Source organism: Astatotilapia calliptera, chromosome 10 (assembly GCF_900246225.1).
Source record: "Astatotilapia calliptera chromosome 10, fAstCal1.2, whole genome shotgun sequence".
Classification (NCBI taxonomy): Eukaryota; Metazoa; Chordata; class Actinopteri; order Cichliformes; family Cichlidae; genus Astatotilapia; species Astatotilapia calliptera.
The window spans coordinates 21,726,595-21,870,773 of NC_039311.1; the positions used below are offsets into that span (position 1 = coordinate 21,726,595).

Genomic DNA, 144,179 nt, shown 5'->3' on the forward strand with positions numbered 1-144,179 from the left:
TTAATGTGAAAGGTCATATTATTTTCAGCTTGACATTTTACATCCCAACAAGCATCATTGATTCAGTAGTTCAAAAGTCACTGAATGTCATGTCTAATGAAGACTGTCATATATTGATATAACGTGGTGGTATCTTTAGCATCACGGCTTTTTCAACACTGCTTTCGAAAAGAAGTCACTACTTTAACTATTACTGAAATCCGATTCCCTTGATTTACGCTTTCAGAAGATGGTTAATATGATTAATATTATATGACCAATATAATATTAATTAGCAAAGGTCCAGAGAACTGTAGTTGCCCTTTCACTTGAACTCCCTTTTTAAATTTTCTGTGTTGCATTCCTCTGTTTTGTCACATGGCATCCCTTTTAAGTAATCGAGATGCTCAAAGAAAGCTTTAACAGTTTAACTAAGCAGATAATAATCTTTTTTAAAAATGCTTTGCATATTCTAAATAATGGTTCATGGATAATCAATATTTTATAACTGAATGTCCGTGGTGTTTGAAACAAGAAACAAAGATGAGTGTAAAGAAGTGGTTCCTTTTATAATGAGTTTAACATTTTTCAAAACTTTTTGGTAATTTACATTTCTGTCGTTAAAATTGTGGCCCTTTAATTACTTCATCTAAGTCAGTATCGCCTTATTAGAAAAAAAAAAAAAAGCATAAAAAACAAAAACAGCATGTAGTTGTCTGTAAGGAATTTTCACAGTAGACTTAGACATGGGATTGCCAGAAACCAAAATGGTCACAATTCATGTGAAAAATATGCAATCCCTGACTCGTTGGCAAGTCACTGATGGAGGTTGCTGGCTTTCACTTAGTGAAACTGGTTACAAAGAGTTATGCGGTGCTGCACTGAAAACCTCTTTGCTTGTTGTTTGGTCTCTAGCAGATTGCTGTGACTGACCATAGTTTTTTGGGAATGTAAGAAGGGATGAGAAGGTAAAGACTCATGGCTACTGACCTGACTCTGGTCTTGCAGGATTGGGGCTTTAGCACTTGATTAGGCAGTGACTGCCAGCAAACATTCACAACAGGTTGAGAAATACTCATTTTTCCTTGATCAGTTGTTAACAAGTTGTTGCCAACTATTCTGCATGCTTGGGTGTCTGTAGGTCCTTGTCATATGTCATTGGGGTGGCTGTAGCTCAGGTGATAGAGCAGGTCACCTACTAACCGGAAGGTTGGTAGTTTAATCACAGTCTGCTCCAATCTGCATGCCAAATATTCTTGGGCTAGATGCTAACTCCATGTTGCTCTCCGATGCATCCACCGGAGTATGAATTTTATGGTATTTTTAATTTGGTTGTTGTTTTGATCTGTGTTGTTCAGCACTTTGGTCTGCCTGGTGTGTTCTTAAAGTGCTATACAAATAAACGATGATGATGATGATGATGATGATGATGATGATGATGATGATGATGAATGAGTACTAAGTAAGCACTTGGAAACAGCATAGATAAAAAAGTGCACGGGTGCAAGTTGTGTAGGGCACTTTGACTTTTCAGATAGAGAAAAGTGGTATTGTGGCTAATGGAAACAGTGTTTTTTGGAAAGCAATAATGAACTTTATATTTTAAATTTTACATAAACAACATACATTTTCACCTGAAGAAATATATATCTTAGGTTAAATAACAAATAAAAATATATATATTATTATGTGATTATTAAAAATTTTACAGAAAACACTTACTACTTTATTTTCTAGTTTTTGGTACCCATCAGTAGACAATCTAACTCCTTTTTAAAAAAGAAAAAAATTCCATTAAAAAACCCCCCATAGATCTGTGCCAAAATATTAATATTTTGGATATCTTACAGGGATCAAAGCACTGAGGTGAAGTCCTAAAAAGTGAACCATGTGCAGGCTGCATTATTAATACAGGACTCCCTGTACTCCCTTCTCTGCACTGACTGAAGCGCTTGTACCTCAGTTGATGAAAGGGCTAGCTATGATGGCACGGTGCTGTGGTACATTGCAGACGGTTGTGTAATAATCAGAGGGATTCACTTGCTGTCCTTTGCAGCTGCCACCCTGCCCAGAGAGAGAGGTGCCAACACAGAGGCCCAGCAGCCAACTGCTGCTCTGTTTCAAGTGCACTTTCCTGGAATGAAGAGACACTGGACTAAACCACACTGTGCTACTATGTAAAAAAAAAAAAGAAAAGAAAAAAATGACACATTAAATAAAAAAAATAAGCTTCTGTTGGGGTTATGTAAGGCTTACATGAAGCATGTTAATACAAAATGCCCTTAGTTGTTTTTTAACTTAAAGCATCAGCCACCTCCTTTGTTAGAATTATAACAATTTGCCTGGATGCTTATCCATGCAACTGACTTGAAGTATCTCGTTCAGCCATTTGATGTAGAGGATAGACCATTATTAAATATGTTAATATGTGTCCACAATGGATGAGATAAATATGTTGTGAACCTTTTTTTTCTGAGCAATTTACAGATTCACAGTTGAAATAAAAATTACAGTGTTTAACCTCCTAAGACCTGAACTCTTCCACAGCATGCATTTTTAATTTCTCTTTGATATTTGGGCTGATTGGGACCCGATGAATGTAAAAACGAAGAATTACCAGATTTTTTTTTTTAACCTGATTTTTGTTTCTAAGAAAAATGAGAGCCGCATATGAGGACATTCGTTTAAAATTTCGATAGAGCAGTGGCAGTATTATGTCCTCGTAAGTGGATATCAGGTCCTTGTAGTGCAAAATTTTGTATTTTGGTCTAAATAACCCAAAATGTGATGTCCACAAATGTGGATGCCAGTTCCTAGGAGGTTAATGTTTTTTGTTTGTTTGTTTTTTACAACTGAGTGGGAAAAAAAACAAACTGGTGTCTAAGTTTCAGGACTGTTGTAATATATATGTATATATGTAATATATTGCCCTTATATTGCCATTGTTGAAGATGACAGAACTTGCTTTAGTGGTCATACAAATATCAATATCAATATAATAATATAATATATAAGTGACATAATTTTACAGATACAGATTGTTTTTAATACTTTTGAGTAATTTACGTTTTAATAACCTGGCAATGATAAGACTTGGCTACAGGTTTTGTTAGCCAAGAAAATTATTTTTTCAATGATCATTTTAACTTCTGTGATTTCCCAGACTTGAGTTTTGTTGAGCTGACAGGTGCTTTCCTTCTTTTTAAAAATATGTCAGATTATTGATTTTGGCCACTATCCAAGTTGTTCTGGTTGCTCTCATGGGTTTCTTTTTGTTTTATCACTTTAATGATAATTGAATCAATATCTCTTTAGAGCCCGTGTTGAGAGTTACAGCAAATAGCTGACAAATACAATTTGGAATCAACTCCAGATCTTACATCTGCTTCACCTGGCCACAACACTGCTTTTTTTTGTCAAATCTTGACTTACCTTTGAGCCTCTGAAAATTAATAAATAAAGCTCTTGTAATTCCCAAACAGTTCATGTAAAACTTAAAGCTCTACTTCAGTCACATCCACTAAAATCCACTTACATGGTATGCAGAGTCAAAATTACAACAATGGTGTGATTGTCCAATATTGTTGGCCTTGCAACCCTGCAAAATACTGCTTATTTTGCCATTGAGTGCTGCTTGATGTTGCTGGGCCCAGTGATGTGAACCTTGCCCTGCCCCACATGAAAAATGTTCTCCCGAGCATGGTTCAGCTGGACTTGGGCAAATTAAACATGCAACCCAAGCATGGAACTGCAAACAATGAGTGCCTCTGTAGAAATTGTTTTTTTTTAATGCATAAACAATACACGACCTGATAGTGTGTCACTGTTTCTACTGTTTTGGCACAAAATGCATAAAAACATGAACCTTGTGTTCTGCAAGAGCACTTTTAAAACTGCATGTGTGCGCATTAAAGAGAGCACGAGAAAGAGACAAGGTAAGATTGTTTACTAAAAGGCAAGCTTCCAAGAAACAATGGCAGCATCTTTATGCGAGGTGTAAAGGAAAGTGCAAAATTTCCCTAAGCACAAAAAGCTGTTAGAGAACAGCTGAGAAAACGATACTGCCAAATACTTGCAAGAGGTGAATGGTGATGGCAGTAACTGAAAGTGCTGGTACAGTCAGAGAATTACAAAAGCAAGGGCTCCATTCTTGGTGGAAAAAACCCATGTGAGATGACTGAAATGTAACAATAATTTTTAAAAACTGGATAAGAATGATCCAGATGCTCAGTGATTACTTCAATAATTCTGTTGTTATTACAGGATAATTAACCCCAATATATAAACTGTGTGAGGAAGGCAGAGTATTCAAGCAGGGGCAGGGGAACACACTGACCACTGTACACCCCACAATAATAACAACAACAACAGCATTAATGATAATAATAATAATAATGATAATAATAATAAATGAACCTGTACACACTGATAAATGCGACCATTTTATTGTAAAATTCCACAGCTATGTGCAATTTTCTTATGAAAAGGACTTTTATCTTCACATATATAATTTATTATGCAGATCCTAACAGAATTGATCAGTGCCCATTTTATACAATAACCAAATTTACATAGATGAGAGACAACTATTATACTGTATGTATGGAGAATCGTGTGAAATGTGTTTAGCCTTAGAATACCTTTTACTGGGCTCTGTGATTCCAGCGCTTATTTTCTTTTCTGCAGTTTGACAAAATACACACATTAGAAAATATCAACATGTGCTGTTCACATATATGTCTCATTTGTGGGTCCCAAAAGAAATAAAATCACATCAAAAAGAAGTACAGTGTTAAGTGTCCATGTCAATGCAAGCAAAGGATTAAGGATTCACCTGCAGATGAGCGAGTCCCAATTCTTTGAAACGTCCCTTTTAAACCTCAAACATGTTCAGCATGCACGCTACTGAGAATAAACACACTTGAGTACCTCCCACACAATTTTCTATCTCTACATTTTCTGTAGAGCACACACAAACAACAGAAATCAATCAACAAGCATCTATTATGGAAAGAAAAATATTTCATAATATATATATTTTTAACCTCAGCACACGCTCTCATCGGCATTAATAAGGTACGTCACACAGTCAAGTAATTTCCATTTTACCTTGATCGTTTTTATTAGTTTCATGTTCATTCGAGCATAGCTGATGATTTTGGTTCTGCATCATGTCAAATTTGAACTAAAAAAAAAAAAGAAATCCAGGGCACCTGCTAATCCATCCCGCAGGGCAGCATTTTTTTTTTTTTTTAAAGAAAACCCTCATCTTTTATCATGTCTTTTCTTTTACAAAGTAGTATATGATGATATTAAAGTTAGATATTCTCTATTCAGTGTGTGTCAGTTTGGCACTTTATAAGATGTAGTCACTCCATTACACTTCTTTAAACAAACACTGATGAGGACCAGTTTACATTGCTACTGACACACTTGGAAACCCTAAAGATGTGAGAAATAGCATATGTATACACTGAAGACAGATTCAGACTACTGGGTGGTAGCTTTGTAACACAACAGGACAACCATTTAATACAAAAGGGAAAGAACTGTAAGAAATATGACATTATCTGGTAAATACATATATTTGTATAACCAGAGATGCTTTATTTATTTCAGATGTCAAGACCAAAGCAAACCAATGAGATGGCTGGAAAAGTGAACGCAATTAATAGTCATTTAGACAAGCAAATGTTCTTCTTCTGGTGGCTTGGGAACTGTTTTTGTATATTTATATATATATTTTTCATTAAATAAAGTCTACTACTCAGAAGATGCACAACAGGTAATGCTGCAAGCCACTAATTTAACAAATATAACAGATTGACAGGCTTTTGTGAGAGTAGTGTACACTGATCACAACAAAACACAAGATAAATAAGCTCAAGCTCCATTGACACACTAAACAAAAATGTATCTTTGATATAAATGACAGCACTCTGCGTTTCTTTTCAGGGGCTATATGAGCATAAAATGCATTTTCTTTCAAGAAATAAATAAATGCCAGCAATGGATAAATAAATAAATACCCCAATTCCCCCAAATATTCTACATGGTTGGTAAAACCATAATATAATAGGTGTGATATACTTTACGTTGATATAATAGCAATGCTGAAATGACAAAATATATACCCTTTACAAAATATCCCAAGGGCTTGACCAGTTTTTTATTCATAATTTATGTACACAATCAGTGAGCTCTCCATTAGTTGCATACTGGTGCCTGCTGTAAGGGATCTGTAAAGTGGATTGTACTGTATCATACATAGCATTTACAGTTCAGAAATGTTTCATTTATTTTCTGCTCTCTATACATTCAGACATTTGATTAATGGAAGAAAAAAAATAAATACTGAAACAATACCAGACTTCTTCTCAGCCTTTTGAATATCTCTTCCCACTACGAATGAGATACATTCTCAATGTGATTCTTCTCAAAGACACAGGAAATGAAATGCTTGATAAAAAAAAAAAAGGTTACATCTGTTCTTACGCTTGAATAAAAGCCTCGTTTTCTTCTTGTAATCTTAGCAGAATAACAAAGAGAATGAACCTTTAACTGCAAAGATTGCACAATGCCCTACAGCTGTCTGTAGATTAGTTGAAGTATCCTCAAAAGTAAAACTCAGGCTCTGAATATCCTGCTGCAGTTACCACTCTGACAAACTTCCATAACTAAAAACACAATAGCATGGTGTCATGTTGCAAATATGCACTTTTACAGCAACCGGAGAAAGGGATGAAGTGTAAGCTAGTGGCTGCAAGGTAATTGACTAAACCAGTTTTCTGCCCTGGGATGATCCTCCCACCTGTAATCGTGAGGGATTCCTCAACTTAACATTTTCACTGTGTCACTTTCTGAATTTTCATAAAAAAAGAAGAGTATCCTGAATGATTATTAGTGCTTGTTTTCTTATTTTCCATAGCCAACAGTAGAAGACCATAAAATAAGTTGCTTTTTGGCCCGAAAGGTGCATGCAATAAATGTAAACCACTATGCAATAGTAAAATATATACAGTGTCTGTACAGTAGAAGTCCATAAACAGCATCACCACACTTTGACCACACTAAACAAATAAATTTGAAAAAAAAAAAAGTAATATTCTCATGTCAGTGTCTAACAGCTCTGTTAAAGTGCTTTGGATTTTGTTTTTTAGTAAGTGAACAAAGAAGTATGAACATAATTAAAAGTACAGTCAATGCAAAAGATGTTATGTATTATTACTCACCATAAACTGGTCACACTCTTTTTGTTTTGATTTAGTAATAATCATTTATAAAAACACATCGATATCACTTTGATTTCTGCAAAGCACTCTGATCTTCTTTTTAATTGTCCTCTGAAACCTATTGACTTTTTCTGATGAATACTTGATCTGACATGATCCAAACTGCTGTTATTGAATTACTAATTGGTTCTTGCGAAATGATCTTTTATCTAATAAAACAACTGGTAAACCCCCCATTGAGACGTATCTTTCAAATTTCTAATTCAAAAATAAAGTGGTGAAAATGAAACAAAACTTTGTTTGATCTCTTACACAATCCATAGTTCCTCAACACATCTATAAACCTTTTCACACCAGTTAAATGTAATGCTACAACATTTGCAATGTCTGTCAGAGTTCTTTGATAAAATAAACGAGATTTAATTGGATTAAAACAAAAGAAATAGAAGAAATGCTATAATCAAATCTCTGGGTATTTCAGTGGGTCCCCTCCTCCATAAAGTCACTCGTTGGCGCAGAGCATATGTAGAATGTAATGGACTGTATGATAAGGCTGGATACACACCTGCGCCTAGAGATAGAGATAGGAGACCCAGTAGACCAGGTTGAAGAGAGCAAATGCAGTGGGGAAAAAGATGCGTGCATAAGAGTCTATCTTGGCGATGCGAATGTGCAACCTGCCGTGCCGCCAGGCTCCGGAGCGACAGTCCTCGAAACAACAGAAGAAGCTAGTGCAGTCCTTTCCATCCAGACATTCATAGCCGTACTCCTCGTCTCGCTCCTGCATGTGCGTGGCGTTATTCATCTGAATGGCAGTGGCCGAGCGCGGACGGATGTCCACCGTGGGTGTCTGCATTTAACAGGACAAAATGACGCAATTAGCCACCAGAACCTGAGAAAGCTCTAATGAAGACTTCACTGACATAACAAGGGACCTCATTTGAGCTACCATTTTTTGTCTTCTTCTTCATTTTCAGTCATTAGTCAGCAGAATGTAATTTGCACCTTTAACTTGCCAATGGACCCTTTTAGCGTCAAGAAATACAAATAGACCTATAACTACCACCTGTAGTTGTAATTAGTGAGGCTTAAAATGACAAAGGGTCTATCCCCATGGAACCCATGATGCAAATTACACCTTTGGGCTAGGGTGTAATAGGCAGCTGAAGCAATCAGTTAAATTTTAGTACAGTGGTCCATACTGCTTTACTTGCCAGCTATACAAAGCTAGTGCTGGGCAATGGGCCCTCCATTTCTTATTGTGATGCTCTGCATTCAAAACATTACATTAAATAATCCTACAAAATGTCAACGAAAGCAGATGATTATTCATATTTTGTTCTGTGACATTTTAAAGATCTTTTTAACACTCAGTGATTTTGGAACAGAATGGATGTTTTTCTGAAAATTCATTTAAGAGATATGTTGTAACTGGCTTATGATGCATCATGTAGCTAAGAGAAAGCATGTGCTGGCAATTATGCAGCACAAAGCTCAGTATTTTTCCAACCTACTCTTTCTGTAACTAGATGGGTTAAAATAAACCCTCTTTTCAATCTGTGCTCACCACTGCAGGGCACACGGCTTTCATTTGTTAAGGTTTCTAAAATAGGACAGTGACATCAGTCACTTGTTGGTCCTGTCATTCTAAAGAGAGACAACTAGTATTCAAATAGACCATTTTCATTAGCCTTTATCTTCAAATGCCATGTCACCTTTGCACAAATTGGAAGTCTTGCTGCTTGGCAGATTAAATGCTTTTCTTCCCTTTGACAAAAGTTTCCTTGACCTTGCTGATAAACTAGGGTGTCAGCCTCATGCTTTAAAAGGAGTCTGTTAGTTAAGTGTACTCCAAGAATTTCGTATGCTCTCCCACTGTAAAAACTAAAGATTTAGATTATTTCTCAGATATTGTCTCCATTATGGAGAGACTATACATAGCTAACAGGGACGATAATCTATAATTTTGCACTCCATATTTGGAGTGCCAGTGTAGTCTATAAGTGACTGCACTTACACTCCAATTATAGTTTACAACACAAATTCATATTCTGTTTTGTGAGAATATAAACACTTTTAATGAGTTAACAACCATCTCAAAACGGCGAATGCTTTTTGTTTTCATCTGCCTCATTATTGCTTTTGTTCCTTTTCAATATAGTATATAGAAAAGGCATGTTTACTGCAAAAGAAAAAAGAATAATATAAATGCAGTTTTAGTTTAATACACCTCATTATCTGCTGTAAGCATGCAACCATAAACAAGCTTAAAATACAGCTCAAAATAATGTTCATTCCCTGAAACTGAAATTGCCCAGCACTAGTGCAAAAATCTGCTGACCCTTTGAAAAGGATACATAACCACAACAAAATGACGCACAGGTTAGTTTCAGCATTTTGTCCTCTTAACGGACCATATGTGAAGTTAATGACGGGATTAGCAGAGCAGGTTATGGCTCCATTCTCAAAGGGGGATTGGTTGCACTGAAGAAAGCGCAGTGGAAGCTCAAGCAGAAGGAGCATTAACAGCATCCCGCCGCATGGCCTGGTCAAGCTGGGCAATGCTGAGTCGGTGTTAGCAAAAGATATAAAGAAATAAAAACAAAGAACCAACACAGTGGCATTTGCAGCTTTAACCGACTGAAAGGAGACAACCGCTCTGAGAAGACAAAAGATTCAGAAACACTCAGGATTAATACTGCTTATCTAGCTTAAGCTGATAATTTGTAGTAGTGTTTCCACATTGCAAGTGGTGATTTTTAACAACACATTTAGATTCCTGGAAATCTAACTAATCTTACTTTAAATTATTTAGTCTAGAAAAGTATCAGCAGTTTGTGGTTTAAGCTAAATTTAAATCTTTGCTTGCTTTCGCCTACCCTGGACGCTTGTTAGGTGTTTGTCTCACTGTGTGTTAATCCTTTAAATGGTTTCCAATTTAATTTAGACCTAGCACACTGCATGGGTTGTCTATTTCAGTCTGTTAAGGCTCTGCTGACTCTATAGGAAGCGTCAGGTTGAGAAGCCCAACAAACACACAGGTATAGATTAACTGGCAGAAGAAGGGAAAGAAGAGGAAGCTATTGTAGCAGCTGCTAGTTCGCTGTGGTAACAACAACAACAAAGAGTGAAACAGGACAGAGGGAGCCAGAATTAAGTCCACACTGAGCCTGGAATATTACATTCTTCCTGACATGGGATGTGTGGGATGCTTATTTGAATTTTAAACACTGCAAGTATGTCTGGCTGGCTGCCTCCGCACTGTGCACTGCAGAGCGCCCTTTTTAATGCTATCTGTGATACCTATTTAGTAAATGAGGAGGAGTACAGTAAGAATGCAGGTAGATAAAGAGGGAATATAGAGAGGTGTATCAGCTTTAGAACAGACAGAAAAAAGCAGTGAGGTACTGGGGGCTCAGAGAGCCAAAATGCAGCAGACACATGCAGTCAGACACAGGCAATATACCTTTGAGGAAAAGAGCCGGAGGAGCTTTTGTCCCAACAGGAGAAAAAGAATATGTGGAATTGAAAGAGAGTAACACAACAGGACAAAACAAAACAGAACAAAAACACAGAATACATGTAAACAGAGAATTAAGAAAATAACCATAAAAAATAAAGAGAAACACAAAGAAAATGTGTGATAATTACACATACTGCACTATTTAACTCAAAATGGAAAGAGAGGATATATATTGCAAGGAGACATAGATATTATGAACGGACACAGGGGGAGATGTATGGTAGGATACATGTATTTTACATGCTTCTTAGGCCAGCACTGCCTTAGGAAAACATTACATCCACTTTAATTCAAGCTTTACAAACTCCTTGCGACTGTGACTTCATCGTATCTTCAAGTTTTTAATTACACAGTACTTCACTAGCTTTGTAGTCGGTGTCACTATACGTAGTTTATTTAATTGTAATTCCTGAGAATATTTCAAATTCTTCAAAGGGTCATATCACATGTAGCTGAAACAGCAAATAGTAATGAAATACTAAAATGGAAGAAAAAAAGAAAGCCTCTCTTTGCTTGACTTGGTCTTCCCCTCTGAAATAGCAAACTAGCACTACACCTTCCACTTCATTATTCCTTTATTCACCCGCAAGACATTCTGACTATATGCAAAACCTTAGTTACAGAGCCTACAGCTAGATCACCTCAATTTTCACCACTTTTCATTTGAATGATTCTCATCAACACATGGTGGTGTACTTGATTTAAGCTCTAATATCTTTCACTGAAAAGCCTTGTTAAAACAATTATTATCCTTCCCCCCCAAAAAATGGCTGGAACTTTGTCTTGCCATAAAGTAAATACCACCAGAGGTATATTTAAACATTTTTTTAATTAAAAATTGTTCCTCTTACACAAATCAACTTTAAATGATTAGAGAAAAATTGCTAGTTTTGCTATATACCATAAACATCCTCCAAAATATTAGGTCAGAGATCATGGTCCTTAAACTGAGCTCGCATGATCTCTTGGGAGCTTAAGACTTGTAAAGTATGAGGCAACTCAACTGTCATGTGACCTGGATCTAAATTACAACTGTAGCAGATGTGTAGAGGATTATGAAAGATTTGACCTGCTTGCATTACTCATTGAGTAATTTGGGGTGGCGGCCATTGGGAAAATACTGTCTTAGGAATTCTAAGCACTGTAGAGCTTTTTTGCACCTTATTCCAGTACTGTAACAGAGTGGGGGAGGGGAAAAAACATGTGAAGTGATAATCTGACCATTTATCTAACTAATAATTTAAAATACACATCACAGAAATAGTAAACACTTAATTTTAAAACGTTATTTGTGGTCTCATTGTTAATTCGAAGATCCATAGTTGAGAAACTCCTAATGATTAAAAATGAAAAAAAAAAGTTCAGTTTAGTTTTGGAAAGACACCCACCGGATTCTTCTTCTTCTTGTCCTTTTTGGCACTCGGCTTTCTGTTGCTGACAAAGTAGTGCAGTGTGCCGTACTCTATAAGTGCGGCGAAGACGAAAATGAAGCAGACAGACACAAAGAGGTCCATGGCTGTCACATAGGAAACTTTTGGAAGAGATTTCCTGGCAATAGTACTCAATGTGGTCATGGTCAGCACTGTGGTAATGCCTGGTAATAAAATAACAGGAAAAAGGAAAACAATCAGACCAGTTTTAAATAATGACAGATTACAAGTTCGATTATTCTTGCTATGTATAATTTGCACATCCCAAGTTCCTATTATATGTTTAAAAATGCTCTCTTCATATGCATGATGTCTATGCACTGTATATTGTATCAGTATAAAAGGCTAAAAAAAAGTGTCTTTTGATTTGTTAGCTCTTAACACTGGAATAGCCATGTGGGAATAGCGAGCAGCTGTTTTACTGTTGCCTTGATCCACATAGCTACTTACTGGTTGACATTTCAACTGCAATTGACCACAACAGTGACATACTGCATTGCTATATCCACCATCTGCTAACCCTTTTACTCACTCTGTTGGGCTCTAATGATGATGTAGATGGAGGCAGAGTGATGGCACATGACGAGGAAATGTGTTTGTAAGTACACATACACAGCAGATTACCAACAACACCATCACAATCCCCAAACACCAACAAAAAAGCAACTAACAAGCCCGCCTTCTTCCTCCCTTTTAAATAGACCATACGTGTTAGGGGACTCGCTTCGTATATAAAGAAGATGATTTATGTCTAAATTTAATGTGGCCTGAAGGATATCAGTCTGCGCCAAGATTAACACTGTAGTACTGTGAGTGAATTGATATATTTCTGGATGGCATTGAAGGATTATGAATTATGTCATCTGAATTAATCTGCTTCCTAGCCACCAGGCTCCACGCACCTTCTGCATCATGTTTTAAAAAGGAAATTAAGACATTTCACTCTTGGTATAATTTTAGCAGGGAATTAACTGTGTTATTACTACAACTGCAAATCACGTCTGGACTCCAGAGGCTGAAAAACAAGAAAACAACCTATTTTTAGAAAGATTAATGACAGACAAAGCAGTGATGGTAGGAAGGTGGAAAGGGGATTTTTGGCCAGAAGGGATTATTTTACATAAAGTTACTCCTTCTAATACTAATAATCACACCACATGGACTTCAGGTCAGGTTTTGGAGCCTCGAGGGTCTAAAAAAAGCTGACAAAAGAATATTTTTTCTTACTCCATCACAAGAAAACCTTTGAGAATGTCCATTAGGGCAAGTTCAAAACCTGAAAAATTCTCTTGAAATTCTCCTTTTTCCCCCTCCCCTTGGTACATGCAGGGTGCCTCTTTGCATTCTGTGAGAAAGCCACCTGCATTATTATTGTGCTGACGAGGCATCTCTGCATCTTCCTTTCTGCATTGCATAATTAATGCCTCATTAAGGCATGCGTGCAAACATATGTGCTAGGACAGGCTCTTCTAATCAAGATGCACTAGATTCCTAAGCAGATGTGTTGCCCCTGACTGGAAACAGCGTATGTGAAAAGAGAAGACAAAATGAAAAGAACAACAAGAAATGGGAAGCTTGAGCAGACTGTTTTACAATATGAGTGTGCTGCCTAATCACCACAGAAGTCAGATGTGTTTTACCAGGGGGAGTAATTAAAGCAAAGATTGTGTCAGGGTTAAGTGGACTGATTGAAAAAAAAAAGAATTAAAGCAATTCTGATAAAGCCTTGTGATTTTTACACAAAGGAGACATATCTATAAAAGAACAAAAAAAGCAAAAACATTTAATTCATATTCATTTTTCTTTGCTGATGAACTTGCATACTTTTGCTTTAAACAGTCAGAGGCAGCAATGACATCATGTTTTTTTCCTTACCTAATGATGTCCTGGCAGGCACTGCATCCTTGTTGATCCAAAATGAGACCCAGGAGAGGACAACAATAAGTGTGCATGGGATGTACGTTTGGATTGTAAAGTAACCCATTCTCCTGCTCAGATCAAAGTACACAGTCAGCACCACATAGTCTCCTGGACAGACATACAATACAAGAAGAGGGTAAAAAGAGTGAGAGCATGGAAATGTATAACAAGGCATCAGGAAGATAACACACGAAGCATACAGTTTACTGTGTGCGTTATTTATGTTATCATGTAGTGTAAAATATGCAGAACTGAGAAGAGTGATTAGTATCAAGAACTGATTCACAGTCCATACAGAAGTACTGTAGGACCAGTGCGAGTTAAGCAATTTCACACTGTCTGCTTATGAAGAAGGCAGCTCAAAGAATGCTGTCAAGACAGAAACACCAAGCATAGATTAGACAAACTGTTAGGTCTTCAATACTTAATGTTGTGTAACCACAGTCTTGACTGCATGTCTGCCCAAGGCAACCTGAGATCTAAAATGGAACAGAGCGATTCAGAGAGCTGAAGCTGGACTTGCTTGGATGCACAAACACAAACGCTTGTCTCCTGCCAGTATTTAGCCGGAACATGAACACCACCGTCCAGCTGATGATGAGCCATCCCTGGGCTGGCTAGCTGACTCAAGCAGATGTTGGGTGTTAAAAGGTTGAGGTTAGCTGAGCCCAGAAAGACCTGACCCCGACAATATGGATGATCTAGCCTGCCTGTTTAAAATGCATGCTAAGCATGCGTGCCAAACATGCGAGGACTCGCAAATGCACAAATGTTCACACACACACTTTTCAAATGTGAATCTAACATCCTGTAATGAGGTTGAATTGATCATGATCATCTAAATAGAAAGACAGTCATGTTGGAACACGCACAAACACACACGTTGCCTCAGCTTTACAACACAGCTTTACTTGCCAATAGCTACTGTCCATTTTTTTTTTGCTGTCTACCAATGCACCTGTCTGTTTCTGGGAGTCTAATGACAGTTCGCTGCTGGCCTCCAGCTCAGTCAGATGTCTGCTAATTGATTAACATCACACAATTAACTGTGTCAAGAACCTCCCCTGGCCTCTCGCTATGGCTTGTAACCTGTGGGGCAGGAATATACTCTCTGATATATCTCCGTGCGCGTGTGTGTGTGTTTAAGCACCCATGGCACACCATAGCCTATGCAGCTGGGGAATGAACAGCTGGCTAATAATTTCTCTCATGAGAAAGGGCACACAACACATACTGCAGTGGAAAACAGCCAACATCTGTGTATTTTTCCATTAATGAGAGACAGAGAGAGAAAGCGAGGAGGCTGTCAGTGTTTATTATGTCTGCGGCCATGCGCAGGCTGTATATCGCCACAGACCTCATAGCAACTGCACAAGGGCCAAATCTTCGTGATGTATTCCAGCACACACCCCTTTCATTCACCTGGCCATCGATGGCGTCATCAAATAAGCACTGTGTAATAACCCCAGCAGCACAACTATAACTGTTCATATCGCCATGTGTGTTTTCTATCGATGCAGGCAGGTGCACGAGATATTACAGTGCACTGACTGGATTTGTAAGATTACAGGAGAGACACAAAGGCTGCTCTCAGGGGTCAGGCGGCTCAGTGTTTTGTTTTTATTAATATTACATTAGCAGGGGCCCAAAACCGAGACCCTTGACAGCTGAGAAGCCTCCAGTTTATACGCTTATTTCAGCTTTGTCAGCAGCACAAAGCCTCCTTCAGATTTTCCCAGACTCATAACAATAATGGAGTTTCCACCACAGGGGTGAGGTCGGTTGGTGTAAGACCCTTCTGCTCCATGCTTCTCTTCATCTGTTTGCTGGTTTCATTACAGGCCGCAGCACTTGCCAAAAAGACACTCTGAGGAGGTGTTATCGACCGATGCCCTTTATTCTGGCAGCGCGATGTGTTAGTATCAGAACGTCTGCCATTACAGCCCTGTAGTATTGCAGCAGTTTGTTAATCATGTCTCTAGTCCACTCAAAACAAAATGGCTTCCAGCTCCCTGGCTAGTTTAAGTTCATCACGCCACAACGTACTTTAACTGTAAGTAAATTTAGTCCCTCAGATTTAAAGTCACAACACTCAGGTATATTGTTGTGCAGCGCTTTGTAAGCCTTGTCCCGAACATTGCAAACACAGAGGTGATGCTTGTATTAAATATATGCAAAATCAGTGTTACAGAAATATTTTCAACCCATTGTGACAGAGAATCAAAGTGGGAATAATAGTGTGAGAATTTTAAACTTGATCCCCCATAAAGTGTCATTCAGTGGTGTGAAGAATTATCTGTGGTATGAATCCACACGCTCATTGGCTAACGGCTAATCACACATCAGCAGCCAATGAGTGTGCGGTGTCACATGTTGCATTCCTAAATGTTCACCTCAATGCTTAAATACCAGAAATCCGTGGGTGACATTACAACAGCTAAGACCATCTTTTACACTGTCTATGTTGTTTACGTTTGTAATTACAAATGAGCATCTAATCCAACAGTAATTGAATTAGTATCACAGCATGGAGATTTTTGAAAATCTTGTAGGAGCATTTAAAAAAATCAACAAAGGAGAACCAGACTAATGCTTTAAGTTCAATTATTTCTGATATTTGTACCTTTTTACATTTGTTGCTGTTGGAAGAACAAAAGTTTGGTTTTGCCAGCATTCCTGCATATCTCAGTTTTTGTATACTTGTCCACTTGTGTACTCTCTGATATAGCTCAGTGTTTGTGTGTGTGTGTGTGTGTACATGAGGTTATATTCTACTGCGCTGGAGCTGGAATGTCAATCATCTAAACATCTATGTCCACTCTCCCTCTAACTGAGGTGCTCAAACTAATTTTAACTCAAACACATGAGGTTTTTTCTATCTTCACAGTGTCTCTAGAAAGCGTTCCCTTTCTAACGCTGCTAATGCTACCGATAATAATACAGGTGTGATACTATTTATTAGATCTCACAACTTTCCATGTGCATCTAATAATATCCACATGTTCAGTGATACACTAAGTCTTTGATTCATCTTCATCATTGCGTTCAACGTCATGTTCTAACTTCTCCAGTAACACACAAATCTCACTTTCTCCTTTCTTTGCCACTCTTTCACTGACATTCGTGCCAACCCTTCCAGTCTTATTGCATAATTGCACCACTATCAATTCAGCCCAACCTTTTCTGTTTATAATTTAGGAATGATGAATGGTGATGACAGCTGCGTGGGGAAAAAAAAAAAATCAACCACGCAGCAAAAAGCTCAAAACTATTGTTTACATTAAGATATGTTTTCACCTATTTTTATTAGGATCACACGTTTTCTTGGCAAAAGTGATTTACTTCGAGCTGATGCAATCTACAAAAAGCAATAAAAACTCGGCAGGCACGATCATTCATCAGAAAAGAGTGTTGCTTTATTGTTAAAAGCCGCAGAGACAACACACTAGATACAATTAGACGCACACAAGAAACAAAAAGAGGATCAGTCTTCCAGTATGAACCTTCTACTGTGGTGTAACAGTAGATACATTTTATTATAAACACACATTTGCTCTATCGTTATGTGTTTGATACACGAGTATACACAATCAGTGTGACCATACAATATTATAAAATAGCCCCAGTAGGTCAAAAGAATGAAACATTTTAATTCTGGATTGCTGACCTTAGGGGAAAAAGAATGTCATATGAGAATATCATTCTGCTGGCAGCCAGGCTTTAAATTGGTGTAGATATGGATGGGCAGGGAGGACCTGAGGCACATGCTGGCCATCCAGTGAAAGCAGACAAACCAGACACACTGCAGAGCTGCTGACAGGCTGTCTTACTGAGCTCTTCTCCTGTCAAGGGTCATGTATATCGGAGGTGACAGCAGATGCTATTGTCCGTTTGTGAGAAAGAAAGGAGTTTTGTTAATGACCAGCGTAAAGCCACGGCTGGTTGCCAGGGTCAACAAGACGAACAGGCAATGTTAACGCAGCACTTTCGCTGACATGACTACAGGTTATGTAGAAGTGATTAACTAGTTGCAATCCCTTTGCATTTTGCCTCCATAGCCTACAGAAGCTATTCTTCCCCGACAGTGGGCGGCAAGATGATGTCACAGGAAAAGAAAAGAAAAAAAGAAGAAAAAAAAAAGGATTAAAAAAAGCACCGCATTGTCATGGTGAGTAACTGCGGCAACACAGCAGCATGATTAAACACCAGGCAGGAGTCTACACAGTTTGATTGCCTTGTTGTTAACATTGTGTTTACTGTGACAGGGACAGATGATTATCCCTCTCCCAGACACACTAATAGCTCTCAAATTATTGAGAGCAAGACTGTTTGTAGGATTTATGACAGGTAGTCAGAAGCTGGCGAACCTATTTTTCATATAATTATTTGGCCAGTTTAGCAAAAAAAAGAAAAAGAAAAGGGAAAGGTAACACAAATTAATAAAACTTAAAACACTAAGCAAGGATTTTCAAGGTATTTACCCAAGGGCCCTATTTAAAATGAGGCCTTAAGCTGAAAATGTAGAGGCTACATTATCACAGTTTTAATTTTACATTTTCATTTATGCTTCAGTGGCTCGTACGAAACACATTTATAATTAATCAAATCGCCACAGCAGGTCAAGGGACAGCTGCCTATCATGCCAATTTGGTATTCCAGTGTGGGCTGCACATTTTTGTGTAGAAAGTATTTCATCTGAGGCTATGAAGAACATCTTGTTCATGTTTCATCCTTTTTCAAACCCCGTAAAATATTGTATTTCTCTAAAGAATCTTTAAGGCATCTAAAACGTGTGAGTTTATTTCTGTCATATCACATAATTAAAAACAAGGACAAGACATTCCTCACTTATTTCTTGGTCTCCCCTCATTTTATCAGTTTCCCAGCTTACCTTGTCTAAAAATGGCTTCATTATTTCTTATTCACACACTGAGTAGAGATGCGATTCACACTCATTACATAAGCTTGAAGTTCAAACTCTCACTCGTTTTATTCCAGTGTTTAATGCATCGCTTCCCCCCCCACCACCACCACCCCGAGTCTCATTTTCTGTTTTAATCACTTTTGGCTGGGTGACAGGACTTATTCGCACTCAACAGTCACGACACTAGTGGAAAGACTTATTTGTGCTTCTTCAAAAAAAAACAGTTTGACTACAATTCAAAATAAACAAGTCGTCTGGTAAAAGGTGACAAGAACAGAGATAGCACGGCTAATAATCACAGAGGACTTTTTCAGAAGCCGTAAGTAAGGGGAGCTAATCAGTTTAGCTTCATATTTGTATTTTAAAAAGGAAAGTAAAGTCTAAAAACACACACGAATGAACTGTTGACTTGATACTTCTAGACATGTAGTCAGAAAGAAAAAAAAGCGGAGAATATTTGCAACTGTTCTCAGTAATATAGTAAAGCGCATATTTATGATTTAGCTTTTATGTTTTGCTTTGGTACACACACACACACATACACATATACACACACAGCAAAAATAACAAGTTGTTCAATTTAAATAATTAACAGCAGCTAAACTATTTTTATGTCTGAGTGTCTGAAAGCTTTCCGGCTAAATCTAAAATTCAAGGACATGGTGGCAGAGCATATATTTGCATAAGTAAGAAACAATCAAGTGTAAAAACATCAGAGCATTAAGATTTTGTCATCAAATATTCAACTGAAGAGAAATCTATAGGTACCTCCCGATCCCTTTTAGAAATGCCAGCAATAGATTTAAGACTTGCTTTAAAATATCAGAACATAAAATGACACTGACAAATTTGGATTGTAATTGTAATTTCCTTATTTCTTAACAGACTCACTGATCAGAGCAGATTCTAACCCCTTGCTTTTGTCCAAGTAGGGATTCAGTTATTTACTTGAGTTTTGGACTGAAAACACTGAGAGCAGTTAATCAGCATTTACTAGATATTATGTTATCGCAGTGTCAGGTTTAAAGGATCATCGACTGCCTGAAAATTAAAAATTAAATAAAATGTATATATATATATATATATATATATATATATATATATAGCAGGAATTTTCAGATATAATGGCACAATATACTGGTCCACAGTATATGGATGTTTAAATGTATATTGGATGGATAAGCTCAGAGAAATACTCTGTGAGACAAGACAATCAGTGCTCATTGTACTGCCAATAGCTTTGGGCTATTACAGATAAGAGCTTTAGATAACTGGTTTTAAGCTTTCAGTATTATTAATTATATCTGGCTTATGAACTTTATTGCCCAAAACTATAACACTAATTTATGCTTATGTATACTCAGTCTAAGTGGTGCTGTCTTAAATACCTTAACAATCTAAAAATCTTGCATGAAAAAACTTTCTTAAAAACAGCATTTTTATTGGAATATATCTATTTGGCAAATGTGCTCCGGGTGCTTAGATTTGCACATTATTCCAGTTATCTTGCATGTACATTGCGCCTCTTGGATAGTTTCACTGAAGCTAAAATATTCATGTAAAGGAAGGTTAATCCTCTTTGTAAACAGAGTCCAAGCTGGGGTGACTTGAGATTTAATTTCACTGCAACCTATGTTAACCTTACCAGTAATAGGTCTGCTTGTGTGTATTAGCCTTATTAGCATAACATGCTCCTTCCAAGGATGTGTATTGTAATATCTTATGCCACATATGACATATTGATACTAAAGAGTTTTGATACAGTAACAGAAAAAAAAAACTGTTAAGTGGGTGCTTAGAGTTTGGGTGAGGTGCCATGCGGTGTCACTATGATTATTATTCATGGGAGTCTGCTTACTCTGTTTTATGGCAACTGTAAGTTTTATCCTCTTATGGTGTATATTAACTGGCCAGACACTGAGTATTTCACAAAAAATCTAGCCTTGTGGCTAATTACTTTGAAACACTAAGTTGCAGATTATTACCCAAGGCTAATAAGCTGACTGGGAAGAATAACTAGGGCTCTGGCACGAAACTTTATAACAGTTTATTGAGCAATGAGGGGCTTGCCCTAGGAACAATTGCTCCACAGAGCAGAACTGCTTTGAGCTGCTTTTAGCCTCCAGACCATCTGCATCCATCTAAACCGGGTCACAAGAAGAGATCCCAGAAGTTCATTTGCATTTTTACATTTAGGATTTAGTAATAGCTGCAAAATAGCTAAAAATCCCTCCTTCTCCACAATTCTTTGTGATGACCCAGGACATGAAATTTAAAGCAAGTTTCTGGCCATCCATACCACTACATTACACATAACGATCGATTAAAAATATCACTTTGTATTGCCCTGGCCTTAAAACTGTAGAAGGTAGAAATATATAGCGCTTTTTCCCATAAAAGCACTCTCTGAGAGACAAACTGGAAGGGTGCCTGCATGCACATCCATTTGTGTGTGCACACGCACTTGTACACATGCATGTGCATTCTACCCCCCAGTCTCTCCATCCACCACATAAGAAAAATGAGCACAATAACGGTGCATGAATGTTGAGATTAATGCTCCAAAGGTGAAAGTATTGTGTTTAATGCTTAATCCATTATCTATGCTACATCTTCTCTTACAATGGACTTTTTTTTTTGCTCTTCATAATAATTTATACTAATAGTTTTCTTTTGGTATTGGCTCAATCTTTTAAATAGAAAAAATAATAATGAATAACACTAGTGTTGTAGCATCGTTTGGCATCACTAGACGCAGTTAAAAATGTGAGAGGGCAGTGACACTCAAGTATTAATGTTAAGATGTTAAGACTTTGTCAGGCTGCATAGACGAAGCAATGTGCTGCCTTTGATAACATTATTCTGTCTGCCAGCTACTATCACTCACTGTCTTCAGTTCTTCTCCCTGTGTTCTGTATGGTCTGTCCACCACAAAATAACAAATATCTAACACAGATTGGACTGACAATATAAAATCTCAGACAGATTTAAAAACAGAAAAATCTATTTTTCTAAATCTGCGTTCCTTTCATGTCCCCACAGGCAGCCTTTTACATGCAGGTGATCAATGAGGAGGGAAACAAGAGTCTTATTTTCTCAACGCAATCTCTTCTCCTATGGCCTATCCCCATTCCCTGTTTTTTCATCTTTTTTTCCAGGTGTTAATTACTGGCTTATTAGACTGTTGACTGAGAAAGGCAGAAAGAAAGAGAGCGATAAACAGAGGGGGAGGGGAGGATGCATACAAAGTAGGACACAGGAATACGCCAGGTCCAAAATAAAAATCATCTCTTTGTAGGAGTGCACAAGGGAGAAGGGCTGGAGGCGGAGGGACTCTATAGAGCCAACACTCGTAAATATGAATACTGTTAGTGTATGGGGCAGGTGTATGGAATGTGTATATGGAGCATGGGGGAGGGGATGGGGGGAGTCTGAACTCGTATTTGACTTCACAAAAGGAGAATTCTGGCTGAGTCAGAGCATTTTCACTCCCACTCCTGCCCATCACACCCATCAACCAGAAGCAAGAGGGAGAACTCACAGTGAGAGGGGGTGGGGTAGGAGAGGATTAGGGAGAGTCGTTAGTACTGCAACAGAGTCACAGCATGGATAATAAATTGTTTCAGTGCTTCTTAACCCTTTAGAAACTATAAACCTCTAAGCCTTCAGTCACACACGCTCTAGACTGGCCAGTGACCACATGTTATCAGGTTCTGGTTTGTGTTGTATTTTTGCAAGTTCAAAGCTGCTCAATGAGGAGTTGGCAAATGTTTGCAGACAAGTAGGTATCTTGCATGCGAACTGTGGGTGACTGCTGCTATCTGGTAGTGACCAAAGCAATCACAATGAGATTATCGGAGCAGCACTCTACACTTCTTTCCAATCAATTTCACCTACAAACCAGCAACTACTTGCCAACCTGTCGAGGAACACACATCTTTCCTAGCAAACTGTTGTCACTTCACTGACTTATGTGACTGTTGCTTTGGCAACCCATTTCACACCAACTGCCACCATCCTCCAGCAGCCACTTGCTGACTGAGGCCTTAGATAGAACCATCGCCATATATATATATATATATATATATATATATATATATATATATATATATATATATATATATATATATATATGATGCTGATTTGCTTTTCATCACCAACTTATCCACTAGAAAATAAAATAAAGTGAAATAATTTCATACAGCATTCTGGATCATATTGTGTTATTTGATCAGGGATTCAAAGTCCCAATTTAGTTAGTTTTATTGCCTTTTGTCTCATTCCATGTTTTCTTTAATTAACCCTGGCAGGCAGTGACAGGCATTCTTGTCTCAACTGTACAAGCTTCTATGAAACTTGGTCATTTTTCATCTTTACATTGCCTTGAATTTCTGCAGTTGAACCTATATGTGACATAAGAATAACCTTGCCTAATCTGGAATAGCAAGACATCAATGCAACATCTTCACATCTTTGTCATGTTTCTTTAAAATATATTTAAAAAATAATTTTATCTATATTTAAAAATAAAACCCTGTTGAATGTGATTTACCCCTGACACAGAACTAAAATATTAATAACTTCTAAAAAAAAAAACCTTTTGGGGGTTCTGTATGTAAGATGACTCAAATGTAATATGGAGAGAAGGGTGGAGAAAAAAGTCCAGATGACGTGGGAAAACAACAAATTTAGCATAAAATATTTTACAGTTCGGATCTGTTTCGGTGAACCTGTATTTTCGAGTTGTCAAGTTGTGGGTGCCTGAGGAATCGATGTTGAATGCCTTTTACAGAGCTACAGGGCTAAAGATGCAAGACTGATTTTCTTTGTCATGCTATTAGCGGAAACCCTTATCACTTTAAAGCAACTGTCTGTATATGAATGTATATATGTGTTCTTGTGCATGTGTGTTTTCATGCATTTTCATTGCTGACTGCTTCCTCTTTCTAAGTCACTTCCTCTCGACCACAATGCCTCCAGATTTGCCCCATCAAAGAATCATCTTCAAACTGAGGAGCTCTGTAAGCTGGAGAAGGCCACTGATGTGTCCCTGGGCTTTCTCCACTCAACCTAAATCACACAGGCGGACGCACACAGACAACAGCACTGCACTGCACGGCATGGCTTTTGGAAGGTCACTCTAAGAATAGCTTCCAATACATAAAAAAAAGGCTCATATCCAGTTGGGAGCACATGCTGAAATGTGCATGCAAGCAAATGGACACAAAAAAACATGCAATAATTCATGGACAAAGGCACGGACCAAAGCACTCATACTGTCAAACACACACAGATATGTTCCACTGGCTGATGCACAAAGGATATATTTGTGCTCAGCTAAAAGGACAGGAAATTAACCACCTCATGTCCGGCCCAGAACGTCTCACATTCACTACTAAGGAAAGTAAAGTTAGCTGCAAAAAGGAAAGACGGCTAATGGCATTGATTTCCTTTATGCTTGGAAGGAAAAACACCTTGCCGATCTAAGAGACTTTATATGCTCATTTCTCTGACTATGGTTATAAATATTATTGTGGTGATATTTCACAGTTAAAGTAAATGCAACACACAGGTGATGTGATTTAGCAGAACTGGAATAAAAATCATTTCTTGATTAAAAGAAAAAAATCTTTACTCATAACGCAACATTTATCTCTGTTCTCTCGCTCTCTTCTCACACACTTGCTTCCCTAATGTATCAACACTGCCACACCCCTCTTGTTTAGCCACTCCCTGCACGCGCACTGCATATAACAATTAATCACGATACGACAATATATCTTTATCTTGTTATGTTTTAAATAAGACACAAGCTTCCAAACTACAGTAAAGCCTCGCATCCCTGTGCACCTGATCTTTGCAAATGTGCGAATCATTGATTCTTTGCAATAATGTTTTACTGCAGACAGATAAATGCTACAACCACCACTCCGTTCCACCCTTCACTGCTCTCTATTTTGTTGTCTTCTCCTTCCCCCATTCAACAACCTTCAGCATCCTTACTTGCTGTTTTTATCTGCGCTTCTGATTATCACTGAACTCCAGCATGGCAGATGGGTGAATGGAGCTTCTGGAACCATGCTTAACCAGGTCACTGAGGGGTTAACTGTAAGGTTAGCTTTGCCCGTAGTGCCTCGGCTGTCTGACATTCAAATCCTCTGCATCTATCTTTTCCCTATCCTGCCCACTGGTCTACTTTTAAGCCTTCATGCTTGTCACAATAAAATATTTTTTCCTTGTATCCCTTCGAGTGTGTGCATGAATGTAAATGCATGTGTCTTTGTGTTTGAACATGCAGGTATAGGCTTGCAGGCGATACAGAGAGCCCTGATGTGACGTGACAAGTTGAGAGACCAAGCCTTTGGACACTGGCTGAGGGACAGAAGAGAAACCAAATAAAAACAGACATAGCCTTTATAAAATGATGCAATGCAACTGCAGATGTCATGTGCCCCCAGCCCCTGCACTTACAATATCACTCAATCATTCTTTAATAATGCACTTTTTTATGATCTATTCATATATTTTTTAAATAATACTCAGGAAAAAAGCAAATACATTAGTGTGGGAGAACAGTGCTGTGACAAGTTGAGCCTGGGAGAGATTGGATTGTCCCACAAAATGAGAGGCAATCTCTTCCTCTGGCTATTTGCTACAGTCATCATTGTCTGGAATGGGCCAATTCACCTGAATGCCTGTCTGCTTAGCTTACCATTATGTGTCCCTCTGTTTCCTTACCTGACCTGTTTCGACTCAGTTCAACTGATTCAACACAGAGCTTGAAATGAAATTAAAATAAGGTTTTAAAAGAATAACTGTAACTAACTATAACCCACCGGGGAGGGCAAAGACACATAATCTTTTTAGCTGGCGGCGATCCAACTGAAGGGCAGTCATCCTGTTCACTACACTTTAGTCTGCAGTCCACTGCTGCAATTAGAAAATGCAGCAATCGCCAGAGAAACAACGTCATGACATAAAAACGACATAAAAAAGGCAAAATATATCATTTGTAGGATATCTTTCAACCATAAGAAGGATTACACTAGTATAGTTATATTTATATATAATACATAAATGTCACATTCTACATGTATAATTATATATATGTGACATTTTAATGCATTTTTGGATAAAATAAAAAAGAGAAAATTAAAAACGAAATGCTATATAATGAAATTCAAAAGTCAGAATAAAATCACGCATTACTGTGCAAAGGCTTTTAGGCACTTGACATGTACAATCAGGAAGGTGTGCAAGTTTCATGTTGCTGCGTGACAGTGATCCCAAACATACAACCAGAGTCATAAAGGCTCTACCGACCCTACCTTGAAAAGCTGCGCCTCGGTGAACTGAACCTGAATGAACTCGTGCTGTTTTAAAGTCAATGGGTGGCTACATCATATTTATTCAAGACATTACTTTAGAGAGACTTCACTTTTAGTGTCTAGCGAAAAAGTAATGCACTGCATTGAACATCAAACGACTTCTCTATTGAATTTACTGCAGTGGAATTAAAAAGCAGACTCTCTACTTTCTAAAATCTACTTTCAAAGATGTGGATTTAGAACTGCAACGATCAAGGGAATGATGCAGAAACAACTAGATCACCAGCTTTGGAGATTTCTAGAATCATTGTTATTATTATTATTATTTTCAAACCTAAGCAGAAAGCTTAATAGGGCTGAATATGATGCAGCATATAAAGTATTAGTCCCGCGCTATGCATTGCGTGACAGTTGAGATGAGTGGGTAATTATAATGCCCTAACTGACTGCTTTTTGAGACAGATGTTGTGTTCACGAATCTTGAAGCAGGTCAGATACCCAAACTGACTGCAAAATGAGACAAGAGGTCTCTCAGCCACAGTCAAGGTTCTCTGCTATGACAAGAGAGCAGATGGCGGTTTGTGGAAATAACAACCCAGATCAAAAGGAGAGAGAGGCAGAGGACTCTGAAAATTCTCCACTACAGCTCATCCTCTTACATAGATTGCCTTTTCATGTTGTCACTTTAAACATTCATTCATTAAAAACGAAAAAAAATAAATAAATCCAAAGAATTTTCTTTCTTTTTTTTAAATTATCTTACACAAATACAGTTTAAGCATTTGGCATTGTGATGCACATCCTCTACTTACACCAGAATACTCTTTATGCTGCTTTGTGTGTCAGAGAGTGTGCATGCACATAACACTTGGTGACATTCTGCTAAACTGTGGCAAATTATACAATGGCTGGGTGAATTCAGTAACTCCTGTGGGTACTTTGTATATGAGTGCATGCAAGTATGTATATGTCACAGAACAAGCTGAAAATAAAGATTTACAACAGCAGTGTGCATGCCGTTAGATAATTAAATGATTCTTATTTTATGAAAGTAATTTTATTTTGTTCAAAAGGAATGTGGCAAAAGGAAAGACAAAAAAAACATTTAAAAGATCTGATGCTTCACGGTGTTTTGTCACAGTTTCTATTTGTCACATTTAGAAAATAATGGATTACCTAACAGCAGTAACAGCTTTTTACTCCCCCAGCAAGCACTTCAAAAACAATACACAATATATAACCTCCAAATTAACTGTTTGTCAGAGGAGAGCATTCCACCTCCACCATCTGGCATTATAAACTGTTCTAATGTTAGCTCTATAACTTTTAAAATGAACACTATAAACTACACCTACCCTACAAAAAGAAAGAAAAAATAAATAAAAACAGAACAACAAAAGGTAGAGAACAATAAACCACATTTTAAGGGCATTTAAAACCAGCCATACTAGGTGTTTCACTTTACAACTTTTCTTTTTTTACTGCTGGACTCTAAAAACTGTAAAGCTGTACGCCTACTGAGTATACCAAACTAGATGTCCTATCTGCAAGCGATGATAAAGACAAGCAGACTTCAATTAAATGAATATAACAGGAGTTAAAGCTAAAAACTACTTGTACATCCATGTTTTTAAATAACTCTTTCAGAAACATATATTTAAAAGTTGACAGTTGGGGCAAATAGACGCTGCAATTGCTGCCCTTCCTTCCAAGCAATTTAACATTAGAGATTACAAGAGAATGTTTTAATTGCATTTACAAAACAGACATTTACTGTAACTTTCAGTCCCTCTGGATAAAGCAGCTAATCTAATGAGAAGGAACTTTTCTCTGGTCTAAAGTTAATCTCTGTGGCAGGCATTAATGCATTCACAAGGATCGCATTTCCCTGCCAACCATTAAATACATCAGTCTCTCACTGGCATCTTATGAATATAAATATAGCCATAGATATTTCCAATCTTATATCTAAAATATGCAAGCAGGATGAAAATGTTGAATGGTGAAAAATGCTGAGAACTGACAGAAAACTTGAGTGAGCGATATTCCCTGAGATGAATGAGATGCCATCTTTGAATACTGTTATCCAGTTCGTGTAAAACTGAAAAGTGCCATCCCACTCTGCAGCAAAAAAATTCTATTGAACGTCTGTCTATCGATCTTGAAGGGGAAGCGAGCCATAGGTAGCCCTTATGGAGTTTACTTGAAGCAGTGGGCTCTAAAAATGAATAAAATCCACGATGGATCATCCCTCTGTCTCTCTAAATGTTCACGCTGTACCCGACAGCAACAGCTACCAACACATGTGCTGTAACTAGTTAAAGATCAGTCAAGGACAAAGAGTGGTGGTTCTGTGGGAATGATTAACTTTCTATGGTAATACGATGTATAGATGTGTCCGCCAAATAAAAACACTGATGCATTCAAAGGTTTTTATGTATGAAATTCTACTGCACGTCACATGAGAGATTACCTATGCTGGGTAAAGACTGATCATGATTTATGATGGGTGCTTGACTTGCAGTCCTCACATGCTAGAGAAACCCTGACTGTCCTAACTGAATAAAAGAGAGTTTTAATTAGAATTTTTCAGCAGCTTATTTTCTTACCAGACACAGTCCTGACAATCTCAGAGGTGTTCCTCAGGCCCACAAAGGAGAACTGGTAGAGCCTCCAGGAGCGAATGTCCCCAACCTCCACTGAGCTCCTTTTCCACTTGTACACAATCTCCTCCCTGGGGTAGCCATCTGAAAAAGGGAGGACATGGAGATTACTTCAAACTCATTAAAGGCAGGAGAGAAGCTCAAGACTCGACTGCATAGCTATGCTGTCTTTTATTTTAGAGTAATCCGTGTCCACCAAGTCGGCAAGCTTGCAAATAAAATGTTTCATGAAAGAAACATTATATAACAGACTCCAGCACAACATGTTGACAAAATATCCAGTCCATCTGTGGGGCGAAAACGTCTTTGTCACTAACATCACTTAAAAGCAAAGATTACAACACAGCTCTGTAGCTGGCGATAAGTTGGATTTCTATAATTTTATTACTTCCAGCACATCCTCTTTTATACAAATCATAACAACAATCTTAATAGAGTACAGCTGAGTCACTTAGACAAACAGATGCATTTTCATAATTAAATCATGTATGTGAGTATCGAATTTGTGTTCTTACCATCTCACAGTAAGAGTCTGTCCCTCAGTATGGGTGTTAAAGTTGGGTGTTCTTTCAGCTCTATTTAAATTTCAGTCTAGTACAGTCTTCAGTCTAGTGATGAGCTGTGTGTAGCAGATGAGGGAGTAGTCTGAATAATGCACATGAACTGCTTTCAGAGCAAACTTGCGATGATTTTATCACTAAAGTGCTCTCAGACATCCAGTAATGTCTGACCTTAGAGGAGCAGGGGGATGAAAGGTGCTGCCCATTTCCCACATTACAGCCACAGAGGCTGGCAGACTTCATCTTTACTGGTAATGCATTCAGGAAACATTATTGATTCAGACTTCTTTTGATAAGCTGGAACAATAATGCTCCTATGAATTCACTTTGGGCCTAGTTGTGCTGTCATAAAAGCCGCTGTAATCCAAATACTAAAATGCAATATACAGCAAACTGAAACAATATACTCTGCTCTGTGTGTCTGAAAAGTCCTGAAGCAAAAAAGGTTTGGCCTGATCTCGGCTGACTACAGTCAAAATCGCCGCAAAAGAGGTTGCGCTGGAAAATCGACCATGCTTTGTTGCTTTGTGGCACATAAAATGTTCATAAAATGTGAATGCAAAGTGCGGCACACTAATCCATCTGCTGCTTCTGAGATTGAGCTCATACTGTACATCAAAGTTCTGAAAAACATCCATAGCTTTCATCAAATTTAAATGAAGGCTTGTGTTCCGTTTTTAGGTCTGCTTTCTTGTGAAGTGGAGCTATTTAGGAATCATTTTCTCTGGAGAGTATCCCCTGGTGTGTCTCTCCATATATCCACTGTGACTTCAGCAGATAACTTACCCCTGTCCAGTCCTAACATGGAATGACTAACTCGTTTGGACTTGTGTTACTTTTTAAAATGTCTTTTAGAACAATACTGACAGGTTTCAGGAAAATAAATGAATAGTGCCTTTGGCTTGAATAAATAAATGCCTGAATGGTTTTTTGAATCTTGTTGTTCATTTATTCCACATTCTAACACATTCATAAGGTTTCACTTGCTTTCAATTGAAAGGCTGTTGTTGCTTTTTACCAATCTTAGACCTAACCAGTTACATTAAAGCATACTTTACATATTCTACATCCATAATTCCTTTCCTATTTACATAAATACACACATGACTCATGTGCCTTCTTTTAGGTAACTGGAGTGCTCCCAATGAAAATCTTAAATGGTTCCAGCGTTAATTCCTTGATTTGGTCTGTTGGATAATCACTGCTTAAATTTAGTCTTTGCTCACATGTGACGTGTTTAGGGCCTTGCTGCGTTTGTGTGTGTTTGTTTGAGAAGACGAAGACAGGGAGGGGTAAATCAGTAGGGTTTCAGCATATGGTCAGACTTACAGCTTGAAAACTCCAGGGGGCACGAGTGTTCATCCATAGGGAAGTTGTTCAGTTTAAGCTGGCACTCGGCATCGATGGTCAACCTGCAGAGAGATGAAATTTAGCTCCATGAACACAAAAATGCAATATGTTGTACAATACTCTATATAAAACCAAATTTTTCAGTCTAATCACCAGGTCACCAGGGATGGGTTTTGTTTTATGTCATATTGTTCATTTCAGACGAAGTCTGGTACATTTTGGCATTATTGGTTTTATTTTGTTATGTGAAAATTCTACAAAAAGGGTAGCTCACACCAACCGCTAATCCTTATCATAAACGACACAAGAAATTATTAATTACAATTTCAAAATTTTTTATTTTTTTACAGCTACAGTTCTTTTTCACACCTGAGGAAGTTTGAAGGAGAAGTCATTAAACTTCCTCTTAATGAGAGAATAACCTTAAATGACTTTACCCATCCACGCACTCTCTATTGTCTTGTATCATTGTGCACCGAATCACAGCGGCCATCCTAATTAACAACCAGTGGTTAAGTTCTGAGTCCCCTAAATTAATGAAGTGGAGAGGCAGTGTTCTGCATAGGGAAACATCCATCACAGCTCGATTGAGTCCGGAAGACTTCACTTACTCTCTTATTATCACTACTGATGTATCGTGGTGTCAGTGCAAATATTTATTTTTGATCTATCAACCTATTTTACATATAGCATGCGTTAGTTTCATGGTTTTACAGTCAGAAACATTGTGAGTTATATGGTTTGAGACAAATTAAAGCAATTAAACTATTGAACGCTGATGTAAAATTAAAAGGCTTTTTTTAAGCTGCATGCCAAAGCAGGTGTTCCTCCATCTCAAAAGGCAATTTTCTGAATCATTCAACACAATGGATTTTTCTGTACATTAATTAATGTTAACCATAACAAGCAGGAAGCTAAAATTTCCCAAGGCGTGTTCAGGATAATCAGTGTAAAGATTACTTATGTAGAATGTCCTTACATGCAGGTTAAGGCCTCTGTGCATATTAGGAAGCTTAAAGGCAACATATGAAAATGAGAAATGAAAATAACAAAATACTAAGAGAACAAAATCCAAAATGCCAAAGACTCAGAATAATGAAACACTAAGTACAAATGATAAATAAAGTATGAAATAATAGAAATAATTCAGTGTGATAAAATTAAGCTGGTGTCAAAGATTCCAAAATTCACTTTAATAAATCTGTCAGTTGTAGATGAATGAGAAACATGCAAATCAGAAGCTCCAGCATCACTGACGTTTTACCTCAGCGTGTAAAGTATTCTGCCGTCATTCCATATCCTGAGCATGCGATTGGGTGTGGTGATCCAGTGGGCATCGGCCTTCTTTGAGTTGCGAAAGAAAGTATCTGGGATCCATATTTTTCCAACCATGTTGCTGTTGAGACGTAGAACCTTCATTGTGCTGTTGAATTTTAATCTTCTGTCGTACCAGGTCTGAGCAAAAAAGATGTCGATGGTGTATTCCTAACGACACAAAACGCAGTTTCACTCAAACTGTCGTGTTCAGTTTTACTTCAGAAAAACTGAACATGCTTCACATTACACAACAGATAAAGGTCTGATAAAAGATTTCATCTAGCGCTGTCAACAACATGCAGCTTCAAACTGTGAGATGCTATAACACCAAATTAAAAATGTGGGCTCAAAGAGAACTTTTTTCTGTCTCGAGGGAACTTTTCTATGCCAGAGGAAACTTAACGCTGAAATGCATTTGCATACAATTTTCTTAAAGGAGATGGTGTCTTTTCAGGCCGGGAAGTGCTTTTGTCGCAGCTAAAGAGCACTGTTGAAAAAAGACCAGCTTGACGCCCTCAACCTGAAAATTAAATGTTCAACGGGGCAATTAATAACCCCCATTGTTCGACTGAAGTATTACCCGACCTTATAACCTGCTGCCTCGGCAGCACTTTGTCCTGGGCATTGACAAAACCTTCTGTCTCCTATTCAGTGCGGTGACACTATGCCAGCTGTGTTGGAACATACGCACTATATGGAGGAAAGCATAGGCAATACACCTCTGGGAGAAGAAGAAGAGCAATAGGTGAAACGTGACAGGTGTAGCGTTAGGTGAAACATTAAATAGAGAGAAAGAGAGAGCTATCATTCTGTGTTATTTATTTTGTTATTTGGATAGGCTCAGCGCTGAGGTTCAAAGTGAAGTACAGCAGGAGAGAAAAAAATCTGGGGATTTGTGTGTAAGAGGCCATAGAGGCATTAACTTTCTGACAAAGCTTATCCCAACAATAAAGTCTAAATCCTTGCCAAAGAGTTCCAAATGAGATTTGAAAAACATTTTCACAAGGCAGAATTCCCATCCTTTCAGCAGCCCTTTTTATCACAAGGGACAGACAGACAGTACAAATACAATGATAAGAGAAAGGCTGAATGACTTAGGATCTTCGAGGATCTTCATCTGCGCCCCACTGAGCATGATAAACATAAATAGTCTGGGATCTTTCAAGGCCTGGGAACTTTTTATTCTTCTTAGTATTCAAACAGCTCTAAAAGCAGCTCAGAAATGTTCAGGTGCAGCGGCTACAAAGCAGCAATGTATCATTCATTCTTTTTATTTTTCAGACCTTGACCTCTTTCCATCTGTTATACTGTCCCTTATAACTTGTTACTTAGCCATCTTAGATTCCTACTGCATAAATAAGAAATCAAAACTGTATTCATGCCAAGATTCACACCCCCGTACAATCAGAGTACTCTGTGCTCCTCAGAAAAACTACCAACCTAACAACATTTGTCATGTTATAGTGTGAAATGACTGGCCCAAGCACATGTATTACATATGAATGCGAGGCAATCAGTCAACCTTTCATGTCAAAATGCCCTCTTCATAGAAGCACAGCCAGGCATGGTCGCAGACTTCCTAATGTGAGTATAAGCACACATTTTCTAACTGATACCATCATTGCATCTCTTCTTCCATCACTTTAGCCAGAGCGGAGTGGGTGTTTTAGCTACTTACCAAAATGGAATGGCATCACAGTGTAGAACAGATTGCTCATGTCATGAAATGATAACAAGGAGGATCAATCTCCTCCTTCTAGACCACGCTTCCCTACTTTGTTGTTACTTCTGCATTAAGGGGTCACCAATATGAATCAGTGAACATTCAGCATTTCAAACATTTTTTTTTCCACTCTAACTTCCTTCTAAGAATCCAGCAAAGGGATTTTTGGAAGTTGAGAAGCTCTCCCACACATGTTGGCTGACAGAAATGTGAAATTGTGTAAGAGTAATGCGTCTCATGTTGGACGGACTTGTCTTGGCAAGTAACAAAGTACTTAAAAAAAAACACAATTCTATTCGTTTTATTCTGTATTATCATTAAATTCACATAAGATCATAAGAAAAATATCATTATAACACAAACACACACACACACACACAGTAAACAGTATCAAACTTTAAGGAAAAGCAATATAGCAACCCAGTATTATGACAAAATGTGTAATAGACACACACTGGTCCACCGTGCATTTCACGGTTTGCCTCTCCAAAATGTGAAATGGACACACGTGCACAAGTCGCATTACTGCATGCAGAAACTGCATTACCATCATGGGGAAATAATACATTTAAAGCCACAAAATCTGTAGTGAGTAAAAACATATGAAGTACATTCCAGGGTCCTTTAATCACCAGAATCGATTAAGCTAGGATAATGTCTGTTTAAACACTTTCCTGTGATTATTTTCATGTTGGCTTGAAATAAATTATCTTCTTCAGCTGCAACTTCTGCATGCATGTACATTTCACGTTTTGGAGAGGCAAAGTGTGAAATGGACACGGTGGGCCGACATGTCTATTACACGCTTTATTGTGATATCGGATTAAATAAAGGGCCACTGAAGATTAGTGTGAAGTCAATATCTCACCGAATGTGAAATATAGCCACAATCTTCCCCGCTGTTATAGGATTTATGACACTGAATAATGAACAGATTTTTTTTTTTTGAGAAAACATTATGATGTCCCAGTGTTTTAGAACTTTTGTATATAGCATAACAAACAAACAAACAAAAATACTGAACTGCATTAGAAACATTCATGAACTACTGCTATTGGTTAACAGAAATACATTTAGCAAAGCTACGGTATCATGGTTTTAGCAGCAATTCGTGATTCACAATCATAACAGATATGATAGAAATTTTTTTTAAAAAAGCCCTTGCCTTTAAACTAGACCCAAAGAAAATAACAAATTAAGTATATTTACTTGAACAAAACACAAAAAGCTTTGACAGTTGACTCAGATGCAATTCTTGGCATGTACAAATCCAGAATATGTCAGGATTTGCCAGTGCACACAGTCATATTCAAATATACTGCCGTGAGATCTGGCATGCATGCTGAGCAACACAAAATTGTTACCTGTTATAATGTTTTGTCTTATTTAGACATATGAGGTGTTCAACTGCAATATGTTAACTCTTTTGTATTTGCTTGATTAAATTTAAAATAAAAATCTTTTATAACTCAATATTTCTTTATTTATTAATTTCTTACTATTAGAGATAAATAAAATGTACTTAATTTAATCATAATGCTAGACTACAATGACACTAAAGACTTACGCATACTAAAGCACTCTCTACCAGCTTCACAATAATTAACAATAAAAATGTATTCACTTACCATATTGATGGCATTCACTGGTCCAATGCTGTTGACAAACATGTCTGTGTGGATCACTGTTGGCTTGACTGCAATGAAGAACAGGAAAAAACATTTTAGAGGGTAAAAATTATCTTTCATATGGTAGCACAAAATTTTCCAGAAGGGTTAGATTGTTTTATATGTCACCATCAAAGGGAAAAAGAAGGCGACGATTCCCTTTGCTGTGAAAGTGTGAATAGAAAGTGTTTGGAAAATATCAGTGTTCAGTTAGATGGCAGTGAGAGGAGAAACATGAACATGTTGTTTAATTCACACCTGGAAAACAGGTCATCTACACAGTCAGCACCAAGTTTGTTGAAAATTGAATATTTTGATGTGGATCTTTGTCAGGCTTTGAATTTGCAACATCTTCTTCAAACCAATGGGAAAAAACAAACACCATGAGTACTCAATAATACATTATTTAAGGTAGATGATTCTATCCATCACAGAAGCTATGCAACATGCATCCAACCTTACATCAAAGTCTATGGGAAGAACTCAAAGAACCTATAAAACCTGAAGGTTTTGCAGGTTCCTTAGCTGACAACAAGGAGTTGAACCTAGATTATTTCAGTGTTATAAATGTTCAGACCTCCTTTCTTTAGACTAAAAATACATGGGCAACTTCCACATCAAACTGGTTTCTGAGAACCACACAATCATTCTCTATGTATTCACTGTTGATATCATTTTTCACAAAACAAATATTTTACATAATTTTACAATGAATGTTCAAAGTCTGATTTTTAATTAAGCATAATGCATTTCAAAGAAAACCTTTGCATGCACATGTTTTGCATGTATCTATCTTCTTTTGCACCTGCAGTTATACCACTTGTCCACCTTTTTATGTTTTACCATTGTGGCCTAATTGCCTTTCCTGGGTTAGCAAGTTAGGCAGCCAGGGACCAGACAAGAACGCTGGTGTCAAATGGACATTCATTCTCTGCTAGAGCCTCTGAGGTAGCCTGAATCAACTTGTACATGTTGCTATCTAATCTTCATGGATGACTGGCTGCTATGTCTTAGAGGACAGTCAGGTTAAAACTCAACCACCCTCAAGGTTTGATGTAGGAGCTTTAGTGAGTGTGAGAGAGAGACTGAGGAAGTGAGTGCAGGTTTGCATCCATTTCCCATGTCCCTCAAAGGCAAACATAAATGTGTGTTGCACTCCCACCCTACTGACATTGTTTGCACGCGAATGAACACAAACACATGCATGCAAAACAATGAGACACATATGCAATGGTCTCAAATATTGTTACCTGTAAATAAGTGGGGCGGGATATATCAATGAAATCATAAGGGACATATATAATCATAAATTTAAAAAAAAACATCAAATTTTGGGACTAACAAAAAATATATTAGGACTGGGCAATATATCGAGTTTTTAAATATATCGATATATTTTTATACGAGATATGAGATGTGACAATATTGTTCATATCGATATAGTCTATATCAGGTTATAATTATACTTGTGGAGCCGCGAGTTTGCCTCTCCTTCGTCCACTTTTGTAACTCCCCCTCCCCCATCGCTTCACCTGCAGGCAACAACAAGATCAGCTAATGAGCTAACAGCGCTCACGTGTTGACGCCATTCAGCCCCATGCACGAGGCTGCACGGCCTAAAATCCTTTCATTTTCCCAAAACTCGACAGTGCTCCTTATGTAGGAGTTCTGGTTGTGCTTACTGACTGCGAACCGCTTTTATGTGGTACAAGGCGCTCAGCAATCTGTCAAAAAATGTTTTAGTACGACTTTGGTAAGCTACGAAGCCGCACCGCTTGATGGATTGTTGGAGCATTACAGCTGCCGTAGTCAGGAGCCTCGTGGAGTACTACGTACTGTATTTCAACGTAATATTACCGTATTGTGTGTGTTTAAGGACCACAAATGGCACCTGTTCAGAGACGTGGTTACAAAGAGGATTTCAAACTCCAGGCTGTCAGTCACGCATTAGAAGTTGGGAACAGAGCAGCTGCAAAATCTGTCTTTGTTACTATGCTCAGCATCTTTTAATTTAGATTTTGATGTGAAAAGATCTGGGACACAGTGTGACTAAGAACTCTCTTTTTGTTTTTACTTTATGGCTTTAAAAAAACATCGTTTGTGTGTTTTGTTTTGTTTTTCTCTTCTTTTTGTTTACTTATGTGAAGAAAAAGAACTTTAAGCAGATGGCGGTCATCCAGACTACTGTATATATGAGTCTAAGAACAAAGGATGCCATCAAATACTGTACATCTCATTTTATTTTTTGCATAACTTCAATAAACATCGAGATATATATCATATATCGCCATCCAGCTAAAGAATATTGAGATATGAATTTTGGGTGATATCGCCCAGTCCTAAAATATATCATTGATATGAAAAGAAATGTTTTATTGTCTTCCTAAAATTCAAAACTTCCTCCTAGTAACAATATAAAACAAGCCAATCCATCCACTACTCAGTTAGCTAACAAACTATTAATGGACATCACGAGCCATTTTAAAGCTTAAGCCTAACATCATCTAACTAAGTGTACAACAACTCTAAGTCCTTGCTTCTGTTCTCCATATTAGTGGATCTTTAAAAAACCCTGATCACCTCTAAGAGTCTTACAACATTTTTTCTGTCTCACAGTCCAATTGCTTCAATTCTTTATATACAATACACTCTAGTTCCATTAAAATTAAATCAGCATCACGATGGACTTCCGGTGGAAGCTATGGCACAATCAGCAATTAATCTAAATCCACAACTTTGAGAGCTCTGAGAAGTGGAGTAGAAACTTCACTTTGCCTTGGTATGACTGGTTGGTTGTTGGCTCAGATGACAGTACAGCCAGTTAATTATATCCCCTGTGTAGATGTGTAACTTGGTGGCAGCTGGAAGACTAGCGCTGAGAGAGCAAGATCACAGAACATTTGAAGATGATGGCTAAGACTGTGGCAGTCAGCCGCCCAGCTAAGCAGCGGCTCTCTTGGTTGCAGCTTCACCTCAAAGCACATCTAAGCTGCTCTTCAATTTATAGCACAGACCCACTTTCAAAGTATCAAGAATAATGACCATCCCTCATAAAACCTGTCACTTTATAGGTGGTATTAAATATACTGTAAAATACGTATAATAATGTACATCGTATACAGGAAAACATGAATACAGACTAATGTAAAGGATTTGTTGCTGATGCTACATCAACATTACTCTGCTACATTCATGCGCAGAATAAATTTATCATTTAGGTCAATTCATTAGTCATGCTTAATAAAGTTATGATTGAAATTAGGTCAAAATCTTTCTGGTGCTGTATTCCATCTGTCACAATGGACTATGGCCTTTTGTTGCAACAAAATTGCTTAACGATGGTATAAGCTTTCACAAAGCAGAGAAGTAAGTAGTAAAGGATTTTTATAAACTATCCTTGTCATTTTTTGCCTGAATACAGCACTGGACAGTGCCAAATGTGTATGAATATTATAGTGGGTGAGCAAGCAAATTTTTATAGTACCATGTAGACTGGTGCAGCTTTATTATTTGACACTATGTCACTTAAACACTATTTCTGACTTTAACTGAGTTTCCCAGGAAACCACTGACACATTAATCAAGTATTCAAAGGTACTGAGTATCTCCCTTATCTGGTCTTGCAGATGGACGTGATAGGCTTCTGCAGACAAGGAGTCCTGCTCAGCTGTCTGTCAGACTCCAGAGAGTAAGATAGCTGTCTACAGGCTTGCAGGATGGTGACAGTTTCCCTGACCGTACTGCATGCATGTGCATTTTTTAAGAGAAGTAAGGGTCTCGGAAAAAAAAGACAGCTGGTATAAAGCTTCAACAGTGTTTTTTCACAATTTCTAAAGACTACTGAAATTTTAAGACTATGGCAAGGAAGTTTTACTTTCATTATCTATTTATTATGTTTGAAATGGCTGTGCTTTTTATGAGTGAACCAGAAAATGAATGCTTTGTTTTACTGAAAATTGACTTAATAATTATAACTACATCTAAATCTATTTTTTTTATTATGAATTATGTATTCAATGATTCATAAGGCTAATTCTGTTGTTAAACAGAGGTTATAAGTGTGTTTGTCTGGTTTGTGTTTAGTACACTGCCAGCTACTTCATTTAAAGGTCTTTGTTTCTGGATTGTTAATGAAACTTTGTGCAGCCACTCTTACAAATCTAGACCTGGTTCAGTAGGTTATACATTTCGGTCTACAGTAACATCAGTGTAACACAAGTCACTTTTATTATAACTCTTAACCCAAAACCTAAGCCTAAGTACTGTTGACTCGTTGTTGAATAGCTCTAATTACAAATTTTGCTAGATATCTTTATGATTCTGTGACTAAACATATTATCTGTGAAAAATCAGCGCCCACCTCCGATGTCAGGTCTGAGTTTGTTGTCATATCCATCTAGTAGGCTGTTTAGGATGTGTGTGACATCACTCTCATACACTTTGGGAGTCAGCACCCACGTCTTGTTAGACACCTCATCATCGTCATCACTCTGGACGGAGCTGCAAGGGAGAGAGTAAAAAAATGCATATAATCAGCAAATTCTTTTGAAGGGATACAAAGTAGATTCTTTCCCAGTGGTTTCCCATGTGGGTTTTTTTTTAAAGCAGAAATCTTTAGGTGAGAAAGACAGAAAGAGAAAGGTATTTTAATGATTAAAGGATTGATTTAATATTTTTTTTCGTTCCTGGTATTTTTTGTGTAACAAAGTACTTGCATAGTTAAATAAAAGAACAAATACAAGGCGTGTCCTCCGTGTAGGCAAATGCCTCATTTCTTAAACTTTCATGACATTCAGTTTCATTTGTTCTCACTGTAAAATCTGTTAGCTCACTTACTATTTGGAAAAACATATTTCTATAGACATATATTTTCAATACCCTTATGAGATATTTTGAATATATTTGATATTTTAAGGCAGTTTAAGGCAGCATTTAGATCAGATAACTCGGAGTACAAACAGACTGCTTGCTTTCTGATATCTGATGTGAAAAGAATTGAATTTGTATGAACGCATTCATAAATGCAGATCTGCTTTTGCCATAATTTTGCTGTTCTCAGTCTTGTTGGAAAAAAATATTAATTGTGACCTCAAGATGAAGCGAGGGTCATACAGATATGTGCAGCTAAGATAATATATAAAAGTATATGACAGCTACAATCCCGTGTGGCACTGGCTTTAATCATTTATTTAGTCTTCCTGGAAGCCTTGTTCACACTCTGTCCCTATCAAGACATGATGTTCATGTTTAAAATATTGCAGTTTGATAGTTAGCAACCTTGTTAGTATTAGTAATACCAACGATAATACCATCTGCAAAATATTTTCTTTTTAAATGTAAGTACGTGTAAGATTTGTGTGTGCTTTTGCTGTATTTTTTTCCAGTAACAGCTAAAACTCTCCTTTAATTTTCAGGTCAGTGATTCTATAGAAACAATGAATAAATTCAAACAAGGGAATCTGTCAGAAAAGCTGGTTTTAAGGAGCCCAAATATATGTGAGGACAGGACATTTTTCCAGAGTTTACTTTCTCACCTCAGACTTATCACATATACCACCACACTTGAGCTGTAAATGCTTTCCCTTCTATCCAACACCAAAGTATGATCCTGGTAAATTATATTACTAAAACAAAAGCAGTCTTAATGTAATATAAAAGGGACAATTAATCAGCTTACAACATCCTATACTTCAAAAGACCTTCCATTAACACGCATTTTTAAAATAAAAGATAAGATTTTTACTGCCAGTGGGCAAGATGAAGATATGTAAGTAACATACAGAGAAGAACAGAGAAGAACAGAGAAGAGGCATGTTGGTGAAAGAGATCACAGGGCAGATTTATAGGCATACAAGCACAAGCTAAATTTGCACTACATCTTTTCATTCAATTTGTGTGAGCACAATCTGTATGTAATTAGTGTGTGATTTACCAAGACAGCAGTTCATTATGCAATCAGTGGTTGGACTGCCCTCCAGAAGGTTTTTGTTCATGAAGGAAAAGAATACATAAAGAAATGCAGTTTGGTGGTCAGGTTTTCCTGAGATTAGCAGGCCAATAAGAATGTCAATGAAGATCTGTGTAAATACTGCAGCAAAACTATACAAAAACCTTTTAGCTTCTCTACAAATACATACTTGACCTATATCATATTAGGTGTTCAAAAGGGTCCCAAAGAAACATATATAATCTGCTTTAAAGCCGAGTGCTTTGAAAATAAGCACACAAAAACATTTTGGTCTAAAATTGATTTCAGACAATTTTTTTGCCTTCAGCCTATTCTGTTTTTATGTGTGTCTTTTAATGATGTTTTACTGGTCTTATGTCTAAATAATTTATTTTTATGTCTGAATATTTATCAACACTTCCTTTTATATATACATACTGATTTAGTAAAAAAAAAAACAGGGAGTTTCAGATAAGAAAGTAGATGAGAAGATACCTAAATGGTTGGACACTTCCTCTCTTGGCTCTAATCCTCATACCATCACAGATCGGGATCACTTGGGCACCTCTAGCAACAGCTGGATTAGATCAAGGAGATGGCCAACAGACCAGAAAAGCAACCTTGAAATATTTGTGAGCTTTCAACGAGGCTTTAGATGGGGAGATGTCTGAATAAAATAGTAAAGAATGAGAAAGAATGAAAAAAACATGGTAAAACACAAGGGTAGAAGCACTGATAGCTTTCTTGTGTTCTTCAGTTGGGTGTGACTAATGTTTTGAACAGCAGTCCTCCTACATTAGATACCATTAAGAGCCATATATTACCAAAACAAAAGAATGGGATATCTACCATAGATAGATAGATAGATAGATAGATAGATAGATAGATAGAGTATGCAGTTTTTCAGATTGCTGCAATTTAATCATCTGTATTCATCTCACAGAATATCTCTGTGTATATGGAAATGTTCCAAATATGAGTAGATCAAAGGAAGAGCCATGTGTTCCTCACTACAGGCAGATCTAAGGGTTTGCCTATTAATTCTGTACCTGAAGGTCCACAGAGAGCCCCGTGTTAGTGCCTGCACATGCATGCTGCATGTGTATATCTGGGTTCATACTTATGCATGTGCACTTCAATAATTGTGCTGGTATTGACTGTGGTAACGACAGTATTGGAATTTCAATTAAATTCTCATCTCAAGTTTCATGCAAAGCAATAGTGAAGTATCCTCTGCTGCAGTTTCACATATTCACAAGAGGGTCCAAGAACAATAATATCAGTAATATCAGCAGTATAAGCAGCTTTCGACCTCATCCAGTTTATCACTCTACCACATATGTTCCAAACTGCAGCCAATAAAGCAGCATGATCTAATGAACCTTCATGATCCTTATTACTCAACATGAAATTTATCTTGCACCTTTGGCAACAACACAACAAACTCTTCTGTACATGATGTTGTTGATGCAACACTTTTCACAGACTCTACAGACTGAAAGAAAAAATATACAGTTGTATTTTGTTAGTAATGATATTTTACTGACAAATCATATGGCTCTAAACGTTTCAAATATTATATTTTGTTTTTCCTTTAATCAACCTGGAAATTTAAATAAATGAACAACTGAAGTTGTGTTACTCACATGCTGTAATATTAACATCCAATTACCAGGATTTAACTGCTCTACTTAACTGCATTCTGGGATCCTAATACAACCAATCTATTTACAGACCAATCCACTGTAAACCACATTACAAAGATTAGAGCATATTAATAGATTTTGATCAGTGGGCGAATATAATGAGCCGTTTCTGTAATAATTTCACTTACATTAAGTTAAATCCCAGTCACACAGGCCTAGAAACCAGTTGTTGGCTCCATGGCAAACACAAGTACAGCGGGAAAAATTTGTATTCTGTGACTGTGATTGTTGCTGTCTGTCTGTGAAACCAACAGCTAAGGCCTGAGTCACGCTGGCCAAGACACTAAATGTTTATTTTTCTAGTCCACTGAGGTATATCACGCTACACTGAAAACCACGACGCAATTGCATTTTTGTTACTCAAACGATAAATAGAATTAATCTTCCAAATAAAAGCTGCTCATTTTTTCAACTTGTGTTGCAGCTGAATGCAAACTACAGGTGACCACACTAATTACAAGAAGCTTTTTGGTACAGCACCCTCTTTGTGTCTTTGAGACCAATTTCACTTAGCAACCTCCAGCAACCACTTGCCAAGACACATTTTTCCCTAGCAACCAGAGGTTGTCACATGGTCTCTAGGCCTGTATGACTGAGACTTAAAGCGCCAAAATCTATTAATTTAGACTCTTTAAAAGTGAGTATATATATATATATATATATATATATATATATATATATGTAAATACATATGTGTGTCTATAACAACAGGAGGCCAAAGTGCTTCAACTTAAGCCCTCCCACCTTTATTCCAAAATTTCTTTGACTTCAATATCTACCAGAGTTTCTCAGTTGTAGAAAGGTAACCATGAGTGTTGCCTGTTTCTTTTACTGACCTGTCAAACTGTCTTCACTATAGGCAGAAAAAATAAAATAAAATAAAAATGACAACAAGTCTTTGCTATGAACTGACTTTTAGGAATTCTAAGACACAAATTCACATGATGTTAATTATGGAATACATGGCAGTTTGTCAAAACTCCTGACCCTTTCCAAGTGACAAGAAGCAGATGATGTATGGCAGTTTGGCAGACCATTTAATTCACTGTAGGTTTCCAATTCGATGGAATTCTGTCTAAAAATACCGACAAACTGATGAGAATCGGTGGCAGATAGGGATAATTGCAATGGGCATACTAACATACTAACAGCTACTTTATACAATTAGCATAAAATGTGTAGTGAAATGTTTCCCATATTATTAATACTTAACAGCAGCTCAAAAATTGAATGGACATAGATTACATCCTATGTACAGAAAATACGTCTGCCTGAGAGATTTTTGTAGTCAGAAATTGAACTCTACAAAGGCGCTAGTTGAATAAACAGACAGCATCAATATATCTTTCAACTTACAGTTTAATTTGCTTTTGTTGCCTTAGAAATCACAGTGCTGAATAAATGGCACTAGCTTTTTATGTTTGTCCCACAATGAAACACAGAAAGCCTTTAGAAATTACCACAGTGTGCGTTATAAATGTTATCTTATATATTCTTTCCATTTTTCTAAAATGTAACTGAAAGCTATAAGGTCATTTTGACTATGCTAGCAACATGTTTAAAGAAAGTTAAGACAGGACCGTGTTTACCATTTCCTTCTATTAAATCTTCTTTTGTTACCAAGTGTTTGGGAACTGAAGCATTCAAGTTCAGCATAGTCAGGGTTTCTTTAGATTAGCTGGCTAGACAACACCTAGTCCAAGAATTAGATCAACGTAACGTCTTAATCAACTTTCTTTGTTAATCCAAGCATTCTTCTTCTTCAGGCCTTAAGTGCACTCACACAAAATGGATTGAGTGAGATATAATGTTACATTTGTTCTGTACAAAATGGATCAATTAAGTCCCACCAACTTCAGTAGGAGGTCAGGAAGTTAATAAATACTGATGCTAGAAGGTTAAAAATATAAAGCAAATAAATAAATTAGACTTATGTAACGAATTTCATCTGCTACCTAACACGCTTGAGTTTGCAAAATCATCATCTGGGATGGCACATAATGTAAGTACCACCAGACTTTGCTCATTCTGACATCACTCCATCATGTCGAGGCCCTCTTCCCATGATCCCTCGCCTGAAAATCTTCTAGTGGATCCTGGTTATAGATCTGACACCTACCTACCCACGCATAGAAGAAAATACCAAAGAATCTGCAACCAAATTCCCCCTTCTTCTGCTTGAGGGTGTTCTGCAAAATTTGATCTGTGACAGTAATTGACTGCACTACCTGAGTAACTGACTGGGTTAACGTATTGTGATGCAGTCTGACATCACTACACATAGTAAATGTCAATGAGTCACAAAGTAGCACAAAATACTGAATGCATGCAAAGACCTTGATGTCTTATAAAAGAGCTTTCATACATGAATCATAAATTACTTCCTGTCAGTGGATGCATTTTAATCATTATGCCATACATAGGACCGAAACTTCTAAAATAGTTTGAGTCATACTTTAAGTGTGACCGCCGCACAGGTGTCTGCATATGGTCACATATTGATTAGCAGCATTTACTCAAGTGCATTGTATACACCACTTTACTTTTCCAGACAATTAGAAATACACAGGCCTAACAATGTAGATCTGGGCAAGGAGCCCCAAGGTTTTGACCAGCATGACGGTGATTGAACGTCGGTTGATTTATCTGCCTCCATTTTTCACCCTCCAGCAGCACAAGAGGAAACCGATGCGAGGAGCCTAACCATCCCCTTGCTCTCCAGTATTCTTATCTCACTATACAGGGATGAAGTCGTCACAGGAGCAGCCACACAGCTTTCTTTCTTCTCTTTCATTGTCTTTGTAACAAACACAATTTCGGCCCACAGTTAAAGCAGAAATGTCAGGTGTTTTTGGTTGTGTGCCTGTGTTGGGCAAGGATCAGTGCATATGTGCTGTCCATTTCCTTATTGTGCCTTCATATTTATATTCTCTGTGTGATTGTCTGCCATTTTGAAATGCTTATTTTTTTATTTCAAATACGTGGGAGGAAAGGTTCCCTCTTTATCCTCAAGTTTGCCTTTATAACAACCGATTGTTTTCATGTGGCCTCTATTCCATTTCGACCTCCTCCGGCCAGTGCGTTCATAACAAGGCTTTGACTCTTAGAATATACTTGAAGACAGCTTAACAGACTAAATGTAGCCTTAGCTTCACTCAACTTAGCCTGCCACTATGCTACATCTAACGCGGGGCAGATTGGGAGGGAGACACTGGTATCGTCGTATAAATGTGTATCACTGTTATTCGCTTTTCAAAGCCAAATATTCAATCTGTAGATCTTTGTGAGGATTTTTTTTAAATTAAAAACACCAACAACACATTGATACACAGGGTGTAGCACACATACAATGTGCATGCGTGTATCGCTGAGGCAATTTTAATATTATTAACAATATTCCACTTCAACTGGAACCGCAATTAAACGTGCCACATGTACACCGAAAGCTCCGGTTTTTCCCCCTAAATACAAAACGACATCCTCTCAGCTACCCAACGGCTCAGGATCCCCTTAATAGCACGTCAGTGTTGGAATGGAGGCACTGCTATATTTGCTGTTAAAAATCTGAAACATGCTGACCAACGGGCCGAAACACAGTCGTGGTTTTGAGAAAAAATACGCGTTAATATCTTACCTTGTAGAGTGATTCACGACAATAAACACCCAGAAAAGCAGCTTCAGCGGGAGGGAAGGCTTCGCCATCGGTATCGAGCATTTGAAGGCTGATTTTGGCGAAGCCATCATCACCATCTTCGTCTCCTCTTTCTTGCAGATGGACGTGTCCGTCTATTTACTTTGTTTCCTCTCTGCGATACATTACGCACGCTAGCAGTAGCCGTTCTGCAAATCGAGACTGGAGGCGAGCGCGCGGCGGTGTGAAATCAGCCAAAACAAAATCGACGCGAGTCGAAAAGCTTCGTTTCGTATCGCCCGTCTTCGTGCGTGTGTGTTGCCGTTTCGACAGCACTGGCAGGGGCCTACAAGACTGGTACAAAACAGCGAAGCCCCAAGAAATAAGCTGCTCCACTATCGAGAAGCCAAGAAAGGCAGCGAAGCCTCAGTCTGAATGCAGATTAACACTGGGGTCAGAGAGGAACTGATGCACGTTGCTGCAGCACGGATCAACACATGCGTGGTTTCACTAAGCGGAAGCACCAAGTTAAGGTTTTGAATATATATATATATATATATATATATATATATATATATATATATATATATGTGTGTGTGTGTGTGTGTGTGTGTGTGTGTTAGACTGTTATAATTACAATTACACTAATGTATTAATATATTGAGATGAGATATGATTGTGTGTTTCTTGGTGTCTTACACATCTGCTTGGAATGGTTTAATATGCTACAGGCATGAGCCCAGGCAAATCACTCTATCAGAACCTCGGACAGCTCTATCAGTTGCGTCTGCGTTACATACAGAACAACCAATCAGCACTAAGGACAAATCCAGTCAGTTCGTTGCTGCTTAAAGTCAGATGAATACTGGCTGCATGGCCCAGATAACAGAAAACATAACAGAGAAAAAAAAGGTAAACACAGGTAAATTAATATCTTACACTTATTTATTATTTCCAAAATGATTGCTTTGCGTTGTTGCATGTTTGTACATAAATTGATTATATGACATGCAGCAGGTTATATTTGTATTCAGTTAGCAAGCTGACATGTCTAATAAACATGTTTATTATATCTTTCTTTATCTTAATCCAGTCTGGGAAGGTTTTTTTAGGTGAGATATGTATAATGCTTTGGTATCCATTTCAGTATCTTCGTGTAAGTATGCTAATGCAATATCTTTGCTAACTACAGTTCAGTGAATTCTTGAAAAGAAGCTTAAGAAGAAAAATATCATAATTCTAAATACAAAAACTGTAGCCTTTCCCTTCCTGACTCATAAATCAATGATTCCGCTGCAGTACAGCTCTTTTCTTCTCCCTGTGCCATATCCCAACCATCTACAGAAATAGACCAGAACAGCCATTTCGAGAAAATGTTTGAATTATTTTTAAATGTTAATCCAGAAGAGCAAAGATAGAGGAACTCAAAAAATAAAACACAACAACATAGAGAATTAAACTGGTTCTTGGGAAACTGACAGAAATGGTGGCAGGAAGATGAAGCCACATGTTCTCATCACCGATGTTTTGTATTCTGGTTTTACTGAAACTTTTATTTGTATGCATCTTTAACCTGAGTTTTTTTTTCTGCAGTAGTTTACTGCATGTTTGTACAGTCAAATAAGTAAAAATATTTTTATCCTCACATTCTTTTGTCTCTATTCACCTGGAGTCTGGTACTCCAAATTCCACTCTTTATATTAATTCCAGAGGTATTCAGGCATTCAATATCACTTTTTTTCTGCCCTAGTTTACAGTCATGGTCAACTATGGTCATTTTTGTTGTTCTTTTTGCCATACACTCATTGACCCAGAATGTTAATCACCTAAAGTCTGATTCTAGTTTTTAAGTATTAGTTATTAAAATTGGATTCCAGCAATCAGCACTGATTGCAGCTGGCAAGTGTGACCTGCATGGAAGATGAGGTGTACCTGATTTGAAAACATTATTATGTGTTTATTTGTGGCAAGAGGAGTTCCATGTAGACTAATCACCTTAAATAAATTGGCAGATGCTTCATCAACCCTGCAACATTTCTCAAAGTGGAATAAATTGGCAATCACCTAGATTCTTCTATGATCAGTTGGATGAACACTTGTTTGACCATACTCAACTGTACTGAAGAAATCCCCCAAAGCCAAACAGGGATTTTTATTTTATTTATTTATTTATTTATTTTTATTTATTTTTTATTTAATTGTTTGTTTGCCAAAGGCAGATTGGAAACCTTTCCAGGGTGTACCCTGGCTCTCTCCTTATGATAGCTAGGATATCCTCCTGAAAGAAAAGGGTTTAAGGTTATTTGTTATCAGCTCATGTGCACGCGTACGCGTACGCGCACACACACACACACACACACACACACACACACACACACACACACACACACACACACACACACACACAGACAGAGAGAGAGAGAGAGAGCATCTCTAGGGACCAGTATCCCTCTTTCCTCTGCAGTCATATTAATGCAGTTCTCCAGCTGTCATAGGCTCTGGCCTAGCGGGCCTTGGCCCAAACGTCACCATCAGATAATCTGTTCAGCACAAGGAGGTATTGATCTAGTTTAGATGGAAGTAGTAATTTAGATAAATGCTGATACACCCAACTGCCACTAAAGTTAAACAGTCAATTAAGTCAAAGGCAGACGGATATTTATTTCACTACTGGAAGACATTAAACTAGATTTTTTTTAAGTGCACACAAAATAGACATATTGACTAACTTATTTCAAACATTTATTGTGGTGATGCAAGGAAGCCAGCTAAAATCCCAATATCTCTTTTTTTATACTGTCTCTCACATAGGCAGAGATGTCAGGTTAGATCCACTTGGTTCAGTAGTCACAGCAGAAATTTGAGCCAAACTGGTGCATCCTCGTGTCAGTGATGCACCTGGTCTCCACTGCAGTGACCTACCTCAAAAAATCCTATTCATCTGGGTGTGTTTGTCCTGTTATGATTTAGTAACCTCATACTGGCAAGTATGTGGACCCTGATTAACACATAAAGTAAGTGTTAAACAGCTACAGCTACACACATCTTCCACAACATGAAACATAGCTACCTAACATTGTTTAGGTCCCCCTTGTGCAATTAAAATACCTCTGACCTGTCAACACTTGGACAATGAAATGCCTGGAGAAATGCATGGTGTCTGTGTTGAAATCAGGTGTGAACAGTAAACTAGACCCTCTGCGGTTTACTCATAGACAGAGGTGGGGTACAGATGCTGTTTCTGCTATTATCCATTTGGTTTTACAACATCTTGAGGACAGTGCAGCTTATGCTCAGTTGCTTTTATTGCCTTCCACACCATTTTTAACACTCTCCAGCCCCATCATTCAGAAGCTTAAACAGTCTGATGTCAACTCTATGATTATCCGGTGGCAAATAGGACTCAGTGGGTTAAGGTCTATCTCAGCCTTAAGTTAGCACTGGAGCTCCACACACCCATGTTAGCAAGCCTGTTCTTTTTACTCCACATGCTAACAAAAATGGCTAGTCTTCCAGCCATGCACAGAATTACTCAGATGATTGTGATTGCAATACAGACATTCAAAAATGAGTAAGTTATCAGATGGTGTACTAACCACCTCATTTTAAAGGTGAGCAAGACGGAGATAATCATTTTTTGACAAAAAAAAATGCTGTTGATCATAGTCATGTGGTTATTCATAACCAACCAAATCTAGAAGCCTACTCGTAAAATTATCTTGGTGCCCACACCTTAACCTTACATGTCCTTGTTGACTGGGTATTTTCTCAACTCCTCTAGAGACAGCATATCCTTTGCAGACTGCACCTGCATGAAGTTGAACAAGAAGTTTGTTTATGCTTTAGAAAGTCAATGATTTGGTAACATTCATTGAAATCTGAGTTAACACACTTGGTTTAGACTGAAATGGAAATTATTGGTCAAAACAATGTAGGTTGCAGTACAGAACATCTGTCTATCTATCTGGGATCTGAAACTGTGAGGGTTTCTGGCATCGGCACATTGGCAGCAGATCCTTTGTTTACTGTGGGTTGCAAAATAAGGCCTCCGTGGATCAGGCTTATTCTGGCGCACCTCACAGACACTCAATCCGATTGTGATCTGTGGAGTTTGTAGGCTGGGTTAACGCCTTGGACTTTTGGTCATTTAATGAAGCCTTTCATGGGCACATTGTCCAGCTGGGCATTGCCATTGCCAATAGGGGGTGTGCTTGGTCTGCAACAAAAGTTGGTAGACCTTTTTCATAACACAGCATAACTGTCACCGCAGTTATGCTGTATTATAATATACACATTTCATTATTTCTATAATAAAACGGGTACATTAGGACAGTGACAGCACTGGCATGTGAAGGCTTAGTTTAGTTACATGTCTGCTTGAAAAATTTCAGTAATGATCTCATCTTTAATGGCATCCATTCTCTATCCAGACAGGGTGACATGTGTGAGTCTGGCTGTGATAATATGTTGTGTCATCTTTAGATAAGAGCTGGGGGAGGTATAGTCTTCTATAATGGCAACACTGAACACACAGATGCCCAGTTCCACTATCATTCCAGTTTTACAACCCACACATATGCTGTCACAGCCCCACTTGGTTAACATCAAGCTGTGAGAACAGAATGATCTACTGTAACCACTATTGCATATTAGAAACAATCTGGCAATTAAGACAAAACGATGTAACATCAAAAGCAAAAAATCCAAACACAGTAGAAGTCAATTTCACGTAACAAAATCTGAAACTTATTCTAGTTAAAATAAAGTGAGAGCCACCACCCTCACCACAAACAGCCAGAGTAAAAGGCCAGATAGGTATTCTGTTTATTAAGCCTAGAAAATGTGCAAACACATCCATCCATACTGAGCACTTTCGGACATGAACACGAGAAAGCACTCTCTGTGGTCTGACAATACTAAAAATTTAAACCACATCTGAATTGGGGCCAGACTGGAGACCACTCAAACTAACATTCACTCTTTATTTTGCTTGTGTTTTATAAGGCAACGTCCAATATTCTTTCAAATATGTCTTTACTAAAACTCAACAGGAAATTGCTCCTTCATCTATCAGCGTGCCATGCTGTTTCATTTAGTGATCCCTGCTGATATAATGAGGGCCCCCCTTAAGAGGAACATCTCCAGGCCTCTTGATTTTCTGCAGTTTGCTTTTACCTTCTTGCTGATGTTTTTTTCTTAACACATAAATTGTGTCATGCCTGTATTTTCTGGATGAAAGAAACGTGACTTTAATAAATTGACTTTCTTGGAACTTTAAAGGCACCTGTGAGTAGGTGACCTATCCAGGTTGTATCCTACCTCTCACTAAGTGACAACTGAATTAGCCTGCAGCTCACAGACTGACACTCCTCATTAAGGAAATGTTCAAGGAGCCCGATGTTGAAACTTGAGGACTATTGCACACTGCAAAAGGCATGACTGAATTAGCTATGCATTTTTCCATTATTTTATTCTTTCAGCCTTCATATATTCGTGGTAGCTCCTTTGGGCTAATGATAAAGATACTGCGAGCATTCAATACTGCGAGCATTGAATACATCTCAAACCACATACAGGTGCAGCTGCAAAATTAGTGCTAAAAAAAATGCCTTTTTGTTGTTTTTCTTCCAAAAAAGAAAATATGAAAGGCTACACCATCTGAGTTTGGCAAATGATCTTGAAATCAAAAGGGGATGAGAGGCAGTGAATAAAATATAAACAATATCTTTTATTGAAGTTTTCAGGGTTTTTTTTTTTTGCCACCTTGAAAAAAGTTCAAATACACAACTTATTTTGTTCTGTCTCAATTGTTCTGATCCAGACTAAACAAACAATAATAGTTATTTAGAAATTCAGTTTGCTATGTATCCCTAATGGGCAGATTCGATGATCTGCTGCCCATGAGCCTTACAAATGTCCCAGAAATGTGATTTATGACGTTCATGCCAGCATCTAACCTCTCCACTGTGATTCGGGGCAAATTCAGCTGGCTGAAATCATAGCCTCTTTTTATGGTATTTGGTTAGTTTGACGTTAAGCAGGTATAATCTCCACTCCCAAAGGTAGATCACATTGAGTTCCTGCTTTCAGTTCTCGTATTATTTCGGAGGCTTTTTTGTTCTCTTCTCGTCAAAGCTTTATCAAACACAAACTGTATATGAACCCAAAATCACTGATGCAGACACTACGGATGCATATAAGGGGAAAAAAACAGGGATGCCAGAATGGAAGTGTTGCAAGTTGCTTACATAGCACTGCCAAGTAAGTGAAAACAGGAGGATATTGGGATATGCGGAGAGGTTTTAGAACATTTTTGTGTTCATCCATTAGGAATTTGTCTCTTCATTCTAAACCCAGAGAGAGAAAGAGGAGAGAGAGAGAGCGGAAGTGTTAGAAAGCTGTAATACACAAATGTTCCCTCCCCCCATACACACACACACACACACACACACACACACACACACACACACACACACACACACACACACACACACACACACACACAGATGTGGAGCTGCCAGCGTATTTATCTGCTTTGAGATGTACTTACAGTGTGATGCATTTTTCTATCAAAAGTAAATCTCCCTATCATTACACAACAGTTGCCATCAAGATTAGCTGTTCCTCTGGCAGAATGTTAATGCACTGGGAATTCAAGCACTACTTTCATTGCTACAGAGAACAACTTTATAGAGGAATTCCTTTCTTCCCGTGGCTGCCGTCACATCACGATGTTCACCACTTAAAGAATTGCAGGAGTGTTCACTTCCAAATGGTCTTCTCTGCTTTACTAAAATTTATACTTCATGTGCCAACAAAAGATGTTACTGCAAATCAATGTATGTTATCTTGAGTCCTTTTTATAAAATAGCTAAAAAAAGCTACGTTTTCTATAGAAAAAAGCCCCAGTGGAGCCTACTGAGTGTCCTTGCACTTGGAAAGCGCAAGGACACTCGTTGTAACTAAATGGAAAGTCCCTAGGAATCACTTCACCATCACATCAACCATCAGCCATAAACTCTTTTGTCTCAATGACATCCAAAGCACCACACCAGGAAAAGAGCCATTTTTCCTATTTACTTCCTCTGTACTACTATACATTCTGCATCCTTCTAGACACAGAACTCATCACCTAAGCCGTTAAGAAAACAGCAGGGAAACAGGTTCTCAAGGAAATTGTTTATGTCGCATTCTGATAGTATTAGGGTTTCCCAATGATGTCCAAAGGCTATGACTCAGAGCACAGAACTACATCTTCAGTTATTTCTGGCCAACATGGTTCTTTTGAAGAGTCCCAACCTAACTGGAATTTAAAATTCTTTCACACATAGAGTATAAATGTTATTTTAGCCAAAGATATGAGTGCCTAACATATATTGCAATGATTAATCATACATTATTACCTGTAAGAAATGCTCAGTATAACACCTGGTTTGACTGGAAACGTTATTACTAGTGTAAAACAATCCCTTTTGGAGAATAAAAAAGAGCCAGAGAATAAAAGAATGAGCCCAGTTCAGAACTACAGATTTACTTTTATGAATCTTGGTCCTACCTTGTCTAGTCAGTGTGGTACGTCTTTGCATACCTCAGTGTTTTACAATGCCATCTATGCATCCTCTTCCACTTATCCTGTTATCCAAAACTCAACACAGACAGGCCCCAGCCACGTGGTGAAGACGAACTGTTGCATCTGCTCCTGTGTTTTTTAATATCTTTAATTTCAATTCATTGTGCAGGAGAAGGCCTTGTCCAAAGGTCATCACTCTTTTCTGCATCTCCATTGGGATGCTTACATAACACGTTGTTCAGCCAAAGGACATAAAACTTTGACCCATTGTGCACAGCCGGCAGGACTCAAAGTAACTCACAACAACCACTGATAATTACCTTCCTGCAACTGTCAAAAAAAATGAATTGCACTTAGCAGGTAGTCTGCTAACAACCAAACATTTCATGTAAAAATCTGCCAATAAATGGCTGAGCTATAAAACCCAGAATACCAAAATGCAATAAAATGCTGGAGGAACTTTAGTTGTGGCCCATATGTTTTTACGGGTTTGTCATTCTTATTACACATACTCTGTGACTAATTTTGTGGTAGTTACTTTTTCTTTTTAAATAATTATAATACAGCCTTGAAAATAATACATGTTTTTGTTTAATGTTCAGGTGTCTTTAAACAACGCGCAGACCCTCAAGGATTTATACAACCTGTAGTGTCATGGATACCAACTTGTATATGTCAACACCACCCTTAAGATTCTGGCGTTAAATCTAGCAAATGCAGGTCTTTGTATCTTTACTCTACCAAGCAGTGAGAAGTCTATGAAAAACGATCTCTCTGCTCAGCAGACTTAAAAGAGCCTGGCGGGAGCCCTGATCTCAACCCTGCTTAGTGTATGAACTCAGACAGAAAAGCTGTAACCATATATTTTTTTGGGTTTTTTTTCTCTTTGACTTCAGATCCTTGGCTTCCTCACACAGAAATATCACCAATTTTAACAGAAGTAAAGTGTGCTGGAGAAGTTTTATTTAGAAATGCACCAAGAACAAAACTGGTTTTTGTAATATGAAAGGCATATCTGTCAGTGGTTAGTCATGATAAAAACATGGAAATGAGAAAAGGGATAATATTAAAAATGATGGGTAAAACTGGAATAAAACAATATGAAGTGAAAACAAATTAGACTTGTTATTGATTTCTGGATGATACCTGGAATTACTGCAGCTGTCATACTTTGACTTCTGTGTCAAAGAGTTTAAACTCTAGGCCATCTGCTTTTATCTGGGAAGCTGAAGCATACTTATATAATTATAATTTAGAGAGGAAATAAAGTACGAATAATTTTTGTTTTAAAAAAATATTATTCTTAAATTACATGTTATTCTTTTACAGTGTGTAAAATTTTCCCTGCTAGATGTCAGTAGAATTGAGTTCTGTTTTCCTACCCCTCTAAATGTAAGCATAATCCTTGCTGCTATAGGACAAACATATTTATTTAGCCAAGAGAGTTCAAAAACAAATACATTTAGACTCAGCTGTAGCTACTACTGTTTGGACCAGTCCATGAGTTTTTCCTTTTCTGTGTACGGCTGTGTTTGCTGTGAGAAGCATCCACATTTAATTACTCTGGAAGAGGTTGTAAAATTTTGTGAAAGGAGTCCATATGAGTCAACGAGTCAGAGAAGTTCACTTCTGACCGATGACAGCCATACTGAGGTGAGTTGTTGATGCTGTGGTTAACTGGCAGTAAGCTCTGCTATTTTTGCCATTGTAAGCTGTTGTTCGCCTGGCATTTGCTTATTTCTTTTTTTCAGGTGGATGTAAGATTGTTGTAGGCTGATGCTTAGTGAATAAACTCTCAAGCTGTGTGAGTGTAATCAAACTGTTTATCACAGGGAAAGTGTGATTTTTACAACAGGCAAGTTTAACATTAGCTTGCTTAACGTTAGCTTATAACCAGCTAATGTTGCCTATTTAGCAACTACATCGCTACATTTAGCGAGTTTTCAGACCCCCTTAGCCACTTTTTTTTTCTAAAAAGGGACTAGCGACAAATCTGGCGACTTTTGCTAGTGTTATTGGAGACTTATGACGACTTTTTGATGTGAAAGCACATATCCCTCTTACTCTCAACAAGCAGCGGGTGCTGCCGTGGGCACTTCGCCCGTTCCAAAGCACTTACAGGCGGCAGATAGTCCTTGCAGCAGTTGCCCCCAGCTGCTGTCAGAGCAGGAGATGTTCACACCTACAGTCCAAACTGCAAATGAATCGTGCATGAGTGAAGCCGCTCCTGCCCTGAGCAGTCAGTTCTGCTTTTACTGTTACTTTTTGTGGATGACAATGTTTTAAATTACTTAAGAACACACACACACACAAGTAAGTCTGCCAGAGTGCCTGTTTCAGTTCTCTTTTGCCGGTCCCAACCCCCGATAAAGGAGGAAGGTTGGAATTGTGGCATTAAAAAAAAAACACAATAATTGCTAAAATAAATTTCATTTGTAGTTCTAAATATTTTCTAAATGCATTTAGGGTGTTTTTTACTTACTTTATGTCAGGTTACAATTACATAAGCATGACCAATTATGCAAATTGGGTGATGACATTGACTTCTAGACTTTTAGGACAGCCAATAGCGATTTGGCAACACTGTAACCAGCTAATGTTGTTGTTAAGCTGGGTTTTGTCAGGAGGGTCACATATCTAATCTGCAAACAATAAGTACGTGTGAAAATATTAAGAATAAATAAGCATTTTTATGCACATTTTTGTTTGTTCAGGAGACTTTAAGAGATTGAAGCTTGATTTGAAGAGGAAGATGATGACATTTTATTAAGATGCCGGTTGCTTTACCTGTTTCCTTTGCGTTTTAATTTTGCTGATCAGGGGGACTCTTTCTCCACTGATAAAACTTAGGTATGAACCTTCATATCTTGATTCTGATGGCGCAAGCACAAATTTAAATGTCCCTCCACAGCAAGCAAGCACATATGTTCTCTCCTCTGCCTTTGGGTACTACTTATTTGGTCTCTAGCCACATATGTAAGACCCCATTAGTTGGAAGAAAGATGTCCTTCCTGGCCACTGTATTCAAATATGGTGAGGGAACTTGGTGGCTTTCACAAACCACAAACCCGCTCTTATGTATTTTTAATAACGTAATTATAAGTTTATGGGAATGCATCTGTTTTTTTTTTTTTTGGAAGATGTTATTACATGCTATTATATGTTTACTTATGAGCACAGTATTCTTGTTTCTATTAAATAACCTGAAAAAAATACTAACTGTACCGTTAAAAAATCCAGGCAGAACACTGACTGTTCAAATCAGTGCTACTTTGCACAAATATATAGACAGTCCAGCATAATAAACTGTCACATTATTGTAATAAACACCTCTTAAACTTATATTGCTTTCTAAATTACACATAATACACTGTATTAACTGTACCTTGCGTGAAAGCATCCACAGAGCCATGCCGTGTAATGACACTGAATATTGATTTCACCATAAAATCATTAAATGTGACAAGTAATACCTTGTCTGAAATACATTTCTAATAGTTATTAACCTTAAGAAATATGCCCTAAAATTAGGCCAGTGACAATGATGTCATCACGGTTATAGTTCCTCATATTTGAGATTGGGGGACTGACTTTGTAGTCTCTGTAGAGAAAACAAACAAACAGTGTTTTATACCCACATTTGTTTCTGTGATAAAAATGTTGAGCGATCCAAACCCAAAGAATTACCAGTTTCCCAAGAAAGTCCCACTGAGAGCTGTCACATTATTGACAAATTTGTTCCATCCAAGCAAATGGAACAGCTCCAGGAGGTATTCTGTGATGACATCAAAAGTCTTCACTTTCTTTTGTGAGCCTTTCACATTTTTTAATATTTGCAGAGATGGGTTTAAAGAACCAAGGTCATAGAGACAGTGTACACTTAAACAATATTTGATTTAATCCACGAGTGCTTTCAAAGTTTGTCAAAGAAACCACAGTGTTCATGGTTTAGGCTAATTCAGAGGAGAGATATAGAAGACATAGTGAGAAAGATGAAGTTATATTTTAGCTGTACACTCGCTTTGCTGGGTAACAAAAATATCTAATATCCCGGTTGCATGGCAGTAACTCAACATCCTGCAAAAGTTCAATCCCAGCATCAGATTGGGGAAGAAAGGTGATTTAAATGACTTTGAACAAGGCATGGTTGTTGGTGCCAGAAGGGCTGGTCTGAGTATTTTAGAAACTGCAGATCTGCTGAGATTTTTCCACACACAGAATGGTCTGAAAAGAGAAAAAGAAGAAAGAGAAGTCAGCAGCACTTCACCGGGCAAAAAAGCCTCATAGTTGTTGATGCCAGAGATCAGAGAAGAATGGTCAGACTGCTTTGAGCTGACAGGAAGGCAATAGTAGCCCAAATAACCACTTGTTACAACTACGGTATACAGTAGAGAACCTTTAAATGAACAACATATCAAACCTTAAAGCAGATGGGCTACAACATTAGAAGATCACACATGGAGCCACTGAAGCTATAGTTCACACAGGTTCACCAAAATTGGACAATCGAAAATTGGAAAGATGTAGCCTACTCAGACAATATCAGATCATCTCACACTAATATCTTGAATATGCCAATGATGTCCCTTGCCTCTAGAGCTCAGTCCAGTAGAAAACCAGATTGAGATCCTGTTAAACACTTGTTGAAGAATTAAAGAAGTTCTGAAAGCAAAAGGTGGTCCAATCTTTTAGCAAAGTGAAGTTGCTGGTGAGTGTTTATAATTGTAGTACGAAACATCTTGATGTAATAATTTACAGTACTAAAAGTAGTACATATAATTTTATAATGATATCCTGACAAAGAGGCTAAATACATGTATAGCTGGGTCCATACATTTTTAGACAATGTCACATTTTGGTCATTTTGCCTTGTAAACCACCACAGTGGATGTAAAATCAAATCATCAAGATGTGACTGACGTGTATTTCAGATTTATTTCAGCTTATCTGCTTAGTTGCTTTTGTGCAGCTAGTCTGGTGTGGCAGGAGTAACTAAAATGTTAATTTGTGGGCGAGGAATGAAACTTGATCAAACTGAATACCTGAACACAAATCAAAATGTAGAGACACTTTATGAGTTCACTGCTGTTGATGTTCTACATTGAAGTTGATGAGATTCGGTGTCCATTTATTTTTTAAAGATTTTCAATTATGCAGTGCTCCCCTTTGATAGGCTCCATGTAAAGGTCAATTTGGGCTTCACACATTGAAGGTTTGAGTAATTCATTTGCTATGGCACAGTCATTTTTCTTACTTGTAGCAGAACGAATGAGAACTAATGTGGCCTGCCTGCAGTATGGTGTAAATTATGTTGCATTGTGTTATGTACTATATTTCTTTCAAAACTATAAATTAAGCTGTATTAACTTTAAAAAAAAATGTAAATCGTAACTTATAGAAGATTTAGTATTACATTATCACGGTCCAATGGCAAATTCGTCTCCTTTAGACACCAGCAGTGATACTCAGTATATTATTGGCACTGTATTGAATGGCCTACATAAAAGTGTGTAAGTGCAGTGCAGAAACACAGAAGCACAATCAGTAAATTTTGCAATTGTAAATCAAGGTAATCACGTCATCATCATCATCGCTGTTGCCAATTATGCTGTCCTTGTTGTTTTGGCTTTATTAGAACTCACTTCATCTCAGAAACACAATGCTGGAACCCTCCTCGTGGAGTGTATTGCATTATCAACATTATAAACATCATCATCTCATCAATACTTCATTCCTTGCCTTTCACTTTAACCATCCCCTATCTCAGACAGATGGAACAGGGTGAGCCAGCATTCAAGACATAGAAGACGGAGGTTGTTTTTCTAATGTGAGAACTATTACCTGGATGCATGATTTGATTTAGAGCAAAAAAGCAGCCACATCCTGTGAGGCATAATAGATTTATCGAAGTAACTCCTTAATGCATTTTCTGGAGAGCATTCAAAAGCCCTATTGGATTTTTCACCCTCCCTCTTCTTTTGTGTTGTCTCTAACATTCCCTACATAATTGCTCATGCTCATCCCTTCCTCTGTCTTGCTGTCCCCTACTTCACCCATGCCTCCCTTGTTGCTTCCATCTGGCAGTAAGGTTGAATCTAAAAATCATTGGATGACTACACGACAGCAAGGAAGTGTCAGTGGGGTATATGAGATAACAGTGGTCTTACTTTGCCCTGCCAATGATATATCTGATGCTGTGTCAATCAGATCTTAACCTACAGTGCACTTGAGATTCAGTGCACAAAATACTGTACCTTCAGAAGAGAATACATTTAAATGTCTTCTTCAGTTTCAGTTTCCTTTTGCTTTTATTCATGTGACCGAATTTGTTGGGGGTTTTTTTGTGAAGATAATTTTGATTATTTAACAATTCCATAAAATGATTTTTAGACTGTATTGCTTTTAGTCGGGGAGGTAGTCACAATAGGCAACCAAGTTCAAGGTAGCAAAGCTGACAATCCAAAAAGTCCAATTGTAACAAAATGACAAGTCTGGACTGCCATGGTAATCCATTTTTATTGCCAGAGTGTCAAAATACCACAGTTTTTCAGAGCACAGCTGGTGTCTCAGAGATATGAACAAAGTGCCCTTTAGCAGTTGTTTCTTTGCTCACCTGGTTCAACAATATTGGAATCTGAGAGCAAATTGTCCTGTTTGACAGACTGGAAAAATCCACTTAAAGAGATAGGATGGGTGGCCATGACATAATACACTCAACTGCTTTCAAGTAAGGTGAGCAATTCCATATCCAAACTTTTATAATTACTTTTAAGAGCAAAAACAGTTTTGATTAATTTAAGGCGTCATAAAATTTGCATTAAATGTGATTATATTTGCTGCACTCAATTAAATAAATCTTTGTTACACAGAAACTTAAAATTACCCAAGTTTGTCAGCCACACTATCAGATAACGTCTGGATCTGAACCTGACAGATATATTACGCTGAAGTAAAGAACATATTTTGGTTTCATTTTTTTTTTCATTTTAAAACTTATACCATACTTTTATACCACAAAATATATTCTTCATTTGCTTCTTGCACTCCCTTCCTTTCCTTTTTGTGGTGGTTTATTTATTTTGCTGACATTTTCTATGATAACATGGCTTAAGAACTGGTGTCGCTAAATGAAGGATAGGTGATTCTAAGTGACTTGAATGCAGTTACTTCAGGCTGTAAATGCCCTGCCTCATTATCATTACCCTTTCTTCAGGCATTAGACCTTTGTTGATTGCAACTGTTGTTATCTTGACCAGAACAACCTTGCAGAAGGTCTTAAGAGTGATAGTTTCCTAGTCAAATAAAGGTTAAATAAAAAACAAAACAAATAGGGACCATTTTAAACACTTAAAGATAATCTTTAATAAGGTCATTATATATATTTTTTTAACAATTTTTCAAAACACATTATAAACTGTCTTGTGTAACATATCTGTATGACCTTTTTAATGCTTTTACTTTTAGTCTTAGTAACGAACATGAATGTCTTGTTATTTAATCTTGTAATATTAATATTTTCACTAGTGCAAGTCATTACCAAGTATTCGCAGACTTGTTACCACCTTCCATGGAAACTGCTGGTGACTGGAGTAATCTTCTATCTACCGAAGCAATACTATTTTAACAGTAAAAAACACAAAAAACCTTCACCTTTGGAAATGTCACTGCATTCATGCTGAAGGTGGATTTGTCAAAGAATATTACATTTAAAGATATGTATATGAAATGCTAGGTGATGGTATTAATCTCAGGTTGAAGTAAACATAATGAATGAAATCCATGCAGGCTCTAACATATGATATAGTTGTAGAATGAGGGATATGTATAAAGATAAGAAATTACCTGTATAAAGCTGCTGTATTTGTGGATCTATTGACTGCATACAGAGTATAAGAAAAACATCTGGTATTGTTTTTGTTTTGTTTTTTTTAAACCCAGACACAGTAACACTATAAGCATTTAAGATCACTGGCTTTCCTTTAAGTTAAAACTGAAAATAGTGTTTTATGTTGCATATTTGTCCATATAAAAATCAATATTAAACTTTCATGCATAAATTATGACAACCTCAATCAGTATTTTTATTCATCTTTAGGCATGAAAAAAAGATTTTTTTACATTTTGAAACATTTTTTGTGTACTTACACTGGCTGAAAAGTGGGTGGCAGGGTATGGAGTGACACATCAGTGTCCAATGTAGTGTTTTATGTGCAAGTATACCATCAACACTGACACAAATACAAGAAAACAGCCTTTGAATAACTGTCCACTGGGGTGACCACTACGCGTGAAAGGGTTAAGCAAGAACGAAAGAAATCTAATGAAAGTTATTGACTGGTTGAAAATATTAAAAATAGGTTTATACATGTGTTTACCATCATATTAAAAAAGTAAATAAACAAATTACACTTAAAAGCAGAATTTTAGGATTCACTTTGAAATCTGATTTGGAACCGCAAAGCAGCAGAGATGGAGAGAGAGAGAGAGGCTTGATAGTGGTGAATGTTTTGGAATGCAACAATAATTCATTAAGTGCTAAAAAAAAATCATGTGGCCAGCCACAAAATGAATAATAGCTGTTACCCAAGACACACTATGGCCTGCAAGTGCCTTGGCTATGTGTTAATAATTTAATAAAGAAATGAGACTTCATATCAGCCTTCAAAATGCCCACCCGTGAGAAATGAGATGCTTCTTGTTTGTTGTGATTTTGATGTAATGGCAAAAGTTCTTTTTTTGTGTATCACATCATAATCTTCATAACGGACTATGTATTTGTTTGTGTAGGTGTGTGAACTAATTCTTATATTATATAATAGCCTCAACAGATGTAAAAGGGAAGACTAAAAAAAATAAACAGGGAACTAAAATGTCACCTTTACTCCAAATGAAACAAATCATAACTTCTAAACTAATTTCATTTACTGTAGCAACAGCATGTCTGCTTTGAAATTTTAGAAAGGGTAGAACAACAATTTGTAATAGCTGGAAAATGAATAATCATTTACTAATTTGTTAATTGATTTAACTGTAAACTTGCAAGTGGCTTTCTTTTAACTCAAGAAAAATATTTGCAATAAACACTTGAATGAATGTAGAAGTTAGTGTACATACAACAAAAGGTTAATGAGACATTGACTTGTTTTATCTGTTTCGAATATTTAGGAATTCCAAAGATACAGATACAAATGTGTTTTATACGCGAACCACATATTTTCTGCTTTTTAATTTGTGTCGTATTTCATCCCAAGATGGTTCATATCCAGCCAAATCAGGCAAGTGATTCAAGCTACAAATCCCAAGAGTGCACAAAAGTGAACTTCAGGGTCAGTGGGTCAGTTAGCTTGTAGTAATTTCATTAAACTGCTGTATTTGTATGTGTGATATTTCATGCATAGCTGAATCACAATAAATAGAAAAAGGCCTAAAAATATTTTATCAGTACCTTAGATGATTCTTTTTTTTCTGTGATAGTGGTTGCCCATTTGACACAACAATCACACTCTGTTTGATAAAGATATACAGTTCTGTCTTTGTTTTGTTTCATCCTGACATCCGTGTCCCTCACTTCCTGCTTTCATTCGGGCAAAATGTCAGAACCTCCCGGGTGAGGGGAGACATTTCATGGTTTTGAACAGGTCTTTTTGCCATTCTGCTCCACATTTGCCTTTCCTCCAGCCAAGTGAGTCAGATTTGCACACTAAAGAAAGAAGACAGAGTGATATATTTTTCTGGCCTATAGAGAGACAGAACAGACACATAAGCTCTCTATTCAGTATCAGATTACTCTATTAGGTATGTCATGCAGGCTTTGTATTCCTTTGTTTGAGGAACGCTTCTCAGGTGTGAAGAAAAAGTTGTACACATTTGTTTGTAAGTGTGAATGAGATTATGTAGTTGACTGGCTTCTTTCAACAGACAGGCAGAAAACCAACCATATATCGCAACACCTCCCCCTGCTGGATCTACTGCAGTGAAATGAGCAGATGAATAATGAAGGGGCTGTCTCTCTGTTTCTGCATATCTCACAGCTTCTCTCGCTGTCTTATCGACTGAACTTTTCCCTCGTTTTCATAGCCCGATATTGTATATGTATGTGTGTATGTATCTATTTATCTACTTGGTGGGTGGGATCAAATGAACACAATGAAGTGCAACATCATTAGCAGCATCTCTGTGATACAAACACACACAAGCATGCACACACACACCCTCACCCTCAAATGAATGATTTCAAAAATGATTCATTAAAGATTATAAAATATGTGGAAGACTGACCACAAGTCTGGACAGCATGCCCACATGAAGTGCAGCCTGCAAGGTTTTTTTTGCATGAACGCACTCATGTAATATGGAATTGTTGCTCCAAAACAACAGTATTACATCTGGATTGATTAATCTTGAGGTTTTCTCTATGGTGGTTTAAAAAAGAAATTAGATGCAGTAATGACATAGCACCGTATTGCTTATATCTTAAGTCTGCTATCTTTACCATTGTGATGAATTGAATATGGTAAATTATTTCATTTACAATGCACACTATTAGATTGGTTTATTTCATTTTCATGGCTTTAATAGACAGACCAAATACTATTTCAGTTCATTCAATTCTATTCAGTTTTATTTATAAAGTGCCAAATAACAATAACAGTTGCCTCAAGGCACTTTATATTGTAACATAAACCCCAAAATAATACAGAGACTAAAACTGTACAACTCCCTATGAACAAGCACTTTGGTGACAGTGGGAAGGAAAACTCCCTTTTAACAGGAAGAATCAGGCTCAGGGAGGGGCATCCATCTGCCACAACCAGTTAGGGGTGAGGGAAGGGAGACAGGACCAACACGTGCTGTGGAAGAGAGCCAGAGATTAATAATAATACTGCACTGAATGTACTGAACATTTAGTACTAAAATATTGGTCTTGGACTGCACTGGACTCCACAGATTCAAGTTAGATTTACATTATAACCGTATGAGCACTATTATGAAATGAAAACAAGGGATATGCTGACAAATGCCATACAAACAGTAATCCCTGATTTTATTGAAATATAAGATGACCTTGTGTTAATTGTTTGGAGAGAAGGATTTAACCAAAATAGGTGGTGTTACATTCGTACCCTATGACTAAAGTATTTTCCTTATCAAATCTCATGTTAAGTTGTGTCAAGTAATGCCCGATTCAATCAGACAATATTTTTGTTTGGTAAGAGAGTGTCAGTGTAGCTTACTGTACACCCTAAATGTGGCCATTACTTTACAGAGACACATGAAAGATTATACATCATCTACCAATCAGACCAACCTGGTAACTTCTGATGGATGCTTTAGAATTCCATTAGGAGGTTATGTGAGTTATATGTCGATTCAGTCTGTGCTGTCAATCAAATCGTGATTTATAGTTACACAAACAGCAGTATGTGTTGCCTATAATAAACAAGAAAATCTTACAAGTGAAATGGAAGAGGTGCAATTTGTCTTTTTCAAGTATTTTCCCTTTTTCCCCCCTCACCACTGCATGATATAGCTTAACTATAAAGTATCTCACAATGCGCTTCCTTGGTAACACATTAGCTTGTAGGTTCGTCATCCTGTAGGTTCTTTATTAATTTATGTTTAAAGGCTGAAAGGCTAATAGAAGGCTAACAAACGACTGTCCTGCAGAGGAAGTTAAATGTTTTACTTCTACTCCAATATATTTAATGTTACATCTGTATTATGCAATAACTTTCATAGTGCACAAAAATATTTATAAGAAGAAACTGTGATGAGAGGGAAAAAAAGAACATTTAAGTTGCTAGTTTTCTTTCAAACATAGCATGTCATTGTACAATGCTGTGATTCAACTGCAATGTTTGGTCGAAGGAAAGTCAGAGTCACTGCCTTAAGAACTACAGAGCTTCTCAGAGATAAACATGGTAACAGCTGCTTTTGACAATGAACATCCAGAAGGCTTTGAAGATAGTGGGGAAATTGGGAAGGATAGGAGGAGACAGAAAGAAAGAACAAGGGAAAGGGAGGTTAAAAGAACATGGCAAGAGAAGAAGGAATACAAGTGATTCCTTCAGAATCCCCAAAGGGTGAAGAAGTGGTCAAGCTGAACAGGGTACAAGACAAAGAAGAACTGAAACAAGGTGATACTGCTGACCATAAATATGGGTTTGCTCTGTGATTTATAGGAGTAAACAGGATATCAGCACAGCTTTATGCTGGACACACACAAACACATGAATATGAACACTAGCATATGCACATAAAGCACATCTTTACCAGTCTGAAACAGAGAAATATCATACCTTTAAACTGACCAAGGTGAAGCTAAAAATTTATAGGTTGAGTTTGTTGGCAGTGTGAATGGGAGTATTAATAGGTGTCTGTCTCTCTGTGCACTGTGATAGACTGACAGCCTAGCCAGGGTGCACCTTTCCTCTTTCCACATGAAAGCTGGGTAAGTCGTAGCCCCTCGCAGGCCTGGATAAACAGTTAAGTAATGAATGGATGGATGCATGGATGGATGGATGGATGATTAGTCAGCTTTATGTACCTTTGAGCAAGTGTGCATACAGCCAGTGCTCAACAAGCCTTCTGGGTGTGGTGCTTCAGCTGCATTGTATCTATATTGCCAAATAGAGGTTACATTATTACAGCTTTACGTTATGACAGCTGGCAGCATATACATTCTGATAAAACCCTGTAAAGAAAGTAATTTCCAAGCAAAAGTACTTCCAAATTGCCCATATTGTCCACACTGGATCCAAGGATATTTATGCTATGACCTTCAAGAATTAGGCAGTGTTCATCGACTGTGTACCCTACTAGCTTACAGCAGCAAAACTGAAGCCAGAGCCATTGTTTGGAAGAAAAGAATTTAATAACCGCAAACAGGCTGAATTTGCTCCACATAAATCCAGTTGTATTGCTATAAACAATGGATTATATCCTGCTGATATGGTGACTGAATACTGAAGTATCACCTTCTTGCTGTACAAACTCAGAAGAGAATAGCAAGTAGAATGTCTACAGATAACTTGTCATGAGTGTTTCTCATTACTTGCTGCGAAAAATGTCTTTTCATGAAAACAAAAATAAACAAACAAAAAACAAACAAGGGCGCTCTATGTGCCTCTGCATGTCTGTGACTCTTATGAATGGGTGAGTTTGAAATAGCATTTCCAGAAGTAGTCGGGAAATAATTCCACATGAAAGCCCTCACTAGCAATTTAATAGAATAGGATGCATTTGATGATGTAAGCCAAATAAATTAGTCTTCTGTTGTCTGGAATTAAATATAACCATGAATTGCAACAAGCTTAAGACCTCTCTTGATTTAGGATGCTTGGCCGGCAAGTGAAAAGCCCATAAATGTAATCGAATGATGGTAAAACAGCAACTTTTAATTATATTACATAACTGCCATTATATAAGGCAACACTGCAGATAAATTGAATGTATATACGACATAAAAAGGAAAGTGTTTTTTGACATTTTAAAGACTAGTAAACGTATTTAGGTTTGGCAGAAAAGGTGTTATTTATGATTAGGAAAAAGCATGTCTCCACCCCAGCAGATTTCAATAAGTCAATAAAGAAATCAAAGAATAAAGAGGTAAAGTTTTCGGGAGACAGGCTTAATATAATTGTAGCCACTGGCTAGAATTATACAATACTTTATACAAGAAAATCCCATTTTTTATTCAGATTTATATTTCCCTATAGTTTTGTATTCAATACTGTACAAGTGGTTTTATATTCTGCATACTTTCTGTACACTGCATCCCTGCTGCATCTGTTCCTATTCCTGCAGAAGCTCCAAGTTCTTATGTGCCCTTCTATCAGCTCAATGTCATTTTTTCCCTCTTTTATGCACATCTTTTTCTGTCTGTTGCCTTCTTTCATATCACTGTAGTCTCTTCCACAAATTCCCAACTTTTTCCACTTCGATTTTCTCAGTAATTACTCTTGTTTTTTTCATTTGTCTTCCATCTATTTTTTTCCCCTTTCTCTCATATCCTATATTTTTCTCTGACTTACTCTGTCTCTTGACCCTCACTTACTCTTGTTGATCATCTCTTCCTTTTAATCTATCTTTTTAAATGCCCTTCTGCAACCTCTCCTTCTCCCATGCTACACCGCTCCTCCTCTTATTTCAGTTACTTGTGCTGTCTGCCCACTGTACCTCATTTCAGTCTTGGCAAAAGTTGACTTCTTCTGCAGAGGAACAAGCAAAAAGCCTTCAAAACAATAAGGAACACGATGAGAGGGAAAATAAACATATAAACAGAATCCACGGCTTCGTATCTAGTTTATCAAAGTACATTTAAATGTGAATGAGATAAAGGACAAAGGCCTTTGTGCTGTGATGCAAGTTGGAAAAAAAATGACAGTATGATGATGACATAATAATTGCCTGAAGAATAGTCCCATTCTTATCCCTACCATCAACCAGTCTGTCTTCTGGGCTGACAAGTCTTGCCTTCAGCTGTTTCCATGATCATTATCTGATGCCCAGTGTACTGCAGCATTCAACCAAGACTTAAAAGCTCATTCACAAAGGTGGCTGTGCAAATCTTACATGACTAACATTATTCGCTTTTCAAAAGAACAGCTTGTAGGCTAAGGTCTGCATTGCGCCGCTTCCACAAGTAGGTATGGTCAAGGGCAGTTGTTTTTGGGCAACATTATAACTGTAAATGTTAATATCTCCCAACAGGAGCTTATTTTATAATACTGAAATATGATCCTAAAACTTGTCTGTGGGGTTGTTTTGTGTTTTCAGAATGTTATGGAAATCTCATACAGATCAATAGTATTCATCTGAAAACAGTGCTACCGTCTACGGAGGCTAAAATGAAAAAGCACAGTTCTTGTGCTTAATTTGAGGTTGAATATCACTGGCACAGTCCGTAGTTCTGAAAGTTAAAAAAGTATTTCATACATGTATTATGCTTATGTCATACATTTTACATTTCCTCAGGGAAATAAGAAAGCCTCTATTGATCAAGCTTGACTATGGATGATTTATTCTAGTTGTCCAAAACAATTGTTTTGGGACTATAGAACCCAGTCCAGCAAGGATACATTTGTATATGGTGGCCATTCCAAATGAATTTCACTTATTTCTGCACCTGATTCTCTGCTGATGCATTCATCAATTTCTTTCTTAGTCTTTAGGTTGTCAGTCAGAGTACTATTCCACATTGTGCAAACAGTGGCAATGACTTCAAGTTGATGTTGAACACATACAGACATCTTTGTAGCACATTTTGAGGTGACCAATGACTCTCCACCATGATGCTGGCTCTTCATTTATGACACCTCAGCCTGAGAGCATATTCACTGCCTTCCCAGTGAATATGCTAGGAAGGGAAGACCGGCCCTCTTTTTGCTGATGGCCAGCCCAAAGTGATTGGAGGCCTTCAAGAAGTAGTTTAGCGACCCGAGGTTTTGGCTGGATGTGTTACAGCTGCTAACAGTAGGGACTCCACGCCACATGTGCTTGTCCTGACTCTGTGATGGGCAGTTTGGGTGATTGAAAAACATGCTGCTCTCAGTCAGGTAGAGCTCTGTTGCAGTGCCAAAGAGTTGCCTTAGGGTAGAGTGAAGAGTGTTTGAGCAAGCACACATTCTTGTTTGAAGCCTCTGCTGACAGTGAAGGGCCACGAGGAGCTGACAGCTAATTGCACTGAATTAATAAATCATGAAAATCATATGACTTAATGAGGAAGATGAAAGGAATGTATAGGGTCATCTGCTGCTCTCTACACAGCTTCAGAAGTTGGCAAAGTGCACTTAGACTAGTGTAAACACATTCATCCAGCTGTTGCAAATGGGTCAAAAGAAACCAGCAAAAAGTGGCTGAGGTACCAGAATTATCCTAATTTTTGCACTTTTATGGTGCACTGCTTGATCATGCCTGGTAGAATATTGGCAGCTCATGACAAATGCATGGTGTGGTGTGGCAGACAGTTAAAGCATGAACACTTGCAGAAGTAACGATGCACTCAGTAGTAGTGCTTCATAAGCCATGTTGTTGCTGTCTTGTTTACCGTGCTCACCAGGCTGTTCCTCGCAGCAAAGTCTAGTCAGTGATCTCACAGGTCTTTCCACATTTAACACAGCTGTTTTTCTGAAATCCATGCCGAAGCCTTGGTGGGCAACTTTCAAATATTTTTTTTAAAAACAAAATACACAAAATTGCAATTTCTAGGCAAAAAGGGAGGTTCAAGCACTTTTTATCCAAAATATAATATTCTTAACTAAATCAATCCATAGTGTGTGATGTGAAAGGGGTTTTACACTATCCCATTAAGAGATAATAATCATGTCTGATTATAAAACCAAAACTTTGGTTTACTGATACCACTTAGAGCAAGAGTCAAAAGTTTAGACATACTCACCCATTCATGGGAATAAAGGGCGTGTGGAAACTGGTGTTTGCAGTATAAAGAATCTATGAACACAAAGCAAATTATCAAGCAGCATTCACTGTCCATTTGCTAGTCATATTTTGTGGAACTTTGTTAGAATTCTTTATTTTGGATTATGACAACCATAATTGGCCACAATGGGGGATGGAAAAGTAAAAAAAAGAAAAAGAAAAAGTTAGCAACAGAAGGACAGGGAGAGAAAAATAGAGAAGAGAGGAAGGATCGAGAGAGCATCCAGTATTCTTTAGACAGTAATTTGGGGGTTTGGAGATTAAGGAATTGCACCAAACCACACTTTTGTAAGATGTCAGGGTTGTTCCAGATGGGTGTACATTTGCATGGAATTAGAGAAGACTTGGTCATTTTTAGAAACATCCACCATGCTGTCAGAGATGAGCTTATATTAGTGCTTTTAAAGCATACATGTCATCTGAGCTAATGAATAATAGGTCCAAAATCTCAATATATAGTCTACGTCTATCCAGGGCTCATGTAAGAGGTTTTAACTATATTGAGATGTATTTTAGCCTGTTGGCTCTGAAGTAATGGTAAAAGTTAGGCAGATCTAGTCCTCCTCTATCCTTGGTCCTCTGTAGCTTTTTTAAACTTATACCAGGGTTTTATATTTCCAAAGAAATTTAGAGATAAAATTCCGAGTCTAGAGATCGGAAATGAAATTAAATGAATGAAAAAATTTTTTCATGAAGAACCTTTTGCAATTAGTGAAACTCACAAAAGAAACCATATGGTAAATGGCCTGTATTTGTATAGCGCTTTACTAGTCCCTAAAGCACTTTACACATCCAGTCATCCACACACACATTCACACATGGTGATGGCAGCTACATTGTAGCCACAGCCACCCTGGGGCGCACTGACAGAGGCGAGGCTGCCGGACACTGGCGCCACCGGGCCCTCTGACCACCACCAGTAGGCAACGGGTCAAGTGTAGGGGTGGGTTTTGATAATCGATTTATCGATTAAAATCGATTCTGGCTTGGATAACATGACATTGATTCATTAAAATCCTGAATCGATTTTTTAAATATTCATTTATTTTGCCCGAAACGCCAGAATCTCAGGTTAAACCTCACAAAATTTCAACAACCACCAAACAGCTAAAACAGTAAATGAGAGCAGGAACACAGATTCTGCACAGAGACGTAAACACACAGTAAACACACCCGTGGATCAGACTCAGTGAGATGTGGCTTTCTCACCCAACGGCACAGACACGGTCGGGGCTGAAAGCCGACAGCTCGCTGATTCCGATGTTTCGGCAGGTCCGCGCTTTGTGTTTACCTCGTTTTTGCGCTGATTCTAAAGCTGTTAGTTTTATCTCTCTCCAAACATTATTGACCGAACCAGCAGCCAAATAAGATCCAAACTACGCTTCACATAAACATCGTCATGAATTCCCTCTGACTATTGCTGTTTTGCTTCCACCACAATAAAATCTCACTTCATGCACAGCTCTCTCTCTCTCTTGCTTTCTCTGTATACTTCAAGAACAGTTTCCCATCTAAAAATCTGTTTTCTGCATTATTCGCTTGCTTGTTACACACAAGTCTACCGTTGTTTACAGCGCTGTCGGGCGCTGTTTTTTCCCCCTTTTACTTACAGTGGGGCAAAAAAGTATTTAGTCAGCCACCGATTGTGCAAGTTCCCCCACTTAAAATGATGACAGAGGTCAGTAATTTGCACCAGAGGTATACTTCAACTGTGAGAGACAGAATGTGAAAAAAAAAATCCATGAATTCACATGGTAGGATTTGTAAAGAATTTATTCGTAAATTAGGGTGGAAAATAAGTATTTGGTCACCTCAAACAAGGAAAATCTCTGGCTCTCACAGACCTGCAACGTCTTCTGTAAGAAGCTTTTCTGTCCCCCACTCATTACCTGTATGAATGGCACCTGTTTAAACTCATCATCTGTATAAAAGACACCTGTCCACAGCCTCAAACAGTCAGACTCCAAACTCCGCCATGGCCAAGACCAAAGAGCTTTCGAAGGACACCAGGAAAAGTATTGTAGACCTGCACCAGACTGGGAAGAGTGAATCTACAATAGGCAAGCAGCTTGGTGTGAAAAAATCAACTGTGGGAGCAATCATCAGAAAATGGAAGACATACAAGACCACTGATAATCTCCCTCGATCTGGGGCTCCACGCAAGCTCTCATCCCGTGGGGTCAAAATGATCATGAGAACGGTGAGCAAAGATCCCAGAACCACACGGGGGGACCTGGTGAATGACCTGCAGAGAGCTGGGACCAAAGTAACAAAGGTCACCATCAGTAACACACTACAACGGCAGGGAATCAAATCCCGCAGTGCCAGACGTGTTCCGCTGCTGAAGCCAGTGCATGTCCAGGCCCGTCTGAAGTTTGCCAGAGAGCACATGGATGATACAGCAGAGGATTGGGAGAATGTCATGTGGTCAGATGAAACCAAAGTAGAACTTTTTGGTATAAACTCAACTCGTCGTGTTTGGAGGAAGAAGAATACTGAGTTGCATCCCAAGAACACCATACCTACTGTGAAGCATGGGGGTGGAAACATCATGCTATGGGGCTGTTTTTCTGCCAAGGGGACAGGACGACTGATCCGTGTTAAGGACAGAATGAATGGGGCCATGTATCGTGAGATTTTGAGCCAAAACCTCCTTCCATCAGTGAGAACTTTGAAGATGAAACGAGGCTGGGTCTTCCAACATGACAATGATCCAAAACACACCGCCCGGGCAACAAAGGAGTGGCTCCGTAAGAAGCATTTGAAAGTCCTGGAGTGGCCTAGCCAGTCTCCAGACCTCAACCTCATAGAAAATCTGTGGCGGGAGTTGAAAGTCCGTGTTGCTCGGCGACAGCCCCAAAACATCACTGCTCTCGAGAAGATCTGCATGGAGGAATGGGCCAAATTACCAGCTACTGTGTGTGCAAACCTGGTAAAGACCTATAGTAAACGTTTGACCTCTGTTATTGCCAACAAAGGTTATGTTACAAAGTATTGAGTTGTATTTTTGTTATTGACCAAATACTTATTTTCCACCCTGATTTACGAATTAATTCTTTACAAATCCTACCATGTGGATTCATGGATTTTTTTTTCACATTCTGTCTCTCACAGTTGAAGTGTACCTCTGGTGCAAATTACTGACCTCTGTCATCATTTTAAGTGGGGGAACTTGCACAATCGGTGGCTGACTAAATACTTTTTTGCCCCACTGTACTTCTGAAAAGAAAACCTCATTTCTGCCATTCAATAGGCTTCTGAACAAATGTAAACTTTTTAAAATTATACAAAATGCAAAACGCTTAGCCGTGTCTGTAATAAAACCGCTGTAACTTCAGAGGTAATGTTCATATTTTGATTAATGATTTTCTTTTGTTTTTGATGTACTGCAGAATATTTTTGTAAAATCCCAGGCCAGGAAAATCCCCTTCATGTTTTTCTGTGTTTTATCTTCAGCTACTTTGACACAAAGACATCTGCTGTGATGCTCACACCTTGGATAAAGTCTTGTGAGTGTCAGCTTCCTTTTTATAGATACAAAAATATGTAAATGTCAGAATTATAATATTTCTGACTGTCTGAGGCAAAATTTCCCAGATTTAAATCGAATCGAATTGAATTGAATCGAATCGTTGATCGAATCGATTCGGGACCTTGTGAATCGGAATCTAATCGATTCTAGAAATCAGTGACGATACCCAGCCCTAGTCAAGTGTCTTGCCCAAGGACACACCGACCAAGACTGTCCAAGCCGGGGCTCGAACCGGCAACCTTCCAAACCATAGCACTGAAAAGGTCAGCCAAATACTTATTCATTAAGACCTATATAGAAACAAAAAAATTCTGTATGACAATCACTTTCCGTCATGTACGAATTATTAAAAACACCAAACAAACAAACAAACCCCCCCCCCCAAAAAACAGTAACGTCCTTGCCCTAAACCTCTATGACAGAGGCATTTACTTTCAGGAGGTGCAGAATGTGAAGTAATTATCTTTTTCCCCCAATTGCATTTCTTTTCTGTTTATGTATTCATTTATTCATTTCAGTTGAAGGAGAAAAACAAATCTCAGATCCTGATACCTGGCCAAGCAATCTATGGAGTGAGAAGCTGAAGCAAACACGAGCAAGCAGAGAGAGAGAGAGAGCTAATAGAAATCTCAGGAGATGTGGGTCCCTGATATGGCCATTGCTTAAGAATTTAGGCCCTGAAGAATTGGACGTGACACAACTTGGATGTGTGCGAGAAAGATTCCTCCTTTTCTTCTCCATGAACCAAAGTCTTCATCATCTCAATGTGGAGGATGTTAACTTCAATGAGAAATAGAGATTTAGTTTAGAAATGCCTTAAATTTATAATCATGTACTCCAGGCACAGTGTTAATCTTATTGTTTTCTTGTGGTAACACAATACATTGTTGAGGCTGATAATGTCATTGTTGGCGAATGACAAAATCCATTTACTTTATGTATAACTCCACTACTTGTATGCTTAAAATGTGACTCTGAGAGTTTGCAACTTGACTGTTCTGATTTATTCAGTTTTGTTTCTCTGCAGTCACAATAGATGGTAGCCACTGAGGGCCATTCTAAATGATTGCCTGAGACATTTATCAAGTTCCACTTATATTACCAAAAATGGAAGCTGGTTTCTTAACAGCAACATGATATGTGCCCTTTAAGGGTATTTAGCAATGATGATGTCTGAGATTGATTGTTTTGATTTAAGAAAGTTAATAATCATTTTCCTCATTTGCCTTTTTTTCAGGCAACACTACAAACAATTAATGGACAGACTGTTAAATGCACCTCCAAATGAAGTTTCTAGGGAAGCTAGCAGACAAAGAAGGATGCATTGGCTTTGTACTTGTGACAATTACCGTGCAGAAAATGCTTTTATTAAATCCCAATACGTGCCTTAAACCGTGATTAAGTAAAAACACTGCATGTGCAATGGATGCTTAAACTTTAAGCACAATTCATCCAGTGCCTAAGACTGAATGGAACTTGTCCAAATGTCCATCATTTCCTCGCCTAACAACCCCATTTTTAATCTGTGCTTATGAGTGGAAGGTGACACAAACAGAGAGCGGGAAGAAGATGAGAACTATGCAGAGAGACACAGAGAGAGGGAAAAATTGTTCTTCTTTCTGCTCTCTTGCCAGGGAGAAGCAGCTTTATTACATAACAGCCTGAGGACTTGGCAGCTCACATGCTTTTAAGGAAGAAGCGCACGTTCCCCTGCACCTGAAGTCTCATGGCACGGTGGGAGAAGACGAGGATGAGGTGGAGGCTTGTGAGCAGAGGCAGCGAGAGCAGAGAGGGAATATTCAGGAGAAAACATGCTGAAGAACATAGCTGTTCTTGCCAGATAGTCACAAGCAAATAATATTACTTCACATGCACAGGTGATGCCTGCAGCTTTATGAACACGAGTTATTAGACACTCTTGGAATGAAAACAGGTTACAGTGACAGGATGCTTATTTTGAGAAAGATCTTTTTTATCATGTTTTTATCATTTTTATCATATCATATCATATCAAAAGCAGTGGTTTTGTTTGTATGCTAACACTTGCTAGTTAGCAATAAACACAATAAAAGGCCTCAAAATCTATCTATCTATCTATCTATCTATCTATCTATCTATCTATCTATCTATCTATCTATCTATCTATCTATCTATCTATCTATCTATCTATCTATCTATCTATCTATCTATCTATCTATCTATCTATCTATCGCCATTTTTTCTAATATAAACTGCTGAAACTACTGCAAAAAATATGTATTTTTGATATTAGCAAAATGGATCAGGCTTAAAATGTCCTAAGAGCTGTGATCGGGGCTGAGACTCAGAAGACAGCTGCTGCGTAACAAATGATTTAAGCTGAAAACTGTGACTCTGTGCGTAACAGCTCAGCTGTCCGAGGTCTCCTGACCGATCCTGTCTGTGGTGCAACTAATTGAATAAATGAGGTGTGTTATGAGTTATTCTGCCCGTGGGAGAGTTACACTCACTTTATATGGTTGGAACAAATCTTCATAGCTTGTGATATCCTGCCGCATTTAGTCATCTAAGAGCAAGTCTTCTTTGGATCTTGTAAATCCAGATGAAGTCCAAACAGTAAACTGCCAACATAAACAAAAATCACCTGTGCACCAATCCCTTTAGGTGAGGTCCCACCTTCTATCCCTCTGCCCCCTTGTCCACATAAAGCTAACGTAACCCTTCTTTCCCACAGGTATCATCTAAATGGCATTTAGCTCAAAAATTGAATCATTCAGATTTCTTCACATGCCCGATACCAGATGCCAGTTATCATACACAGTCTATTTATTTCTATATCTTATTAATTATGATCAGGAGAATGTTTCTTATGATTAATTAAACACTCAAAAACAAGGTCTAACTTTTAAAATCTATCATAGCCTTGGTCAGGTAGCACATAGCACAGAGACAGAAGTATAGCCATGACATTAGTTTGTTTTCTTTTTATTTAAAGACTAATGCAGAGAATCAGATTTTACAGGGCCATATCATAACCAAAAGAAACAAAACATTTACAGAAGATTCACCAGTTCATCTACATCCACCAGAACCTTTTGTCAGTATCATTGAACTGCCAGCATGAACTGTATGTAGGTTTGTGAGCTTGTGTGCGTTTTGTGTTTGTTCTTTGATGTCCATATGTATACAGTGTCATTCTTATCTCTTCTACCCTAGTCAACTTTTGTGCTTTAGAAAATTATTTTTTTTTACATTTCAGTGAAAATCAGAACATATTTTGTTTGATAAAAATACAAGAAAAACTCCAGTAGGTATCTAGGAATAACCAAAGACTCAATGTTGAACAGCAAGTGCTGCTGAGAACTGCATCGAACAATGAAATCAATGACTGATGTGCCTACCGATGTGATATTTACATGTATGCTCTGCCTATGAGTGTAAGGGTAAAGGTTGGAAGCTCATGATTGCACTGTGCCTCATATATCACATTCTCTCTGGAGCATTACCTAGACAGACCACGCTCAAAAATATTTGGAAATGATCCTTTGTTTCATTCTGCTTGGAGTAGAACTCGGGGCTTTACAAACTTGAAACAAAACTCACTGTTGCTTCCTGTAATATCACTGAGCTTTGGAAAGCAAAAGATAAACAAAATGATCTATTTAGTAAAGTAACATTTTCACCCGCCTCCATTTTTAGAATGACAAATAAGCTCAAGAACTTAACAGAAATGTTATTAACAAGGTTACGGTTTTGCTCCTGGTTTTCCAGTTCAATCACTTTATTGCATGTCTCTGGAGAAAAAGTGCAATCAACAATGAAAGCCATTTTCCCTTCAACCACTGACAAATCCAAAGCGCTAACAAAAGAGATAATCCACTGTTTTCTTTGATGTCACCCTGTATAGCCATGGTTAGAGAAAAAAAAGAAGAAAAAATGCTAATGGGTGCACAGCTGATATAAAAGCTAAGCTTTTTTCCTTTTTTTGTAGTAATAGCTTGTAAATCTGAAGCACAATGGTCAGGGAAAGAAGGTCAGTGATGTGGTTGAAAGCTGTCCTTGCATAGCACGAAGCTGACTACATAAATGTAATGTTATTGTTCTAAATGTGCAAAATGCATAACAATAGGTTGATAATACAAACAATATTCATCATCATCTTAGCTAATATCTTCATTGATAGAATCAAATACTATATGCATTAAGTATTTTACATATGTATATATATATATATAGATTTTCTTTATGATATTAAACATACATACAATAGTTTAGAATTCAAATATCTTTATACAACTCTTCACCCTGAACTTTGCAGTTCCATGACCCTCAGCTTGTAGGTTAAGTGGCTGTGAACAGTAGACTGCTTGCATATGCTTGTAAAGATGTCTGCTATAAGGGGATAGATTCCATATTGGTTATGATGATAATGCAAATAATGACAATAGCAACAGCAACCAATCTCTTTTTGATTCCCTCTGGTAGTGGCATGATCTTTTCACCTTAGTGCACAAGCACACAGAGAATTCTGCACAGTTCTAATTTGCCCTTTGGCCTGTTTAGTGCCCTGTAAAATATATTCAGCAAAAGACATTGAATCAGTAATATGACGCAATGCACCAGCACTCTTGATTCTTCATCAAACACAGTTTGAGTGCGAGCCAAAGGGTTTAGAACCCAGCATGGACACACAATGCGATGCCTGTTTTCTTTAACAAAATCTAAATAGAATAAATTTCTAAGTACAGCATACAGATGAAACTACAAGTAGAGAGGGGTCAGTGTAAAGCTACAATGGATATCAACTCCAGACTGAGTGTCAGGTTCAGGTCCTAAGAAAAGCCCTTGCTAATTAATATTGCTACATTAACATAATTTAAATTGGACTGTTCAGAAACCTTAACATGCCACGTCAGAGAAGGAGCATTTCCCTAAAGAGTGTGTGTTTTTTAAAGAAATGAAGGTAGCAAGCAATTTTCAATACAAAAACAAAAGCATTCTTTTCACACTGGCGTTAATTTCTGTTGGTTTTTCTCGGAAGAGGGATTGACATCATGCTACAAAAATAGATTCATCTTTGTCACTATCGTAGAACTACAAGACAATTCCTCTGTGTGAAACACAGCGCTGGCTAAAGTAAGCTTACAATGCCACTTCACCTAAATGTCTCCTTTCTCTTTTGTCCCTTTCTGTCTCTGTCCCTGTCTCTCGCTGTTGCACACCGACAAGCAGCAACAAATGAGTCCTAACGGGCATGTGATACTGAAGGCAGTGTAGCTGGTACTTTCTGAGTGTTATGTCTCAATATTTAACTGAATGGGGATGGGGGTGAATATGGTAAAAATGGTCAGGGGACACAGTGGGATGGAAAATACAGATGTGCCGTCAATCGCCAAAGTAACAGCCTTCACAGCTTCAACTCTGAAAATGGAAAAGGCACTTCTCCCTCTCAATGTGCCCCCGCCCCTTTTTTTCAATTGATGCTAACAGAACTTTCCTACCAATGGTGTTTCTGACAAAGGAGGCCCCACCATAAGTAGTCAAAAGCCCCAAAAAACAAAAACAAAAATACATAGGTAATGAGTGTTTTATTTCTAAATCTAATGCACTCCATGATTTGTGATATATATTTTTTTACATTCTTATTCGTAACTAGCCAGTGTCAGTTTACCACTGATTTTGTTGTTGATGTTGTTGCCGTCAATGTGTACACAAGCACACAGTTTAATATTTTAATCCAATGTAAAAGCAGCTTTGAATGGAACATTAACTTGGTGAAAAACAGTCACTTAAGCATGAATTAGACCAGTATATACTCTTTTTTTGTAGAAAGTATCATAAAGAGGAAACAAAAACAAATTAATCCAAAAAATTCTTTTCTCTCCATGTGTACAATTACCCTTTAGTTACACTTTGCAAAGCCTAAACATAATACTGACATCTGTAACACCTGATATTTACAATGCTGTGAAAATAACTTACTATATTTTTTTCAATGTTGATCACAACCATGATTGAATCTTTGTATCTTTTGATCTCTAAATAAATGGTGTGTCCACTGAGACATGTTTTATTGCTATTGCAGAAATCCTAACATATTATGGAGAATGGTATAATTAGGCTCATAAAACATCTACAAACAATGGAAGATATTTGGAAAGAGACTGACTGTAGCATTTTGCTGCTGATGTCAAATAAACCAAGCCAACAGTCAATGATGAGTTGTATTTTGAATAAATAAATACAAATTATAAGATGTCCTGTCCATGCATATACACAAATGCCCACTGTATCTGTGATTCCATGTTTAAATGAAGTAGAATCAAATAAAAGGTAACAAATAAATCAACAAAAACATGCCTCTCAACAAGTTTGGGCTATGTGCAGTTGTAGAATAGCATTCTCTTGGCTATATATTTAAAGTAGCATTTTCCTAGTAGCATCATCCCAGACCTGAACAACACTCTTTCAAAAGTTTGTATTGTTTTCATTTTTTTTTCCTATATTTTGTTTTTTCAAAATCTTCAAAATTTTGTTCAACATAGAAGCAATGCAACAACTGGGAATTGGAAACCAGCATGGACACCATGTTGTCTGAAAATAAACACTGTTTATAGGAATAAGAAAATGAAATAATTACAGGTATAGTTTAAAAGGAATGAAAAACTTGATTAGTGTGGATTGGCCCCCTGCAATTTGGGCTTCTTATTCAAGTAGGTCGCCCAGTAGACCAAGTTAAAGGTTCCAAAGAGCAGAGGGAAGGCTATTCTGGCGATCCTGTCTATCTTGCTCACACTGTTAAAGGTCTTCTTGGCCTCTGGAGGCTTGGGCTTTGGCTCCTCCTTAGGCTCAGTTGGGGGTGGTGGGGCGCTTTTAGCGATAGTAGCCAATCCAGGGTCCCTGGCAATATTGGGGGCGAAGGCTGTAGCAGTGGCAGCTGGGTAGGCCGTAGTGTTGTTCTTCTTAAGGAGAGATTCCTTCTTTTTCTTTTGCTGATTTGTTTGTCGGAGAAAGGCAAAAGGATAAAGAGTTCATTTTTTGTGAGATGCAATACTGCGCACACTGCTATTGTATCCTTTCCCAAACTACCACTATTCACTGTTGCATGCAAAACCCTGGTGAATCAAACTGGGTTTAAATAGGTATTTAATTGGGAAATATTAATTGCTCTCATTGGCATATATCCAAATGAAAGCTTTAATGTCAGAAATATAACATCTTTATAATCAGCATTGGGCCTTTTTAAAAACACCCGGAGACTGCAGAGTATGTTGTTGCTAACTGCAGCACAGAGACAAGTAGAGCAGAAAAGCACAAGCTGAACACTAAACTATTAATGTTCATGTCATGTTACTCAAATTGCATTTTCTATTAGATGACAATAATTAAATGTTCCCTGCTTGATGCAGTTCCATCAGCAGTTAAGTGATGTGCTGGTGCAAAAAAATAATAATAAAATAAACACTTTAATGTTCATATTTTGCATGTTTGGGTTTTTAAAAAACATTAGAGGACGGTAACATGGTAAGGTTTTCCTATGTACTGATACCAGTGGTAATGCTTTTAAAAAAATGTTTTTATTATAATAAAAGCACACTTTAAATAAGTAAGACCATTTTTAAAAAGGGGTCAAATACCTTCTCTGGCACCACACTTTTTCCATCCCAAGCGTAACCCCTCTTGGTGAAGTAGTTGACTGTTGCAAACTCAATGAGGGCTGAGAAGACAAAGGCATAGCAGACAGCAATGAACCAATCCATAGCTGTGGCATAGGCCACTTTAGGGAGAGAGTTCCTGGCACTGATACTCAGTGTGGTCATGGTCAGGACAGTTGTCACTCCTGCAGACAGACACAGAGAGAATATAGACATCAAATCTCATGTTGTTGATCATTATCATAAATCGATGAAAACAAAAAGTGTGCACATTTTATCAACATTGTATAATGAGATGCTTTGTTCATGAAGCATTTTGATGTTATAACTTTATTCAAATAAGAACAAATAAACATTTTAATTATAATAAAGAGTAGCAGAAGTAACATGAACATGTTTTTTTCAAGCTGCTACAATAGCTTTTCAAGCTGCTTAAATACATGTGTTAATTTAAAATGCCCCACACTAAAAAGTGTCCCAGTGTTTCAGCTACTGAAAATCAAATTGCTAGTCTACACCCTGAACAAATGAAAGCTGCGAAGAGAATAGATGGAGAAGAAGAGGAACTGGAGCACAGCATTTCAAGCAGTGAGAGGCATATCACACAAGCAGTTACTGCAGATGTTAGCAAACTAAATAACATTAACCCAAGCAGCAAATAATCCACCAATTTGGTCTGGAATATCATGCAGAACAGCTGGAGTGTGAAAGAAGACCCTCTCCGATACAGAGAGATCTTTATGTAAATATATGTGCATATACTAATCCTTTGTAAGCTTAAAAAAAAATCAACTTTCTGTAAATTGTTATGCCATACAGGGATAAGTAATCATCAGTAATATCAGTCATGCAAACAGTTTTCATCAATATAGAGTAGACAGGCATCTATATAACGTTTTCCAATCATATTAAGCACTTAACGTGTTTCTACAGTACAAATGGCCTGTATTTTCATGTGTGAATGGGTAAACATGTCATGTTTACCCATTCACACACAGTTTCATAAAGCATTTTATTCTGTGCAGTTTAAGCACTTTTTATCTCACACACACACACACACACACACACACACACACACACACACACACACACACACACACACACACACACAAGCCTGTTCAGCTATCTTAGTGAGGACTTTCATTGACATAATGGTTTCCCTAGCCCAGGGGTCGGCAGCCTGCGGCTCCGGAGCCGCATGAGGCTCTTTAGTCCTTGAAGTGCAGCTCCGCGTGGTTTGGGAAAAGTATTTAGCTGAAGTGTATTTTATTTATGTTAGTTCTTTTTTTAACTAGTAGTTCTAAATTGGAAGATTATTGTGTTATTGAAATATAAAAATAAAATTATATTCTATTATTTTTTCATCGCTCAAAATAAGCGTCACACCCGCAGAAACGCCGTGCATTTATCGAGACTTTCACCCCCAGGTAGGCCAATTATGGATCTTCAGATCCACACTATATCAGCAGCTGTTCTCCTCCGTGAACTATGTTAAAAACAAACACCGCTCACGCCTCACAGATGACAGCTTACAGTCCTGCGTAAAGATGAAAGTGTCTTCGTACAGCCCCGAATTGCAGACGCTGTGCGCAGAGGTTCAGGAGCAGAAGTCCCATTGTAAACATATCACGGCAGACCCGACAATGTTTGCATGAACACGCTTTTCACACACGGTTGCTGTACGCATACAGCCGGCTGTAGCTTTTCAGCTCACAGCCCGACACATACCAACACAACAGCATAGATAGCACAGGCGTGATTGCGGGTGCCGCTCAGGTGCGTCCTCCTCCCCTGCAGCGGCGCAGCAGACCACGCCCCGCCACACACATTAACCAGGTAAAATACATATTTAGGCAGAATTAGAATTAGGAATTAGGCGATATAAGGGTGGCGGCTCACAACAGTTTTTGCTTGCTACATGGATCATTTTAGTTCATCTGGGTGTCTTTCCTTTTGTTATATTTCTTTAAGAGTTCAAATGTGTTAATTACATAAATAAAATGTAATTTTCTCTGTAGCACTTCATGGATTTCATAAGCAACACACCTTAGTTGTTCACACAAAGCATAAAAGTAGAAAACAATATATACAGTGTTATCTTTATTTTAGATGTCAAAAAGTATTTGCGGCTCCCAGTGTTTTCTTTTGCGTGGAAACCGGGTCCAAATGGCTCTTTGGGTGTTAAAGGTTGCTGACCCCTACCCTAGCCCCATACCCTAACCATAACCATTAAAAATGAATGCCTAACCCTAACCCTTACCCTAAACCTAACCACAACCTAATCGTAACCCTGACACTAAAACCACATTTTGAGCCTCAAAAAGGCCATCAAACTTGTGAGGACTGGTGAGTGTGTCCTCACAAGTGACTGTTGGTTCTCACAAGTATAGTAGAATGCAGATTTCGGTCCTCACAAAGATAGCTAGACAGGAACAGACACACACACTCCTCAACAAGATCTTTTACAAATCGGTTAAAGAGTAAAGACTAGCTGCCATCAAAAAATAAAACACTACTACACTTCACATTATATCACAGTCACATACTGTATGCAAATAGAGAATCTATATTAAAACAAAAACAATCTCAATCAGCTAACCTAAAAAAAGATGTCCAACTAGTTTCAAATGATTAATACTGAGTTAAACATCTTTCTAAAACAAGCTTATAAAGCTGACTAAAACTATCATTTACCGTAATCCAATTATATACTGCACACTGCTCTTATTCATGTGTCCACCATCTCCAAGAAGCAAAAGCAGCTGTACTGAGATTAAAAGTTACGGTTTCCCTTTATAATTCTGAATTCTTTTTTTTTTTGCTTCCTCCTCATTCGTGGTGAAGTGTTAAGTGATGATTCACAGACTCCCTGTCCTCCCACTCTCTTTTCACAAGCCTTTACCATTGCTGACTGGGTGCTGTGACATGGACCATAAAGAATGATTATTATGTTATCATTACTCATAGCCAAATAAATGACTGGTCCTCAGCCATGAGCAAACAATGCACCTTAAATGGGTTTGCTGCATCTGCATACTAGGAACACGATGTGCATGGTCATACATTTTTTGTGCTTATTATGTCTCTAAGGGGAATAACAACTAAGTAGGTCAAAGTTATTTATTGTGAAGTCATTTATTGTTGAAATGTACTGCTTCTCATGGATGGCATAATTGCACTTGGCATAAGCACAAGCTGAACAAACAAACAAAAACAAACAAAAACAAAAACAAATGACAGCTTCAGATGAAAACGGCTATATTCAATTCCTGTTTGGTATAAGGATAAAACACAGCCACCCACACAAGTGATGCTCACAGATGAAGAGTGGCTACATGAAGACTAAATGCTGCTACAGTTAGATACATGCTATGAAAACGAGGGCTAGAAAAGCACATTTTATGCCTTGTTAAGAGTATTAATGCAGATATTTAGGAATCTATGTGTGACCATGTTCTGCACTGTACCAGATGCTAAGCAGGCTATGCACTGAATGATGGCTAAGGGAATGCACGGCAAATGGTGCTGTGAAGACCAAATTTTCCATTGGTTCTGGCTGCTCAGAATTTCTTCTCCACTGACCTCCCTCACCATGTGTGCCACAACTGCATTACATTAATATTTGCCTTCACTCTCCCATAGTTTGTTTTGTCCTTGTCTCTCTATGCTCTCGTTTTTTCTTTTCACTTTGCCTTTACCCTCCAACTGGTCGCAGCAGATGGCTGCCCCTCCCCGAACTTCGTTCTGCGGGAGGTTTCTTCATGTTAGAAAGGAGTTCATCCTTCCTCCTGTCAACAAGTGCTTGCTCTTTACTTTAGAACAACATGTGTGCTGAGGGCTGTTGTCTTGCTTCTCTCTGTTAATGCTTTTTGCATATGTGGTCTATTTTCTTTTAGAATTTGCTGGTAAAATTCAACATGCTTTAGTCCATGAATGGTGATAAATCTTTGTGGCTAAACAAAACCCTTTTCATTTAAACCAGCAAGTTTTATTTTGGTCTCATCAATCGGTTTTACTTTCTTTAAGAAACTGCAGATGGGCAGCACTTTTCATTTTTGGAGGACTGTGGCTTTGTCATTGTGCTCTTTTGATGGTGGGGTGATAAACATTAGTCACTGTGAAAGAAACCTTTAGTTGCTTAGAAGCTACCCTGGGTTCCTTTGTGCCATCCCAAACTTTTGTCTACTTTGCTTTTGTAGGAAACTTTGTTAGTTGACCTTTCCTGAGATAGAAAACAATGCTCTTAAATGTCCTCGATTTATACACAGTCTGACTCATTTAGCATTCCAAACCCTTTAACATGGTTTAATACCCCTTTCCAGTCTGATGAGCAAGAACAACCTTTTCCTCAAAAATCTAATTTGTTAATGGAGTGATTTACTTCCTCAAATGTGTTCTGAGAAGCAGACTTTGGTAGTTCCTGATAAAAACAAAAAGCAAACAAAGTACACACTCACATCCATTAATGGAAAGCACCTGTATCTAATTTCCCCTTCAATTATACAATTAATCCTAGATTTTTTTTCCCTTTTCATAGATATAAAATATTGGATCATTTTTCTTAACTAACTAAAGAACAAAGGCCAAATTTACTAAGTGTGACAAATTAGCTGCCACATTTACCAATGGGAGCGGAAAGCTCTTCGAGCAATCTGATTAATATACACTAATTCATAAACTACGACAGCCAAATGATTTCATTCTATCAAAAACAATGCAAATTAGCTAACCAACTAACCAAAATAATACTGTGTAAGCACAGGTTTTTATGCAAGTGTTTCTCTTGGTCAATAGCGAGACAATCCAGAACAATGAGATGTACTATAGCCGAAGGAGGCTTTATATGATTTAAACGGTTACTCTTCTTCTGTCAGAAGGGAACTATGTGAAGGCATGTAGACTGAGACAGGCATTCTTTGGATAAAGCTTTCAACTAAGGTTACGCACAGAACCTATCCAGAGAGGGGTTATTATTACATTATTATTACATTAATACTATTATATTGTGTTATTTAATTATTGTGTTGTGTTACAATGATGTTATAATGACAAACATTATTTCCTGCCCATTCCCGACTCACATGGGTGTTAATGAAATTATTGTTTCTGTACCACGAGCATAAATGCATGCATCACTCTTGTTTATTGCATTATTTTCTTCTGTGAGAAGATTTTTTTAGAGACTGTATTACATTTTGTAACTTCCAGATATTAATCTAACACACTTCTGATCTAAGTTCTGCTAATAGCTGCATATGCAATTGTGATATGTAACAGATCTGAAATTGCAGATGTTTTCATTATATAGCAATTTCTGTGTATAAATCTTACTAAAAGCCCAAAACCATCATCTTACTATAAAAAGTAATTTGGCTACCTGGAAATGAAGACAAATCCTTGTATGTGTGCTGTACTGAGATTTTCCTCCAGTCCAGTTAAGTTCTGCTCTTTCTCATGAAAATATACAAAATATTACTGAGGAAGACAAATTTGTAGGGCTAGGCTCTAAAGATTTGGGGTTTGAGGACTCAGTGAAGAGCTACAGAGCCAAAGCTTTAGCACCACGTGCACAGCTTTGAGCCATCCACCCGCGCCAATAACAAACTCGTTCTGACAACCTCTACCCCCCTCTCATTTGAAATATATGAGCACTTCCAGAGGCAACTATCATGACTATGTCTGTTGCAAAACAAGACATTCTATTTTTCGGTATAGTGCAGTAAACTGCATACTGCAAGCTTTGGTTAATCATGTGATTCATTCAAATACTCTCCTCCCCATCCAGAAGGAGGTGAAAATTGTTAGAAAATCTGGCCCAGTGTGTAATATTTTCTTCTAATTTGTTCAATTGATTTTTTTAATGTACTTTAAGGACCTGTGTGGTACAATGTTTTAGGTCATATTTAAGTTAAAATATTCCGATTTTTCAACAGTTCACAAACTACATCCTGCATATGAAGAATATTTATTTAAAAATATACTGAATACAGCAGCAAAAATAAAAAATAAATGAATATATATATGTAAGTAGTGTCAATTTGTCAGATACTTTGTTTGCCTGTAAATCTGTTAATTTTGTGGGGGAGGATGAAGACAGCACCACTGGGTATTACACAAGCCTTCACAAAAGCACCCTGATGCTGGTATCATATATACTATGTTTGGTAAGCACCGTTGTCATGGAAACAAGTCTTCTAACTCCTCCAATGTCTTATTACCACAAGAGAAAAGAGGAGAAAGGAAAATAAAAACATTTTGCTTTTATAACATGAAATATTCCATTGATTTGAACATTAAGTGATGTTATGTTTTATTGCACACAAACTACTGCATAAACTATTTGCAGGTGTATCACTGCTTTTAATCAACTGCACACAAGTCTAAAGGTGTGTGTGTGCATTTATGTGGGGGTTTTTTTTTTTTTTTTGGCTGTTTTTTTTTTGTCGGTGTGTGCATGTCAGGGACTTGACTAACATGGCCGACAAGGTGTGTTTCTTAAACTCTAGTAAGAACAATTTCCCTTTGTGCCTGTTAAGCAACAGGCCAACTTGGAATCATTTAGAGCCCTAGTATTTTGATTCATTTGAACATGTCTCCAGAGCTAGTTTTAAATGACTCTCTTTGACATGTTGTAACTAATAGACTTGAGGCTTTGAAGGCTGTTAATGAACAAAGTCACTGATCTGGAAAGTTCTAACTGGATTAATAGTGGTGTAACTCAGTTCTTGAGAGTTTCTTCCACTCAATTTAACTCAGTGTGCACAAGCACAAACTTTTTTTATATGATACAAATCTTCTAACAAGGTTTTCTGTCTTATTTATTAAATATTAACACATGTATAGAGGTTAATGGTTACTAACTTCAAAAGTATATTTTTATTTCTTTGGGAAATGCGAGCCAAAAATGTTAACTTGGTTAAACACAGGGTAGAAAAATAACAGAAAATTGATTTAAGGCTTATTAGAGTAATCAGCCTAATAGAAATTGTTGTCGGCAAAATAAATTAACTTGAACTCAAGGTCAAAACATTTTTCAGTAAGGTTCAAAGTTGATTGTTCTGTTCTATATTTAGCCCTTCACTGACAACCCTTAAATGACAGACTTCAAATAATCTGGCAAATCCTACGTGAGTAAGAAAAATATACTGTTTAGCCACCACATTGAAGCCAAGCCACAAATCTTTGTTCAGGAGTGAGCCTTCAGCAAAATGTCCCTGGTTCCAGTTAGAATGTTTTCTACAGGCAACCTGTCACACATGACATTCAAAACGCTGCAAGAGGTCAAAAGTACTTTATGAACTGAGTTATGTGTTTACTTTAAGAATATGCAAACTTTATGTGCAAGTTAAACCTTGTGTCTAACTGGCTGATTGAAAATATGACCAGCTTACTTATGCATAAACAACATCAACACTCAATTCTCGTTTCACTTGTAAAGTTCATCGAACTTTGTTTATGCTGAAGTCTTAAAAGCCTGTTATAACATGTTTCATCCTAATAATGACCTTTCTAAAATGTTTCTGGAATCTCAATAGTGTGGCAGGATGCCATCATTTAATTGTACAGATATTTTGCATGCAACCACAGGTCTGTGACATTAGAGATAAAAAGCCGACTGAGGTTAAACGAGGCCTATTACTACATTTACTACCAGCCATCTCATTACAAACCTTAAAAGGCATAATAACAAATAGCTGAAAGTAGTAAACAGATGAATTATGTGAGTAAAGAATTTGAAAATGAAAAATATGAAATGCATTGGTTTAAAATTTTCCTGTTAAATTGTCATTGTGAAATCACAATTTAAATCACTATATTATATTAGGAAATATAACAAGTGGTTTTTAATTTTAACAGTTTTCTTATGCTTGTGGGAGGACAAAGATGACCAGTTTGACTGCATGCTTGTGTATTAAAGAGTAAATTCATATGTTAGCTGTGTGTGGAGTTGTGTGGAGAACTTTTTTAAAAAATAATTTCCTCAAACATTCCCCAGTGCAGAGCTGTCTTTGCTGGATGTCTATCAACACCCCCGCTGTGCAGCAGCTATTTATTTATTCATGCCTTATCAATAACTGAAACCCTTGGGAAGCTACACTCACACACAATACCTTCAGCATTATTACATCACCTCTGACTGACATATAATGAAGAAATAAACGGACACATTGATGGGCAGGTGAGTTAAATAACTCTGCCAACACTATAGATGTGAGATTTGTAACACACAGACAGGCAGCTTCGGAGACACATAGTGCTTACACTGTTGTTAGCTACTAATTAGAAATTGATGAGTACCCAATTTCTTCACATATCGCAAACAAACACATTTTCACACAAATGCATGAGCGCACATGTGCGAACTCCAGTATACACCACCCACTCACATACAAGGTGTTATTCCCTGATGAACAGATACCTCAAACATCATCATGGGAAAACCCATAAATACCCAGCCAATCGCTCTTAAAACAGAGATGGAAGAAAGGGAGCTTATCTTCTGAGCCCTGCTGTCCCTGACAGCTTAGAGACAGAAAAATGGAGCGGGAGAGGGAGGTGGGATGTAAGAGAGAGCTCAAATCAGAGCCATCAGTGGCTGTTTCCTTTTGGTTTTCATTTGGACTAAATAAATAAATTGCCAACAGTTTTCCACTACACTGAACTAGCTATAAACTAATCAGCCTCTTAATCGGTACAGTGATAAATAAGATAACTCTACCCACTGCTGTGTTTTTAAATTGCCTATTCATCTACAGGGCAGGCTTTAGGAAAAAAGATTTAGTGCAGAAGCTGTGCTTCATAGTGACATAATGTAATTTAAACAGGGTTTTCAATGTTCAATTTGTTTTTGTTAATACTGTTTCTTTGTCAGCTGTGCACAACTGTGTGGCAACATCAACCTGATCACATCTGTAGCAATAACAAAACACAGTACTACAGTAGCTGTTTCTGAGATGAAAATGAGGAAAAACCAAGGTATAAATAAATATCTGTGGCAGGATGACTAAATAGAATTTGCATGGTTTAGTAATTTGTTCAATATTAATAGCATTATTTTTATTCCTAGATCTCTGTTCATGGATAAAGTTTACAGAGCCATATTCGGGTATAGCCGGACTGACAGAGCCACTGTGCTTACGCAATATTGCGGAGCTTTTATGTACAGTATATAAAGGTGCATTCGTTTGCATCATTACTATATTGCAAAATATTATTTTGCTTTTGAAAATGAATTTATGATAAAGATTTCATTAATGACCTAATGTGGACTTGAGTCATGCTTCTTCCTGCCTCTCACAGGGAATCTTCCAAATAATACTCCTCATAAATCTCCTTATTTACCAGAGAAGCGTGCAGCCACATTTATAATGTCTGACACAAATAGAATGACAAGGCATTAAACTCATTTAATTCCTATTAACCCACATGGATGTGGTACATTTTGCAAAAATACTTTTTGTCCATCCATCCATGAAGTTGGTATAATTGAAAATACAAAATATAGTGAGCTAGTGTGGCTCTGAATATCATTTTGGTTGATCACACGACCAATCCCCCGCCCAAAAAAGGCACTGACTATGATGAGTTTTTTTAATGGTTTCATTGTTTTTATTAGTAGTCCTAATAAGGTAAATCACTACATGTTTGCCATGAAATCAAACTCGTTCCTTATTTGAAATATTACATCAGATCTACTAAACCCAGCAATGGAAGTTTCAGTAACGGAAATAGATTAAAAATATCAGACCTACTATAAAATTTCAGTTTCTTCTAAATAATGAGGAACATTCCTGAAAGGAAGCTAAAATTACTGTATATAAAGACAAGAGATTTGGGTTTAGGTGCCATGGGTTTTCTTTCAAATCTGTGAAAGTTGTACACATCATATCAAGGTGAATTTATACATGGAGGAGACCTTCAACAAACAGGGACAGAGGTGCCCAAACACTTTTTTCCTAGTCTGCAGCAAACATCCAGAGCACCGACACATGTGATATCTCATAACCTATCACATAAAATTATTGGTGATATCACTAGATGTACATTATGCATTTCCATGTGTATGTGTGGAAAGCTATGGATGTAATTATAGTAATCAAGCATTTTTATTTTCACCATTATTGAGAGTCTTTGAAAATGAAAACAACCTAAAATGCCCATAAAATAAGTAAATAACAAGAAAAAAGGAATGAAAATGACAAAGATTTAAGGAAATGTGGGTTACTTGCAATATGTTAGACATATGTTTTGGCAGCAGATGTGATATTTAAAGTGTTTATACACTTTGGAACAACAAATCCTGTCTTATCCCTCTATGATGCCAAGTACCTTCCTAATGATGTTGTCTTTTGCATACAGTAAGCATATATACTGCACACAAGCAATAAAAAAGCCACTGTGGTGTGACACTCATTCTACCCTACGATTATAATAGCGCAAAACATGTGTACAATGGTCTGAAAGATCATATAAATGTTTGACTTTGATGATAGTTAAAGGATTAAGATGGAAATGAAAGATATCGATTGTCTTTATAATGCTTCATTCATGATGATACTGGCATTACTAACCTCTTTCAAGAACAGGCTCATTCATCTGCTGATGCTTATTAATCATATGAATGGTCATCCTAATGTGCTGGGACACTGTGTTGCTCTCTGTCATGCTCATACTACATACATGTAATCCCATGAAGCACAACCAGTATTGAGGGACACATACACACACACAGACACACACACACACGCCCTAGATAGTTGATTGAATCTAATCTAGGCCATCCTCATCCCCCCCTAAACACGTGACAAGCACCTCAGGTAGCAAGCTGTGGCATACACATACACACACCCACACATACAAACACACACATACATATACACACACGAAGAAACTCACAGCTCACACAAACGGACTCCAAAACATTGCAGGGAGAGTAGAAAAACCTGCTGGAGACTGCAGAGCTGCAAATCTGGTGTCTGTATAATGATTCCGGGAAAGCTCTTTAAGTAGTGGGCCAGGGGAGACACTGACATTCATGAGAAGAAGATGAAGAGAGAAAGAGGGAGTGAAGGAGAATAAAGAAAAAAGAAGAAGAAAGTGTGGAGGGTGAGGTAACTCAAGGACATTCTGCCTGCTGCCGTGCTTTGCTGCTACAGAGCATGCTGCAGACTAGCAAGAGCTTTCCTTGTGGGCTGTATTATGTAAGACCTTAGTGTGACAGACAGATACACTCTACATACACACCATCAGACACACACAAACACACATTCACATAACAAACACACACACTCAGGCCAATGTGCACGTGTAGACTCGCATTCTCACATGCACTGATGTACACAAGCAGGCACAAACACGCAGTAGCTGTAGTCAAACATTCTAAGCACGTAAATCTAAATTCACACTGAGCTTAAAATTCTACTGCAGTTTGCCACAAGTGATTAACGCTCTTTTTGCCTTAGTAAAAAACAAAACAGAATAGAAGAGTATGGATGTACTGAACAGAGACAATAAAATGTCTGGTATATCTCACGTATTTTAAAATATGTTTTTGACATAGCCATCTTAGCCTTCAGTTAAAAAAGCCTACAGGCTATTTATCAACCATCTGGCAACCACCGGTCACAAGGGGAAAACGTGTATTCCCTGGCCAGCTGGTGAGTGATTGCGGGAGGTTACTGGCTGATACTGGGTGAAGTCAGTCAGAAAAACCAATGCACTAAAACTCCTTTCGATTGCTTTGATTATAACCACATTCGGTCACCTAGAGTTTGCATGAAAGACACCAACTTGTCTGCAAACACTTGCCACTTGAAAAGGTGTGATACACACTGGAAAACTGGAACATTTTATTTCAGAGTTGCGTCTTACTACTGCAACCTACAGATTTCAAAAGACTTTTGGTTTGTGTAGCATTTTTCACAGTTTCGCTATTGCTTAGAAAGTAGTTTGCTATTGTTTTGCAGCTGTGTCAGCATCTGCCATGCAAACTGTTATCAAAGCATTCACAAAGAGGCTTTTCAGTGCAGCACTGTATACCTCATGAAGTTTTAGTAATGTCACAGCAACTGCTAGCAACTTCCAGCAATAACTCACAACCAGTCTAAGAATACCCATTTTTCCCTCGAAAACTGTGGTTACTAGATGGCCAGTTGTTGTTGTTCATGACTATAAGGTTTCCCAGCAATCCGACACCCCCCCGAAAAAGTAGCTTGCAGCTCGCCTTTTTTTACATTTCTGTTTATGCACAAACAAATGAGACACACATTTTAATTTGTGAATTTTAGAGGCTGTCTTTTTTTTACAAAAACATTGAGCATAGCCAGGCTGACACCCTCCCCCTCCATCCATTTATTTCAATTTATATATTTCTAAAATAGTGAAATAGTACTTTATGGAAAAATACTTTTTTTTCCTAAATCAGAGAATAATAAAACGAAACAAAGCAAAAAATCAAACCATCATTAAGCAACAGCTTTTTAGAAACAACTTAAACTCAAGCTTGTGTTATAAATCTGAAAAATGTTGTTCACACGCTTTTCTGTGCATGTATTGAGGCAAAAATCAAAATGCCAGATGTAGTACTGCAGAATAAAACAATATTATGTTGAGTGTGTTTTTGGACTTTCTGTTTTGTTAATTTGAATAAACAATGCAGATGGCATTACTTTATAAAATAAAGCAAAGCATTTCTTAAGCGATATATTATTGGTTTGAAGTATTCATCAATAGTAAGTATTCTTCATTAAATAAATGTGTAAATTAAAAGAAGGTATTGTAAAAAATGCAATTGAAAATACTTTCATATCAGTGTGTCTAAGAGTCATGTGTTGGCTTTAAATAGTTTTTGTTGTATTCTTTTTTATTATTGTTTTTAATATATTAATTATTGTTATTATAGATTTAAGCAATTAGTCGATTTGTTGCCTAGCTTTTGTGTGACTACCTAATGTATCATTTGATTATCTTTCAGACTTTTCAAGAGCAGTTTTGAAAACTTCTGACGATGGCCTCTAGCCAAAGATGTTTTGAAGAGAAAAAAAAAAAAAAAAAAACAACTCACCAAAGACAGTCCTGGCAGGGACAGATTCTCTGTTGAGCCAGAAAGACACTTGGGAGAGGATAACTGTCATGATGCAGGGTAGGTATGTCTGGATCACAAAGTAACCAATTTTCCTCTTCAGGTGGAAGTGGGTTGTCATCACAACATATTCTCCTGTTGTTCACAGACAGAAAGCATTGAACATTTACAATCATTAAAAAAAAACTTTACTTATGGATACTAGATTGAAGTACCTAGCCATGGTTTTTATCAACACAGAAAGAGCTTTTATGATGCATTTAGTTCTTTTGATATGGAGCAATGCAATTTGGTATCTCTTTAACACTAATTGCCATATTTTAAAGTAACATTGTGATGGAAACAGTGTTGTCTTTACGTTCCTTTATGTTTTCACAGAAAGCCAAGAGTATTCCCTAGGATATAAGCATAGATTCTTAGACAATTACCTGAGAGGATTGTCCTGAAGATGCAGAAATCAATTAAAAGCTGTACACAATGATTTAAGTTTTGGGAAAAAGTTATGGTTTTAGCTGTTAAATTGGGGAAATAAAAGTCTGTTTTTGGAATTATTGTGTATTTTTCACGAGCGTTAACACCACTGCTTTGGTTTACTTCTTAAGACTGAGACTGACCAGAGGTGGCCAGGCCAATCCCACGTAGTGATCTACAAATTAGGCTAGAGACATGGTTCCCATTTTGTTAGCAAATTAGCTAGCGTTGATAAGGTAGAAAATAGTTCTGGTAAAACAAATAAACAAACAAAAAACAAACAAATCACTACGAGATCGAAAAGCAATCAGTTTTAATGATAGCAAATAACAGTGAGTTGATGAGCCTGGCAGTGCATCTTACTCCTGTCTCTCTGTATCTGTCTACCCTTAGCTTCACTGAGCTAGGTTACATATGTTTCCAGGCAATATTTCCAGCCTGGAAACATCTTTTTATTTTCATTTATTTTGTTTTGTTGTCTGACAAATGTTAAAGCAAGTAAAGCTATTTGTTAAATTTCATGAAGAGCATTATTTATACACTGTGGTCATATGTACATGTACAAAATCGAGCCTAGCATTAGTTTAGCCACGCCTGACCCAACATGGAGACAAACTTATCTCAATCTCAGCAGATCAACTAATGTCATCTTCACATCAGCTTTTCCAGTTTTCCACATACAGTGGTGTGAATAAGTGTTCCTGATTTTCAGTTTTTTTGTATGTTTGTCACATTTAAATGTTTTAAATCTTCAAACTAATTTAAATATTAAACAAAGATAACACAATTAAACATACATCATAAAAATGCCGTTTTTAAATGATGATTTCATTGATTAAGTTATCCAAACCTACAGGGCCCTGTGTGAAAAAGTGATTGCCCCCCTCCCCACCCCCATTAGAGCATAGATTAACTATGGTGTATAACATGTTTGGAATTTTTGTTTCAATTTCTCAAAAAGGTTACAAAGCCATTTTTTAAGCTTTGGGATTCCAGCGAATCACAGTGAGAGCCATTATCCACATATGGCAGAAACGTGGAACAGTGGTGTACTTTGCCAGGAGTGGCAAGCCAACCAAAATTACCGCAAGAGTACAGCAAGGACTCAACCAAGAAGTCACAAAAGACCCCAGAACAACATCCAAAGAACTGCAGGACTCACTTGCCTCCGTTAAAGTTAATGTTCATGATTCCACCATAAGAAATATACAGGGCAAAAATGGCCTGCATGGCAGAGTTCCAAGACGAAAACCACTGCTGAGCAAAAGGAACATTAGAACATCATCAGCAGAACAATGATTCCAAACAGCAAGTCAAGCTCTTACTGGCTTAAGAAAAACAAAATGAAGACTTTGGAGTGACCTGAATCCGATTGAGATGCTGTGGCGTGACCTTAAAAAGGCGGTTCATGCTTGAAAACCCTCCAGTGTGGCTGAATTACAACAAATTTGCAAAGACGCTCCACAGCGCTGTAAGATACTCATTGCCAGTTTATAGCAAAAACTTGATTGCAGTTGCTATACAATCACTTTTTCACACAAGGCCATGCAGGTTTTGATCCCCCCCCCCCCCCCCCCCTTAATAATAAACACCTTCATTTAGAAACTGTATTTTTGTTTACTTGTGTTATCTTTGTCTAATATTTAAATTTATTTGATGATCTGAAACAATCAAGTGTGACAAACATTAAAAAATAGGAAATCAGGAAGGGGGCAAACACTGTTTCACACCACTGTACATGAACATGGAAGGGGAATGGTGGGGAATAGTCCTCTCTACCTTTTTGCTTTGTGTTCAAGAAAAGAGCCATGGCATAAATAATGGCGGATGGAGAGAATTGTCTTGTTTTGAGAAAAGTGGTCCTGACTGGAATAAACCTGATTTTACAGAGATTATATAGTCTCTATCACTACTAGTCATCAGACACTAAAAAGGACCGTATCTCTAATACAGTTTATTCTGTATTGACAAAACTATTCAAACTTATTGATAAAGCTATTAAAATTAGAGCATGGACTTTGGACTTTATTTATTATTCTCAATTCCAGTTACTAATGTGAATGCCCCATGAACACTGGGTGTTTTCACATCTCTGGTTTTTAACTCTGCCTAAATCAGGTTCATTTTCTTCCTTGCTACAACTCATTTGGGCAGGTGGGAGCAAAGTTAATGTGCTTGGGTGTAGCCCAAAAGAACCACATCGAGGTGCTTAAAATGATGTGGTCTAGGTTTGGTAACAAAATAAACTATTTGCTCGTGGTGTGAACATGATCAGACTTTCACACCTGCAACATGATACTGTAAATGATGACTATAAAATCTCTTTTTCCGCTCAGTCGTCGGACTTCATAAACATCTTATATTATAGTACAGAGCAAGATAGTATTTTCATGTTTCTTTCAAGTAAATTTTCCTAGAATAGTTTTATCTAGCTCAGATATTTGACATTGTCATGAAAACATATTAACACTGTTGTTGTCTCATGTTAAAGTACATGGCAGTGACTAGAACACAACGCCCCCTTCCCTTTCTTGTTCCCTCTTCAGATACAGGTGAACAATAAGTTATCACAAGGTTAAGTGATGGATTTTTCTTTGTTTTTTTTTTCTGTGAAAATAAACCACCAATTGGAAAATGCTCCAAATGAACAAACTCATCAACAAATTTGTACCAGCAAAACAAGTACAAGATTGAAATAGCTCATAGAGTCTGTCTATGTGCCATAAATGCTTTGCTGTATTTTGCCCTTCTGCTTCTGTTCAGTTTTTTTTTTTCTGTTTTTGTGCTTGAGATTTATTGGCATGGTTTGTCTTGTGGGACTTAAAGTGGGCATAAGAATGCATTGATTTTGAGGTTTTCCAGAGACCCAAATAACTAAAACAAAACAAAATAATAATAATAAGATGGTATTAAGTCAATTGGGGGCCTGCTTCCAGTAAAACAAACAAAGGATGGAGGCCTGGGATTAAGCATTACTTTTTATTTCCAGCAGCTAACATCACTGCAAACAGGTCACCCATTTTATGCTGCGACTAATTTTTGCCAGTATCAATCAACCAAAATGAGGTGGATGGAAAAAAGATGTGGTGGCCAGTAGGGAAATAAGTATGTGGGACATAGTCTGTCATTTGTGAGGCTCAAAGTGATGCCACTACAGATGCCAATGCATTGATGCAGTTCTCAAAATTTGTAAATTCAGACTGTCTACACCATCCTTTGAGCATTTAGAAATAATTAACAAGAAGACCTCAAGAGGATAAAAGGATCTACATGGCTCTTTATGTATTGATCTTTCCCAGCAAATAAATGCCATGTGAATATTAAAATGTCTAGTAACTGAAGAAAAAATCCCTTAAAAGACATTCATTTAATTTACAACAAACCAGTTAATGAAGAGCAGACCTACAACCACAATGACACCTACCTGTGCTGGACTGGACCACACCAGAATCCACATGCTGCCCCATCAGATCATACTGGTTTAATCTGGATCCATCCTCTGCCACCACTACAGACTGGGCAGCCCCTCTAGTCCACACATACACCACCTCAGCTCTAGTGTAGGCATCTGACAAGAAACAAAAGAGTAAGAAGTTATGAATTATTGTGCTCCTGGTGTCTTGCCGTCCCTAGCTGCCTTGAACATTATATTTTTGGAGCTGCCAGGGATACCAGGTGGAAAAAAAGATAAATCTGAAGTGATGTCTTGCTCTTAATTCTTCATGTCCTACCTCATTTCATTTTGTACCATCCTGTCTTCTTGTCTGCTATTCTCCCATTTTACCACCTCAGTGCTGTCTATCATGGCTTATTTGCTATCCAAGCACATTATGCCCCTTTTTTATCCAGTGAGTTTCCACAGACCTTAGAAAACATTTTTTCCAATTATCTTTATTATATTATTATTTTTTTGTCTATGGCCTATATATATTTTATATCTTCTCACATGTGTTATAATGTGAGTTGATGTTGTGTCACATTATGTCATGACACATCATGTCATCTCTTAATTTATAAGAAAACAAGCAAACAACCTCCCATCAGGACAACATGACCTTAAACCAGACAAGTCAGTCTATTCTTCCCTCCGGCCACCCAACCTGTCAAAGCTGCAGTGTGGCTCCACCGCTGCAGAGAAAAGGATGGCTCAACTGCAGACTGCAGCATAAGGAAGAGAGCTCATCACTAAAATATTTAGGGAGTGAGTTCAATTTAAAAGCAGTTAAGGCTTGGTCCTCTCAGTCACGCTGTGCAGCTGTCTGAAAAGTGGCACAGAGACAGTGTTACATTCACTTCTCTATTGGCTTAGTTTTGCCACATTCATATTTTTTTTCTTGATATTCTTTATTTGTGTCTCTTTTCTTCTTGTTTGGTTTTTTTCAAATGTAATATAGGGTACAGGTAGCTGTCACCAGTGAACAGTTGGCAAGGTACTATCAATACTATCTAGAGTACTCCGATAAACACAGGTCTACACTTCGCGTGTCTAGCAGGATAATCAACAAACTCAATTTCAAAAATATTTGGGATGCTGTAAAAAATGTTAATAATAACAAAATGCAGTGATTTGCAAAATCAAATAATTTGAAAATCATTATTCACAATACAATGCCATCATCATATGTACGATTTTAAGGAAAAAAAAGGTAATTTTGAATTTCATGACAACAATTTATCTAAAAAAAGTTGGTACAGGGACATGTTTACTACATTTACCACTGTGTAGCATCCAATCATCTTTTAAAAATAGTCCATAAGCATCTAAGACCCGAGGAGACCAAGTAACATTTGGTCTCCTCGGTCTTGGAGACCAAATGGAGACCATTTGGTCTCCAAGATGGTCTCCAAGATGGTCTCCAAGATGTTAGCAGTTGAGGACTCCGTGGATCGGACTTGTTTGTTCAGCACATCTCACAGATGCTTGATTGGATTGAGATCTGGGGAATTTGGCGGTCACGTGAACACCTCAAACCAATTGTTGTGCTCATCAAACTATTCCTGAAACATGCTTGCTTTGTGTTAGGGTAAAAAATCCTCCTGAAAGAAGCCACAGTGATCAGGGAATGACCTTTCCATGAAAGGACCTAGATGGTCTGCAGCAATTCTTAGGTAGCTGCGTGTCAAAGTAACATCCGCATGGATGGCGGGACCTAAGGTTTCCAGGCAAAACGTTGCCCAAAGCATTCCATAGTCCATCCTGGTGCCAGGTGTTCCCCAGGTAAGCAACACACATGCACCAAGTCCACACATCCACATGATGTAAAAGAAACCATGATTCATGAAACCAGCTACCCTTTTCCTCTGTTCTTCTTCATTGCTGGTGCTTTCAGTGGTGGACAGGGATCTCTTCAGATTTTATAAATCTTGTGATATTATACTAGTCTGCAGCTTTGAAGCCCCATATGTAACAAACTGTAATGCACGGTGTGTTCTGACACCCTTCTATTACAACCAGCATTAACTGTTTCTGCATTTTGAGCTACAGTACCTTGTCTGTTGAATCGGTCCACACGTGCTAGATTTCGCTCCCCCAAAACATCAATGAGCCTTGGCCATTCATTACCCTGTCTGTGGTTAACCACTGTTCCTTCGTTAGACCACGTTTAATAGATACTGACCATTGGAGACCCCGAACACCCAAAAACAGCTGCAGTTTGGAAGATCCTCTGACTGATTTGTTTAGGCATCAAAATGTGGCCCTTATCAAACTCACCCAAATTCTTATACTTGCCCATTTTTCCTGCTCCTAACATGTCAACTTTGAGGACAAAATGTTCACTTGCTCACTAACACATCACACTCACTGACAGGTAATATAATCAGGAGATAATGATTGTTATTCACTTTACCTATCAATGGTCAGAATTCTATGCCTGTATGTACTATGCAGTTTAGCATGGTCTTGGTGAAATATGTAAGGCCTTTATTTGTATTAATAGACAGCAATTTCTATAAATGTCCCTGACCCAAAGATCGCAGGCATCCTAGATTTATTTTTGGACTTGCCCCTTGCGCACAGAGATTTCTCCAGATTTTATAAATCGTGTGATATTGTGTACTGTAGATGCTGGAGTATCCATGAAATTGTTCCACAATTTGTAGACAGTTTTTTTTGGAGACCATCAATCTCTGCCTGTCTTTAGTTCTGAGAACTTCTGCCTCTACAACATGCTTTTTTTTTTTTACATACCCAGTCACTGTTACTGATCTGTTCTCAGTTAACCCAAATAATTTCAAAATGTTCTTTCAGTTATTTCTTTTTAGTAACATTTATTTCTGACCTATCCCAACGTTTATAACACATGTTGCTTCCATCAAACTTTAAAGTGAACTAATATTTTTCCATCAAATAGCATATGGTCTCAGTTCAAACATTTAATGTTTTCTGGTTTTTTAATCTGAAGGAAATAGGGCTTTAATGGATTTGCAAATCATTGCATTTTGTTTTAATTTCCACAGGATTACACAGTGTTGCAAGCTTTTTGAAACCTAACTTGCATAAGATTATAAGTGACAACAGAGGCTACTTACAGCTGCCAAACTTCAATGGACAAGCATGAGCATCCATAGGGAAGTCCTCTAGATGCATAGGACATTCTGCTCTTACTGTAAGCCTAGAAAATGTTCACAAAGACATGGGCAGTGAATTAGAAAAAAACAGAGTATAGAGGAAAACAGAGCATGTGGCAAAGCGGGCAGAAAAATAATGAAAGTGTGATGACAGTAGAATTAAGGCAGAATGACAATTCATTACAGTTAGGCACAAGAAACATGTGGTATATTATTCTTCTTTCCAGTCTGTTGGGACCAGCGCCTGTTGAACGAAGCTCTACTACTTTTCCCCAAACCAACAGAAGTGCTCCAGTTCCCTGAGCTGTGAGTTTCTATTTCCTGACAGCCTGGTGAAAAACAGCATGTCAGGCCACCCGTGACACACTAATCTCCCATCTATCCCTCATCTCACTCATCTGTGACAGCAATATGGGCTCCGCCTATCACCCCTCCCCCTGCTAGTAAACATGTTGAAACAAATGCTTTATGATCCTTGCTTTAGACATCTCACATTAGCATCAGTCTGTTTTGTGCATCGAGGTTTGCACTGTCATAAATGGTTTTTTTTAACCAACTCTGTGGAAGGATACTGAGGTGTCACACCTTATCAACTCAATGGTTCATGCGGCATCTTCAAAGCAATAAATCATAATATGGTTAAAAAATAAATAAATAAATACAAATGTATTTTCCTGACGAATGCTATTGCAGTTACAATGACATTAACATCTGTGCTGGAAATTTATGGTGCCTTACTGTAATACAGACATTAAAATGCAAGCATTGAAACACTTCATCAATGTGACAGAACTTAAAAATATAAATATAGTTGTATGGTAAATCATATTTGTGTGAAGGAGCCAAAAAAAAGTATATTCTTTATATTAAATGGGGTAGATGCAGTGCACATAAAACATTAACTCAGATAACACTGTCGACAGCCCTTTCCAGAACATAGTGACTTGTAACATGAAGCTTTTTTACCCAGTATTTCATACCTTTTAACACATTCTAATGCCAAACACCAAGACCTGACCTATAGCATTTGCAAGTTTAGCTGACAAAATCCAATGATGACCACCAAATCCATTAAAAATACATGAATAAAGACAACCTTGGATGACATTATCTTTCATTATTATGACCATGGCATTTAAAATTTATTATGAATCAATCAAATATAATTTTTTACTTATTAATACACCAAATGTGTCTTGAGAAACAAAAAATTTAATAAATAACGGGCTGTTGTGTCTGAGTCGTGTGCTATATACGTTTTCTAGCTGGACACAGAAAATACAAAACCTTGTTACTGGTTTATGGTGCCTTGTCACTGGAGCAGTACCATTTGATGTGTGTCCTTGACAGGGGGTAATTATTTGTGGTTTGCATTTTATAGAGCTCAGTCTTAAACCTCTGATGACAATTTTATACCGTAATGTAAAAAGTACAGAAATGGACCTTCTAAAAAAAAATGCTAAATAAGGGGGCATTCATTATTTTACACTGTGCATTTTTATTATCATTTATTCATACACTTGGAAACGCTTTCCTAGTCTTACTCATGAATTACAATGTGCTTATAACACACGTCTTCAGAATGTGGAAAAAAAAAAGCAGAGCACTGTGCCTTTAGTGAGAGCTCTCCAGTACCTTTTTTTACTGCTTGGGAACAAATTTATCTCTTTTAGACCTTCAAAAAAGATACACATAGTTACTTTGAGGTCCAGTTATTAGTACTAGGGGATACATCTGTGTGGCTTGCAGCTGTAGGGACTGACATGAACTTTTACTGTCCTCATCAAACTATGTCAGACTTTTTTTTTTTTTTTAAATACATGGTCTTGGGAAGGACTGACACAACTAGAACAGGGAGTTCAGAACTCGAAGCGAAACTCTAGGCTAAGTAATTTCACATCATTCCTCACAATTTCTCCACATCAGTCTTCCATAACTGAATTCTTCTTTTTCAGCTAAGACCATTAAGATCTACTGTTCCTTTAGCCCAGATTCCTCATCAAATGTTGCATGTAATGAAATAATACCAGTCGCTTTTCAGTCAATCTCAAAACATTATCTAGTTCCTTTTAAAATCTTTATTGCACCAGGGCAGTAGAATACATTGGCCTACCTCATGGTATAAAGTAGTGTGCCTTCCTCTGTGATTCGCAGAAGCTTGTTTGGCATGGTCATGTTGTGCGCCACTGACTTTTTGCCATTGTGGAAGAAAGTATCGGGGGTCCAGATCTTGCTGGCCATCAGGTTGTTGAGACGTAGCACAGCCATGGGGCCTTTGAACTTTAATCTTTCATCCTTCCAGCTTTGTCTGAAGAACACATCAATTGTGTACTCCTACAAGAAGCAGGTGAGGCACAGACAAAAAAAACACAAGTCAACAAAAAGTCGTGCTCCACCACCTCGTAGCAGTTTTCTTTGTACTTTTACCTTCAGCTGGTTTGAGGAAGATGCTGAGTAATCTAACCTCATTTTTCCCCTGTTGCCATGTTCTCACTTTTCTTCTCTCTTTTTTTTCTTCGTTTTGCCTCATGTCACTTTGACTTTCTTATGGTTGGCCTAGTTTCCCTGCTGGTAACTGTCTTTTTACATTAACGGTTTTGCCGAACATAAAGAAGAAGAAGGATAGAAGAAGAAGGTTTCCTGGCTGGTAAGTGTATTCTTTTTTTTTTAAAGAATGCCTCCTTTGTACAGTAACTTTGCTGTGTTTCAAACAGTAATATGTGGCTTTGCCTTTCCATTTTCTTCTTTTATGTTATTTACATAATTATTGTCTGGTCAGTTTAATGTGCCCTATGCAAATACAGAATCATTAATTATCTGGCCATTTGGTTTTGCATTGTCAGGTAAGTGCCAAAAATGATCATTGTTAGCATTTATCTTTGGGGGGACTTCTTTGCTCAGTAATCTAAATTACACCGGACACAAAAAGGAAGCACCGGACACAAAATTAGGAGGACATTTCATTTTCAAGCCAGCTAATGACTAGCTGAGAGCAGATTTTAATGGTTCCACATGACCGCCCGGCAGAGTAAAGGGAGCCAGTAAAAATTACAGAACAGCGTGGGGTTTTTTTTTATTCTCCCCCGCCTCTTTGCCTCTCAGTTCCCGTAAGATAATTAGTATGAAGTGAAACAGAGCTTCAAGGCAATAAAGCAGGATAGGGAAAGGCTGGAGATGGAGAAAATGTTCCTCAGCTCTTCCTTCTGGCTTTAACAGAAGCAAAATAGTTGTGGCCTGTATGTCAACCAGTGCAATTAACTGAGATTATATCAAACAGAGCAGACACACTTCACGTGCTTATAACAGGAGTGTTTTTGTTTTTTTTTATCAAGGCTGGGTAGTGAGTCGTTTAAATGAGATTAATTGGTTTCTGGTGAACAGGGTAAAGATCACTTGTGTTGGAACAACTTACATTTTGTGTGTGTGTGTGTGTGTGTGTGTGTGTGTGTGAGTGTGTGTGTTTTCAGGTTGAATGTTAAATAAGACAAAAAAAATAAAAACGTTTATTAATATTTCTTTGCATTTTGTAGCTTCTTGTAATTTCAGATGGGTTCAAATAGCTTGACCTTTCAAACTGCAGAAAAACACAATAAAGTATGACTTGTTTTTAAATCAGATTAAACTTTAAGCTTGTCATAATCAATCACTCATAATCACAATTTTGCTTGTTATTGTATTGATTTGTTCTTAATTATACTTTAGTTCATGTGAATGTTCCAAAATAATGCAAGTAATTTTATTGTCTATCCTTCCAACTTGTACAAGAAGGATATTTGAGGATTTTTTTTTGTAGTATACACTGGTACCACAGCATTTTTGTAGCATGAGCTTACAAACCATGAACCGGAAAATTTAGTTTGCAGGTGACAGTTTTATTAACACATCATAAGTTAATAGAATGAATCTACAAATCAATAGATATTTCACAGCTTAAAGAACACTGTGTCCAGAAAGGCTATAAGGCAGGGCTAAAGATGGAGGGGAGGAATACCAGAAAACTAATGACATTTATAGAGGCGAAAAGAGTCTTACCATGTCATGGTCCGAAACTGGCCCAATACTAGTCACGAAAATGTCAGTCTTGACTTCAGTTACACGCTCTGTTGAAGCAGGAAATTGCTGAGTGAGTGACTATCAGTGGCATTCATTAGCTTCTAACTACCTGTTAACACAGGACCACCTGGCTATAGCCTCTGAAGCACTAAATCTATTCGGAAATATTTTTAGCACTTAGACATGCACACAAGAAACAAACAAAAAAACAAAACATTTAAAAAAATGTCCACTTTGGATGTCAATAACCATTTCTGTTGTTATTGAAACCGGACAGGGCTTTAATCTCTTAATAAATTTGTGCATTGCTGCATTGTTGGAAATGTGCCATTCTAGTCCCATAATGCTGATAGCCAAAATGGGACCACTGAGGATTCATTTGGAATGGGCTGCAGAGAGCGTGTGTGTGTGTGTGTGTGTGTGTGTGTGTGTGTGTGTGTGTGTGTGTGTGTGTGTGTGTGTGTGTGTGTGTGAAAGGTTTGTGGCAGAACAATTTATGAATGATACCCATCATAATCCATAATTTCTTCCCCTTGGCTGCTGAACTTCTAGCAGGCGTTGTTTTATTCGCCTGTCTGTTTGATGCCTGCTGCATCATACTGTGCAATCCTCAGTGTCCTTCACACACTAATTCTCACATCATCACTCCCTCCTTTCCCTTTTACTCTCTGTTTTTCTTTCTTTATCTAGTTTGCACCTTTTCATTTCCTGGATTTGTCCTTGAATTCCTGCCATTTTGCTTCCGTCTTTTGTCAATGGATAGTTGACAATAGAAGGAACAAACACACACAAAAGCAGGATAGAAGGGCCAGGTCTCAGATTGTTTTACCTTTTAAAGTCTGACACTTACTGCAAGCTCCCCTCTGTAACATTTAAACCCTTGGAGATTATTCTATTGCAAGTTTTAAAAAAAAGACAAACAGCAGCCATTATGTGGGACAAAATATATGCAATGACTTGGGTTTACTGACCTCCTAGTCCTGGCCTGAGGCGATTGTCATAGCCATCCAGAAGGCTGTCTAAGATCTTTGTGAAGACTGTAGTGTTATCTTTCTGTTGATCTGTCATGCCGTTCTGCCCAGAGCTGGGAACGCAAAGAATAAGATTTAAAGTCACAGCTAGAATCTAAAACCACAGTCAGAACTCTCAACTGTGTAAACTGTATTATAAATCAAAGGGGGAAGAAGGACGGTTTCAGCTTTGTAGTTAATGCACATGGGTAGCGTCAATGCAGCGTGAATCACATTGTGATAACACAAAGAAAACTCAGCCAAATCCTATATGACACTGACAAATTTAGCTGCTAAATTAGAATTCAGTGTGTGAGCACGAGCATAAGGTTTCAGATCATATTGATATGAAATAAATAAGCAAGTGATTGTTCAGAGGTGGACTGGAAACGAACGTATCCCATGAGGCCAAGTTTTTCTCTACTATTAGCACATTCTCACTTCCAAGTCATCACTGACGCTTGGTCAGAACCAGTTGGCGTAACATGTTCACACACTATAGCATTACATTCCAAAGCACAGATTACATTTTTGCCAGATGACAAAGTATAGCAACTGAAAAAAATGACTGGATAAATTGAACTTGGGCTAGTGGATAGCATTGAAGAGCGCTATTATTCAGTGTGATAGCAGGAGTTCCAGTTTCTTTGGCTTTTGTTTTGAAAAGTAGAATGGGAGGCAGAGCCTTCAGTTTTAAGATTAGACTTAAAACTTTATTTTGGCTCACATGACCCTGAAACCTCCCTTGGTTACACTGCAATAGGTTTAGGCTGCTGGGGGATTCCAATGATGCACTGAGTGATTTTCTGCATTTAATTATTAATTATTATTAATCTCTGGATCCTTTCACAGCATGTCTCTCTCTTGTCTTCATTTGCTCACCCCTAACCGGTCGGGGCAGATGGCTCCCTCTGAGCCTGGTTCTGCTAAAGGTTTCTTCCTGTTAAAAGGGAGTTTTCCTTCCCACATCCGCCAAAGTGCTTGCTCATAGGGGCTTATATGACAGTTGTCGTTTTCTGTTTTTTTGTATTATTGTAGGGTTTATATCTTACAATATAAAGCACCTTGAGGCAACTGTTGTTTGATTTGGCCCTGTAGAAATCAAATTGAATTGAACTGATTTCAACTAAACATTAGTTTTGACTTATTAGTCTCAGTTACTATATGGTTAGGTTTAGGAGTAGAACAACTTTACATGTTAGCCACCTCTCTGCCATTGTCTCATCCCATAACAGTGATGGCACAGCAGGGTGCATTTGGCTATAGTTTTACAGGCCACCATGCACAATGACAAATGGCTCAAGGGGTATCCAGTGTGTTAAAATGCTACGCCAAGGGGGGTCCATCCCAAACGTCAGTATGTGTTGACTTGATAGTGAGACCAATTTGACACTGGATTTATTTATTTATTATTAGTGGGGCGTGTGGGCTGCATAGCATGTACCGTATGTGTAGGTACACTCAGCAGAGAAAATAGAGAGTGAAATACAGAGTAGACATAGAGAAACCATAATACATTATTGATGCCTTAATATGGACTTTTAGATCACAAAGCCCTTGCTGAATGTGCTCTTTGAACAACATGAAACAAAATGCTTAGAGCAATGCTGAAAACACTCACAATCAGTAATTGTTAGAGGAGGGTTTGCATCTCCACACATAAATATTTCAACGCACTCATAATCTGGGATACAGCCCCTAATTACAATGTGTAGCACAAGGACTGCAGTGAAAGAGCACGTGTGTCTATGAAGGAATGCATGCATGTACCATCTGCACCCACAAGCTTCCATATATGAGAGCACAATGATTATCTTCAACAGCATATTTTATTCTGCTATCATCTTCGCCTCCTTTGCTGTGCCAAAGGGATTTGGTTTGATTGCATGCAAAATAAACAGCAAGTGTTTGGAAACAAGCTCTGCTAGCTGAAAAGCTCCAAGGAGAGAGAGAGGTCATCGAGATTAGTTAGCGGGGACCTGCAAAAGGTTGGAGGGAAAAGTAGGAGGGATAGCGGGTGGGAGAGTGACGCCTATTAAGAATGGGAGTTAAAGCTTCAATGTATAGTCTAAAAAGACAAAAAACAAGGGAATAGAGACTCAAAAGCCTTGGAAAAGTGAAGATACAGTTTCGACTGCCACAACCACATAGATACATAGTTCTCAAAAAAAGCTATAGGTCTGAGGCAGAGCCTACAGATTTCAACATTAACGTGCTAAACACTTCTTTGTAAATAAGGATGCACCATCCACATCCGCATGGGTTTTTAAGAGATGCTTAATCTAACTCTGCCTCCAGTTTTCCTTAATTCACAAGTGTCCACTTTTCTCTGAAAATTAATAAATACATTTAAAAAAAGCATTCAAACTTTAGAGACTGATGAGCAATTTCTTCGCCCATAAACACAGTCGGTAACTGCTTTGAAGTGCTGTAATTCAAAATAATAATAATTTTTTTCTTTTTTGTTCTGGTCTGAGGAGCCAATTATGTATAAAAACAGACAGCACAAACCGCATACATGGCACATCAGCTAAGACTAAAATAAATCACAGTCTACTTTGCCTTAGTTTTGTGTATTTCCCATTTTCACAGTATTTATCTGGTATTTTTCAGATTTGCCAAACTAGAGTAAGACACCCCAAAATATAGCCTTCCTCTTATAATCTCCACCAATATAGAATACAAGCCACGCTCCTTTACGGTCAACAGGTATTTAACAGGATGCAATGAAAATATTCATAATCGGTAAAACTAATTGGAAAAATTCACTGTCAATCTATCTATTAAATCATTTTTCACATTTCTTGAATGACATTTATTTTATCTTAACTTGACAAACTTTGATCCTCATTAGGGGCAGATATTTTTTAAGCTATATGTGGGAAATAGTTGAGTGTAGAGGTTAGAGTTGTATGTCGAGGACAAGAAAAGAATACAGAAAAAAGGTGATGTGGAAGAATAAACATGTTTATCAGCCAGGGGCTACTTCCTACTGAAACATTGTACACCATCCCCATCTACAGGTCATCTGAACAGCAACAATGCTGCTCACACACTCTCTGCCAGTGTCTCTCTTTCTCTGTTAACCTGTATCTGTCTCTCTCTTTCTCCCTCCTTCGCTCTCTCTATATCTGTCTATCTTGTCAGCCGGATATCTAATTATAAGGCAATTTCTTTCGTTGGCAACATGCTGTAGCAGAGTTCTAGGTCTTCCTGATTACCGTGTCTTGTTTAAATCCCCCAAGGTGTGTGTGTGTGTGTGTGTGTGTGTGTGTGTGTGTGTGTGTGTGTGTGTGTGTGTGTGTGTGTGTGTGTGTGTGTGTGTGGGCGCGTCTCTGTGTGTTTGTGTTCGTGATTTTATATTTGACTTCAAAAAGGGGACTGGATTATACAGTAAATCTTTGGGTGATAATTGCTTAGCAGTTTGCGTTGACAGTTCCTCAGTAAGGTAATGAGTACTTTTAGATTTTCTCTAATGTACAACATATCAAACCCCATGAATCAGACCCTCTATTTGCAAGTCAGTGCTTCGCAAGCTAAAGCTGCTGTTGTGTTTAATTGGAAACAATGAGTTAAAAATACAGAGATGCTGCAATTCATCAAATATTTAAAATGGGAAACATTTTATATGTCTTCTGCATGTTCTCAAGGCGTGTTATCTGAGACACAACCTTCATGCTCCATGTGTATTTTTGTGACACAGAAAAAGCATTCTGGACCATCAAGTCATCTCCAGTGAAGTTAACTGCCTTCCTGGATTATTCAGCTGTGAGGCAGATCCAATCCCTTTAGTTTCTCCAATATTGTACACGTGATTTAAAAAGGGGTTAAAGTTCCAATGGTCTTATTTAATAAATCACTTGTCCTTTTGGAACGGTCTGATTTGTGTTCTTGAATCTTTAACCGTATGCTTTTATGTTTTCTCGCTGTTGAATCGTATAGGAATTAATGCATGGCAGTATTTTTTTTTTAAATTGTGTCATGTTTTTTCAACTTTCCTCTCCCTCTCTGTCCTTGCTGGTTTGCTTCAGGTTTAGCTGACGTCCAACACTTCAGTGTTGACACTGAGAAGAAGTGTGTGTAACTCAACCCCCGCTGTCCCTGAAGCCACCGTCAAAAAACACATGTGCAATAACCCTTGCCAAATGTCTCTGTGCAACACACACCATCTACTGTACACAACCCAGGACTGAAATCTAGGAATGTAAATGTGTCCTGCATGGCTAGTGAACCAAAAAAAGTGTAACACTGTGATAAAGCTGATAGAGGCTATTTTGGCTTTCATCTTCCCCCCACTATGCGCCACTTAATATTACCACTATGCAATTAAAAGCATGGAGGTGTCCTGTGAGGATGCCCCAGTTACAACCACAGTGAATATGCTTTAATAGAGAGGAGCCCAATACACCAAGCAATAGGTAGTAAGACAGACTATCAGCATTTCAGGTGAACAGAACTAGTTACCTCCATGTTTAGCTGATTCACTGACATATTTACAGTACAAGCCTGTTGACCATTTTGTAAGCAAAGACACCAGCTTTAAAAGGTACTTCTGCTTTTTCATAAAAGTGCCCACAATTATTTTTAATTTTTTGCCTGATGCAATCTGATGTTCAAATCGTGATGTGCAATTAGAGTTCCAATAATAGCATGATCGTATGGGCTGTATCTATGCCTACAAGAATGACCACCCTCAACATTGTTTTTTCCCCCTCTAGCACTGTGCAAGCCTTCAAAACCAAAACATGTTAACAGTGTGAAGACATAGATATGAATCTGTGAGGCATCTTATGCAGATTTGTGACTTTAATGATTTGTCCAGTGAATCCGATAGAAATACAGGATATGTGCAATCACAAGTTCAAGTTTATTCTTACCTTTTCCCAAACAGTACGCTGTTGGTAAAAAGCAAGCAAGCCCACAGATACAGAAAGAGCGTCCGGCCCCGTCCACACATGGTTGCAATATGAAGACCTTTCACTGCTGGGGTTCAAAGAGAGAGAGCGAGAGACAAAGAGAGAGAGAAAGAGAGAGAAAGAGAGAGAAAGAGAAAGAGAGAGAGAGAGAATGGACATCATTATCAAGTCATATGAGCCAGTGGCACACCGTCATTCCTAATATTTCAGTGTCAGCAAATAGGATGTGGTAAAACACCAGCAAACATGATTATGGACCAGGATGCTTTATGTGAGGTTTTTTGGTCCTGACTCTCAACATCACTAACAGATTCACTGACAGCACATGAATCAAAAACCAAATAGCCAAGCCACATGCACTGATGTACTGGGCCATTACATCCAACATTACATCAAAGATTTGACATCAAATTTTGCATTACATGTCACGTTGACAGAGCCACATTCTACACCCAAGCCACGAGAGAGATAAGAACTGATCAACGTTTTGATTACCAAAAAGGCATACGGTGTAAACACATTTCTCATAATTGATGCTTAATCCATATGCATAGGATATGGCTGCATCTGTAGCGCATAATAATTAAGCAGAAATAACAAGGAAACACATCACTGACCACATAACACCCCCGTGAGCTTGTAGCACCTGTACACAGCCTCCTCTAATACCCTATAATTTGAAACTGCGTTACCGCAGTATTAAACCAAATCTCCCTAAAAGACCAATATTTGCATCTTCTCTATTCATTTAGCTGTGGCAGTCGGGTCATAAAGTGTACAGACGATAGAAAGGGTTATTGTGCATGTAGATCACAATGCCCCAAATCACAATCCATTCCTGAAAGCATATTCAGTGTGTCCACGAGAGGGCCAGTTACTAAGTTATTAAAAAAAGCGCTAAAATTTCACAAACGACCATAAAATGGTGCCAAAGAACCACAGCCCAGATAGAAGACAATACCCCTGATACTTGGCTGTGGTGTGCCAAGATGCACAGTGAGCGGGATGCACAGTGAGATGAACATGCACTGCTCTGTTAAAATGAAATGAAATGAAAATAAATCCCGAGGCTGACAAGGACTTGATAAGCGAGGATACTACAGATTAAGGAACGGAGGAGAAAATCCCGCATAGGCACACTTTCTAAGTTATTCAGAGGAAATGTCACCCTGTCCCCAACAACATATGAATACATATTTGACACGGACAGACATTTGGCATGCAACTGGCATCGTTGCATGGATGCTCTAAATACATGCATGACGATCGGATTCGTGCGTGGCAGAGTAATTAAGCAAATGTACGTTGATGCTATTTTATTCGGAGCGCTGTCCGTGGTGATGAAACCAAGCTGCCTCCCTTCAAAACATCAAGCAGCTCGTGTTCTCCACAGAAATCATTTTTAAAAATCCCCCAAATCGCTTCTAATTTCGACGACAAACTGCCCCTTCCTCCCCTGTAAAACTCGTCTTCGGTTATAGCGGTGTCCAGCAACAAACCATCCCTTTCTGAATCCGACTGTTCTCTCGCGCTTTTGCCTGACAGAAAGGCGAGAAAAAAAAAACGAAGAAATCACTTACAGCAGATGAGTCGGGGTATATTCGTTGCCCGCTGCCTATATCCTCAAACTTTTACGAATAGCTTTTCTAGCCGGACTGAATGAGAAAAAATCCTCTGTGATCTCAGATCTGACGAATTTTAGCTTGAGGCTGGAGAAGCGGCTGCTGACGATATGCGCAGGTCTCTCTCACTGTTCATTGGTGGTGCCGTAGTGAGTTCAACTCTCAGTCTGTCAGCAGCAAAGAAAAAAAAAGAAAAAAAGGAGAAATCTTCTGCTAAACTACCAAATCTGGTCTGTGTACCGACATCCCCCTCCAAATTATTGCTGTTCACCGACCGTATCTGTAAATAAAGCGCACACCAAACAGACTATGTCCAAGCGCAGACTATTTAATTTTAGAATAGGCTGTGCAGACCTAATATAAAGAAAAGCCCGCCCATTTTATATGCAGCACAATTTAACTTCCACTGCTGTCGCACTAATCTCTTTTCACTGGCCGCTAAATAAAAATCCTCTTACATTTTTTGATTGGAATTCCTTGTTATTTTTTCACCATCTCGCTCTCCCTCTCTCCCTGACTCCTACGTGATGATTTCCAAAGAGATTATATTGACATTCATCAAAAAGACCGTCTCACGACCTGAAACAGCTAGGACATCGTATGGACAAGAGTTACGGCTATAAAACGGACAGTGAGTTCTCGCAATGAAGAGGAAAAATGAATTAAAAAACGATGCTATGGCACAGATTCCCGCGCACCAGCGGGGGGAAAAGACACATCCACAATGTTAAGAAAATCGTGTTCCCTCACCAGCTTGCACTGATGACACGAGCTTCTCTCTCTGCAATAAAAAAAATCCTCCTCGAATCACTCGCCGTCTACTAAAAACCCACGTTTCGCATCGAGACCCCAACACTGTTTCTGTTTACAGCCAAATATTCTGCTGCTACAGCCGCGCCGCTCCAGACTGAGCACAGAACGACGAGGAGCGCTGAGCTGCGTGCATCTGCAAGGGAGGGAAAAAAACGAGCTTATGATAACCGGCGTATATTTTTGTAGTCGTCTGCGTATTTCAAGTTAAACTACAAATCAGGGGACATTTTCATCACCAAGGACTCTGAAAGAAGGCATAAGTGGAAAGCAAGGGCATTCTTATGGGCAGTTTACATCATATCACTATGACTGATGGTCGCATAAGCCTCTTATAAATCTCGTCTGTTGATCCTAGAATGATTTTGACAGAGGAACAACTCTTTTTTTCGCCTTCAGTTTTGACTGGGGGTTTATTTTCATCAGAGCAGGCAGAGTGAGCTGGCAGTGTAGTCACGTCAGTCTTGTCTGCAGTGCAACGTTTCCTCTGTGAGCGTGAGTGTGTGTATGTGTGTGCCTCTTCACGCGTGGTTAAAGTAGTGCATGTGAGTGATTAGTTGTGACGGACGTCATGGGTTTGTATGCCTCCTTTATGTCTGTATTCAATAAGACATGTCTTTCATCTACCTATCTATCAATCTATCTATGAAAATGTATTCCACAAGGACCCCTACCACCATATCCACTACCTCACACACGCATACACACACTTGCACTCTGCCCATTCCGCTCTTAACCTGATGCTGCACCGGTGTGTGTTTGTGTATATATATTTAACAGGTCCACAACCCCACCCAGCTCATAATGCTATCAGAATGCAAGTGGGGTATCGTCTCAAGCTGCCTCCCTTCTCCCAAAGCCAGACGCCACCGCTGCATGTGACTCGATTTGAGCGCATGCACAACCAACACGTGCCCGTGTGCGCTCAAATCGACGCGCACGCCCGCGATGGATAGTGGAGAGGGAAAAGTATGACTGTCGTTGCTTCCTCGCCTCCTCCTCCTTCTCCTCCTCCTGGCGTTTTATTAACCTTCCGTTGTGCCGAAGAGGGGGACTTCTTCTTGGGGAACAATGTAGAGCCTCTACCAAACATTGCAAGTGATCAGTTAAGATGAATATCTAGGGACTCCGCTTAAACAAATGGCAAACAAAGGCGACTTGGCTCCTCACAGCTCCATCTCTGGACAGGTGATGGGAACGGATAGTGAAGTGAGCTGTGTGTATGTGTTTGCAGAGAGAGATGGATGATGGTAATTTAGGTGAGAGGTGTGCAGGTTATGTGGAAATAATCACTCGCTGTGAACAGTGTTTTTGAATTTTGAAAGAAGCGTTGAGTAACTACGCCTCCACCCCCTCTCACTTCCCCTCTTCCTTCCTTTTGTGCATCCATCAAAGTGCTGTATGTGGTGATAAGTTGTTTCATTTTACACAATCTTAAAGTACTGACTGCGGTAAATTGGCTTTCATACACCACGTGTTGCAGTCTTGTATTAATGACACATTAACACAAATAGCAACCAGCTGCCAACTCCTCTATGTGTTCACAGAGTCAATATGTTTTTGCATTCTCTGTTGCCCAAATGCCACGTGACCGCACATGCCAGAAGACAGTTATTTGCTGTTTGGGATGTTCTGTGGATGCGCTTGAAGCATCAGGATTGTTGTGTCTCAGAGAAAAAGTGGCCCATGACCCTGAAAGCTTTTACTGTACTCTTATTTTAAGTTTAGTCAACACATGCAGTCTCACTGTGACACAATCTTTAACACCTCAGCTTTATTTGTAGCTCCAGTCTAATTTCAAATTATTTGCAGGCTTTGAAGAACATTTAAAAAATAGATGAAGCATGATATGAGAGAGTCCCAGTATATTTCTTGAGGAGTATGCACATCGCAAGGCAAAAGTGTCTTAATTTGGGATGTGACGTCACTAGATTGGAAATCCAGTCTCCATGATTCTGGGCTGTTCTAGCCAATTGCACATTTTAGCTTTGTTTAGTCCACTCTAGATTACTCTGTCCATATGCAACAACAGGCAGGGCTCCCCCCTTGGCTGACTCCATCTAAGGCTCTACCAGGAGATAGAGATGGAGATATAAACTCAAGTGCAGTACTTTATTTCAATTACTGCAGTGGAGGGTGATTTGCACTTGCCTTTTTTATTATCCACAGGGCTAGTGCATTTCATGGTGTCAGTTGGTTTAAACTCTGGTGCTGGTGTGGCCTTTGAACCTGGATGTAAAGTACTGTGGAAATGTCTTGAATCATTCCTTTATGTTTTAATTCCAAAGAGTCAGACCTTTTGCCATTTTGAAAGAGGTCTTGACCAGTAGTTCTCCAGGCTTTCTGAATGTCTGTCAAAGTTTTTCTTTGGGCATTGAGTGCCTTTTTACTCATTTTCAAACTGCACAGTTTGCAGTTTGTCCCTTGAAAGATGGAAGAAGCTGGACAAGCAGAGGCCTAAAACAGCAGGTGAACAGTATATGAAAGTCATGTCCTTAAGAAATAGAAAATAAAATCATGCAAAGACGTGACATGGGACCTGAGAGATGCATTTGTGTGATCTATCCACAGTTTGCCAAAACCTCTTCAGACATGCTCTTAATGAAAGGGTACCTGATAGGTAATTATTCTTAAGCAAGGAAACAGGGAGAAAAGACTGAGGTATGCCACATTACACAATAACTGGACTAAAATTAGCAGCGGGTTTTATGGATTTATGAATCAAAATGTTAAATTGTTTGTTCAAATCATTATCAGTATGTATTGATGATGTCAGGAGAGAAGTGCAACAGTGAGTGTCTACAGCCTTCTGTAAGACATGTTGGAGGCTCTGTCATGGTTTGGGACTAGATTTCAGACAGTGGTGTTGTGGATCTTGTCAAACATGATGTAATTAATAATACAAAAAAGTGTTGTCAGCTATGACCCACCATGTAGGATCATCAAAAATGTTGCAGCAAGAGTACGGACAGGGACTAGAAAGAGAGAGCAGATTTCTCCTATATTGGCTTCCCTTCATTGGCTCCCAGTTAAATCCAGAATTGAATTCTAAATACTGCCCCTCACATACAAGGTCTTAAACAATCAGGCCCCATATTATCTTAATGACCTTGTAGTACCACATCACCCTATTAGAGCACTTTGCTCTCGCACTGCAGGCTTACTTGTTGTTCCTAGAGTATTTAAAAGTAGAATGGGAGGCAGAGCCTTCAGTTTTCAGGCCCCTCTTCTATGGAACCAGCTTCTAGCTTGGATTTGGGAGACAGACACTATCTCTACTTTTAAGATTAGGCTTAAAACTTTCTTTTTTGTTAAAGCATATAGTTAGGGCTGCATCAGGTGACCCATAATCCTCTCTTAGTTATGCTGCAAAGGCATAGGGGTGCTGGGGGATTCCCATGATCCACTGTGTGTTTCTTCTTCAGTCACCCTTCTCACTCACTATGTGTTAATAGACCTCTCTGCACGGAATCATACTTGTTATTAATCTCTGGCTCTCTTCCACAGCATGTCTTTTGTCCTGTCTTCCTTCTCTCACGCGAACCAGTCGTGGAAGATGGCCGTCCCTCCCTGAGCCTGGTTCTGTTGGAGGTTTTCTTCCTGTTAAATGGGAGTTTTTCCTTCCCACCGTCGCCAAAGTGCTTGCTCATAGGGGGTATTATTGTAGGGTTTACCTTACAATATAAAGCACCTTGAGGAGACTGTTGTTGTGATTTGGTGCTGTATTAATAATATTTAATTGAACTGATTTGAATCTGGAAATCATCTGATTGGAAATGCCTATCTCTCTGCATGACAATGATCCCAAACCCTCAAACCCATATTATTTTGTCACATGGACTGTACAGCAGGACAGTAAAATGTACAGGTGTAACTGTTTCAGGTCAGAATGCAGTTCAAGAAGCCTGGAAGACTGCTTGAATAAATCTGAACAATTAAGAAAGCTTGACTAAGAGAGTTCAAACTATGTTGAAGATTAAAGGTGATGTCAAATATTGACTATCAAGCTTACACACTTAATGTTTGCTTTATATACTTAATTTTCATGTATGTTTGTGCATTTTTCAACAAGTCATCACACCTTTTCCCCCATTGTTCTAACAAAATATTTTTCTCAAAATGTATCAAGTTTCAAGACTTTTGCACTGTTCTGTAGTGTGTTGTCTTCGTCTCCACCTGGATTCCAATTTCATCATTTATGCTTCAGCCTTCCAATCAGGACAAAACTCTTGCAAGTATAGTGGAAAGATTTTCATTGCAGTGTTATCCATAAGTGGTACTAAGAAGAAGGGACACTAACAGTGAATCCATATATTACTAGTGTTTGCATAGTTCCTTTAATAAATGACTTTAAGGAGGCACTAAGTGAACCTGAATGTAGTCACAAGCTAATATCACCAAATTGCTGGGTACCTGTCGTTCTAGCAGTTTCACAAGTAGACACAAATCCACTGTCACTGTTGTCTGTAGTTCTCCTTCTGCAGAGTATTAGGAGTGACTTGCCTCAATCAGTTGTTCAGAGAAATAAATCAGGCTGTGCAGAGGACAAAAGAGTGCTTCCCCTCTGTGAGCTGCTTTCTGCAATCAGCCAAAGCTGACATCTTCTCTGACTCACAGTTTTAGGCCAAGTCCAGTGTACCACACGCTAGCATAGGTGCACACACACACACACACACACACACACACACACACACACACACACACACACACACACACACACACACACACACACACACGCACACACACATTTATATGAACTCATATATGCAGTCATGCACACTCATATACAGATATGGTACCTATGTAGATGTGTGTATGAATCATCCATGCAAGCTGAAATGCTTGCTGACACACACAGGCCACATGGGTATATGTAAAATAAAGCAATCATATTGAATATGGAAACAAATGCACACATGCTTACAGCTGCTTGCAACAATAGCACTGCATATATAAAATTTACTCTGTGGTTTGATTTGTGGTGCTAAAATCTATCTAAAATCTAAACAATGTATTTCGTTTTTATGGTGTGTCTTATGTTTGAATACAAGAAGAAAACAGCCAGGGATTCGTTTAAAGGACCTTTACGGGACCAGTGTAAAAAACTTGAATAATTTTATAATCAAAAAAGAGTTTCCAAGGAATGGTAAAAGGGGAGAAAGACAATTTAAATACAGCTTAGAATATTTACGGAAATTAGAAGTAATTTTACTATTATTTCTGCCAGCATTATTTATTTGAGAATTATCTGATTTTTATGTCTTCTGCTACAAATATAACTTCAATTTTGACCGTTTGTTTAAAGTTGTGCTTTAAAATATGTTTTATTTATTTTCTATATTTAGAAAAGCTTTCAATTTCTTCATGTGGTGCCTGAATTTCACCAGGTCCTAACTAAACTCATCCTTTCCCAGAGTTTCACACAGTCACCTCAATACAACTTGTTTTATCCAGCCTCTAGTGGTCACTAGAGGAAATGCAACTTAAGGATTATTTGCAGTAACTGCAGCATTCGGCTGTTTTGATTTTAGTGTTTAACTCGGGTCTCCATGAAAGAGATGTGACTATGCCACCTAAATATCTCTGCTCTACCAAGTGCATCTGAATTGCACTAAATGTCTGAATTTATCTGCTTCTCTCTCACACATCTTGAGCTCTCTTTTGCTCCTACTGTCCTGCTTGATTTATAGCCAAACTGCCTTCAGTTTTTTTGTTTTGTTTGTTTTGGTTTTTTTTTTTGTGTGTGCGTGTGTGTGTGTGTGTGTGGGGGGGGGGGGGGGGGGGGGGTCATCTCAAAAACATGGACGCCTGCACATGAAAGCACACTAAACACAAACAGCACTGCGGAAGCATCCAAGCCAGGCCACAGAGCAGAGGCAGACCACACAGCAGCAGCAGCAGCGCTTTCACTCGTCAGTTTACATAACACTGATTATAACCCTGAGATTTAGCCAACCAATGCGCAACAGTTTAGTTGGCCTGGGTTTCACTGACCATCTGTTCAACTGCATAGTTGACTTCCTTCAAATAGTTTTCCTGGACACTTATTCTACCTAGTAAAATTGTCCGCTGCTGCCGGTCATGCCTCACACGGTGGTTTCACAGCAAATCACCTTCAAAATAAATGAGCTGCAGATACAATGTAGCCCTTTATGCTGTTTTTTTTTATTCTGTTATAATGTTATCTTTGGGATTTATAAGATATTATTAACACACTTAGGCCAATTCTTTTCTGTTGCATTGAGCAGGATATCAAACTTTCCTTGTCAAGTGTATGTTGGTTTGTTTTTGTATTTTATTTATTCTCCAAAGTGAGCCAGGTTGAGAAACACATTAGACTTGTAAGAAACCAATTTCCCTTCAGGGGATGGATATTTATTTGGATGTTGTAAATGCTTCAGGGTATACCAATACAGTATGTAAGGAAGATTTTTTTTTTTTTGCATTTTGTTATAGGTATTGTTGATTAATGTCTCAGGATGACCGGTTTTCATTCTGTTCAGTGGGGAATGTTTATTTGATTGTTGTCTTGTATATTCTTCCAAAGCTTTCTTGGCAGTACTCCTTACATCAGTGGATGTTATCCCAGCCAGCCTGTGAATACAGCCAAACACAACTGCAAGCTCTGAAAATGTAATTACAGCATTAGATGCTCATTTTGAGTATTTTTGTTGTTCTTCGGCATGTTAGCTGACTCGCTGACCATTAGCCCTCCTGAGGTCTTACCTTCAGTCATGGATAAAGTCTCAGTTTCTCAACCATTGTTTTACCATGCGCTTACTGCTTGTTTGTGTTTATAAATCAAATTGTGGCAGGCTGCACACAATAAGATTTGATTTTCTGGGACTGCATTGTAACTAAAACGAATCAGCTTTAAGTAATACTCGAAGCTATGAAGATCAACGGGATGTTAGAGTTGAGGGGCTCTCTTAATTTGTAATTGTGACGAAGCCTTCTTCATGATGTACCTCGGTTCCATGTTGTTGTCCCTTTGCCCAATATTTCCACTGAGTGCAGTTTACATTTAAGTGCTGACACTAATGGATCATAAAATCTTTTTCCTGCCCAGATGTGACGAAGAAATTACAGTGCATTAACTGTGGCAATTATATGGAATGACAGTTCCTTTCAAACATCCCACTGATCCCAAAATAAAGACAGAGCGAACGTGATAGAGTAGATCGGCAGAGAGAGAAAGATGTTCTCTGATTGTTAGCACAAGGTAATGAAACTCTGAAAAGGTGACATTATCAACATGGGGGCGGAGAGATTCAGTGAGACTGTTGCTGCCTCTATTTCTGGAGGTGTAGGAGTATTTGTGTATGCATGTGTGAGTGTGGATTTGTGCAAATTGTTGTGTGTCTGCGTGACAGAGAAACGAATGGTGTCAGAGCGTGCATGTGAATGTGTGAGAAAGGGAGAAAGTGACAGCATTAAAAAAAACAGAGAGAGGGAATGGAGGAAAAGAAATATTTTTCACACATCTCCTAACTCATTAGAGCTCATCATTCACTCATTCAGCAAAACTGTAAATTTGTATGGAGGTGCTATTCTAGGTTGCAGCCACAAAAAGCTGCGCTTCACTTTCCACCATACAGCCAACAAAAGACACTATTTCTTCCTTCTTTTTTTAACCTGTATTTTTTTTATAATTAGGCCTCAATTTCTAAAGCAGTTTGTAGATTTCAGAGTCTTAAAATTTGAATTATGCTGAAAAATGGCTTAACATACATACACATATATGCACACGCTGCAAAAATATGAGTGAATTCATAGCATTCTTTCCAAAGATCATTTTTACTGTGAACTACTGTAAAACAAGCACAAATTTCCCCTTTGATTGATAATCTTGTTAAAGTCTAATCAGTGAATGTTAGGTTTGTTTTGAACCATCAGTTGTACATTATTTGTTCTGTTATAAACAGTGTTGGGTAAGTTACTTTAAATTAGTAACTTAGTTACATTACTAGTTACTTCTATCAAAAGCAACTCAGTTACTTCAAGTTACTCGTTACTTTCAAAGTAACTAGTTACTAGGGAAAGCAACTTTGGTTTTACTCAGAATTCTCTTGTTAATATGTTGCTTCCGTAACTGGATACCCAGCAAGATTGCCAGTCTTCTAGCTTGCTTACTTGACACAAGTGCACTGTGCCACGTACCAACAGAAAGGAAAAGATAATGTGCATATTTCCACAAGAGAAATCCCACGCCTGGACCGCCGTTGACCGCCGCCATAATTCTAGCCTACATCACAGCGTCATGTGCGCTTTTTACATCCAACACAAAAACTGCAGTCGTGGTGCTTTCGATTGTACTCAGAACTCGGAAATTCTGCCTTCTGAATAGGAAGATGTAGGTAACACCAGACTGCAGATGAGCTGCATACATGGCTGGACTGGGACAAAAAATCGGCCCGGGCGTTTTGACTATAGAGCGGCCCGCCATTATAGGAAAACTCATAAAGCCTTTGAATGAAAACAAACGCTGTTGTGACAGTGATGAACACTGTTTTTATGGTATATATGCATTAATCGTTTGTTGTAAGATTCAGATAATTACTTTTTAAAAGCTAGACATTTTAAATGAGAATAAGAAAGAAAAGTATTTCTTTGTTCCCACCTCTCCCTGTTAATGCCCTACCTGCCCCCCTGGCAAAACTTTGCTAGACCCGCCCCTGCGCAGTTACCAGCTGTCAGCTATGTAGAAAAGGATCCTGGTGTTATTTCTCAGAAACAGTTCATAACTTCCCTTCAACTCATTCATGTCACCTAAAAGGTAAACCTGTTTCTCCATCACTTGTTCAGCTCTGATGATTCAGTAAGGACATCTCCTGGTTTCATCTTCATGTTTCCCTCTCACCAGATAACCAAACCGACATCATGACCAGCAGCTTTTACAGCTGTGGCTCCAGCAAACATCAGCTGATACTAGAAAGTAATATTAGATAAATTCTAACAACAGCTGATCAAGCTTAAACATGCTGCTGTCGTTTAGCGCAAAGTGGGCAATAAACAAACGAGAGAAAAGCCGATCAGCTGATCATTATTATGTGTACATTATTGTACTTTATTGAGCCCCGTGGGGAAATTGCTCTCTGCATTTAACCCATTCACTCAGTGAAGCAGTGGGCAGCCATTGGGCGCCCGCATTGATCAGTTTCGTGATTGAAGTAGAAATGGGAGAGGGAGGGGGAGAGAATGAGTGAAGAAGAGGCAGCTGACAGCATAAAGACAGAATAAACCCAGCTTTGTGTCTTTTTCATTGTAGCTGAAGTCCGGGACAAAGTGTGTTCCTTTTCACCTCAATACGAAACGCATAATGTTTGCTCTGAATACGAGATGACTCTGTTTTTTAGGGGACGGTTGGCAACTCTAATAATTAACCTTATGAACAAAATAAAGTTCAACATCAGTAACATCATAGCACCCACCCAGCTGTGTAGAAACTCCATCATGCTAGCTAGCACGCAGTACGAAAAAGCACAACGAAAATAAACTCCACCTAAACTTGGTTTATATCTGACCCAGATAAACTGCGGGTCATAACTTCTTACCTGAAGTTCATTTCACCTGACACTCGGACTGGCGGGTCTCTCCTCTTGACTCCCCTTTCCCTCATCCACCTGCTGGCTTCCACCACTTGCTAATGTTACTGAATCTGTGGAAGCTCTGCGATAGCCACCACACGAAGTAACGACTAACGAGCCTATCTAAATCCCAGTAACGATTAACGCGTTCCTGATTTTGGCATAATAACTAGTTACCGTGCTCGTTACCACAATAATAATGTAGTTACTGTAACGCATTACTGTAACGCGTTACTTAATAACGCGTTAGTCCCAACCCTGGTTATAAACCTCGTGTAATAACAGTCAATGATTCTTCTTAACATAAAATGCAATTTTTCCAACACTTATAAACAAAGAGGGTTGTGGAAAAAGCCTCTTAAATTGTAAATTGTTCACTGAAGCCAAAATTTTGTCTATGTAATGTACATAACAGCTTCTTCTTTCTGCATCCGCTCTTCCTCATCTGCATCTGACTTCTATCACATCTCCATCATTGGATTGACTTTCTCTGTCCTGTCTCTCACAGCTTTGTTTCAACAGTTAAAACTGCTAGCTGTGTGAAGGGACCCAGCCAACCACATCTGCGTGTGGGCGTATACGCGTGAACTTAAAGATTGTGAACACAAGCTTTACTTGCTTGTTAGTGAAGCCAGGTTTGCTAAATTTATAGGCAAGTTCTGGCATCTACAGACAACTGAAGGTGGCTGAAGAAGCTAGAAGCAGTTAAGTACAGCACAGGATTCAGAGGATGAAGAAAATAAACAACTCTGGCATCATAATCAAAAGATAAAGCTTAGATACCTAATTAAATGGCTGCAGGCATCATCATTTCTGTCTCTTGTTGCTTTCATACGAAAATCCATCAGAAACAGACCTACAATTAAACCCCCCTTTGATCAGAGTCTAGCAGGAACAAGTGGTAAAACTTGATGCTTATTTTTGTTTTTGCTCTTTTGGCACTCGTTGAGCTGCTGCCACTCAGAATACATTAGCAGGAGTAGAAAATAAAAAAAAAGACAGACATGCAGAAAAATTGATATTTTGAGCACCAGTGAAAAAATATTTTCACAAAGTCATGTCACAAATAAAGCTTCTGGCCACATGCAGTCCTACTTTCATGTTATTAAAGCAAATCTAATCAGTGTAACGTGGAAAAGATAAAAAAAATAAAGACACAGCACTGAAATATTTAATTGCACAGTTTATTAACAATAGAAAAATCAATAGATTGTTGCACACCAACATGACATATTCAGATTATAATGGTCCCAGATATTTTATCAATACAGGCATTTCTTTCAGATGCTTCTCAGTGCAGACATCTGGGTAATTACAAATATTCAAATAATAACGAGTGCTGATCTTCTTAACTCTATGGTGACATTCGCAGTTATAACCATGCATCTGTTTCTATAGGATTTGAAATGATTGTTGTCTTTGTCCTGGTAAACCACACTCCACATTCCCTTTTGTGGAGTGAGGAGGAAAAAGGTGAGAATCTCAGAGTTGTGGATACTCAGTAATCCATTCTATGTGTTACCTTACTGCAAACAATGCCCAATACAGGACTAGACTTACTGTGTTTTGATTTGAAATTATGTCATCTGACCTGCCATCTTTTTAATGAGTAAAATGATGCTGGTGACATGTTATCAATTTTAAACACTGAAGAACAAAAAACTAAAAGTAAATGATTGAATTGTCCCTTTTACCTCAGAGCCAGCGAATCAATACCAGAGAGTGGAGCCTGTGATTTGGCTTTTGCTTTTGGCTCAGCCCCTTAAGCCCTAGCAGAGAGAAAAAACCTCAGCAGCTGGCATGAGAAAAATTGTCTTTGCTCAGAAAATCCTGCCTTCGTCTATGACCCACAGTCAAGCGACGGTTTCGAAGAGCAGGACAAAAGCCGAATGACGTAGCAGTTGGGAAACCAGCTTAAGGGTTCTACGGAATATTGAGGAGATACACCACGGTAACAGCGGAGAACTCAATAACTAGTTAAACATGTAGCAATTAGTAGTAAATTAGCAGAAAGTAGTAATTAATACTATGTAGTAAACATTATAATGAGTAATGGCCAAGCTGCTGATGTAGTTGCTGCCATTCTGGGATGCAATATTAAAATATTCATATTTATGGCAGTTATAGAGACGAATCAAAACTAAGTTGATGCCGTTAAAAACATACAATAAAAAAACAATAACAAACTCCTTGCAGCTTCTGAAAATGATTGATTGATTGTAGACACAATCTTTTGTTGTGCGTGTTTTAACATGCACTACTAACATAGCAGTCTTGTAAACAAGTTTTGCCTTTTACACTTACACTGTTTAAGAATATGCAGGAGAGTCGGATCTGCTGCGGCATGAAAATGCAGCACACTACTGAGCACGCATGAACCAAGAGCTGTGCCAGGTGGTATCACCCACCCTTTAGTGGTGACATCCAAGGTCAAATGCTTAATCAAGATTGACATTGTGTGATGTTGACTGAAACTGACAGCACTGTGTAATGTTTCCGATAGTGTTTTTCTGTGCTTATGGACGAGAAAAAATTGAAGCCTGACACTTGAAAAAAAAAAAAAACCCAACCTTAAAACAGCCTTTGCTAGTGTTTCATTTTACAGAGAAGCTGTTTAAGCAATGTGAATTAATTTAAGGTCAGGTCACACATCTTTAAATAGTGGTTATGGCTGTCATTTGGGGCTGCGTTAGCATATCCCAAATGCTTTTCAGTCCCTACCACACCTCCATTCAGCCTCTATAGCTAGTTGATCTTGATTGATGGAGGGCACTAGACCATATTGGCGAGGGGGTGACCACTGGAGCTTACATGTGTAATAGGGTGTGATGGTGTTGAGATGGTTGCAGTGGGTGTATTGTGCCTTATACAGTAGAATGTAGGTTCAGATTCTTTTAAGCATCAATCCCATTTTACAGAAAGTGTCCTGGCTGATGCCTCTAAAGCCATAACACTTTTAGAATTGACCTTGTGGTTTTTATACATTCATAGAACTTGTCAGTATTTGACAACATGATTGAAAAGGGCTTATTCTGCATGCTCCTAATGCATAGTACTTGAAAGGTTGGTATCTTTCTTGTTTATCTTATCATTGTTTTTGTTTTTTTGTGTTTTTTTTGTAGTCAAACTAAGATATGTAGTTTAAAGCAAAGACAAACTGAAATTTGTCTACTTTAGCACATCAGTTTTTGAATTAAAATACATGGACACGGTGAAAGAAAGTAATACAAGGCAAGGCATTTTCTGTATAATAATCCAGTGAAGTGTAATTGTTAATATGTAACAGTTAGTGTTCAAATAGGGATGGCATTTAATCTAAATCAACATGATGCTATTTGAAGTACAAATTGCTGCTGCCTTGTCAGCCAAGCATTTGAGGGGCATGCTTTATATACTACATATATCACACTGGCCCTAAATCCAATGTAGTAACCCTCCTCTGTTTTGTCGCCAGTGTCATGTGTGCCTCATGATTTGGAATTGTCATATAAATGCTTCTTCTGACCCCTGGGGCTAAGACATCTATCTTTGAAGAGGGAATAGAATTGTGTTGGAAGCCTGGAGCTATTCACTCTGCTAAGATGACCAGTCCACTTTATGATCATTGCATTTATCAAAGCGTGTGGTAAATTCCAAGATATGAGATCTAGCTTTCCCGTTGATTCTCCATGCTTTTTTCAACGTCACGTGGCTCTAACATAGATGAGAAGAAACTGCCATTGATCTATTTTGGAAAAGGATGTTATTAGACATTCTGAGTAATGTCTAGTAAAGAGACATCAGCCGCTTCCTCTACATTTATGGTGGTTTGGATTCACTGATCCAAACCAACAAGATCTACAGAAACAACATGTCATTTAGAGTGGAGAAGTAGTAGTCAGAAGTGAGAGGATCACACTACCAGAAGGCATGGATTCCAAGGTATTTGAGATACAAATACCTTTGAGTCCATGAGTACATGGAGAAGATGGTCACAAGAGATCATGTGCTTAGTGAATACCTCAGGCAGCAGAAACCCGATAAAGAAGAAGAGCAAGAACAGGAACTACGCATGGAAGGTCTGGATTCTGTATGGCATTTACCACCGCCAGATAAAAGAAGTGGTTGATATGGAGAAATCCTGGACCAAGCATACATGGAATGCCATAACAAAGTGGCTGGCATAGTATACAGCAGGCTTGACCCACTCCAGGCCTCGAGGGCCGGTGTCCTGCAGGTTTTAGATCTCACCCTGGGTCTACACACCTGCATCAAATGATTAGTTCATGACCAGGCTTCTGGAGAACTTCAAGACATATTGAGGAGGCAACTGTGATGTGTGTGATGCTTTGATGGATCAAGGACACATCTAAACCCTGCAGGACACCGGCCCTCGAGGCCTGGGTTTGGACACCACTGGTATACAGGAACATCTGTACCAAACATGGCCTGGAAATCCCAAGGTCAAAATTTTCCCTAGGGTGGTTGCGATTCACCAGAAAACCCACAAAGAACCTGGAGAGCATCCACGCAAACACGCAAACTCCACACGGGCTGTGGTGGAATCGAACTCGGGCAACAATGTAAGGCAAACGTGCTGACAACTGCACCACCCATATAATATATAATATAATATAACATATTACATAAACATAATGTTATTTTGTTTGGTGTACAATAATACCAAACAGAAATGACAAACAACTAAGAAATTTGACTCCAGTTTACTCCTGTACATTTGTTTAAATAGGCAGTATATATATATCACAGTCAATGTCTCACACTGGGTCGAAGGCCAGCAAATGAACTGTATGTGAAGGAGCCTGCCTGATGTGCAATGACAAATTGTTCCACAGTTTTGTAACTGTAACTGCGCAAGCTGTATCACCTCTGAGTTTGTGCTGTGTCTTTCAAACAAGCAAAAGCGTCTGGTCTGCTGACCTGAGAGAATAAGACGGGACAGATAGGGCACAACCTTTAAGAGCCTTAAAGACAAATAAAAGGAATATAAAACAGATTCGTAGTCTACTGTAATGTACTTACAGTATTGTACAGTATAGTATCATTTTCATATACACTTTCAGCAGTTTAAATGCATTTTGCTGTTTCTTTTTCTGACAACCCACTCATTTCTTAACCTTTGCTCAACCTTTTCACTGTAGTGCAGAAGCTTCACTCAAACATTCAAGCTAGTTTTCTGCCTCGTTGTTTGTGTAGGTGCACATCCAATTAAATACAAACAACTAAACAACTAAACAAACAAAATACTTTGAGGTTTTAGTAATAGAAAAAATGCAAATACTTTACTAAATACTATCTTCTAATTCAATGACAGCAGTTAGAAAAGAGAAAATGGCTTATCTCAAATAAAATGACACCAACAATACTGTGGAAAAAGTGTGAACTCGTGTCAATAAGAAACCATACGTGAAGGTAATTTACCGACTGGTATACTCAGAATAGGGACCCAAACGCATGACTCCAAAGAGAAGGCTTTGTTTAGTACACTGGTTTTCAGTTCAATAAAACAAACAAAGCAAAAGAGGCAAAACAGTAAATGAGCTAGCTCAAAAAAACCAGCAAACTGGGCAAGAACGAGAAAAACAATGAACAACAGGATGCACTTTATGGAGTCTCCTGGTATCACATCATATAATCATGTAGTAAAGCTGTGAAATCATTAAATATATGCATTCAAAACACAAGAATAACAACACTCAACAGCTAACCAAAGGTGATGGGTGCATTGATCACAAGCACAGTACAGACAGTTCAGTGAGCAACAGTTGCTGCTACTCTACTCATAACAGTGCTGCTCGCCTCTAAAAATGTGATTCTAAGGAAGTCTAATGAGCCACTAATGATTAGAAATGACGGTCCAATTTCCCGATAGTTTCTATCCCAATATTAGGCTAATATCTGCTACTGGGGTCAGACAGTGACATGACATGTCTTCCTCTTTACAGGAGTGTTGAGGAAGTAGCTAACTGCCTGCAAAATTCCCAGGAATCTCGAGCATGAACGTTACAAAAGAGAGAACTCCGTAATCTGATGTGATTTGACATTAGTTTGCTGAACACTTTCCTTGTTATTAACAACAAGTAATCTAGTAATGAAGTAAAACAACATTAAATTAAATAATGATAAATAATAATGGACTGACTTAATAATAATAAAGACGAATAACTGCTGGTCTACTGTCATCTTAGGTCAATGTTTTGGAACTCGAATAACTGCTAAGTCTAATTTATAAATATATGTGCCTGCTTATAAACTACTGTCAGTACATTTATTTTTCTTTTCCGTACTAAATCCGTAACTACATCTTAAGAGTGCATATTTCTGGGTTTTTTGGGGTTTTTTTGTATGAGCTCAATCACTGATGAATCACTGGTCCTTTATCTATTATATTGTAGATACATTGTAAATTATTACTTCCCCTTTTTACATTTTTGTCATTCGTTTCCTTCATTATCTTATTTTTTCATCCAGTTCCTGAGAATTAGGCAATCAACAAAAGCTGCATGGCCTGGCAGGCAATCAAAAAATTCAATGAAAGAAGTGTGAGTTGATCCACATGACAAAACTATGTGGTCAGCAATGTTGGTCAAGTTACTTGAAAAAAGTAATCAGTAACTAATTACCAATTACTTCCCCAAAAAAGTAATCCCGTTACTTTACTGATTACTTATTTTCAAAAGTAATTCATTACTTAGTTACTTAGTTACTTTTTAAAAACACGATTTACAACCTGAATAGGTGATAAAGTGATAGATCTTTCAGCCCAATTCTACTTTTTCTGCATAATCCATCATACAAAATGTAATCAAATGGAAAGGTCTCTTTTTAAAACTTGTTTTATTAGTTTTAACCTTTTAACTTTATGCAAATTTTTTTTTAATTATATGCAACATTCTCTGACTGGAAGAAATTTGTTTAATATTTAAACCTATTTTCTGCACATTCCAGCACATAAAATAATTTTTTTTGTGTGTTTACACTCACTCTTTCAAATAGATGCAAGTAAAACACAGCAGAAAATAAATAACATCAAAGACTAGCGGTCCTGTTGCTCTATTTTCACCTGTAAAGCAGGAGTGGCGTAGGCGGAGGTTTGCCCTGGTGCAGGTGTGCCGCAGCGGTCAGTGGAAGAATCCGCGAGTTTCTCTGTGAGTTTCCCATTACGTCGTAGCGCACTCCCGGTGCTTGCTTGGACGTTTAGGGGGGGGGTTTTCGCTGTAAAAAGAAGTTTTCTGCCCACGCACAACGGACACTAATGTTTTTGTCACTTTTTATGGAATCAAACTCAAAATAAGGTCAGTACTTCCAAGCTTTAAACGCTGCATGCTCATACTCTCTCCCGCACTCGATATATGATCCATTGTTGATCTGCACACAGCTGTTGTCACGAACGTCGCACTCGCTTACATCACTGTCATGGTAAATGGCCTGCATTTGTATAGCGCTTTTCTAGTCCATAGGACCCCAAAGCGCTTCACACTACATTCAGTCATTCACCCATTCACACACTGGCGATAGCAAGCTACATTGTAGCCACAGCTGCTCTGGGGCGCACTGACAGAGGCGAGGCTGCCGGACACAGGCGCCACTAGGCCCCCTCTGACCACCACCAGTAGGCAAACATGGGGTTAGTATCTTGCCCAAGAATATTTGGCATGCAGCCAGGATGCAGCCTGGGATCGAACCACCGACCTTCTGATTAGTGGCTGACCTGCTCTGCCACCTGAGCTACAGTCACCCCAACGTGTCATGAGGCATTCTCGCCAAAAAATCACCGTTTTAGTAACGCAGTAACGCAGCCTTCCTACAGGAAAGTAACGTTAATTTAATTACCGTTTTTGCAATAGTAATCCCTTACTTTGCTCGTTACCTGAAAAAAGTAATCAGATTACAGTAACGCGTTACTGCCCATCTCTGGTGATCAGTGATTATCAATCACTTGAAAATTTTTTCTTATTCAATAACTTGTGCTATTTTACAAAACTATATATATATATTGCAACAAACCATTGTCATTTTGGTCCTCTCATTTCTCAGATTTTGAGTTAAAGCCATCCAGCTATATATCTAAGAATGTTTAACGCTATCCATCCCCCACTTATTCTCTCATCCATCGACCCACCCAACCACTCTTTCAGCTACAGTATAACTGGCCATCTGTTATTTTCTCAACTTTTCTCCTGCTCTCTGCTATCCTTAAATCTACCTCTCTCATCTGTTCTCCATTTTCCACCCCTCTCACTCTTGCTTGCTTTCTCTCTCTTCTAAAGCTCGTCCATGTTATGGACACTGTGCTCCAATGAGCGGTGAGCTTTTCTCCCAGACATCCTGACAGACTGAGACAATCTTTGCAGAAGACTTTATGTAACCAATTCATTAGGTTTTCTTGGTTCCAGACACCCCCCACCACCACCCAGATTCACATGATAATAAGAGTGGCTGCCATGGTGAGGAACCAGAAAAATATCCATTTGACATCTAGACTGAAAATACTCCAGCCGGACACACTAGGCAGCTGTATCTGTGATTTCTTTGTGCTACAAAAGTGAGAGCGATTTGTGGCAGAAAAAGCCACTTTTATAAAAGGACAAGATACAAGGGCTTTATTTCACTTATTTCACTTACCTTTACAGTTTCAGCATTTGTACAAGAGAAACCTTCTGAAGTGAGCTTTGGAAAAACATGTTTTTTGATTTAATATCATGGATGTGTCCTTGGGTAAGACCAGACTTCTATTGGTTAGACATGCAGCTTGCATTGTGGATCGTTGCTATTGTTTTAAAAAAAATGCACATGTGTATAAGCAGGATAATGTAAAGTGTTTTGGTAAATGTTTAATAGAAATACAGCCATTTAATTACAATTTTGCATGCATTACACATTGTTGTATATTGAAATCGTACATAAATTAGAGCTAAATTGGAAAAAATAGAAAATCTGAAAATCTGTTATATTTTAAAATATACACTAAAATGACTGTAAAGATAAGATACCAAGCTTTTTAACTCTGTGATATTTATATATGTGATATTAGATGAGAAGCTCAAATCCTTATTTAAGTAAATAAGCTTACAGTCTTCGTTCTCTTGTTATAAATTTGAATGTGCATCAACATATAAAAGGAGAATAAATGATCCAGTAGTGTATCAATGCCAGAAAAAAAAACAATATGTGTCTGTGCTTTTTTACATTTTCCTTTTTCTGAACTCTGGAGTTGGACACCTGCATTATTGAATAAACTACTACCTCATAAAAAAAAGTACAAATGCATTCTCCAAAGACATGCTACACTCTGTGGTTTACATCTGTGTGGAGGAGGATTCCTACTGTAGCAGCATAATGATCCCAAACAAACCTCAAAGCTTTACAAGAACTATTTGAAGATCAAAGAGGACCAAGGAAAGCTGACTGTCATGTACTTTTCTTCGCAGTCACCTGACATCAGATCCACTGAACATTTATGAGGCTACTTGAAATGTGAGAAAGCCAAGCATCCCCTTACAGCGCAAGAAGTACTTTATAAATTGTCAAGCTGGATTTTGTACCCTGCCTTATGTTTTGCACAAACTTTTGAGAGTCTATGACCTTGATTGCATTGAGTCATTAAAAGAAGGACCTAGTGAATACAAATGTATTGTGAAATTTGACGATATTTTTATTTTTCCTTTTTGTGTCAGTTATCTCAGATTTGTTTTAACCAAAAAATATATATATTTTATGTAATTACTCCATTTCAGATGTGTAAATCCGTCATAGGTCTTTCTTTGTGGACTCTGTATAATCCTCCTTCATGGGTTTTCTCCAGCTGCTCTGGTTTCCTCCTACAGTCCAAAGACCTGCATGTTAGGTTTATTGGTGATACTAAATAGGCTGTAGATGTGAATGTGAGTTTGAATGGTTCCCTGGCTTTATGTGTTTGCCCTGCAACAGACTGGTGACCTGACCAGGGTGTGCTGCCCCTCTGACTTCCAGCTGGGGTACGTTCCAACCCCTGTGACCCTGAATTGAACAAGCAGTTAAGAAAATCGATGGATGGAAGTCCAAAATAACAGAAAATAAATGGAAAAAAGTACACACACACACACACACACACACACACACACACACACACACACACACACACACACACGCACACACAGAACAACAGGTATGCCAACACCTGGATGTGAAAAAAATCTGTGATCTGAAAGTTTGCTGAGTTTCTGGTAAAGGTGTAATGTAGAATAGGGCCAGTTAAGGCAACTGTGATTACATCCCCAGAATCAACTAAAAGCCACATAAGTTTGCACATAAAATTAATCAGCAGAGCATTAAATGTAGGAACATTACTAATACAAAACATAATCCGTCTTGGTAGCTTGAGCAAAATCCTGAATGCATCATTATATGGTAAGTGAAGATTTTTTTATTTTTACTTTATTATAATTGCACCATAAATGTGCTGCATAAAGCAGAAATCATTAGGCTATAAAAAGAGCTATTTTGACATCATCTGTACACATATGAAATTTGCGTGTCAGCCAGTTTGCTTGTGCATACAGGATACAACACTTATGTTGCAAAAAATCATCATCACATGTGACCCAGATATCTCACCTTAATCACCACATTTAGTTCTTGATCAGCCAAACAGAATGAGAGGAAAATTTGCTTCTGATTCTACTTGGATTCAGCAATCATTATCAAAGTCTTTTTAGTGTTAAATTCAGTGTCATACCACACACCATAACATAACAGTTGCCAGAACTACAGGGAGCCAGAACAGCTAAGTCATCTGTGTACATAAGATTATAAAGAAGGCAGCAAACAGGAAGTTCACAAATATTTGGACAATGACACAGTTTTCATCATTTTTGCCTCTGTTCAGACTTTCAGCTTTAATTCAACGGGATAAACAAAAGTATTCTAACTGTAATTACAGTATTTACACACCAGTTTTTGCTGTCTCTCTGATAGGTTTATTTCAATTTTTCAGCCTAATGTTAGCCTCATTCTGAATCAGCCTCCAATATCTCCAACATGATATTGGACCTCAGGTTAAGAGTTCCAGTGAAAATCTACCAAATACAAGTTCAACACACTCCTATCTTAATTTGTCATGGACTAATGAGGGAAGAGGCCATGTAAGATGGTGAAGTGTTAAGTTCAGCTAATGCAAGCAAACTTGGTAAGGTGTATTGAAAGCTGTCAGTACAACCACCGTGCTTGCAACAAAGGCAATATTACTTGTTGGATAGAAAAAAACATCTAAAAAACAGACCAGACAAAACTGCTTACCTTTATGACCCACAGCACAGAAAACTCTCCCTGTCTTACCCCTTTCTCTACCTTAAGCAGCAAGGCAAAATAAGATACCTCCATTTGTCTGACCTTTCCGCTTACAAAAAAAAAAAGGGCATGACAGTCTTTTTTTCTTTGGGGGGGGGGGGGGACTGAATCCCTCACAATTATATTCCAGGGAAACAGCGCAGCACAGGATGTTGCTGCTTGAGTGAACAAGCAGATCCTGTATGACTATAACAGCAGCAGCTGGTATGAGGTGTGGGAGAGCCGACTCAAAGTTAGCTGAATAACAGATGGACCAGCTGGTCTCTTCTGGTGGGTTACCATGGTAATGTGGATTTGACCTTATTTGTCTTTAATGCTGCACCCGCCACAAATGCATTCTTTAACAATATGGACATAAACGGTAGTCTATATTCACATATATTCACAAACAACATAAGCCATATAGACTTAAGCACATCAAACTCTCATTGCTCATAATCATTATAACAGTAAAATGATTTTTTTTAAATACAAATAACAATAACAACAGCATAAAAATGCACAAATTTACCAACTGTGCACTGTAGTCTCTTCTCATTCAGCTTGCTTCCTATACCCAGGGGAGGTCCCCTGTGTTCCATATTAGCATAATTCTGTCCACACAATCTAGCCTCTTATCATTCTTCTACTTAAGGTAATCTTGTAAGTTTTTTTTTTTTTTTTTTGCTTTATCTTGTTGGCAGAGTAGATCTGTTATTTAGGAATTTCCCTAAATGGATTATAGCGCATTTTTCTTTATATTTTTAATGTCTACTTCAGGTTTGTTACACTTCACGTCGACTTTTTGGCTACAGGTCAAAAATAGCAAATCTGTTAGCAATTTGAAATAAAAGTCCCCAGTATATTTTTTTCTACAAGGCAGGATAATCCTCAATAAAGCTAGATATGACATACTTACTTTTTTAACATATTAACATAAAACATAAAAATGTGGTAATTTCAAATTACCATGCAATTACATTTTACAGTGAACCTTTAACACTTTAACTCTAAAGCCCCCCATAGACAACTTAAGAACTTCCTTTCAGCTTCGTTTCAAGATGCGCATATCTTCATATTCTTCCTTTTCTGTCCTGAAATTCTAAATATTGTTCTCCCAATGTAAAACCATTATTACCTGTTATGTGGTAACCATGTTAATATTTTACATTTGAATCGACTACCTGCAGACTATGAGCTAGCTTCTTATTTGCGGTATATGGATTAATGGCCAAGCGCATCATTGGTATTTTATAATGTAGAGTATAATTTAGACGTCAAGCTCACACCAAGCTGCTTAATAGCACTGGTTTCTCTTTAAGTACAGATGAGATTTTCCCATCACCCAGTATGTGCTCTTTTTCTCTCACAATGTTTCTTTCTGTCATCCTCCCCTGCTGTAATGCTTGCAATAAATGGGGTTTTTTTTTCATCTAAACTGCAGGGTTAGGAGTAACACTATTCTTCACACTATGCAAATGTAAGGAATTAGATACATGTTTGTGGTTAGGCACAGAGCTAAACATTACTGGATAGCAGCCAAACCAGCATTGTTATTTAGTCCATTAGTGTGAATGGACTAATGGACTAAACATGTATGTAGAATACAATTGAGACATTTAGAGGCATGCATGAACACGTGCCATAAATACATGGCTCATAGCTCAAAGCTCAAGAGTTGGCAGTTTGTCTTCTAATCGGAAGGTTATTGGTTCGAGCCCCGGCTCGGACAGTCTCGGTCGTTGTGTCCTTGGGCAAGACAGTTCACCCGTTGCCTACTGGTGGTGGTCAGAGGGCCCGGTGGCGCCAGTGTCCGGCAGCCTCGCCTCTGTCAGTGTGCCCCAGGGTGGCTGTGGCTACAATGTAGCTTACCATCACCAGTGTTTGAATGACTGAATGTAGTGTGAAGTGCTTTGGGGTACTTAGGGACTTAGTAAAGTGCTATACAAATACAGGCCATTTACCATTTTATTATTTGTTTGGAAATAAAGATGACTGTATTGATTTTCATACATTTTCACAAGGAGCTGGAAAGTACTGCTGATTTTTAATTTTTAAATCATTTTTAAATCTTGAAAAAAAGGATTTTTAATACAGCACTAACAGTCCTTGACCATTTGTGATCAGGACAGATAAATATATTACAAATGCACTGGCAAATGCCAGTGCAAACTTAAAGGCAGACAATATAGTCAGGCACCGGCACTGTTTTGGTTTGCATTACAAACATCACTAATGTAACTCATTAATCTTCTAAAGCATTAGAAGTTTTTAGCTTTATCGTCCCTGTTAACAAGGATGTGCTCGGAAGTGTGATTTATTTACGCATCTAGTCCAAAAATTGAGCAAAGACAGAGAAAGCACTCTAGAATTGCTTACTGGAATCTTGTTTCTGAGAATCTTTTTTTGGAAACTTCTCTTACAGGGCTCCAAAGTAAATAAAAAAATAAACTACAACAGGTAGGCAAAATCGAAGCAGGGAGAAACACAGGAATCAAAACAGGTCAAAAACAAGGTTACAGAGCTCAAGCAGAGCGGGCCAAAGCTATCTGGCAAAAAGTAGAAGGTGGGAAAAATATTGACAGGGCTTATCAGTCAAGTGGATTCAGGTAGGGGAGATAAATAATGGGAAAAAGTGAAGCTTGGAGTGGGTTTGAAACCACAGGGGAGTTGGGAATAGAATAAAATAAAATTAAATAAATCAGAATCAGAATCAGAATACTTTATTGATCCCTGGGGGAAATTATTTTTTGTTACAGTGCTCCATTATAAACCAAATAAAGATTGCAAGTCTGGCATATCAGTGATATGTTTAATGATGAAAAAAAAACAGTGACTGTGTGTTTACAGCTTTACAGTATATACCCATAATGTGATGAATATAAGTACACAAGCCCACACAGGCACATATGGTGGATTGCTCATGTTCAACACCCTGATGGTTGTCATGAAGGTTATGCTTTCACCTCCTCCAGCTTGTCAGTTGTTTCACAATACAGGTTTCAGGAGGCTATTCATTATCCCGATTCTCTGAGCATCCACGTTATCATTCTGCTATGTACTTATCATTAAAAGAAAAAAAACAAACAATTCCCAGTTGTTTTGACTTGGTTTTAGATTAGAAAGCAATGAATGTTTTTAGTGTTTACTGCTTGTACAGTGAAACACTAAAAACATGATGGTTTTGCTGATGCTGATTCAAAATCAATTCATAAACTGCAGGAAGTGGCCTTTAGATTACATTAATTTATTTCACTGTGTGATCAAACCCTCTTTTCCTTTATTGCATGAATGCTTGATGAGTTAAAATTGGTGATATATACTCTTAGAATGTCAAAACTACAGGCAGCAGATAAACTAAGGCTACCATCATCTTCTGTACAAAAAGTGTTATGCTAACAATTCAAGAACCAAAATAACAGATGAGATGAGAATACTAAAAAAGCAGGCCCCTTGAGTGTCTTTGACATAGGATTGGAGTAACACCAAATACAATACAAATGTATACTCATGAGTAATCTGGTGGAGGAGAGTTCAAACCTGATGCAGAAGTTGAGATGTAACCTCTCACCTGTCAGCGTGGGAGACCCAGCCATTGGTAACCTGCTGTTTTCTCTAAAGGCTCCCACTGACCTCCTGCATCAGGAAAAGCTCAGTTGCTATGGTATCGAGAAGAATTTTAATGATATACTTAAAGGATTTGGTATGAAGAGACTTCATAGGAACCAGCTTTAGAACGCAGATGAGGGCACTACATCTCCATGCCAATAAGGCGACAGAAGCAATAGTTATTTGTACTGTCAAAGGTGGTTAGAACAATGTATTGTTTTAAGTGGGGCCCAGGTGGTAGTGCCCTGTTGTGTTCCATTTTATGACTATTGCACTGCATACTGTTTAGCCATCAGTGTATGCTGATAAATTTTAGTGTGCTTAGGAGAAAATATACAGCAAAACAAATGTTATTGCTTTTTCACTGACATATTTACACATGTGGAAAAGATGTAACCAGTGTCCTAATTTTTGCCAAAAACTCGACCATATAAGAGCTGGCACCTGCACACATTAACACACTGTTAGAATTAGTGTCTTTTTGGTAGAACAATGATGCTTGAAATTCATTGTAGATACACATTAATAAACTATAGAAGATGATGTTAAGATAAAGATGTTTGTCCTGACTTTAGATGTTCTGTGAAAACTGGTTCTAGAGTTCAAGCTGAAATGCTTGAACACCATTGTTATGTGTCTTCCCCTCTCTCTCTCTCTCCGCCTTCTTGTCTATCTTCAGTATTGCTATCCAATAAAGACAAAATGCCACAAAAGTTTATATAACATAGCTATAATGTCTATTTTTTAAATCAATTTAATAAAAGAGATTCAAACTACGTAAATTTTCAATGACACCTGTTCACCAGAAGTAAATGTGCATGGGACAGAATCTACTTTCATGTGGATACACTTATGTGCTATTGAGTTCAAAGAGAACCGTAAATGAACTACAAACTCTTTGAAGCTCCTCATCTGCCTAATGTGATGTTTCAGTTTCAAATGTGCAGGGGGCACTGGAGTGTATTGAAGGAGGTCATTTGTCACCGATTCTGTGGTTATTTTTAACCGTTCCCCACGTGCAGGTCTAATCAGAACAGGATGTTCATCAGATTAACCAGGAAGTATATTTTCATGAAATGAGACTGTGTCTATGTAGGCCTTACATTGATTTAGCAGACCCACTTCAGTTGAGCAGGAAATTTAATGTTGTTTAGCGCAGATTCCGGTTGAGTTTTTTAATTCCTCCACAAAAAATATTTGTTTTTTGTGTTTGTCTGTGCATGTGTGTGTGTGAGCGAGAGAGAGAGAGAGAGAGAGCAGGTGGCTTTGGGGGGGAAGCTAAACCAAAAGCAAAGTCATATTTTACATAATAATCATCTCTGTGGTTTCCAATCTTGCTTCTGTGTCAGTAAAGTATTTCAGGATGGTGTAGAAACTACAGCTAAAAGTACTTTCGACTGCTCCCTTATTTCCCAAGGAACACTGCAGTGGATGAATCTGCATATTTGATTTGGTACAGATTTCCACACCGGATGCCCTTCTTGACACAACCCTCCCATTTATCCAGGCTTGGGCCCAGCAGTAGGAGTAGACTAGCTTGTGAATATGCAATCAATCAGATAAATCAGCAATAATCTGTCACACAGATGAACAGAGCTGCCATCATATCATGAAGCATAAAAGAACTGAAAACAAAAAAATAATTGTTTTACAGCCGCATGCATGATCAAATTTAAAAGACATTCTTCCTGCTGTTGTATTGTTTATGTAGTGTTTTCATTGTAGAGTATTCCAAGTTCGGTTAAAATTTCCATATTTAAGAAATGAGCAGGTAATAAAAGCTGTAATTTAGGTGTATATCATCATCACCATACAGCACACTCTCTCCCTGTTCAAAATTATTTTGAAACAAGTGACAGTTAAAAAGTCACTCCAGCTGTAATGTGCCACTTTAGATCTCATTTACATTTTACACAGTGACACATTGCATAATATCATGAAACACTGAAGATTTTCTCTTTAGGTTTATAAAAAGATACACTGGAAAGAGCCACAAAGCATTGTTGAAGAAGTGCTCTTTAATACTTCAGGTCTATATATTTCCATATATTCAACAGCTGAACTGTGATACGTCTGGTTTTAGCTTCATTCAAAATACTCCACATCAAGTGAAGCCTCCAAACCTTCATGTGCTGTGTTGATACTGAGCAGCAAATGGAATTGGAGATCTGTGTGCATCAAACTATATTAATGCTCCAGAAGAAAACAACATGGAACAAAATGAAATGAGATTCAGGAAGCACCTCCACACAAAACGCTACAGTTAGTGTGTCGGTGGCTCTGTCACAGAAGGAGAGACAACAAGCGAGAGCCTGAGACTGTTTCCCATCTGTGTGACACTCAGAGTTCCCGGGTTAGTGGCTGGTTTGTGCCGTTACGTTTCTTATTGAGCACCAACTTGCCTCGTCAGGCACGAGAGGGCTTGAGTTCTGCTTGTGTGCTGCTTCTATTTATTCATCTTTTATCTGAATCCACTCTCCCCCTCCCTATTCCTGCTTATTTTCTTTCACTCCTCCCGGTTTGTCATATTATCCACTTCCACTATCCAGTTTTCTCTCACCTCTGCATGTTTGGATCTTTTCCCTCACCTTTCTGTTTCTGCTTCCCCTCGCTCACTCCCTCCTTCTGTTTCTCTGTCTTCGTTCTCTCCTGTGTTGACAGTGTGGAAAGATGATGAATCAGACTGCATGTGACAGTCTGGCATTTGAGTGAATCTGATGTGGTTAATATGGTGCCTGCTGACAGTGCTGTGGAAATCGTCATGAGCACTCATAGACAGCTACATTTTGGCCCAACTTTGCACACTCTATTTGCGGCTAGCATGTCTGCATGGAGGGTGCACTTGTTTACTTGCATGTGTGCAACTGTGGGTGTAAAGAAACATTTTTTTTCACAGTGGTCAAAGGTCGGCAGAATAAGCTGCCTTCAATTTACTCTACCTACACGAGTCATCCTTGTTCTTGCAGCTCTACCTTCAAGAGTTCAAACTCCAGTGACCTTGGAAGCCAGACAGGCTTACTGGATGAACTCTATGTTTACACTTTTACATAAAGGAAACAAAGCATGTGCAAAACCTATTTTACACAATAGTTTGGCTATGATAACTTCCTGCCCCCCCCCCCCCCCCCCCCCCCCCCCAAAAAAAAAGGGGAGAATCTCAGAAAAAAGTCACCCCAAATTACATACATATAAAGTCACACTATTAAGCATTAGCAAGGTATTAGGAAGTGCTTAACTAATCATTTATGTATCATTGTCCTCATTACTTAGGTATGTTACTGTTACACAATGTACAGCTATCACTGCTACTACATTACTGCTATTAAAAATCATAATCACAGTCATAATTATATTTATGTATTCATAAATGACATACTAAGGAGGAGTATTGCCATTAAATGAAATAACCACTTGCTAATAGCTTACTAATACCTTAATATAGCTTAATAGTGTGATGTAGTAGTGTTTAATATTATTCATTTTTTATTTTTATGATATTTTATGTTATTTTATTTAACTTTCTGTAGAAATTATTGCTGATTTGTATTTATTAGTATTAATAAATGTATGAATCTGTGTGTCCTAGCAACTGTGTGGGTAAAAAAAACCAGAACGTTTCCATGTGTCAGTCTTTGTGTGTGCGGGGTTACAGTGTGTGCTCAAACTGTGTTTCCTTTTGCGTGTGTAAAAACATATGGTGAGTCAGTGTGTCGGAGCCGTGTGCCTGTGTGTCTGTGGGGGGAGGAAGAGTGGATAGGTGGGGATGGAGAAAATTGAGGATTCAGGTTATACGCCAATAGATGGCACTCTACCCTTTTTTGATTGGCTGCTGTGACCAAGACTAAGACAGGTCTCACAAGCACCATCCAAACGGAAGAGGAAGTTGGATAATAAAATGTACTTTTTCCCTCCGTGGTCTGGGTTATTTCTGCCTGCCAGCTGCTCTTAATGTAGAGAAGCTGAAATGCAGAGGGAGTAGAGTGTGATAGAGGTTTAAAGCACTATTTCACCTACACCTGGCCATGTGTTGCCTGTATACGTGTTCATGCTTGTATATTAGCTGTCTAAACATGATTGCTTGTGTACCTGTTTGCAGTGCACTCTGTGTTTGCAGTGCGATCAGCTGTAGTTTATTGTAGCATACCCCCACTCATGGAGCAGATAATACTCAGAGTGAATTACATAAATGCTTGAATGAGTCACCATAAATCATTCCTCTACCTTTTTTGTCATGACATGCTCCAATTAGTGGAAACTTGATTAGGTACACCTTATACACCTTATAGTCCTAAGTTGAACCCTGTTTTGCCTCCCAAACTGCCATAATTCTTTATGGCTTGAATTCAACAAGGTAGTGGAAACATTCCTTAGCGATCCGGTTCATACTGACACAATAGCATCACACACTTGCTGCATATCTATTGACTGAACATCCATGATGCTAATCTTCTGATCTATGAAATTGCTTTGACACTCTGTTGGACTGAGATCTTGTAACTGTTTCATGTTCAAGAAACCCATTCAAGATGATTTGTATCTAATAATATGGCTTGTTTCTGATGGATTGAAGCCAATCAGAAGATGGGTACACTATAGTCATAAACAGATGGGCATGGTCAGCAACAAAATTATGCTCGCATGCACCTAAAGGGCCCAAAATGTGCCAAAAAATATCCCCCCCAGTTTTACACCAATACCACCAGATGTCTTGTGCTTTCACAGATGCTCTTGTAATTTACTTGGTTGTTACAAGTGGCTATTTAAGTTACTGTTGCATACCTTTGCTCAAAGCAGTCTCACCATTCTCCTTTGACCTCTGAATAACACACAAACAAAGGTAATTTTGCCGTGTCTTTATTAAACACACAGAGTAATCATTCACGGTGCAGGCTAAAACAAAAAAGTAGATGAACCTATTTTAATGACTTCTTCAGAGGCTACTTGAAGTCAGGTGTTCCAATTAAGTTAATGCCATCTTATATGAGGTTTTGTAAAGATTTCTCTCCTTATAAATAAAAACATGCTAAGTTTGGGAGCTGGTCTAAACCATCCCTGAATTGAAACAAC

At 38.1% G+C, this 144,179-nt stretch overlaps 2 protein-coding genes across 6 annotated transcripts; both read right to left on the reverse strand.

Moving 5' to 3' along the window:
• Window positions 1-4,408: 4,408 nt before the first annotated feature.
• On the reverse strand, window positions 4,409-47,415 carry gabrg2 (gamma-aminobutyric acid type A receptor subunit gamma2). 2 transcript variants are annotated; one of them, XM_026181402.1, is made up of 10 exons: window positions 46,904-47,415; window positions 39,977-40,116; window positions 35,578-35,645; window positions 32,174-32,394; window positions 30,889-30,971; window positions 28,946-29,083; window positions 14,040-14,192; window positions 12,123-12,328; window positions 10,678-10,701; window positions 4,409-8,061 (listed from the first exon to the last, which is right to left on the reverse strand). In XM_026181402.1, exons 1-10 carry the CDS (start codon window positions 47,017-47,019, stop codon window positions 7,783-7,785), a joined length of 1,428 nt encoding a protein of 475 aa, XP_026037187.1. In that variant the 5' UTR covers window positions 47,020-47,415; the 3' UTR covers window positions 4,409-7,782. The 2 variants fall into 2 exon arrangements, with proteins under 2 accessions (XP_026037187.1, XP_026037188.1); XM_026181403.1 differs by lacking the exon at window positions 10,678-10,701.
• Window positions 47,416-77,390: 29,975 nt separating this feature from the next.
• Window positions 77,391-114,940, reverse strand: gabra1 (gamma-aminobutyric acid type A receptor subunit alpha1). Of its 4 annotated transcripts, XM_026182503.1 has the most exons (11): window positions 114,550-114,939; window positions 113,758-113,966; window positions 112,139-112,244; window positions 107,223-107,335; window positions 106,231-106,298; window positions 104,312-104,532; window positions 102,160-102,242; window positions 99,053-99,196; window positions 95,140-95,292; window positions 82,059-82,261; window positions 77,391-81,413 (listed from the first exon to the last, which is right to left on the reverse strand). In XM_026182503.1, exons 3-11 carry the CDS (start codon window positions 112,216-112,218, stop codon window positions 81,093-81,095), a joined length of 1,386 nt encoding a protein of 461 aa, XP_026038288.1. In that variant the 5' UTR covers window positions 112,219-112,244; window positions 113,758-113,966; window positions 114,550-114,939; the 3' UTR covers window positions 77,391-81,092. The 4 variants fall into 4 exon arrangements, with proteins under 4 accessions (XP_026038288.1, XP_026038291.1, XP_026038289.1 ...); XM_026182506.1 differs by lacking the exon at window positions 113,758-113,966 and having other exon boundaries at window positions 112,139-112,241; window positions 114,550-114,940; XM_026182504.1 differs by lacking the exon at window positions 113,758-113,966.
• Window positions 114,941-144,179: the final 29,239 nt, after the last annotated feature.

What these genes read in the sequence shown, in the direction of transcription:
- gabrg2 (XM_026181402.1), bottom strand. Translation starts at nt 47,019, where the DNA reads ATGGTGATGATGGCTTCGCCAAAATCAGCCTTCAAATGCTCGATACCG. An exon ending in GATTGTCAGGACTGTGTCTG is followed by an intron (nt 14,193 to 28,945) that starts GTAAGAAAATAA and finishes ATGTCTGTCCAG; the next exon opens with GAGACTATGTGGTGCTGACT. An exon ending in GCCTGCCAGGACATCATTAG is followed by an intron (nt 12,329 to 14,039) that starts GTAAGGAAAAAA and finishes TTTTATTACCAG; the next exon opens with GCATTACCACAGTGCTGACC.
- gabra1 (XM_026182506.1), bottom strand. Translation starts at nt 112,218, where the DNA reads ATGTGTGGACGGGGCCGGACGCTCTTTCTGTATCTGTGGGCTTGCTTG. An exon ending in CCCTGCCAGGACTGTCTTTG is followed by an intron (nt 82,262 to 95,139) that starts GTGAGTTGTTTT and finishes GTCTGTCTGCAG; the next exon opens with GAGTGACAACTGTCCTGACC. An exon ending in AAAGTGTGGTGCCAGAGAAG is followed by an intron (nt 81,414 to 82,058) that starts GTATTTGACCCC and finishes CAAACAAATCAG; the next exon opens with CAAAAGAAAAAGAAGGAATC.